This window comes from Rhinopithecus roxellana, chromosome 2, assembly GCF_007565055.1.
Source record: "Rhinopithecus roxellana isolate Shanxi Qingling chromosome 2, ASM756505v1, whole genome shotgun sequence".
In the NCBI taxonomy this organism is placed as follows: domain Eukaryota; kingdom Metazoa; phylum Chordata; class Mammalia; order Primates; family Cercopithecidae; genus Rhinopithecus; species Rhinopithecus roxellana.
Genome location: NC_044550.1, coordinates 105,253,207 through 105,397,385, shown reverse-complemented (window position 1 = coordinate 105,397,385; position 144,179 = coordinate 105,253,207). Strand labels below are relative to the sequence as shown.

Here is a 144,179-nt window from a genome sequence, read left to right as displayed (position 1 = left end):
GTTGCCCAGGCTGGAGTGTAGTGGCGCAACTCAGCTCACTGCAACCTCTGCCTCCCAGGTTCAAGCCATTCTCCTGACTCAGCCTCCTGAGTAGCTGGGACTACAGGCGCCCACCACCATGCCCAGCTAATATATATATATATATATATATGTTTTATTTTTTATTTTTAGTAGAGGTGGGGTTTCAACATGTTGGCCAGGCTGGTCTTGAACTCCTGACCTTGTGATCCACCCGCCTCAGCCTCCCAAAGTGCAGGGATTACAGACATGAGCCACCATGCCCGGCCTTCTTGATGTATTTTTCAAATTATCAATTTATAGTTTTTGAAATTGAAAATAACATCCAATAGATGAACAGTATATCATGCCAGAAGCCATGCTTTCAACACATTTGCATTTGCTTTAGATCATCGTTTCTTCTCCTGGTATCAAGCCTGACATTTCTTACTCTGAAAATAATTTTCTCTCATCAATCTTGTTAGCTACATCTCTTAATGTTGATTACAACCAAATCCATGCTTACTGAACTCAGTCATATGTTCTAAGTGAGCTAATAAGTGTAAGGCATTTAATAGTTGGCCTGGTACATACTAAGTGACATGAAAATTTTGGCTGTTACTATTACATCATCATCATCATTAACATTATTATATTGTCATTATTCTTATGTTTCTATTAGGTTGCCTCAGAGTAAATCAAAAGCATATAACCAAATGTTTCAATCTTTATGTGTATGTTTTTTAATGTAAATTCATAGTTCCCACTCTCATACTTGTCATTCTTCTTCCTTTTATGCTCTGCATTGAACCACTGTTAATTTCTTACCAACCTCTGTTACATCTCTTGTATTCATTTTCTCTTCTCCATGTAGATCCCATTGACTTTGGTTTAAACTCATTTCATTTCACTGGGATTCTTCTCTAGATGCTCAACTTTTTCTTCATACTATAATTCATCTTATCTGTGGTAACCAGTTTATTTTTTAAAGCGTCGTTCCGTTTACACAACTTCTCACAAGCTTCCAAGTTCCCATTGCCCGCTGAATGAAGTTCACAGTCCTTCATGTGACACTGAAGACCCTCAGTCTTCTGCTTTCAGATAATGTTTCCGGCGCGGTCACCTGCCATTTTCTTTCACACCTCCTAGAGTGCAAAGGATCTGCATAGCACTTAATGCTCTTTCATTCAACCACTCTGCAGTGAAGTGTTCCTGGAAGGCTGGTTCTAGTTTAAGTGTCTTAACCCAATGACAAACAAGACTGAACGGTCACCGCCCTGTGATTAACATCACTTTGCTCACGCTCCCACCTCTGCTTCCTTCTCCAAGATGCTTTTGTTCTCATTCATCCACATCAGATTTATCTGGCGTGAGACTGACCATACATCTCTTATTTATGAAGTATTCTGGTCATTCTGACTGAAAGTCCTCTTTCTCTTCTTCATTCTCATGGTATTTATTTATATCTTTTTCATTGCACTTAGTCTTTTCACTGTTGGTCAGCTTTCTTTTCAGTGTTCAGGGAATACATGAAGATTCTCTGAACCCACAACAAGGAATGCTGTAGCTTGAAATAGTCTTTCTAAATCCAGAGGCTGCTTTCTTCAACTGTGTGTGCCTTTCACAAGTTTCCAGCTTCTATTCGGAGCCAGCCAATGCTGTGTCTACTGGTACAAAAACAGAGTGTCGTAAGGCTAAACGTAGAAATGCACTTAAACCAGAAGCAATAACAGACATAGGTTAGTGTAAGTGCACATCCTACACCATTATGTTTTTTCTGTGAGTTTTGAATTTTGTATTCACTTTTATATTTCTGCAAATGGAAGATGGCAAAAGGGCTGTAAAGAGGTGAAGATCAGAAACTGCCTCAAATTTCAAGGCAAGAAAAGGCAAATTTAAAAGTTAGAACTAGGCATCTGAATCTGATTGAAGGAAAAGTGACATGTTTGCTTGAGGGATGTATGAAATAGATTTCACTGACCGCTGCACGGAATATGTGCAGACACAGCTGATGTTGCAACCATATCTTAAAAACTCATCCTTTAAAAAAATAATTTCAGCATTACAGATATGCTTTTTCTTCATTTCTTCTCATACCATTTTACCACCTAGTTACCAATTTGCTGAAAATGTAGTTTCACAAGAATCCTGATTTGCAGAGCACAGGTTTCCTTAGCTCAAGGTTGTGTGGAAATATAGTCTCTTTAAATGACTGGATTCAGGGAAGCTGGGTTTACTCTAAAGGGAATTTTAATGGCTATTTTTCAATGAACATAGACCATCTCCTTTGGATTAGGTTTAATTATTAATATAATTTGACAAGGAGGTAAGAAGCTCATGCCTCCTCTTCATCTGCTGTCTGAAGTAACTTAAAACAAAATCAAAGAAAAGAAGCAATAAGGTGTTGCTGGAAAATTCTGTCTGAAAATGCTGTTACTTTTGAAATTATTTATAGAGAATTCACTGAAGTCAACTATTTCGATAATTTTATGTTAACAAAGGTTATCGATGATAAGATGAGCCACTTATAATAGTGTATTGTAATTTAAAATTAATCACTAGTTATCTTTTCAACATATTTTACCTGTCCAGGAGAGCAGCATATCTGCAGTGCTTAAGTGTGTAGTCTCTGAAGGCAGGTGGGAGGTTTGAATTCAGTCTCTAGGGTCCATATTTCTGTGACCTTGAGTGGCACAGAAGACTTAATCTTTGTGTAAGCCCTGACTTCCTCAGTAGTAAAATAGGCATAATAATTCTACTTACCTCAAAGTTAATACTCTATAGGCCGGATACAGTGGCTCATGCCTGTAATCCCAGCACTTTGGAGGGCGGAGGTGAACAGATCACCTGAAGTCAGAAGTTCAAGACCAGCCTGGCCAACATGATGAAACCCCATCTCTACTAAAAATACAAAAATTATCCGGGCGTGGTGGCGGGCACCTGTAATCCCAGCTACTCAGGAGGCTGAGGCAAGAGAATTGCTTGAACCCAGGAGGTGGAGCCTGAAGTGAGCCGAGATAGTGCCACTGAACTCCAACCTGGGCAATAGAGCAAGAATTAGTCTCAAATAAATAAATAAAAAGTTAATACTCTATAAATTTTAGGTCTTACTATTTATTGTTAAGAAAATACTCAGCACTTTGAAGGAAATGATTGTCTCTTTCAACAGTCTTGTGACTTTTCTGGATATCTGCTGATTTGATGCACTTTTAAAAATCAAAATATGTAACATATTTTTACCTTATTAATCTAGCATACCATTTAAATATACAACCAGTGTTTCTTCTCTGGGCTAATAAGTGAACGATAATGATAATTCAACAACTACATGATTTATTATCTGACCTGAGGTTCACCTTTAAATGTAAATATCATTTTTAAGATATTTTAAAACAGGCTTTATTTTTAAAGCAGTTTTGTGTTCATAACAAAATTGAGCAGAAACTAGAGTTCCAGTATATCCCCACCTCCAAACATGTGTAGCCTCTCAACTGAAAGCATTTTTGTTGAAAGTTTAATGAGTGAGGGTTGCTTGCTGGGCATGGTGGCTCACGCCTGTAATCCCAGCACTTTGGGAGGCTGAGGCAGGTGGATCACCTGAGGTCAGGAGTTCAAGACCAGCCTGGCTAACACAGTGAAACCCTGTCTCTACTAAAAACACAAAAATTAGCCGGGCATGGTGGTGAGTGCCTGTAATCCCAGCTACTCGGGGGGTTGAAGCAGGGGAATCGCTTGAACCTCGGAGGTGGAGGTTGCAGTGAGCTGAGAATGTGCCAGCCTGGGTGACAGAGCAAGACTCCATCTCAAAAATAAATAAATTAAATAAATAAATAAAAAATATAAAAAAATTATGTTAATAGATGTTACCATATATGTTCTGGTTAAAAACCTGAGAAAGTATTTTATTACATTTGAAGAATAGATTTCGGAGTATTTCTACTTCAGGCAATAAGAAATATTGATCAAATCTAAAAAAACTGGATCATTAAAAACAGCATTGGATGCTTTGTTTATCAATATATTTGTGAACATAAATGCAGTTTTTTTGATCAGATGACATAGTATCTATTTCCTTAATCAGTGGGTTAGAATATCAAATGGGACTGATTACAAAATAACTTGTTTCTCATGGAAAAAATTAGCAACTCTTGTAAAATGCACCTGAAAAAGGAGAAAATGTGCTACAAATGAGAATAAAAACTCTGACTGGCTGTACAAATACATTATGTATTAGCATACAACCACGGTCTCACTTAACCAGGGAACTCCCTCCATTCCATCAGGCGTTCCTCCCAGAGCACATGCTTGCCTTTTAAATCATCAATGATTGCTGCAGCTTGAGTGAGACCGAAAGGGTTAAAACTGAAACCCAGCCATTCCCTCTCACTTCTGCAAATGCAGCTCAGCTTGCCCTTCTCTGGTCTATCACAAATGTCCCCAGCTGTTTCCTCTGGGGTCTTCTCTGGTTTGTATGGCCAGTCCCCAACCTGCCTCCTGAACTTCCACGCAACAATTTCAGAGTCTCAGCAGTGTAAAGTCTTAGCAAAGATGTTCTGTGAGCTTCAGGGCTCAACCCCTCATGAAACTTGGCCTGAATCTGTCAGTGGATAGAAAATTGATTTCATATTTAGAATCAGCGTAACTATGTGTTACAAGTTTCCAGAGTGTTTTTTTTTTTTTTTTTTTGAGACTGAGTCTTGCTCTGTCCAGTCCAGGTTGCGGTGCAGTGGTGCGATCTTGGTTTACTGCAACCTCTGCCTCCAGGGCTCAAGCAATTCTCTGCCTCAGCCTCCTGAGTATCTGGGATTACAGGTGCCCGCCACCACGCCTGGCTAATTTTTTTGTATTTTTAGTAGAGATTGGGTTTCACCGTGTTGGCCAGGCTGGTTTCGAGCTCCTGACCTCAGGTGATCAACCCACCTTGGCCTCCCAAAGTGCTGGGATTACAGGCATGAGCCACTGCACCCAGCCTCTCAATATTCTTGATATTATAGGTACTTGTATTTTCTTTGTAGTTGAAATATCATTAGAATGGTAATCAGACAACTTAGATGTTACAGTATCTATACTAATCACATCACATTACTTTATTGTTACTAGTTTCTGTGAATGTGTCTTATCTTTTAAATTAAATCCAAAGCTCTTTGAGCCAGAAACTTTGTCTTGTATGAGGTTTGCTATGTAAGTATTTGGAGGGAAAATTGAGTGACTCATTCTTTCATAAAACTGTTATATCAAAACACCACGGCTTCATGAGAACACATTAACTAGAAGTTATTACACGGGGGTTCAATATCCAAACAGTGCACGTTGATTAAGTTCCATTAGGTCTGTGGCTTTAAGCAAGTTCCCTACTTCTCAAGACCTTATTTAATTCACTTTACAGTAGAGTGACTGGGTCAGGTGACGTCTCCAGTATTCTCCCTTTTAAAGTTGTATCACTTTTCAATACGAAAGTCTATTCTAAGAAAGAAAATATGGCTCAAAGTCTGAATTTGCCCAAATACAAAACAGAGGTGGAAGTTAAAGCAAATCTTACTCGTAAAGAGCACTAGTAAATCGGCTCCTTTTCGATGCTTGAATGTTCTGGGTACATACCAGATCACAAAACGACTCCTCTTTAGTATGTTCTGGGTACATACCAGATCACAAAACGACTCCTCTTTAGTGCACTTCAGTGCCTGAGGGTATTTTCTGGGTAATCCATGTATTGAAATTTGACTCTTGATAGTACATGCCAAGCACATAGTTCCATAATATGAGTTTAAAAAATCACAGATAATATCAGATGAACACAACAGAAGGCACTTAGAAATAAATCCCATTTGACCACTTTTAACAAATGCTCTTAGATCAGCGTCGGGCATGAGTCCTTCAAGTTTGGCCACAAAGATAATAAACACTTTATCAAATCTCCATCTTCATCATGTGTGCTCTTCTGAAGAACTTTTGTCTCTAACAATGCTCTCAGAGAGCTACCAGAAAGATTATTTAAATGAAACTATGGTCAATGTAGTCAGAATACAAAACAAACACAAATAGGCACAGTTCATTTGCATCCATTTGCACAGTGCTTTTGTTTTACTTTACAAATAACTGATAGATAGATTAGTGGAAATAATATTCAATCTCTTACGATTTGAAGAAAAGCGCAACTTTAATCTCAGAAGAAAATATTTCCCAGAGAATGTGAATATCTAATATGTTGTACTATCAAAAGTCCTATCTCTTTATTTTATGTCCTTACTTGACATTTAGTTGGGGTTTATTCAAGGATTATTTGATTTGAAAACTGCCTGCATATTTGGATATTTAAATACATTTGATTTATGTCTCAAGTGACATTTGTGGAAAATGTTTTAGAAACAGTCCTGTTTTAGAAACAGTCGGCGTGAGGGAGGTCTCCCTGGGGGGAGGCAGGGACTCAAATGGAGGACTGGCCGCATGGAGTATGTGTGTCTCAGAGAAGAACATGGCTGACCTCTGTAGGAAGATGTGCACAGGTGGGTCTGGTCTATGCCACGGGAATCCCAGTAACAGCAAGGAGGCCAATGTAACGGGCAGAGAAGCAAAGGAGACATTTGGAGAGGTTGTCATATATGAAAGCTTTTGTGGCCATGTTTAGACTTGGTTATAAGGGTCGTAGGACACCACTGGTCTTCTGTTTTAAAGACACCTCTCGCTACTATAGTGGGAGGAAGGAGAAATATTAGCATCAGGCACAGGTGAACCATGTTTGTGTCTGAGAGACAGATGCCAAGCAAGATGAGATGTGTAAGGTCCATCTACATAACTGTGAAGGACAAAGGGAGTGGGAGCAGAGGAAGGCAGGGGAAGCCTTCAGACAGTTGTGCCAGTGGGACACCTTGAAAGGAAAGGTGAGCTCGGACAGCCTGAGACCCAGCATAGTGCTGAGGAGGTGCTGGCAAGGCCAATGGGGGCCGCCCGGGAAAAGCTGCTATCTAGAAGAATCCTGTTTCAGGCATGAATGGCCTTGACCTAGTCCTGTCTCCTAGGACTGGGCAGAGCCTGGGAGAGGGTGGTCTGGTAGTCAGGAGAGAGTGGCAGCTGGGGACTGTTACCTGCCTGCTCCTTGCAGCAGGTTCTTGTGAAGGGAGAGCCAATCAGGCACCTCCATGGGCATCAGAACGTGAGCGCTTTGGACTAGGGTGGAGGTAGTGGAGGTGGTAAGGTTTTGTCAGGGAGAACCAATGATATTTGCTAAAAAATAAAATATGAAATGTCAGAATATTTTGAGTTGAGATTTTGGGTTAATGTACGACAATTCCTGATGGAAATTGGAAAATATTTGGAAGGAATGGATGTCAAGGTCAGGTAAAGGCAGATAAGAAACCGTTTCGGGTGTGTTAAGTCAGATTTAACTACTCAGCATCCACTTCGATATGTGACAGTGGCAGTTGGATATATTTTACTGGGCGGATGGTGGCCTGTGGTATTCCTTTGTGTGCCATTGATGTATGGATGGCTTGTAGAGCGTGAAGACCGTCGAGGAACTGAGTACAGCTGAGGAATAGAATGGGGCAAATTCATGACACCCCAGTGCTCTGCAGCATCTAGAAACTGGGATAAGAAAATGGATCCAGCAAGACAGTAGAAGTAGCCAGGTAGAAGAATAAGTAGTTTATATAAAAAGAGAGGGTCTGACTCAGAAAATAAGTCATGTTGATGAAAAGAAGGGGATAGATTTGAGAAATATCTACCTAGGATTGGATTATGAAGTAAAGAAAGGACTTCGAGAAGGAGGCAATGGCCAATTGCTTCAAATCCTGACAAGAGGTTGAAAGGATGATACCTGAAATGGATCACTGGATTTAGCAGTGTGGAGGTCAGTGGTAAGACTGACAAAGGCACTTTCAGTGGAACACTGATGAAAGCATTATTGGAGGGAATGTAAGAGAGAATAAGAGAGCAAGTAAAGGCAGTGAGCACAGAAACTACTCAGGGAATCGGCTGTAACAAGAAACAAGATGGAGAATTGCTGTTGTCCTCTCAAGAGAGAGAGATTTGTTTTAGGAGGGTGACATCACAGCAGGCTTAAATGTTTATGGAAAGGCTCCTTAGAGAAGGCAAAAGCGTATGATCCAGGAGGAAAAGGGGAGGAGCACATGGGAAGATTCTTAGAGGAATCGATAAAAGGGGATGGAATCTACTTCCTGTGAAATCAGTGTTGCCGTAGAGACAACGGAAGTAGGTCACCTATCTCACCAGGAGGAGAGGCAACGCGCACAGGTCCGACGCAGCGGAAGTGTTTACTCGCTAGTGGAAGTTTGTAGACATTCTCTTCTGATTGCTTTCAAACTTCTCAGTGAAATAAGGATTAAGGTCACAATTAGCTAAAGAGGTGTGGGGTGGGCATGGTGGAGAGTTGAGAAGGGGTGGTGTGAAAGTCACTTCGGTGGGAGGGGGAGTAAATGAACTTAATGACTGCTGTGACTCTGTTGGGCAGTCCTGAGTGCCTGTTTGAGTTCATTCCTGTGTATGTAATGTGAGGCCAACCAGCAGGTGTAATGTTTTTCTGGATTCATTTCCAAGTCCTTGGGTGTGAGCACAAACAGGCAGAGGCCATATGTAATCATCATGGTGGTTTTACTAGGCAGATGTGACACAGGAGAAAGCGCGAGGTAACCGAGAGGAAATAGAAGGGGCTGGTGACCATGACCGATGTAAGATTGACGCTGGGAAATGAAAGAACTGAGAGCTGGAGGGGTGCAATTAATAGACTGTGGGCTTTGTGGGTTCAAAATATTTAGAATGGGGACCAAAACGGTGAAGGAGACAGCAAGAAAAGATTATGGGGGAGATAGAGTGAGTCTGGATATGCGAAAAAGTCTAGCGTGTGATCACGAGAGATAAACTGGAAGAGGCTAGATGAGCAGAATAGAGGATAAAGAACCAAGAGCCCTGGGTATGGGTAAAACCTGCTGGGTCCGAATGCTTGTGTCCCTCCAGATTCCTGTGTTGAAACCCTCATCTCCAAGGTGATGGCATTAGGCGGTGGGGCCTTTTGGGGTGTGATGGGGTCGTGAGGGCCGAACCCTCGTGAGTGAAGTTCATGCCTTATACAGGAGAGTCCAGAGGCTTCTTTCCTCTCCACCGTGAGGATGCAGCGCACTGTGAACTAGGCAGTGGGCTGTCACCAGACACCACACCTTCCGGCACCTGGATCTCAAACTCTCCAGCCTCCAGTACTGTGAGGAAGACATTTCTGTATTTCTGTTGTTCACAAACCACCCAATCTATGGTATTTTGTTACAGCAGCCAGAATGGACTAAGACAGATTGTTTACCTGGGTAGAAAAATCACCAGGAATAGCCACGGCGAGAAAAACAGCAAGCTAGACACAAGAACCACCCATGATGAAGGGGATGGCAAATGACGAGGGAGAGTGACAGAAGGCCCAGTCCCCTGACATGAGCTTTGATGGAACTGACATGAGCTTTGATGGAGCTTTTAGCGGGAACCAGGGCAAATGGGCTTGAGGCAGCCCAGTAGTGTGCAGGGTGTGAAAGGGAAAAACGGCCATTGGTTGACACTGTAATACTTTCCTAGGGCTTCTGTAGCAAAACACCACGAACTTGATGGCTTCAATCAACAAACATTTATTTTCTCACAATTATGGAAGCCAGAAGTCTGCAGTCAGTATCACTGGGCCAAAATCAATGTGTCAGCACTGTCACCCTCCCTTGGTGGCTCCATAAGGAAACTGGTTCCTTGTCTCTCAGCATCTGGTGACTGCCAGCATTCTTTGGCTTGTGGCCACATCACTCCAATCTTTAAGGTCAACCTTTTTTGATCTCCCTCTGCTCTGTCTTCATATCCCTTTCTCCTCTGTGTGCCCTAAAATCTCCCTCCTCGTCTCATAACAGAATATGTGTGATTGCATTTAGGGTCCATCTGGACAATCCAGGACAGTTTCCCCATCTTGAGAACTTAATCACATCTGCCAAGGCTTTGTTTTCTTGCCATATATTATGGTCACCTGCAAAGACATATGGGCCCCTGAGGTTTGATTTGAATGTTGAGGCTGATGATGCTGCACACAAGCTAAGGGGATATGAAAGGTTCATTACTCACATACTTCAGGCTTCCGGGGACAGCAGGTTGGCCTCACAAGCAGATCCAATGTGACCTAAGAAAGCAAGGGAAGACTGGCCCAAGGTGTTATAATGGTTACGGGTGGGGCTGGGGTGGGATCAGAGTTCCCATGTATGGGAAGGGCTTGTATGGTTTTACTCTCCCACCAGTGCAACGGGAGGGGACTCCCCGCCTTTCCTGTTGGCTTATCCAGATGCGGGCATAAAGGGATTCCAAGGAGTGAGGTCCAGAAGCTGTCAGTAGTCAAACATCAAGAAATGGGGCCAGCCTGGTCCTGGTGGCTCATACCTGTAATCCTAGCTGGGAAGCTGAGGCCCAGAACTTTGTGGGGCCCAGCACTTGAGGCCAGGAGTCTGAGACAAGCCTGGCCAACATGGTGAAACCCTGTCTCTACCAAAATACACCAATTAGCCAGGAGTGGTGGCACATGCCTGCAGTCCCAGTTACTTGGGAGGCTGAGGCAGGAGAATCACTTGAGCCCAGGAGGCAGAGGTTGCAGTGAGCCGAGCTCACACTGCTGCACTCCAGCCTGGGTGACAGAGTGAGACCCTGCCTCAAAAAAAAAAAAAAAAAAGGAGGGAGACCAGACTACTCACTACACCATATAAGGAAATTTCCCCAGGTTCTAGGGCTCTAGGGATTAGGAACTGGCTATCGTGGGTGGGTGGTAGAGTCCAGCCTGCCACAGGGAATTGTGAAACATAAGCATGGTCCTCAAGGGGGAACTGAGGTTAGGGGTCGATCAGAAACGGGAGGGACGTAGGAAAGAAATCAGTGCTGTAGATTGTTATGTAGTCATCAGTGAGCTGAAACCCATTTCCCTGTTGTATCTGTTTTGTTCCTTGCTGTGTTCTCAGCTGCTACAACAGTACTTGGAACATCGTCGGCGTTTGACAAATTTGTTCTGAATACATAAATGAATAAAAATGGATGGCATTTCTAATGTAAAGAAGTTATTGGAAAATCACAGTGGAAAGTTGGATTTGAAATTTAGGCATCTTCACAAAGTTGATATGTGTTGTTCCTTTAACATTCGGTAGCGTGGAAGGGAGGTGGCAGTGGAAACTTCGGAGCTGGCATATCACTTTGTGACGCAAATGAATGAACAATGCTGAATTCATGGAAACCCCACCTAAAATTCTGAAACAGAACCTCCTGCCTCCCGTCTGACATTGCTCCTTCTGTTAGCGTTTTCCAGCCCTGTGTCTCCACACAGATCACCCCTGACCGCCTGCTCTGTTGTGGGTCAATAAACCACCTTTCCAACCACTCTGAATATGCCATAGATGTGTCCTACCAACAAACGTCTTCCTGGTGGTGACTTCAAATTTAGGATCTACAATATGGATAGAAAATTTTATTTAAGTAGCTGTTCATAAGACACTAACTGAGAGATGTACATGCACGTGCGTGCACACACACATGACGTACAGTGTCACAGAGGCTCTAGCTATGGGATACTGGACTTCCAAAGCATGCGGAAGGACAGAAAGTGATAATTAGTCATTACGTTAGGGCAAAACCCAAGATGGTTCCTGCACATTGTTTTTCTATAGTGAATAACTTTTTTTTTTCTTTTTTTTTTGAGATGGAATCTCGCTTTGTTGTCCAGGCTGGAGTGCAGTGGCATGATCTTGGCTCACTGCAACCTCTGCTTTTTCCTTCCCCTGCCTCAGCCTCCCTAGAAGCTGGGATTCCAGGCACCCGCCCCCATGCCTGGCTAATTTTTGCATTTTTAGTAAAGATGGGGTTTCACCATGTTGGCCAGGCTTGTCTTGAACTCCTGACCTCAGGTGATCCTCCTGCTTCAGCCTCCCAAAGTGCTGGGATTACAGGCATGAGCCACTGCGCCCAGGCCCCTATACTGCGTAAGTTAATTACCACAAAACATGCACTAGCTCTTCATATTTCCTCCCACTGCGCACTCAATTACCAAGTGACTCATTTCCAAGGTCTTTCACCCTATTTCTTTTCTTCTGAAAAATATTCAGGGAATGAGAGCTGAGTATAAATTGTCGTTAGCTCATATTCTTAGCCAATCCTATACCTTTAAGATGGTCCATCTTGACTTCTTCTTCAATGGGTACCAAGCCAGCAAACGAGCACCAGTGGGAGCACGAACCTCATCTCGGATTTCCTTCCCCAAACACGAGGGGAAACTGTCTCCCACCATGAAGGATGGCTGCGTCCTTAGTGCAAAGGCGTCCTCCAGATCTGTCTTGTTCTACTGCCCTGTATTTTCTGATATCACAGCTTGACCTCTCTAAATCTAATGGAAGGAGAAAGACTGAAGTCAGAGAGGCTTGTACACAGCTTTGACTTCTATTGTTTGAAATGCAAGGGTCTGATATTTGTGTTTCTGCTCTCCTGTCAGGGTGCCACTGATGAGGCTTGCGCTCTCCTGAGTGTAGCCTGTAACCCTTCAGTGAGCACCTTAGCCTGCACAGAAGGCCCCTGCACTCAGCAGAGTCTTCAGGGAGAAGTTCACTCCTGGGCTTTCTCAGAGCCTGAGAATCCTCTTCAAGGCCTCAGTCTTCCATCTCTAGTCCTGCTCTGCCCTCTCTCTGGATTCACTAAGATTCTGGATCTTCTAGGTTTTCACAATTGACTTTTCCTTCTCATTGTGCCCTGCTCTGTGCCTTGTATTTGTGCAGCATGTTGTCTGAGCACCATGCAGAGTCTCCGCTCCCAGCCCTCTTGTTTACCTCGCATTGTGAATGCACACTGTGATTCTGGGTGGCATTTCTCTGGAACTGTGCATTCCAGGATTTCAGTCATGAGATAAATAATGCTCACATGCTTCCTGGGAGAAGGACTAGGACTGACTCTGCTGCATGCATCTGAAGAGGTAATGATCCCTACAGTGTGATCCTTTTTGGGCAAGGCTTGTTAGTATCTGCCCTTTCATTATTGGGTAGTAGGGCAAAGTCACTACAAATGGCCACTTTCCAGTTTCTAATGTCCTGTTTTGCCTGGCCCCCTAAGGTACTTTGACCACTGGTTATGGACAAGGCTGTTGGCTATTCTATTTTCAAACAGCAGTCGTCTGTTAGGAATAACTATCAATTTAATGGCGCCAATGGCCATCAAAACAAAGAAAATTACACAGTAAGTCTGTCTGTCTTTCACAAAGGGAATCATTTGCATCTCACTGTGGTACTAAGCGTAGCCATTTCACTCAACATGCTGGTAACCATCAGTCACACAACAGGGTGAACCAAGAATGCAGAGGGTATTTTGTGTTCAGTGTCTTTGCTTTGGCCAAGGAAACACTTTCTGTAACATCATGTTTACTTTTTTAACTTTTATAGTACAGAGTGAACCATGTAGAAAATAGTAGCTGTCTTGAAAGAGATGGGAAGAGTCAACCTAGTGATGAATGAGGCACACACAGAAAGGGACAGGTGCACCAGAACACGGGTGGGGATAGTCCCTGTTCTTCACGTCTGTGCAGTGCTTTCATTTGGGGGCTTTGCAGTGCTTTAGAATAATGTGTTCATGGAATAAAGAGAAAGGTGGCATGGGAGGAAAATGTTTTCATACAAAGCGAGGAAATTAAATATCACTTAATAGACTGGGTAATTTAAGGGGGAAATTACTTGATTAAATTGCACCCCTGGAAGTTTGGTTTAGAATTCTATTATCTAAGATGGATGAACATTTCCAAGGCCCTAAACTGTATTAGGAAGAAAACCTAATTGCATCAAAAGAAATGAAATGTTATATTTTTGTTATTAGTTTTTGAGTGCCTTTCAACCCAGAAGAAAACTAAACTTGATGAAAAAAAAACAGCTTTATAACAAGATGTTAGAGGTGATAAATTTAAAGTTTGAATAGGAAGAGTGGAAAAGTTTAACTGAATTATCTTAGTAACTGGGTATAAATGTCATACAATTTCCTAAAATTAAAGCACTTGCATATAGTTTGTGTTCTGATTGTTTACACATGTATCTATGTCTGTCTGTATCTGTATCTATGGCTACATCTCTCTCTATAGCTCTCTGTCTACCTATTATATATCAATCATCTATCATCTGTCGATCATGTCTCTATTATCTCTCATTTCTCTGTCATCTGCCTATCAATCATGTCTCTATCATCTATCAACCTATCATCTATTGTCTATCCATCATCTTTTCTTACCTGTAGTCTATCATCTATTTATCATCAGTCTGTCATGTCTGTATCATCTGTCATGTATTTATCCATCTTATCTATCATCTATCTTTCTCTTTATCATCTATCACTGAAATCTATCACCTATTATGTATCTATCACTTATCTACCTGTATATCATCTATCTGTCATCTATCTATCTATCATCTATCAATGTATCTATCATCTATCTCATCTATTATCTATCTATCTATCTATCTATCTATCTATCTATCTATCTAATCTATCTGCTGTAAGATGATCGATTGATGCTTTTAAATTACTGAGGACAAGAAAATGGTCTCCCCCATAAGTCTTTTAACTTCTTTCCTTTCCACTTTAGAATGGAGATGTTGATCCTTCATTTCAAGAATAATTCTTCCATCTATGACTTCCAATCTTTCTCCTTCCACCACTTCAGAAACTTTGTATAATTATCTCCTCCTTTTCTTCACCTCAGCTTTTCTCCCTCTGCCTTCGGGCTCCTTTTTCTTACACTTTAAGCTTGTTCAGGCCTCCACAGCCTAAAGTGTTACACTCATCTCTCTTTTCTACCTTGCCACAGATTTCACGAAACAGTCTGCACCATCTCCTACCTTTTACCATTGAGTCCCCGAGGGCATGTGTGTGCTCTGACTTGCACACACCTCTTCTCCTGAAGCCAATAGCACGTGCCCTCTTCTCCTCTTCCTGTGTGTGGTCCAGCTTGCACACACCTATTTTCCTGAAGCCAACACCACGTGCCCTCTTCTCCTCTTCCTGAAACTTCTCTGCAGATTTGAGGCAGCCTGGATCTGTCTTCAGAGCTCTATCTCCAAAGCCAGACTGCCTGGGCTCTGATCCTGGCCCCAACACTTATTTTCTAGGTAAACTTGGGCAGTTTATTTAATCTTCCTTTTTGCTTCTGTTTCATCAACTGTAAATAGGAATTCTAATTTTATATACATCCTACAGGAATTGCATTTTTGAAATGTATTCATAGGTGTAAAGAGCGTGGTCCAGGACTAGAAACCGCTATAGGAAAGAGATGTTCCTTTCCACCTATTTAGTTATTCATTTAATAACAGGCTACAGGTATCACTCATTCTTTTTTTTTTGAGACTGAATCTTGCTCTGTCTCCCAGGCTGGAGTGCAGTGGCACAGTCTTGACTCACTGCAACCTCTGCCTCCTGCGTTCAAGCAATTCTCTGCCTCAGCCTCCCCAGTAGCTGGGATTACAGGCGCCCATCACCACACCAGCTAATTTTTTTGTGTTTTTAGTGGAGACGGGGTTTTGCCATCTTGGCCAAGCTGGTCTTGAACTCGTGACCTCGTGATCCACCCACCTTGGTCTCCCAAAGTGCTGGGACTACAGGCGTGACACACCGCACCCGGCCCTATCATCCACTCTTGATTGCAGGTCCTGTTCTGGCTTCCGTGAAAGCATACTGCTGTGTTTTATTTCTGCCTCTCTTGTTACCCACCGTTATCAGTCCCAGGCTCCTTTCTCCCATGCTCCTGCCTCTATATGGTGTTGCTGAGTCCACCTTTCCTCGCTCATCCATCACTACAGTTGCTAGAAGATCCCTGTTCTCAGGGTGACATTCACACGCATGACTCTCAAATCAAAGTAGCCAGCAGGACCTCCATGCTGTGGTTCAATCTGGAGTTTCCAAGCTGTCTTCTGGACATTTATTTTTGAATATTTGAACCAACAGTACTGCACTTTAACCATTCCCCTCCTTTCTTCCCAAGGCTTCTAGAGTCTGTGTTACCATTTGTGACTTTTCCATTAAGAAAAAAATCTGTTAAGAGTTATTTCACCTAAAACACAGCACATTATTATTTTTTAATTTGTAATAATTGTGTCTGTAGTCTTAAAAGTACAATGCTAACTCAGAATCATATAGGTATCTCTTTTTGTTTGTTTGTTTGTTTGTTTGTTTGTTTTGAGATGGAATCTTGCTCTGTCGCCAGGCTGGAGTGCAGTGGCGTGATCTTGGCTCACTGCAACCTTCTACTCCCTGGTTCAAGCGATTCTTCTGCCTCAGCCTCCCAAGTAGCTGCGATTTACAGGCACCCATGCCACCACGCCCAGCTAATTTGTGTATTTTTAGTAGAGACGGGATTTCACCATGTTGGCCAGGATGGTGTTGATCTCCTGAACTAGTGATTCGTCCACCTCGGCCTCCCCAGAGTGCTGGGATTCCAGGCGTGAGCCACTGCGCCCAGCTGGGATCTTGTTGAAGACACAGACCCCACTTAAGATCGGGGAATCAGAGCCTTTGGAGGCTTGGGAACCCGTGCTTTCCCCATCACTTCACGTGGTTCTCATATACACTACAGTGAGAGAACCATCATCTTGGGCAGCAGAGAGGATACTTTTTGTTAATTAAATACCACACTTCATTTCAAGATGTTAGATTAGGGATTCTTGACAGCTATTTGCAAAACCCAGGAAGGCATTTTATCAATATCTGCTATTCAGTTTCAGTTCACTTCATTCCAACTTGCTGTGTATTTTAGTTTTTATTTTGGTTTGAAGCAAAAGAACCAACTCTGACTAGATGTAAACAAAAAGCTAATCTGGGGGAACCTGTTGAAGGAGCACTAGGACTATCTCACAGCGATGTGGTAAAGCAGAGAAGCAGGAGGGACTGGAGCAACTCCAGGGGCCTTGGCAGCAAATCTTCATGGGTCCTCTCACCACTGAATTTCCTTCCGTGGGACTTTAGCTCCAGTCACTTGCAACCTGTATTTCCACCCCCGCTCTCAAATATAGTTGTGTTTCTTAAAATTATTTTTAATTGACATGTAATAATTGTGCATATTTCAGAATACAAAGTGATATTTCCATACATGGATATAATGTGTAATTATCATTATGGTAATTAGCATATCTAGCATCTGTAACACAAAGAATTTATCATTTCTTTGTGTTGGGAATATTCAGAATCCTCTTTTCTAGCTATTTGAAAATATACAATAAATTACTGTTAACTATCATCACTCTTACAGTGCTATAGAAACTAGAGCTGACTCCTATCTAGCTGTAATTTTGTATCTGTTAACCAGCTTCTCCTTATCCTTCTCTCCTCCTATAGTCTCCAACTGATAGTAACCATAATTCTACTCTCTGCTTCTAGAGCTCAATGTTTTAGCTCCCATATATGGGTGAGAACATGCGGTATTTATCTTTTTGTGTCTGACTTATTTCATTTAACATAATGTCCTCCAGGCCCATCATTGCTGCCGTGAGTGACAAGACTTCATTCTTTTTTATGACTGAATAGTACATCATTGTGCGCAGTTAACTTTATCCACTCATTTGATGATACACTTTTAGGCTGACTCCATATCTTGGCTGTTGTAGATAGTGCTTCAATAGACATGCGAGTGCAGATATCTCTTTGAGATGCTGATTTTCTTTCTTTGGGATGAATAGCCAGTAGAGGGATTGCTAGATCATATGGTAGTTCTATTCTTAGTTTTTTGAGGAAACTCCATACGGTTTTCCATAATGGCCATACTAATTTACAATCCCACCAACAGTATGTAGGAGCTCCCTTTTCTCTGCATCTTTACCAGGATCTATTAGTTTTGTCTTTTTGATAGTAGTCATTTTAACTGGGATAAGAGAATAATATCTCATTGTGGTTTCGATTTGCATTTCCATAACGATCAGTGACGTCAATTTTTTAAATGTTCTTTTTGCCAATTTGTATGTCCCTTTTTGAGAAATGTCTTTCAGATTTTTTGAACACTGTAAAATCAGATTGTTTTGGCTTTTTAATTTTTTTGCTGTTGTTTGAATTCCTTGTATATTCTGAGCATTAATCTTTTGTTGGATGAATAGTTTGCAAATGTTTTCTCCCATCCTACAGGTTGTCTTTCTATTCTGTTGATTACTTCTTTTGCTGTACATAAGATTTTTGGTTTGGTATAATCTCATTTGTCTGTTTTTATTTTTGTTGCTTGTACTTGTAAAGTCTTACCTATAAAATCTTCACCCAGTCTCATGTCCTGAAGTGTTTCCCCCATGTTTTCTTCTAGGAATTGTATAGTTTTGGGTCTTAAACTTAAGTCTGTAATCCATTTTGAATTTATTTTTATGTATGGTGAGGGGGTGTCTAGATTTTTTCTTCTGCACATGGATATCCACTTTTCGACATTTTTGATGACTTTGTAAAAAAGTCAGGTGACAGTAAATAAGGGAATTTATTTCTGTTTTTTTTAAGTCTGTTTCATTGGTTTATGTGTCTGCTTTTATACTAGTATCGTGGTGTTTTGATTACTAGAGCTTTGTAGTATATTTTGAGGACAGGTAGTATAATACTTCCAGCTTTGTTCCTTTTGCTTAGAATTGTGTTAGCTATTCAGGGTATTTTGTGGTTCCATACAAGTTTTAGAATATTCTATTTCTGTGAAGAATATTATTGGTATTTTGATAGAGAAACCAGTCCAACAGTCTCATAGATAGCTTGTTTCAGATAAGCATAGAATTTGATCCTTCTGTTCTTAAAGCTTGAAGCTTGCATTTGTTTTATCTGTGTTCCTTCCTCAGGAATGACATTCAGGGCTCTCAAAAAAAAGTACCGAAGAACTGAAACTCACCTGATCACCACATCCAGACAGTGAGATGCCAGACCCCTCATTCATCATGATTACTTTTGTGCCCCTCCCTAGTTCCTCCCTTTTCTTAGACATTGTCACATTTTTTCCCTGCTGTATAAACCACTAGTTATAGCCAGTCAGGGAGCTGGATTTGAGACTAATCTCCTATCTCTTTTGCTGCAGCACTCAGTTAAAGCCCTCTTCCTTGGCAATGCTCACTATCTCAGTGATTGGCTTTCTGTGTGGCAGCAGCAGGACCTAGACCGAATTCCTGTGCTTTGGTAACAATAGGAATTGCACTAAATGTATAGCTTGCTTTGGCCAGGCGCAGTGGCTCACGCCTGGAATCCCAGCACTTTGGGAGGCTGAGGCGGGCAGATCACAAGGTCAAGAGATGGAGACCATCCTGGCTGACACAGTGAAACCCCGTCTCTACTAAAAATACAAAAAAATTAGCCGGACGTGGTGGTGGCGCCTGTGGTCCCAGCTACTCGGGAGGCTGAGGCAGGAGAATGGGGGGAACCGGGAGGCGGAGCTTGCAGTGAGCTGAGATCCGGCCACTCACTCCAGCCTGGGAGACAGAGGAGACTCCGTCTCAAAAAAAAAAAAAAAAAAGTATGTCTTGCTTTGGTTAAGATGGTCATTTTAACAATATTGACTGTTCCAATCTGAACATGGAAATTTTCTTTTTTTGGTGGATGTGTCATCTTCAATTTGTCTCATTGGTGTTTTGTAGTTTTCATTGTAGAGGTCTTTTGTCTCCTTGGTTAAATTTATTTCTAGGTACTTTATTGTATTTTTTGTCGCTATTATAAATGGGATTGCTTTTTCAGTGTCTTCAGCTAGTTTATTAATTCTGCAACTTTACCAAATTCATCGATCAGTTCCAAGAGTTCTGTGTGAAGTCTTTAGGTTTTTCTCTATATAAGATTATGTCATCTGCAAAGAGGGACAATTTCATTTTCTGTTTTCCAATTCTGCTGTATTGTATTTCTTTGTCTTGCTTAACTGCCCGGGCTAGGAATTCCAGTACAGTGTTAAATATGAGTATTGAAAATGGACATTCCTGTCTGGTTCTAGTTCCTAGAGGAAAAGGTTTTCCCCATTCAGTATGCTGTCAGCTGTGGGTTTGTTACATGGCCTTTATTATGGTGAGGTACACTCCTTCTATGCCTAATTTATTGAGTTTTTATCGTGAAGGGATGTTGAGTTTTATCAGGTGCTTCTTTTTGCATCTGTTGAGATGATTCTCTGGCTTTTGCCCTTAGTTCGGTTGATATGATATATCACATGTATTGATTTGGATGTACTGAAACATCCTTGCGTTTTTAGGACTAATCCCATTTGAACATGAGTGTATAACTTTTCTGATGTGCTGTTAGATTCAGTTTGCTGGTGTTTTGCTCAGGATTTTTGCATTTGTGTGCATCAGGGATACTGACCTGCAGTTTTGTGTTGCTGTTGTGTCCTGACCTGGTTTGGGTAGCTGAGTAATGCTGGCCTTCTAGAATAAGTTTGGAAAAGTTCCCTTCCCTTCCATTTTTTTGAAGAGCTTGTGTCAAATTGATACTAGTTCTTCTTTAAATATTCGGTAGAATTCAGCAGTGGAGCCACCAGGTCCCGGGCTTTTCTTTGATGAGAGACTTGTGATGATGGCTTCAGTCATATTTCCCATTATTGGTTTGTTGAGGTTTTTCTTTTTCTTCATGGTTTCATGTTGGTAGGTTCTATGTGTGCAGGGATTTATTCATTTCTTCTAGTTTTTCTCATTTGCTGGTGGATTGTTTTTTGTCTTTTTTTTTTTCCTTTTTGTGGAGAACGGGGTCTCGCTGTATTACCCAGGCAGGTCTCGAACTCCTGGGCTCAAGCTATCCTCCCGCCTCTGCCTCCCTGAGAGCTGGGATTACAGGCGTGAGCCACCGCGCCCAGCGTATTGTTGTTCATAATAGTCTCTAATGATTGTATTTCTGTGGTCTTGGTTGTTAGTCTTCTTTTTTGTTTCTGGTTTTGTTTACTTGGGTCTTCTCTCAGTTTAGCTAACAATTTATCAATTTTTGTTTATCTTTTCAAAAAGCGAACTGTTCATTTCATCGATATTTTATAATTTTTTTAAGTCTCTACTATGTTTAGTTCTGCTCTGATCTTATTTACTTATTTTCTAGTTTTACATTTTGGGTTTAGTTTGTTCTTCACTAGTTCATTGATGTGCCTTGTTAGATTGTTTATTTGAAATCTTTCTACTTTTTTAATGCAGGCATTTATTTCTATAAACTTATTTCTGGGGTTCAACTTACCTCTTTCTCTGTGGTGAGGAGTGTCTCTTGGGATGAGCCAATTCCAGCCAGGCCCTTCACTTCCCACTTTACGCTGCCATCTCCAGTCTCTGTGCATCGGAAGGTCTTTATCGCTTTCTTGCTGAATTCCAGTGTTTTCTCCTATATACTCTATTTGATGTGTTCTTTTCTAATTGTTTTGGTCCTTTGTGGAGTAGAAGAGCACTAGGCACCTCTAATCAGCCTTCTTGATGACATCTGGATAGGACAATATTGATCAATGATATGTCTAGAAGCAATTTTGAATAAATAATATAGTGTTACAGGTTATAATTAAATACATAAACCAAAAATAAAGGAAAGGAAGAAAAACATCCCCTTTTTTTCAGAGGCAGGGAGTCTTTAGTTTTGGCTTCTGTAATGGTATTTCACCAAGTTTTAAAGGTACTAACTTTATTAACCTGCAACATTCATCATTTTAAAGGTGAATATAAAGGTGAGTATATAAAAACTATCAAAATGGGTCAGAAACAAGGTTTGCGATGCTCATTAATTATCTTCAACAGTGGCAATATTTAATCTTTTGAGTCAGTCTCAACAGATTGGCAATATAACATAGTATATATTGATAAGTGTCATTTTTGATAAAAAATCGAATTATTTTTCTAAGTTTTAGAAAAGGTTTAAGGTAAAAATATTTTTCTTCTTTATAGATTTTCCTGCCATGATAATGTTAAAACATATCAAGATGCTCCTCAAACTTTAAGAGTGAGCAGCATAACATTCCCTTTTTTTTTTTGAAACGGAGTCTCCCTCTGTCGCCCAGGCTGGAGTGCAGTGGCGTGATCTTGGCTCACTGCCAGCTCTGCCTCCCAGGTTCATGCCGTTCTCCTGCCTCAGCCTCCCGAGTAGCTGGGACTACAGGCACCCGCCACCACACCCGGCTAATTTTTTGTATTTTTAGTAGAGATGTTTCACCATGTTAGCCAGGATGGTCTCGATCTCCTGACCTCATGATCCGCCTGCCTCGGCCTCCCAAAGTGCTGGGATTACAGGCTTGAGCCACCACGCCCAGCCAACGTTCCATTTCAGTTGAAGCATTCCTTCACAGAGCCAACATGTTTTTTCAAACACTCTAAGAACTCTTGAGGATACTACAGAAAAAATGTTCCTCTTGCCTGCTGGGCTTTTAGTCATATTTTCCCTCAAATTTTCTCAATTAAACATCGCTATAACTGTTTTTTTTTTAATTTAATTTGGTGCAGTCAAGTTATTTTTCTTTTATTCAGAGCCACTCCTTCAGTTTCACCTTGCTGAGCAGACAAGCAACTGCTTTTGGTTTCTATGGAAACTGGATTCCTGTGGCTGCCTGTGGGCATGCTCGGTCCACCAACCTTGTGTTGTGTTGTGGTGTCTGGTGATTCAGGTGCAAACGTGCAAGGTATTTTTTCATGATGATATGATATGGTCATGACAGGCTGGGATCTTATGGGTCCCAGGGAACTGAGAGACTGGAAGGTGCACCAGGAAGGCTGCAATGTGTTTTATACAAATTGTATGCTGTCCCAGTAACTTTTCCATCAGAGGCCTCATGGATCAGGAGTGAAGAATCTTCTGCTGCATGAGATAACAAGCAGGAACCCTCCTGTAAGCTACCTAATTTCTTTAGAATGTGTTGGAGGATGTTAAATACATTGGAAATCTTGAGTGCTGAAAGCTTTTCTTTTAATGCTTCTGAGGTAATTCCTTCCAGTAGAGAAAGCTTTGAAGTAAATGCATGGATATGGTCAACATAAAATAGCTGTTGGAATGCAATCAACTTTCAGTCCATAAATGACAACATCACCTTCAGTCAGAGCTTCAACTCCATGACCAGCTTGATTCTCTACTTCTGGTAGCACACAGACTGGAAATTGTCTTCCGATTTTCTTCCATTTTTAGAACGTGGTCTTGTCTCCATCCTCTGGACACTGGGCGCATGAGTAACAACAGGTCTTGCAGGCCAAATAACTTACGAATAAAATTTCCTTTCTGAGGAGCTAGGTATTCCGATGTGTCTTCAACATAGTACTGAAGTTCACTTGGCGGTCGTCCTTTTGGCTTCTGAAATGCAGAAGACCATCCAATTTTGGCCAACCGGAGGCATCTGAAGGAACAGACAACTGCTCAGAAACAGAAGGCTGTTTAGAATTTTCTAAAATCATTAAGGGCAATTTGGCTACTTTTCTGGAAATTGGCTTAAAGAGCTCATCCTGCATTTTAAACATCTCTCCAACTGGATCAAATTTTTTGTATACTCATTTGATAGGTTTTTTTTAAAACAATGTAAGACTCACCAGACACGGTGGTTCACACCTGTAATCCCAGCACTTTGGGAGGCCAAGGCCAGAGGATCACCTGAGGTCAGGAGTTTGAGACCAGCCTGACCAACATGGAGAAACCCTGTCTCTACTAAAAATACAAAAAAAAAAAAAAAAAAAAAATGGCCGGGCGCAGTGGCACATGCCTGTAATCCCAGCTACTTGGGAGGCTGAAGCAGGAGAATTGCTTGAACCTGGGAGGTGGAGGTTGCAGTGACCTGAGATCGCACCACCACACTCCAGTCTGGGCAACAGGAGCGAAACTCCTCCTCAAAAAAGTAAAAATAAAAAAGATAAAAACACATGACTCTTCTGGACTATAAGCGGTATTAGTCTGACTTCCTAGAACCCTGTCCTGAGGAAGAATTTGGACTAGCTGGTCAAGAACTTAAGTTAGAACCTTCAACAGCTATCTTTCCATCACTATAATTTTTATACTCTGTATCAATAATTAAGCACTCCTCATCTGTATCACTGCTGCAGATAACTGTATCTTCAGTTTTAGCTGCTTCTGATGTCACAGTCTTTTCCTTTGAGTTGTCTAGGTTTTCCAGAACATCAGGTCTTCAGCATCAGCATGTACCATATCTATAGTCGTATCATTTTTATTAGAAGTTTCAGTTTCCTGAGAATTTGCTAACTGTAAGGTGTCAGATGTTTTCAAGTCACTACCTTGCATCAAAGGCTTGTCAGAATTTGATACCTGTTCACCACATAATTGGAATCCCTGATCATCTTTATTTTTGCACTCTTCAGGGCCACCATCCATACCAGTGACCAGTTGTTTCTCCTTTTGCAATTGTTCTGTGAGAATCTGAGATAAACTTCTAGAATTAGCAGAAATGTCTGGTGCACTTGGTGCCACAGGTGTAGTTCCTGCTTTGGGGGCTGTGGGAGTGTCTGTCATGTTAGTGCTGTGGAAGTACTTGCTGGACTTGGTGGCTTTGATGCTGGTGGTGGTTACTCCAAAAGTTCCAAGTTTTGCAACATCACCATCAAAATCCAGATACAAGTTTTCAAGAGTCTCAATTTTTCGGCACGCACTAATTTCACAAGACATGTCCATTTCAGATAACTCTTCAGGGAAAACCTCATTTGTATGCATGGTGGGAGAGTCAAAGATCCCTATTCTTAAGGATGTAAATGTATACACAGGTAATATAGTTATTGAATAACTTGGGTTTGAGGGAAGTAAAAATAGTTGTTCTCTAGCATGAAAGTAATTCATTTTTCAAAGCTTCAAATTAATTTTGGATCTCTGGGAGGATCATTTTTCAACTTAATAAATGAGTGAAAGTCCAGTTAAAGTGAAAAAATAAGAAAAGTTCATTTTAAGTAGACTCTCACAGGCTTAGTCAAATCAAATGCTCTAGGACCTTCTGGTATATTTTAGGATACTTGTATTTGGGAGATGATTCCTCAGGAGTATTTAATATATTCACATGTTGTGTAAACAGAGACTCTGGCAGCTTTTCTTTCAAATGATCTTTTCAAGGATATTGCCATTGTGAACAGCTTTGGAAGTTAAGGTAGCTTTTCCCTCTGCAGTAGAGGACAGGTTTTCTTGGTGTCTAGGAAAATTAAAATAATGACTACTTTTAGGGCAAAGTTTGAGCAAACTTACTTGAGGCCTGATGTGGTTTGGCTGTGACCCCACCCAAATCTCAACTTGAATTATAGTTCCCACAATTCCCATGTGTTGTGGGAGATACCTGGTGGGAGGTAATTGAATCATGGGGGTGGGTCTTAGGCTATTCTTGTGATAGTGAATAAGTCTCACGAGCTCTGGTGGTTTCATAAAGGGGAGTTTCCCTGCACAAGTTCTCTTCTCTTGTCTGCTGCCATGTGAGATGTGCCCTTCACCTTCAGCCATGATCGTGAGGCCTCCCCAGCCATGTGGAACTGTGAGTTCATTAAAACTCTTTCTCTTGTATATTGCCCAGTCTCAGGTGTGTCTTTATCAACAGCGTGAAAACAGACTAATAAAATGTCCATTATAAAAGATTGGAGTTTCCTAAGCTCCAGCTTCCGCAGCTATGAAGAAAATTCACTCAGTATACGACTTCTCCCTTTTTTAACCTAGGAGTCTTGTGTCTTTTGCCAACATGTATGAAACAGTGATAATGTAACTAATTAGATTGCAAGCAGAGTAAACCTCAGACCCTTTACAATGAACAGTGTTTCTCCACCGTTTACATGAAATTGAAAATCAAGGCACCTAGAATTTTGTTTTTTCTCCTTGTATTTCACATCCGGGTTTTTGCAATAGCTTTCTGTTTCTTCTTTAGCATAGAAGAGTTCAGCAAACATTTACTGGGTCCCAATCTTCTAACAGATACTCTTACAGATCCTAGAAATCCCAAGATAAACAAAACATGATTCTTGACCCAAAATGCTTCCAATGAATAGAAGAAATATGCATAAGACACATGACACAGAAACAGTCTTTCTCTCTTTCGTTCCTCCTTTCTCTTTCCTTCCTTCCTTCCTTCCTTCCTTCCTTCCTTCCTTCCTTCCTTCCTTCCTTCCTTCCTTCCTTCCTTCCTTCCTTCCTTCCTTCCTTCTTCCTCTCCTCTCCTCTCCTCTTTCTTTCTTTTCCTCCTTTTCTTCCTTTCCTTTCCTTCCTTTTCCTTTTCCTTTTTCTTTCCTTTCCTTTTTCGCAGTCTCACTCTGTCACCCAGGCTGGAGTGCAGTGGCACGAACTTGTCTCACTGCAACCTCTGACTCCAAGTTCAAGCGATTCTCCTGCCTCAGCCTCATGCGCCACCATGCCTGGCCATTTTTTTTTTTTTTTTGTATTTTTAGTAGAGACGGGGTTTCGCCATGTTGGCCAGGGTGGTCTCGAACTCCTGATCTCAGGATATCTGCCTGCCTTGGCCTCCCAAAGTGTCGGGATTACAGACATGAGCCACTGTGCCTGGTATAAACAGCTATTTCCATAGCATAGGATATAAGTGATGACAGCAACAGCAACATTTTTTTTTTTTTTTTTGGTGATGGAGTTTTGCTTGGTTGCCCAGTGCAGTGGTGTGATCTTGGCTCACTGCAACCTCCACCTTCAGGGTTCAAATGATTCTGGTTCCTCAGCCTCCTGAATAGCTGGGATTATAGGTGCCCGCCACCAACATGCTGGCTAATTTTTGTATTTTTAGTAGAGATGGGGTTTCACCACATTGCCCAGACTGGTCTCAAACTCCTGACCTGGTGATCTGCCTGCCTCGGCTTCCCAAACTGCTGGGATTACAGGTGTGAGCCACTGCACCCAGCCAGTGACAGCAACATTCAAGTGCTCTGAGGGCACACTGAGGTGCGCTGAGCCTGTCGTGTGCTCTGAGGGCAGACTGAGGTGCACTGAGCCTGTCGTGTGCTCTGAGGGCACACTGAGGTGCACTGAGCCTGTCGTGTGCTCTGAGGGCAGACTGAGGTGCACTGAGCCTGTCGTGTGCTCTGAGGGCACACTGAGGTGCACTGAGCCTGTCGTGTGCTCTGAGGGCACACTGAGGTGCGCTGAGCCTGTCGTGTGCTCTGAGGGCACACTGAGGTGCACTGAGCCTGTCGCGAAAGTTCAGGAGAGGGTTCTTGAAGATGAGGGTCACCGAATGTGGTTTTGCAGGAGGTTGAATTTGAAAAGCTACTTTACCTTCCAAAGTTGTTCATAATGCAAATGTCCTTGAAAAGATCATTAAAAAACATGTGAGGCCGGGCGCGGTGGCTCAAGCCTGTAATCCCAGCACTTTGGGAGGCCGAGACGGGCGGATCACGAGGTCAGGAGATCGAGACCATCCTGGCTAACACGGTGAAACCCCGTCTCTACTAAAAAAAAATACAAAAAGCTAGCCGGGCGAGGTGGCGGGCATCTGTAGTCCCAGCTACTCGGGAGGCTGAGGCAGGAGAATGGCGTAAACCCGGGAAGCGGAGTTTGCAGTGAGCTGAGATCCGGCCACTGCACTCCAGCCCGGGCGACAGAGCAAGACTCCGTCTCAAAAAAAAAAAAAAAAAAAAAAAAAAAAAAAACATGTGAAAAGAGTGTTTCTGATGGAAGGACACAAAGAGAAACATAAGATAGCGTGATGTGTATCAAGGAACTAATCACAAACTGCTGTTACTAGTTTGTAGAGTTCCTTGTGTGGAGCGATAGGAAGCTGAAGCTGGAGGTTGCTATGCATGCCGTGTTTAGGAACTCAGATTTTAGCCTTTATCTCAGTTGCCTCCAGACTTTTTTTTTTTTTTGAGACGAAGCCTCGATCTGTTGCCCAGGCTGGAGTGCAGTGGCACGATCTCAGCTCATTGGAACCTATGCCTCCCAGGTTCAAGCAATTCTCTCCCTCAGCCTCCTGAGTAACTGGGATTACAGGTGCCCGCCACCATGCTCAGCTAATTTTTGTATTTTTAGTACCAACAAGGTTTCACCCTCTTGGCCAGGCTGGTCTTGAACTTCTGACTTTGTGACGCACCCGTCTTGGCCTCCCAAAGTGCTGGGATTGCAGGTGTGAGCAGCAGGCCTCAGACTTTTTTGATTATACACTTGTTCAGTAAAACTTTCTCAAGCAGTCACCTCTAATGTATCTATATGTCTTTATAAATTTCTCTACATGTTGTGTGGTCTCTCCATGTATTAAATGTAAGTATATTATTTTGTTTTATAGAATGAAATAAAGTTGGTCTGGTGCAGTGGCTCACGCCTGTAATCCTGGCACTTTGGGAGGCCAAGGCCAGCAGATCACGAGATCAGGAGATCAAGATCATTCTGGCTAACATGGTGAAACCCGTCTCTACTAAAAATACAAAAAATTTAGCTGGGCATGGTGGTAGGCGCCTGCAGTCCCAGCTACTCGGGAGACTGTGGCAGGACAATGGCCTGAAGCTTGCAGTGAGCCGAGATCGCGCCACTGGACTGCAGCCTGAGCGACAGAGCGACTCCGTCTCCCCCCCCCAAAAAAAAAGATGCTAATATTTTCTGCCACATCTCAACTGATTGTCTTTCTCACTCTCCTTGAGGGCCGTCATTTCGGCTGCTTCCAGGTGCTAACACAGGGAACGATTTGGTCAGATTGATGTTTTCAGTCACTCCGCACAGGTGGAAGATAGAGTTGATGTGCACAGGATTCAAGGAGAAAAGAGTAGGAACCAAGATATTATAACGGATCAAACAAGAGAAAGTCAGGATGTGACTGAGAGAGCAGGCATGGAGTGAAAGGGAGGGCTCGATTTGAGAAACGCTGAGGTAGTGGAATTGGTAAGATCTGCTCATTGAGTACGGGTGGGGAGTGGCTCTGAGAGGCCCGAGTGAGCCGGAGTAAAGGGAGGGGAGAAGCAAATGGTGCACATTGTGCTTCGGGTGACTGGGAGAATAGTGGTTATGTTTAATGACACAGAAGATTCAGTGGATAAGCAGATTTTAGTGGTGGGTTCAATTAAGAAATTGAGCTCGTCTTTATATAGATTCACTTCCTTTTAATTTTCTTTCAACACACTCATCCAAAATTTGGTTGTGTTGTTTTTCTGCTGAACAACCTGTGTTGTTCTCCTTTCTTTTCCAAATCTCCACATTTCGGCCCAACCTGTGTCCATGGTGAATTCAGACAGTAAATACAAGCACCGGTTTTCCAAGTGTCTTCTTTGTTATTTATAACACAATGCTTTTTATTCCAATTTTGTAGTTGACTTCTTTTCTCTAATATATTATTGTTTAGTCATTACAGACCCTGTTATTCTTCCAAGCAAACGACCTCAAAGTTTCACTGGCTGACAATAAATAAACTTTATTTCTTGCTTGTGTAATTTAATTTTATTTCATGTACTTTTATCCCAATGTAATTTCAATTTGGGACCCAGACCAAAATAGGCATTCAAGTGCAAATGGTTTATTTTGTCAATGATCTGAGAAGAACAGGAAGTGAGATAGGGAGAAAATAATGACAAAAAAGGCTTTATTTTCAAGGGCGTCATCACTATGGACAACAGGAGCTTAATCCTCCTGTGGAAACCAAGGAGCCAGGGTAAAATGTGTAGCTGAGTAATCCCACCGGTGGGCCAAGGGAATTGTAATATCTACACAACAATTTCCATCAGCCATTGGTTGTGGCTCTACCTATGCGTGATCACTCTCCAGCATTTTGGGCCTAGAAAAAGTAGCCAAGAAGGTTTCAGAGTCGGAGAAAGCCCTCATGCAGAAAATGTACATGCTGGCATTTACAAATCAGTCAGGTATGCATTGATGTGGGTGGGGTAAAAGGATACAGAGAGGAATCCACTAAATCCATCCAGGAATAAACAAATAAAATAGAAAAAAAAAAAACCCACTGTTGAGATAAGTTAATACTTTTATTTTACCACTATTTCTTTAGCCCTTTTATTCAGTCATCTACTTGTGTACATTAGGTAGGTAGTGTGCAAATTTTACAGTATGCATTAACTCAAATTCAATATTTGTAGTAACTAAAACATGCCTTATTTTTCATCTCTATGCTATTCCTTCCCTTTTCCCCAGTTTCTCTGTCTATGAAGCTCGACTGACTTGTCAAAAGCTACCTCAAATGATATTTTTACAATAAAATCTTTCCTAAACTTTAGTTAGAATCAATCACTTTCTACTGGCTGCTCCTGCAGATTATTATCTATAGTTTTGTTTTGTCATCTTGTCATGTTATAATATTATTTACAATCTATCTGTTAACATATTGTGAACAGGGCTGGGTTTGGTGGCTCACACCTGTAATCCCAGCACTTTGGGAGGCCAAGGTGGGCAATGAGGTCAGGAGATCGAGACCATCCTGGCTAACATGGTGAAACACTGTCTCTACTAAAAATACAAAAAATTAGCCAAGGCGTGGTGGCGGGTGCCTGTAGTCCCAACTACTCGGGAGGCTGAGTCAGGAGAATAGCTTGAACCCGGGAGGTGGAGGTTGCAATGAGCCGAGATCGTGCCACTGCACTCCAGCCTGGGTGACAGAGTGAGACACTGTCTTTAAAAAAAAAAAAAAAATATATATATATATATATATATATATATATATATATATATATGTGTAATCTTTAAGATAATTTGTGTCTTACTCCTTTTATTTATCCTGCAGTTGTCACAATAAAGGTTTACTCACATTATAAGCAAGTACCTAAATAGACATGTCTTGATTTTCTTACTATTATGAAAGTGAATCTTACTTTGAAAACATAAATGCCCCACATTTTTCAATGTACTTTTGGATATTTCTTAATAACTATTTTTATAAATATAGACCATTATTATTATGTATGTTAAAGCACTTACAATTTTAATGTGTAGTTACACATAAAATCACATCAAATAAACTATCAAATAGTTTTTTAAGATAAAATTAATTTATGTGTTTCTAATAAATATTACAGTATTGTTGCCCAGAAAGCACTAATAAAAATAAATTAATGGTATCATTTGTCACTTTAAAGGCTAGGAGTTTCTAATATAAAGAAATGTAAGGAATAGTTCATAAGAACACATCCACTTCAAATTGTAAAAAAGAGTTATCTATTGTTAAAGCGAACTAAATATGGCCGGGAAGGACTCTATACTTCTACATTTGAGTTCTTGTAGATGAACCATAACCTAACTTAACAGGTCAACAAGGTTGAAAATTAATTTAGGAGTATGTACCTGTAACAATCGCTGATGGAACAATCGCCAATCCAGCCAGCAGCCATACTTCAGCCACTCATACATTGCTTGAGTGTTCAAACTGTTCAAGTAAGGCAAACTTGTAACCAATCCAGTTGTTTCTGTAACTCACTTCCGATTTCTGTACATCATCTTCCTTTTTTTTTTTTTTTTGTCTATAAATCTTCTTCCACCATGTGGCTGTGCTGGAGTCTCTGAATCTGCTCCGATTCTGGGGGCTGATTCACAAATCATTAATTGCTCAATTAAACTCCTTTAAATTTAATTCAGTTGGCTGGGTGCGGTGGCTCACGCCTGTAATCTCAGCACTTTGGGAGTCTGAGGAGGACGGATCACCTGAGGTCAGGAGTTCGAGACCAGCCTGACCAACATGGTGAAACCCCGTCTCTACTAAAAATACAAAATTAGCTGGGTGTGGCGGTGCATGCCTGTAATCCCAGCTACTTGGGAGGCTGAGGCAGGAGAATCGCTTGAACCTGGGAGATGGAGGTTGCAGTGAGGTGAGATTGCGCCACTGCACTCCAACCTGGGCAACAAAAGCGAAACTCCATCTCAAAAAACCCCAAAATTTAATTCAGCTAAAGTTTTTCTGTTAACACTGTGTTATTATTTAACCTTTTTATGAAAGGCAAATGATATAAACAAGAACTTGGAATATTTGTGAATAATGTATAAATAGTTTGTTTATTCTCTGTATTCTGTTTAAAAGTTTTTGCTCTGGTCAATATATCTGGCCATAAAAGTCTTTTAAATCTTCTATAATTTAAAAAGCAAATTTGATGCATGTGCAACTTTATTTTTTTTGAGGCTATTTGTTACAATGGAAATTGCATTAACAAGCCTCATGCGGCACATGTGGTGCCCAGAGCATTGTGAGTGCCCTGAGCCTTCTGAAAGTTGCGGTTTTGAAGGCAGTCGTTGGGGCGACGTTGTCCTGATTAAAGTTCTCGGGCAGTTTTGCCGACATTCAAAACCACCTTCCATCTTTGTCATTTTGTGGTAATACTTATCATTTATAAAAGGAATTCTAACACCTTTTTCTTTTTTGAGACAGAGTCTCGCTCCCTCCCCCAGGCTGGAGTGAGTGGTGCGATCTCCGCTCCCTGCAAGCTCTGCCTCCCGGGTTTACGTCATTCTCCTGCCTCAGCCTCCCGAGTAGCTGGGACTACAGGCGCCGCCACCTCGCCCAGCTAGTTTTTTGTATTTTTAGTAGAGACGGGGTTTCACCATGTTAGCCAGGATGGTCTCGATCTCCTGACCTCGTGATCCGCCTGCCTCGGCCTCCCGAAGTGCTGGGATTACAGGCGGGAGCCACCGCGCCCGGCCTCCAACACCTCTTGTCTGTGATCATCTCCCCACGTTCCTGGTCTAAGCAGTTTGCTCCCAAATTACCAGACGTGGTCTTGGTGGGCAGCAGAGCTCCACTGCCCCGATGGGTCTGTTTAACGTGGATACACACGTCTCTGTTTCATAATCAGAAAATATCACCATTTTCCTGGGACAAAAATATGTAAGTTTAAACATTTTTAGTGCCAGGTCAGTAGTCACAACTTACCAATAGCATTTTTTATTTTAAAAATACAGTGACTACACCATTGGCTAACAAACTGAGACTTAAAGCATTTTCTAGATGCAAATGCTATAAATAAATCAAGTATATTCACTAATATTTACAAACTTAACTTCATATATAAAGCAAGGTAAATCACCAGTGTGGCCATGCAAACAGGGTTTGAGGACTTCAGTATTTACAGCAAGCTTCTCCAACCCACAGCCCATGGGTCGCATGCAGCCGGGGATGGCTTTGAAAGAGGCCCAACACAAATTAGCAAATTAGTAAACTTAACTTAAAATGATGGGATTTATTTTTATTTTTATTTTTTTGCCGTTTTTTGCTTTGTTGGTTTTTAGCTCATCAGCTTTGTTAGTGTTAGTGTATTTTATGTGTGGCCCAAGACAATTCTTCCAGGATGGTCCAGGGAAGCCAAAAGATTGGACACTCTTGATTTCAAGGGAAAAAGGGTGGGCAGTGGAGGAAAGGGGAAAAAAAGGGAGAAGGTAGACAAAAGCGGTTAAGTGCTTACAGTTTTCGGAGGCTTTGATGAGCACTTTCTGGATCTACATTTTACCTGTGAAACGAGTGGGTAGTGGAACAGTGAAGTGTGCATTCGGCTCGTGCTCCGTGTGTCTGCATTTTTGCATAAGATAAACACCGAGGAGGCCCTCAAATATACATTCCTCTCAGGTGAGCCAAGGGATGCCCTCTAGGCCTGTGTTTGTCAAGGTACCTTTGAAGATAAGCTGTTAGTTTGCATGTCAAGGTGAAATAGAACAGAATTCTGTTTTAGGGTAAAGATCTTGGGGCCCACGTGGAATCTCCTTGTGAGCAATTTGTGAAGGAGGCCACCGGCGGAGACATGGAGCCTTCTGTCTTCGCAGCTATCTACTTAGGAACAAAAGGCAGTTTTTTGCAAGACGCAGTTACTGAGCTTCACTTTTCCCTTTGGTGTAGTGAGTTTGGGGTCCTGAGATATTTATGTTCCTTTCATAGCCTCACCATACTTGAATAAAAATTACAGCCTACGTGTTAAAACTGACCACATCACTCTCTCCTGTGTGTCTTCAGAAGATGTAAGGCCCATCCAGATAATCCAAGATGATCTAAGCTCAAAGCCTTAATTATATCTTTGATGACCCTTTTTCCAAATAAGGTCTAATTAGAGGTTCCTGGAATAAGACACGGACTTATCTCCCTAGGGGCCACCATTCAGCCTGATCCAGAAGGAAGGCCATGATTTCAGCTCTCTGGAATTTGAGACAAAGAGGCCCCTTTTCTTTCATTTTATCTTTTCATGTCTCTTCTTGCCATGTACCCACATGATTGTGTGTGGGCTGAGGGTGAATCCAAGAAGGCCTTTGTTTTGTGGTCAGTACAGGCTTTGGTCCAGAGAGACAACAATACTTTCAGTACTCTTTGGTTCTGCCCCAGAGGAGCTCAACACAGAATTGCCTAGAACAAGAAACTGGGTAAGTGTGCTTGGAACATTCCCTTGTCTTCTCTTCTTTGGATTCTTGATTGTAACACTCTTCTCTGCCTGGATATTCACATGGCCTTATACTCTCTGCCTTCTCTTCTGTTTGTCATTGAATATTGGACCCACCTAGATAACCCGAGATGATCTCATCCTGACATCCTTAACTTAATTATATCTGCAAAGAACATTTTCCTAAATGAGGTCACAGGCACAGTTTTAGGGGACTAGAATATGGATATATCTTTTTGGAGACTGTGATTTAACTCACTATAGGCTAAATTCTCAGCCCTAAAGAGGGTCCTACACAAAGTGAGGGCACTCAATGGAAAGAAGGTCTCTGAGACGTGAGATAGGAACATGTGAACGGAACCTTCAACCCACAGATTCTCCAGGACTGTCTGGTCCAGGAGAAGGGACTCCTCCCTCTCTCAGGTTCAGACCCCCAGGGCCTGGAGATTAGGCAAAGCCTGTGTTTGTTCTTTGCATGAAATTAAGTAGCCTTAGTGGTCCATTGCAGGGGTCTCTATTTGTGATTGACCTTTACTTATTTCTTGCTTTATGTACTTATCTATATGTCAAGCGCGTCCGTGCAAAGAGACCACCAAACAGGATTCACTTGGGTGCAAGTGGGCTGAATCCGAACAGAGAGTCAGCAAAGTGAGATGGGGAAGGGGTTGCTTATAGGAGTTGGGTAGGTAATGGAAAATTACAGCCAAAGGTGGTTATCTATTGTTAGCAGAGGAGGGGGTTACAGGGTACGTGGTAGAGAGATCATAAGACTCATTGTCCAGAAGAAGGATGTCACAAAGTCGATTGATCAGCTAAGGTAGGGCAGGGACAAGTCACAATAGTAAAATATTGTAATGTTAGTTAATCAGTCACGGCAAGAACTGGCTGTTTCACTTCTTTGTAGTTTTTTTCTTTGGCTGTTCCAGACTTCTTGGCTCCTGCAGGCCACCTGGATGTGTATGTGCAGGTCACAGGGGGTTATAATGGCTGAGCTTCAGCTTAGAGGCCTGACACTATATTCTCTGTTTTTCTCTTGAATAAGGTAGTTTACTTATTAAATTCTTCCCTAAAGATACAGCTCTTGAATTAAAAAGTACTACTACTACTTCCGTTTTGCTTTAGTCACTAAGTTCTGCCTTTATTTTTTGTCTGTTTTTTATGTTTTTGACTATATTTTGTTGATATTTTAAAGTTGTTTCTTGTTTTTATTAATATGATTATTTAAGGCTCTAGAATTTCTTCGGAATGCAGATCTACCTGGGTCACACACAAGTTTTCACATGTGGTCAGTTGTTTTACAAATATTCTTCAACGTCTTTCTCTTTGGCCCTTAATGATATAAGAAAACTTTCAAAAACTGTATGTTTAATAGCGTTTTGGAGTTTTAATGCTTATTTAACTTCACTGCATTTTAATTAAAGAATGAAAAAATATTTTTTAGAAATCATTGAAGTTTTGTGGTCTGAAATATAGTCTTTTTTATGATCTGTGGAATCTGAAGAAAAAAGAGCATTCTATATTTATATACAGATATAGATCTATATCTATAAAGATCTCTCTCTATATGTGTATATATATAGTTGCACCAGGCCCCGGCTGCAACTTTTCATACCCTATCTATAGAGCTGCATATCTATATCTATATCTATATCTATATCTATATCTATATATCTATATATCTATATCTATATCTATATCTATATCTATATCTATATCTATATCTATATATATCTATATCTATTTTGAGGCAGAGTGTTGCTCTGTCACCCAGGGTGGAGTGCAGTGGTGTGATCTCGGCTCACTGCAAGCACCGCCTCCCGGGTTCATGCCATTTTCCTGCCTCAGCCTCCTGAGTAGCTGGGACTACAGGCGCCCGCCACCACGCCTGGCTAATTTTTTGTATTTTTAGTAGAGACGGGGTTTCACTGTGTTAACCAGGGTGGTCTTGATCTCCTGACCTCGTGATCCGCCCGCCTTGGCCTCCCACAGTGCTGGGATTACAGGTGTGAGCCACCGCGCCCGGCCGGCTTTTTGTTTTAAGAGCACTGATGTTCTGTTATTTTCTCTCTACAGTTCATAACTGGCATGTCTACATTGTGAATCACACACTTAATTTTTCTTTTCTGTTCCTTTTTCTTACTTCTGTGCTGCCACACAAAACACTCTGTAGTCGTCAGATCACAGCGATGGTTTTAACATTTGTGGTGCTGACATGCTGTTCCTGTTCTTTCACTGAGTTCTCCCACCATCAGGCAGGTTCCATGCTCATCACCAGGCCCCTGGCTGCAACTTTTCATACCCTGTCAACATTTGGTTCACTGACATTTGTTGTTTGCTAGATTTTTCAAGCAGTTCCATATAAACAATGTTCCTATATCTTTAAACATTCAAAAATCAGTTTGTGTGGCTTTTATACTTGATTGAAAGAAGAGTTGGTGTAAAATCTCTGGGTTACAGTTTCTTGGTGCAAAATTTCACAGGTCTCAGCTCTTCCAATATTGAATACTGCTACACACTGACCTTGTGATGACAGATTCAAGCTGCCATCAGCCTTGCAAGACACAGACAACTTTAATCTGATGCCACATTTACTGGACTTTAAAGGAAAACACAGGCCAGGAGACACAGCTGGTGCCCTGGGGCACCCACAGCTCCCTTTGCCCTCTCACCTATCCAGGGCCTATGTGGCTGCCACAAACAAGAGTCAGGGTGCTTGTGGGCCACCTGGATAATCAGAAGCCACAGCCTTGATTTCCCAACAAGTTTTTATAGTGTTTCTAGACACAAAGCTACAAGCCACATATTAATTAACAGCCCCCCTGTTCCAAGGGCAATGGAACACAGGTGATGAGGGAGACATTCCACATGTATTTCAAATCTGTAATTTCCAAGTGTGTCTGTTCGCTTCTGTTGATTAGGAAATTATCCCCACATTTAGTCACTTACAACAGCAACAGTTTGTTCACCTGAGGATCTGCTGAAGGGTTCCCATGGTCTAGACTGGTTCCCGCTCATCTTGCCCAGGCTTGCTCCCGAGTCTGCAGTGCCGTCGCAGGATGGCAGAGGGCGCTCGCCCAGGCTTGCTCGCGTGTCTGCAGTGCCGTCGCAGGATGGCAGAGGGCGCTCGCCCAGGCTTGCTCGCGTGTCTGCAGTGCCGTCGCAGGATGGCAGAGGGCGCTCGCCCAGGCTTGCTCCCGAGTCTGCAGTGCCGTCGCAGGATGGCAGAGGGCGCTCGCCCAGGCTTGCTCCCGAGTCTGCAGTGCCGTCGCAGGATGGCAGAGGGCGCTCGCCCAGGCTTGCTCCCGAGTCTGCAGTGCCGTCGCAGGATGGCAGAGGGCGCTCGCCCAGGCTTGCTCACGTGTCTGCAGTGCCGTCGCAGGATGGCAGAGGGCGCTCGCCCAGGCTTGCTCCCGAGTCTGCAGTGCCGTCGCAGGATGGCAGAGGGCGCTCGCCCAGGCTTGCTCCCGAGTCTGCAGTGCCGTCGCAGGATGGCAGAGGGCGCTCGCCCAGGCTTGCTCCCGAGTCTGCAGTGCCGTCGCAGGATGGCAGAGGGCGCTCGCCCAGGCTTGCTCCCGAGTCTGCAGTGCCGTCGCAGGATGGCAGAGGGCGCTCGCCCAGGCTTGCTCCCGAGTCTGCAGTGCCGTCGCAGGATGGCAGAGGGCGCTCGCCCAGGCTTGCTCCCGAGTCTGCAGTGCCGTCGCAGGATGGCAGAGGGCGCTCGCCCAGGCTTGCTCCCGAGTCTGCAGTGCCGTCGCAGGATGGCAGAGGGCGCTCGCCCAGGCTTGCTCCCGAGTCTGCAGTGCCGTCGCAGGATGGCAGAGGGCGCTCGCCCAGGCTTGCTCCCGAGTCTGCAGTGCCGTCGCAGGATGGCAGAGGGCGCTCGCCCAGGCTTGCTCCCGAGTCTGCAGTGCCGTCGCAGGATGGCAGAGGGCGCTCGCCCAGGCTTGCTCCCGAGTCTGCAGTGCCGTCGCAGGATGGCAGAGGGCGCTCGCCCAGGCTTGCTCCCGAGTCTGCAGTGCCGTCGCAGGATGGCAGAGGGCGCTCGCCCAGGCTTGCTCACGTGTCTGCAGTGCCATCGCAGGATGGCTGAGGGCGACTGGCCCCTCATAGCCTGCCTGTGATCTAGTGGTTGGCCATTTGCCTCTAGCTCAGCGTGGTGATTGTTTCGTTATTTTGCATTCTTTTGTTGTTTTTTGTTGTGGGTTTTTTTTTTTTTTTTTTTTGAGACAGAGTTTCACTCTGTCACCCAGACTGGAGTGCAGTGACATGGTCTCAGCTTACAGCAACCTCTGTCTCTCAGGCTCAAGTAATTCTCCTGCCTCTGCCTCCCAAGTAGCTGGGATTACAGGCAAGTGCCACCACCGCCCAGCTAATTTTTGTATTTTTAGTAGAGATGGGGTTTCACCATGTTGGCTCGGATGGTCTCGAACTCCTGGCCTCAAATGATCCAGCTGCCTCACCTTCCCAAAGTGCTGGGATTACAAGCGTGAGCCACCGCATCTGGCCTGTTGTTGTTGATAAAATATTTGGTTCAGCTTCTCAATGGCCACATTTTACAGTTTCAGATGCACTTTCTGAACTGGACTGGTGTAACTCTGCTTATTTTGCATTGTTTGAAGGCATTTATAATTAATTCTGATTCCTCATTTCAGACTATGTTTTGTTTTTCCTGAACCATCTCTTTCCTTATAGGTAGAGGCAGCATTTCATGGAGGGCCAGGTCCCTGGCTAGGACAAGATAGAGCCACAGAGTCATATTTGGTCTCCAGCAGCCATTATTCTGCCCCAGCCTGCCGTTTGGCTGTGGTGGGTTTGGTGGCCCACGTCTAACTCTACCTCTTTCTAGACTGTGACCCGGGATCAGGGGAAATTAGTAGCCAGCCCGTGCCTCCAGTGCCACTGTGGTGAGCCCTGTAGGACGGGCCCCTCACACTGGGCTTTCTGGTGTCTGTGGCCTCAGTGTCAGTGCTCTGCTCCTCCCCACAAGCGGCCCTGCTCAGTTTGCCCTGGGCTGGCAGCTTTTCCTCTGTCTGGTGGTTTGGCGTTTCACCTCACTGCTGTTTTCATTATAAGTAGACCTTTTCTTTCTATTTCAAGTTCTGTGGATGATTTTGGGAGAACGTTCTTTTTTTCTATTTTTTTAATATATGTATATCATCTGCAGATATGCTCCCTTATTTCCCACCTCGACTTTCATCTTCCACTTTCAATCTTTTCTTTTTTTGGAAGGAGGGTGGGATATTTTCAGAGTTGTATTTTCCAAGAATCCTTTCAATTTCTCCATTTTTGCCCTTTATCACTGTGTGTGTGTGTGTGAGAGAGAGAGAGAGAGACATACAGCATACATATAGAAAGATGTGCAAAATGTAAATGTATATTTAACAAGTGGTTATAAAGCCATATAATGTGCAACAACCACACAGGTGAAGAAATAAGGTCTTACCGAAACCTATCAGTCCCCCAGGTGTTCCTCCTCATGCTGCCACCCCAGTAACCCCAGGAGTCAAACACTTTTCTGCCTTCAGTGTCATCATGTCTTAGCTGTGTTTATAATTTTACCTCCTGTATATGCATTATGAAAGAGCTGCTTCTCCTTGCTATCTTTTTCTTGCTGTGGGTCTTGTATCTTCAGAGATATTAGAAATAGGGTTCTGAATAAAACTTTTTCTGCATTCTCTCCCTTCTTCTGTGTTTCCTTTAATCTGTCAGATTGATTTTGTTCCACTCATATGAAAAATCTCTCCCAAATGCCTCCTGATCTGTGGCTCTGCAATCATGAGTAAGTGTGATGCACTGAGAGATGACTGGGAGTCTCATGGAGTGTGTGTATTGGCCAGTGGTCCCCTTAACAGAGTGGGCCTTTGTTGTTGGGCATCACCTGACTCCAGCGTCTAAAGGAGAATTTCCTTCTTGGAGATAACGTCTGACCGCAGCCTAATTTTAGCCTCACCGAGTCCCCCGTGGTTGCTTCTTTGCTGACCCCAAGCTATGAAACTTTCTGAGATTCTCTGAGTGAATCACATTTCTTTTCTTCTTAGGTTTCAGCTTTTCTTTATTTTACTAAATCAATACCTACTAGTCTGTTAAACGTCAAAGAAATATTAAATTTTATATCTTCTAATACTGCTACTCCCATTCTTTTGTCCCAGTAGGCTTATGGATGTTTTAATTTATTTGCTCTCTTCTTAGTTGATTTTCTTTCTTTCTTCTTTCTTTTCTTCTTCTTCTTTTTCTTTTTTTTTCCTTTTTTGAGACAGAGTCTTGCTCTGTTACCCAGGCTGGAGTGCAGTGGCATGATCTTGGCTCACTGCAACCTCTACCTCTTGGGTTCAAGTGATTCTCCTGCCTCAGCCTCCTGAGCGGCTGGGATTATAGGCACCCGCCACCACGCCTGGCTAATTTTTGTATTTTTAGTAGAGATGGGGTTTCACCATCTTGACCAGGCTGGTCTTGAACTCCTGACCTCAGGAGATCTGCCCTCCTTGGCCTCCCAAAGTGCTGGGATTACAGGTGTGAGCCGCCACGCCTGGCCTTAGTTGATTTTTTTAAGGGAGAGCAGATAACGTTTGTGCTTCTACTACCACATTTAACCAAAATTTCAATTGGGGATAGTTTAAATAAAACTTTATATCAGAGTTTCACATTCCTCCATTCTCTTTCTAGAAGTTTTTTTTTTTTTTTTTAGTGTTTTTATTACTTGAAACTGTGTGTGTGAGTGCAGAGATATAACATTAAAATTTATCAAGTTTCAGGTTGGTGATATTAATCATTTATTTTAGCAGTGAAATTAAATGTTAACATTCAACTGTAAGGTTGGAAGATTTAGCTAATGCCTTCTCCCCCATTGAATTCATACAGAACAAAAATTTATATTTCTGATACAGACAGGAGACAGGGAAATACTGGGTAGAAGATGATGGTGCCCTGGCAAAGGCCCTGCCTTCAAGCCTGGAAGCCCATGGCCCTAAGTGGGAACAGGCATTCTTGTTTTCCTGCCCAAAAGTTGCCTTTTCACCTGCCATGCCCCACTATTCCTGTACCCATGTAAACCCCAATTCCCAGGCTCCAGAAGCAGGCGAGGAAGTGAGAAGAACAGCAGAACAGTGTGGCAGAGAGAAGAGAAGGAACATCTGAACATTGAGAGTTGTTCAGCTTGGGATGGTTGGAGACAAGATCAGCTGCTGGACAGCCAGACTCTGGGGAAAGATCATCTTCCCACTCCATCCCCCTTCCAGCTCCCCATCCATCCCACTGAGAGCCACCTCCACCACTCAATAAAACCCCCACATTCATCCTTCAAGTCTGTGTACAACCTGATTCTTCCTGGATTCTGGACAAGGACCTGGGTACTGACAGGGCACTGAGCTGGTTAACACTTAAGCCGTCTGCAGACAGCAAAGCTAAAAGAGTGCACTGTAACACACACCCACTTGGGCTTTGGGGGTTGTAAGTATCCACCCTTAGATGCTACCGTAGGGCCGGAGCCCAAAACACATTCAGCCTGGCTCCTGCGCCTGCGTGTGTGCCCCCCTCCCATAGGGGTTTGAGTGTGCAGTGGCAGAACTTACGAGCCACACCCCTGTCGCATGTCCTGTGAAGGGGGTCAGGGAACTCCACTGTTTCGTTTCCGCTGGTAGATACGAGATTTTGCAAGTGATACACTGTAGATCAGATACACTCAAAGGGAAAAAAAGGCTACAAAGTTGTAGAGTTCAATTACCTCATTCATTACTTTTTTCCTAACCTAATTAACTCAGTATATTGGCATCACTAGGATTTTGAGCTTTATCCAATACTGGTGTCTTTCTTCCTGAAGCATTTGTTTTACTGCCCCATTTTATTGCTTTCAGTTAATGAAATCGGATTCTAAAACCAAGAGTTCCTGAGGTGTTAGCCACCAGCACTATCCTCCCTACTGTCACCTTCATTCTGTCCGTTCCACCTATCTTTTGGGGACATCTCAAGTTGAGGTTATTAACCTTATATCATGTTCCCTTTTCCTTCCATTGGTACTCATATTGTTTAGTGTAGGTAATTCAAATGTAAATTGTTTTGGTCACAAACCCCAACTGCTTGCTCACTGAATAGCCTGCAATCTGCCTTTTGCAATGATCACTCCGTCCTGGAGGGTACGTTGGCATCATTGAGTCTGATGGCATCTGCTTCTGCCATGTTAGAACACTGCCTGCAGCCCTTGGATCTGGACTTCAGTCAGACCAGCAACAGATTCGCTTTTTTCTCTTCTTTGTTTGCCTGTTTCTCTGTCATCTGATTGTTTTAAAGGTGAAGGAAAGTAGTAGTACAGAAATAATAATAACACAAAATTAAAATTAAAATGTAAAAAATAAGTACAGAACTAATTTTTCTCTGGCTTGATTTTAAAATGTTAGTTTCAAGTGCTTTAGGTTGGAGATGTTTCTGACCCGAGCATGGCTCCCCCCACATAAGCATCCCTTCACACATTCTTTGAAATCAGCTGCTCTGATCCTAAAGGTAGGCCTCACCTCTCACCAGCTGTATAATCTTGGGAAAGTAGGAAACTCACTTTACTTCTTTATCTCTGGGACAGGGATCCTATCCCCAAGGGTTGTTGAAAGGATTAAATGATACAGTGTACTTAAAGTTCCTGGTAGATAAGAAGCACTCCACAAGTAGTGGCCATTTTTATCATCTGTGTAGATATTAAAGTTTGTCAGGATATTCTAGGATTATATACTCTGCAATCCCGTGCTGCTTTCATACATTTGCTTTGATAAAACTACCCTAGGACACTGAAAAAAGATGTTTCAGGGCTGACTGAGCCCTGCTTAAATATTTTCCAGCTGTTCTGGCTCTTAAAAAAAATAGATTTTTAAAAGAGAATTAACTCTTTTTTTCTTGCTCTTTATTCTCTGTGTCTGAGGGAAGACCCTACCAACCTCCCATCTATGACTCCCAATAACCATAGGATACATCATTAGGAAGAGAGGGAGAGGTTCACAGGCTTGGCAAAGTGAGAACTTCCAGTCTTCCTGCTTCCCAATATCCCTGGGCTTTTGGCCTTGCACACAGTTAACACGTTTCCTCTAGTGCTGAGTATTGCATTCTGCCCTGTCAACCAGATCACTTTCACTAAAAGTTTGCATCTCCCAATATCAGCGATGAGGAAACCAAGTGAAATCTATCAATCCGTGTTCAGAATGGAATGAAACTGAAGATCCTGTTTCCCCAGATGGATTATTACAATCATGATAGCATTTGAAGAAGCCAAGATCAACAAAGAGTTAACCAGGTGTGCATGTGTGTGTATTTGAATATTAGACATAGTAATTTTTCAGAAAAGATTCTCATCTCTAAAAAATGTTTCCTCCCTCAAGATGAAAAGAAGTATAGCTCATTTCATTTTAGGACATAATCTGTCTTTGGGCTTCAGCATTTTAAAATTAGACATATCTTTGATACAATATTCCTTCGATTGTTAATTTCTCCAGAAAAGTTCAGCTCTTTGGAATCAGATTGAGAATTTTTGTTAAATGCTTATATTTGTCTTCAGTGCATTCATGTTTTAAAGCAATACATTGAAAATTTGAAAATGTTTTTACTTCAAATAACTACATTGTCTTTTTCTTTTTCTTTTTTTTTTTTTTTTTCTGGAGACGGAGTCTGGCTCTGTCGCCAGGGCTGGAGTGCAGTGGCCGGATCTCAGCTCACTGCAAGCTCCGCCTCCCGGGTTCCCGCCATTCTCCTGCCTCAGCCTCCCGAGTAGCTGGGACTACAGGCGCCCGCCACCTCGCCCGGCTAGATTTTTGTATTTTTTTGGTAGAGACGGGGTTTCACCGTGTTAGCCAGGATGGTCTCGATCTCCTGACCTCATGATCTGCCCGTCTCGGCCTCCCAAAGTGCTGGGATTACAGGCTTGAGCCACCGCGCCCGGCCTACATTGTCTTTTTCTAAAATGAGAAGTTGCAGTGTTCCATGTTCTGATTTGATATTTTTCATGATTTCTGTTAGTAGTCTTGGATGTTTTCTGTACTTGTATTTAGAGTGCGCACACTTGTCTGAGACAGTTCTATTTCTCACAGTCATCACTGTGCCACATATTGTCTCCCCGTCATCTTCAAAAGATTGGGCTAAGGCCAGGAGCGGTGTCTCACGCCTGTAATGCTGACACTTTGGGAGACCGAGGTGGGTGGATCACGAGGTCAGGAGATGGAGACCATCCTGCCCAACATAGCGAAACTCTGTCTCTACTAAAAATACAAAAAATTAGCCAGGCGTGGTGGTGCTCACCTATAGTCCCAGGTACTTGGAAGGCTAAGGCAGGAGAATCACTGGAACCCTGGAGGCGGAGGTTGCAGTGAGCTGAGATCACGCCACTGCACTGCAGCCTGGGTAACAGAGCGAGAGACTCCATAAAAAAAAAAATAGTGGGCTAGAGCTTGGCTACACTGTGAGATTTATTGTCTTCGAACTGCCACTTGTTCTGAGCTGCTCAGTTCCATTAATCAGCCTGACTTACTCTGGAATTGTGTGTTCATATCAGATAGGTTGTGGCTAAAGTCCATCCATTATATTTCTAGGCCCTCACTTCTCTGTACAACCCCAGTTCAATCATGCTGGCAAGTATGTGGGATGCGCTCAGCCCTGAGGAGTTCTATAAGGGAAAGTTCCACATGGGCTTGGATTATATACCCAATAATTCAGAGCAAATCTGTGAAAGCTTCATATGTCATTTACAATTTGTAGGCACTGCAGAACTGTAGATTCGAAAGAGAGAAGGCTATGCCTTCTGATGATAGTCTTAAGTCATGGAAAGCTAAAACAATAAACACCTCAAATTCAGTGTATCTTTGCCTTGGAAAAAGGGCTAGACTTCATGGTTGCAATTCACCTCACTCACCTGTGGCTCATTGATTCTGACATCTAATTAAATTGATCAGACACAGTGATCACAAGGCGATTGTTTGCCAAACACTACTGGCAAAGTAAACTTAGCTCATACTTGTGATTTACTTTATGGTTTCTATCCGGAATTGGGAACAAATAAGAAATTTGTTTTGACTAGGAAATTGTACACAATTCTAATCATAATTTGGACTGGAATAATAACCACTGTGCATTTGCTTGTTTCTGACTTTGTTAGTGTTCATAATATTCCTTTCAGGAGGTTGGCTGTATTTATAGTTATTTGAATTTTGCCAATGTTTTCTTTCCACAAAGCTTGTTGTTGTATTTAATTGTCTTTAAGAAAAGAAACTAAAAGTATCTGTCAACTTTCAAGCAATAAGCTTTTGTTAAAAATCAATATTTATTAAAGCAAATGTCACTTGAAAATTCAAGCAATGTATAACTTGCAAACATTTCATTAAAATAGTTTCAGTAATATATTTTTAGCTTGAGTGGGTCAAGATAATAAGTCAGTATTTTTGTCTCAAATTCTGATAGAGAGGTGGCAATGTGCTAGCAGCCCTCGCTCTCCGCGCCTCCTGGGTCTTAGAGACCACTCTGGCACCGCTTGAGGAGCCCTTCAACCCGCCACCGCACTGTGGGAGCCCCTCTCTGGGCTGGCTGAGGCCAGAACTGCCTCCCCCTGCTTGCAGGGAGGTGTGGAGGGAGAGGTGCAGGCGGGAACCTGGACTGCGCATGGCACTTGCAGGCCAGTGTGAGTTCTGGCAGGCGTGGGCCGGGCCAGGCAGTCCCCACACTGGGAGCGGCCAGCTGGTGCCACAGGCCCAGGGCAGTGAGGGGCTTAGCACCCGGGCCAGCAGCTGCGGAGGTTGAGCCGGGTCTCCCAGCACTGCCGGTGCTGCGCTCAAATTCTTGCCTGGCCTCAGCTGCCTGCCCGCGGGGCAGGGCTCAGGACCTGCAGCCTGCCATCCCCAAGCCCCCTCCCCCGTCACCCCGAAGCCCCCTCCACTCACCCCGTCCATGCCGTGGGCTCCCCTGTGGCCCAAGCCTCCCTGACGGGCACCGCCCCCTGCTCTGGGACGCCCGGTCCTATCCACTGCCCAAGGGCTGAGGAGTACAGGCCTGCCACTCGGGACTGGCGGGCAGCTCCATCTGCAGCCCAGGTGAGGGATCCACTGGGTGAAGCCAACTGGGATTCTGAGTCTGGTGGGGACTTGGATAACTTTTGTGTCTAAGGGATCATAAACGCACCAGTCAGCACACTGTGTCTAGCTCAGGGCTTGTAAATACACCAATCAGGACTCTCTGTCTACCTCAAGGTTTGTAAATACATCAATTGGTACTCTGTATCTAGCTAACCTCTGGAGACTCGGAGAACTTTACGTCTAGCTATAGGATTGTAAATGCACCAATCAGTACCCTGTCAAAACAGTCCAATCAATCAGCTCTCTGTAAAATGGACCAATCAGCAAGATGTGGGTGGGGCCAGATAAGGAAATAAAAGCGGTCTGCCGGAGCCAGCCAGCTGCAATTCGCTCAGGTCCCCTTCAACACTGTGGAAGGTTTGTCAGTTTGCTCTTTGCAGTAACTCTGGTTGCTGCTCATTCTTTGAGTTCATGCTGCCTTTATGAGCTGTAACACTCACTGAGAAGGTTTGTAGCTTCACTCTTGAAGTCCGAAAGACCAGGAACGCACCAGGAAGAATGAAGAACTGCAGATGTGCTGCCTTTAAGAGCTGTAACATTCACCAGGAAGGTCTGCAGCTTCGCTGTCAGTGAGACCACAAACCCACCAGAAGGAAGAAGCTCCAGACACATCTGAAAGTCTCAAGGAGTAAACTGTGGACACAGCATGTTTAGGAACTTAACACTCACCATGAGGCTCTGCGGCTCCATTCCTGAAGTCAGCAAGATCAAGAACCCACCAATTCTGGGTACAATAATGTATGTAGAAAAGTTCTTCAAAATGCTAATGAAACTTAAGAAAAAGCAGTTAAACCTACTGATGAGTCTTTATTTCCTTTTAGGACATAATCAGTTTTTTGACTTCAGCATTTTGAAATTAAAAATACCTTTGATAGGATTTTTCTTTTACTGTTAATTTCTCCAACAAAGTTCTGCTCTTCGTAATTAGATTAATGATATTTTTTGTTAAATCCTTATATTTGTCTTCAGTACATCCTAGTAGACTTAAGTTTAGAAAGCAGATCCAAGAGTTACATTCGAATAATTAGCAGGAATGGAAAATGGAGGAGTCTAAATTTTCTTAACAAAAAATGCTCTCTTATCATTGGCAAAACAATGAGTTTATTCACAGACATTTTTATTCCGTTATTCTGTGAGTAAAGAAAGGAAGAGGAGGCATGTTGAGGTTTTCTTTTCCTAATGATGTTACATTAATTATTGTAGCCAACATACGCTTTTGGGTATGATACAAAAACATACCTGCAATAATGATCATAAGAATACTCCCTTTTCCATCCCTCAAAATTGCTTTTGACAAGGTGATCTTCTGTATATCTCATCCTACTGTCTGCATTTCCCTTCTGCTTTGGTGGAGCGGGGTCTTGGTTATGAGACAGAGGGGGAGAGAGACAGAGAGCGCGCAAACCTGCATAAGCAGAGGCTTTGTGGGTAGAGCAGATACAAATTCCCAGACAAATTTCATGAGTGAAAGATGGCCAATTTATTTCTTACATAGCTGGATGTCATTTTTATTTTGTGGATTTTTCCATCAAGTAGTGAAAACTCACAAATATTCAGTCTCCTCTTGCTCTGTCGCCAAGGATGGTCTCTATCTCCTGACCTGGTGATCCTGCTGCCTCAGCCTCCCAAAGTGCTGGGGTTACAGGCGTGAGCCACCGTGTCCCACCTTTTTTCTTTTAAAAGATTGTAGCCTTCCAAAAGCAGCCTGTGTAGCCGAAATAACTATGTGTGTTTGTGTGTGCACGTGTGTGCACAGGCGTGTACATAGGCAAATATGTACATAAATTAAACTTGTCTTTTTTTTTTTTTTTTTGAGACAGGGTGTGGTGTGATGATGGCTCACTCCAGCGTCCATCTCCCCCACTCAAGCGATCCTCTCATCTCAGCCTCCTGAGTACCTGGGACTATGGGTGCATGTCACCACACTCACCTAATTTTTTCTTTTTTCTTTTTTTTTTTTTTTCTGTAGAGATGGGGTCCTACTATGTTGCCCGGGCTGTGTCTCAAACTCCTGGACTCAAGCAATCCTCCCACCTTGGCCTCTCCAAGTACTGGGATGACAGGCGTCAGCCAGTGCGCCCAGCTCAAATTAGCTATTTTTAAAGTAATTGATTCTAAAAGGCAAGTCAGAATGTATAAAACTCCAATGAACTTTTCTATGTTACACGCTGTTTCTGTACTATTCAGTCTTGACTCCTTCCACTCTTCCTGTCCACCCTCAGTCTGGTTCCAATCCAGGTGCCCTGTTTTCAGTTCCTAAACCACACCATGTGATCTCAAGCATCAAGCATTTTTGTCTACAACATTCTTCCTTCCTACCTACAGCCAATGCTTTATATAATTAACTTCTATTCCTCATTTTTTTCTTCATTTTGAGTAATAGACTTGGGAAAAGTCTTCCATAAATTCGTAAGTTCAAGTGAAGAAACCCTTACGTGTGTGTCTACGGTATCCCATAGCTCTTGGAACTGTGTTATAACACTTGTATCGTTGCCTTGCCATTGTCTCTTTACCACCAGACTAAATCTCAGAGGCTTCTTTTTTTGTTGTTTCATTTGAGATGGAGTCTTACAGTGTCGCCCAGGCTGGAGTGCAATAGCGTGACCTCGGCTCACTGCAACCTCCGCCTCCTGGGTTCACGTGATTCTCCTACCTCAACCTCCCGAGTAGCTGAGATTACAGGTGCACCTGCCACCACGCCGGCTAATTTTTTGTATTTTTAGTAGAGATGGGGTTTCACTGTGTTGGCCAGACTGGTCTCAAACTCCTGACCTTGTGATCCGCCTATCTCAGCTTCCCAAAGTGCTGGGATTACAGGCGTGAGCCACTGCGCCCAGCCCCAGGAGGCTTGTTGTAGGTCTTGTCTGCTGTTCTATTCTAGAGCCTTGCACAGTGCTTGAAATCTGGAAGAATCTGTAAAAATTCATATTGAGTACAGTTGGCTCTCTGGATCCACGGGCTCCATATCCTTGGATTCAACCAACTGTAGATTGAAAATACTCAAAAATTAAAAATAATCGCATCTGTACTGAGCAGGTACAGACTTTCTTCTTGTCATTATTCCTTAAAGGAAATCGTGCAACAACTATTCACATAGCATTTACATTGTATTGGGTATTCTAAGTAATCTAGAGATGACTAAAGAAAAAGCGAGGATGTGTGTAGCTTGTATACAATAGTGCGTCCTTTTCTATCAGGGACTTGAGCGTCTGTAGTTTTTGATGTCTTTGGGGTCCTAGAGCCACTCCCCTGTAGATACGGAGGGATGAATGTGTGGAGGTGGCAAATGACTCGCTCCAGGTCACACCAGTGAGTAAAAGCGCAAGGGATGTGCTCTTGGCCATTCAGTTCTAGAATCTGTGCATTTAACCACGATGCATATGGCCAGACACAGAGCCGTTATTCCAAAACACTAAGAATTGGTAACAATGGCTCTTTAAACTATTGGATCTAATCCCAATTTCAACCAGATTAAATCTATAGCATTACTTTTTACAAATGTTGTTTCCTGGGTGAGGCCTTTTTGGAATGATGAAGTTAATTATGAAACAAAAATGGAAAAATTAAATTTCGTCCAAAATACATCTTCTGCAGATACAAATGTCGTGTATATTATATATACACGCATCTGTTTATATGCACATCTTTACATAGACATACCCATAAATGTGTATGTTATATGCAATGTATTAGGGAGAGTTCTCCAGAGAGAACATACATACACACACACATACACATCACACACATATACACACATCCTCCGATATACACACACATCCACATACACACATCCACACACGCATACATACACACATACACCCTGTCAAGCACCTTGTAATAATGTTTCAGTTAACAGGAGACCACATAGACAATGGTGGTACCATGACATGAGATTCTAGTGGAGCTGGAAAATTCCTAGTGCCTGGTGATGCTGTGGCCAGAATAAAGTCATAGGGTGGCACATTACTCACGTGTTTGTGGTGATGCTCGTGTAAACAAATCGTGCTGCCAGTCATATAAAAGCATAGCACAGGCTGGGCGTGGTTTCTCACTACTGTAATCCCAGCACTTTGGGAAGCCAAGGTTAGTGGATCACCTGAGTTCAGGAGTTTGAGACTAGCCTGGCCAACATAGTGGAACCCCGCCTCTACTAAAAATACAAAAATTAGCCAGGCGTGGTGGCGGGCGCCTGTAATCCCAGCTACTCTGGAGGCTGCGGCAGGAGAATGGCTTGAACCTGGGAGGTGGAGCTTGCAGTGAGCTGAGATCACATCATTGCACTCCAGCCTGGGCAACAGAGCAAGACCCCATCTAAAAAAATGTATGTAACACATGTAATTATGTACAGTACATATTTGACAATAATAAGTGGCTGTTACCTGTTTACGTGTTTACTACATCATATGTTTATCATTATGGTAGAGGGTATTTCTACTTATAAAAACAGCATGAACTGTGAAACAGCCTCAGGCACCCCCTCCAGAAGGCATTGCTGTCACAGGCGATGACAGCTTCATGCATGTTTGGCCCCTGAAGCCCTTCCAGTGGGACAAGAGGGAGATGGAAGACAGTGACATTCATGATGCTGACCCTGTGTAGGTCTAGGCTAACGTGTGTTTGTGTATTAGTTTTAAAAACTAAAAATTAATAAACATAGAGGAAAACTTAGAGATATAAAGAAATAATATTTTTGTGCAGCTGTATAATATGCCTGTGTTTCAAGCTAAGTGTTATTATAAAGCAGTCAAAAGGTTAAAATTAGAAGTTTATGAAGTGAAAATGTTACATCAGCCAACTTTATTACTGAAGAAAGAGCCTTTTTTTTTTGATGATGTAGTGTAGCCTCTACATAGTTTTCGTGAAGTTTGCAGTTGTTACCCAGGCCTTCCTAGGTGCTCACTACTCACTCACTGACTCACCCAGAGTAGCTTCCAGTCCTGCACGCTCTATTCATGTGAAGTGAACTACACAGGTGTACCAGTTTTTATATTTTATACCACAATTTTACCATCCCTTTTCTATGTTTGGGTACACAAATACTATTGTGTTCCCGTTGCATGCAGTATTCAGCACAGCAACCTGCTATACAAGTTTGCAGCCTAGAACAACAGGCTGTACTGTATAGTCCAGGTGTGTAGGAGGCTGTGCCAGCTGGATGTGTGTAAGTGCACTCTAGAAGGTTCACCCAAAGGCAAAATTGCCTAACGACGCATTTCTCAGAATGTATCCCCCCTTAAGTGACACATGACTCCATGTATATATACAGAGAGAGAGAGCACACAGAAGAATGACAGGGGGAGAGAGATTTATTATAGGATTATTATGGGACTTGGCTCCCATAATTCTAAAGACTGAGAGGTCCCATGATCTGCAGAAGAACTAGGAAAGCCGGTGATATAATTCGGTCTGAGTCCAAAGGCCCACAAATTAGGACAACCACACTAGCTGGGTATGGTGTTGGTGTCTGTAATGCCACCTATTTGGGGGGCTGAAGTGGGAGGATCACTTGAGCCAGGAGTTTGAGACCAGCCTGAGCAACATAGACCCTAGCTCTAAAACAGAAAAAAGAAAATCAGTAGCACCAGTGCTCTAGGGCAGAAGATGATGGATGTCGTAGCTCAAACAGAGAGAAAATTCTCCCTTTCTCTGTCTTTTTGCTCTATTTGGGCCCTCAGTGGATTGGATGGGATGCGCCCAGCTGCTTAGTGACGTTGATTTTCTCTACGCAGTCTACCAAGTCAAAAGCTCATCTTTTCTGGGAACACACTCACAGACACACACAAAAATTATGATTTGCCAGTTATCTAGGCATCCTTTAGCCCAGTCAAGTGGACACATAAAGCTAAACATCATGTCCATGTATGTATGAATATATACATGCTCCTTACCCTGGATTTCTCTTTCTTTATCACTCTTATAATTTGTGTGTTTATTTGGGGAAAGAATAGTCAGCAAGACTTCTCTAGAGAAAGTCAACTGTCTTCATAAGCTTCTGAGTTACAACGCCTGACTCTATCCAATCTAAGTTAAATTTAAGAATGAATTTTGAGTACATCTGGTTTGTATATGGTGTTCTGTCAGAGCTCAATTTAATTCATCTCTAAAAGCATCCAGTGAGCACATACCAAATAATGGCCGCATTTCAGGCTTTGGGCTGTATAAATAACATACATCCCAATGTGAGGAAACCAGACAATAAACACAATAGTTCACAGAGAATTTAAAGGAGGATGAGTGTCATGAGAAGAAAATAGTAAAAGGTAAGGAGGAGAGGAACTACATCGTTTGGGATTGCAATTTTAAATAGAGTCAAAACTTGAAATAATTTTAGAATGTTGCAAATATATCTAAAATAAGTAAGAAATTTTGTTACGGTCACATAAACCCAGAATTAGAAAAATAGCTAGAGAATAAATGGAAAATTCAAAATTAATATATTAGAAAAATTTTGGAACTCTTAAATTATAGCAAGGTAATTAAAATATTTTCATAAAGGTACCTTTATTTTGTTATCAGGAATTAGGCAAAGGTTGCTGAAATATTCACAAATACGACCCAACTCTAGAAATGAAGTGGTGCATCTACGGATATCCAGGAGGGAGTGCTGAAAGAACAGCTCATGCGACAGTGCAGGCAGAGGCAGGTTGATGGCAGCAGTGACTCCAGTTTGCTCTCACTCTCTGTCTCCATTCACTTTGGTAGTATCCTCTTACAGACGCTGGGATTGGAAACCAGATTGCTTTGACAAATGAGGCATTAGCAAATATGAGACATGCAGCAACCTGAGAAGCACCATGCACTGAGGCTGTTTATTGATACACTTAGACACCCGAGACCACTACACAAATACGCTCCGACCAGCCCTCTGGAGGATGAGATGACTGCCCCCAACAACTGAGCCAAGCGTAGTTTTGTTTTGTTTTGTTTTTGTTTTTGTTTTCAGATGAAGTCTGGGTTTTTTGCCCAGACTGGAGTGCAGTGGTGAGATCTCGGCTTACTGCAACCTCTGCCTCCAGGGTTCAAGCAGTTCTTCTGTCTCAGTCTCCTGAGTAGCTGGGATTACAGGCACCCAAGCTACCATGCCTGGCTAAATTTTTGTATTTTTAGTAGAGACAAGGTTTCACCGTGTTGGTCAGGCTGGTCTCGAACTCCTGACCTCAGGTGATACACCCTCCTTGGCCTTCCAAGGTGCTGGGATTACAAGTGTGAGCCACTGTGCCCAACCCTGAGCCAACCATGGTTTAACCACCAGTGATCTGAGGAGTGGCTAGGTGGTCTTTGATGATCCACGAGCTGACCAAGGTTATCACAGATGCTCACATGAGTCTAGCCCAGACCAGAACATCCAAGCAGAGTGCAGCTGAAATTGCTTTCATAGAATGAGCTAATGGTCGTCATGTTAAACCAGTAAGGTAAAGTGGTTTGTTACACAGCAAAAGCTAACTGACACAATGTATCTAACTACTTCAATTCTGACAGCCCATCATAGAATATTTTAGGTAAGAACTACTTCATCTAATTTATAGTCCTTTATATTTTTCTCTGTTGGAAGCATTTCATAGAGACAAACTAGTTGCTATTTAAGTAAAATAATGTACCATTATGCATACATTTTTGTTACCTATGTAGACGATGAGAAAAGAGAATTGTTTTAAATTCCTAGGAACACATGTAAGTTCTAGGTTGACATTTATCAAATTTTCATTATTTTGTCTAAGCAGTCTTTCCCTACTACCTCCCAAACAAACAGTTACCTGCTAGGCACACATCTATCCTATGAATTTGTCAGCTCAAAGGAACAAGGGCAGCAGTTATGCTTGATTATACAGAATAGATGCAGAGTATGAAAATTGAAATTAGACATACTTATTATAAAATGTGATGATTATTTCCATTCCAGAACCAAATTGAATTAAAAAAAAAAACCTTATTGATCTGGATTGAATTTCAATTTGCTAAGATTTGGGTAAGCCAACTTCTGCCCAGTAATGTTTGAATAGAAAGGCTTATGAGGCCAATAGTCTGTTCATCACAGGTGATAAAGTTTTTTTTTTTAAGTCAATAAATTACTTTTTACTACTACAGGAGAGATGTATGCTTTATATGCCAACAAAGAGTTGAAATGCCAGAAGCACTTGAGGACTAAATTACGGAGCACTTATTTCATCCCAACAGAACGCTAATGCCAGTGCTTGATTACAACAAGCCATCCGATTGCATGAATTTGGGCTACAAGGCACCCAGGCTTTTATATTCATTAGCAAAGTTATTGATTCCGGAAAGTTACCTCTAATAAAACTACACCATTTTCTCAGGCCTGTTATATGGGCGCAGACAAATTATTTGATCGATGATATTGAGCAAAAGGAGAAACACTCATTGTCTCTAATATCTTTTCCCTCCTCCCTGAATTGTACATGGCGACCAGCAGCAGCATGAAGAGGAGCTGTGGGGCCACATCTGATTTGGTTTCATATAGCTATATAAATATTTGATAATTAAATCACATTGTTTCAATAAAAATATTAAATAAAAGCTAAAGTTAAAAATGAAAAAATAGGCCAGGTGTGTTGGTTCACACCTGTAATCCCAGCACTTTGGCAGGCTGAGGTGGGTGGATCACTTGAGATCACTTGAGATCAGGAGTTTGAGACCAGCCTGACCAACATGGTGAGACCCCCATCTCCACTAAAAAATACAAAAGTGGTGGCAGGCACCTGTAATCCTGGCTACTTGGGAGGCTGAGGCAGGAGAATCGCTTGAACCCGGGAGGTTGAGGTTGCAGTGAGCCTAGACTGCAACATTGCACTTCAGCCTGGTCAACAAAAGCAAAACTCCATCTCATAAAAAAAAAAAAAAAAAAGACAAAATAGTATAATATTATATTCATAAAAATAATTTTACATTTACACAAAGATGTAATTTACTGTACATTAGCTTCAGCAAAATCATCCATAAGTTACTCAATTTCCAGTTATCGGCTGCTTGAACTTTTATGCCTTTTGTTCTATCTGTTAAAGAACGTATACCTCCATAGAGCTTCCGTAAAATAGTTTTTAATTAATTTAATCAAAGAATATTGTTCAAAGAATATAGTTAATACACTGAATTGAATTTTTATAAGTAAAATTAATAAAGATGGAAATCTGTTACTTAAAAAAATAAGATTCCAGCTATTCTATCATTGTTTGTGTTTCCATTTAAATATTAGAATCACTTTGCCAAATTCCACACAAAAATCCTGCTGATATTTTGACTGGAATTGCATTGAATCTATTACATTAATTTGGTGAAAGTATTTAAAAATACTGAATTTTCCAACCCAATCACAAAGGTATACCTCACCATTTATGTAGAAATTTAATTTTCTCAGCAATGTTTGTAGTTTTCAGTATGGACATTTTCCACCTATTTTCTTAAATTTATCTCTAAATGTGACATATTCTTTTTTTTTTTTTTTTTTTTTTGAGGCAGAGTCTTGCTCTGTTGCCCAGGCTAGAGTGCAGTGGTGCGATCTCGGCTCACTGCAAGCTCCGCTTCCCGGGTTCCCGCCGTTCTCCTGCCTCAGCCTCCCGAGTAGCTGGGACCACAGGCACCGCCACCACGCCCGGCTAATTTTTGTACTTTTAGTAGAGATGGGGTTTCAGCATTTTGGCCAGGATGGTCTCGATCTCCTGACCTTGTGATCTGCCTGCCTTGGCCTCCCAAAGTGCTGGGATTACAGGTGTGAGCCACCACCTGTGGCCTAAATATGACATATTCTTGATGTTCTTATATAAATATTTAAAGTTCACATTCATAAGAAAATTCAAACCACCAATGGGAAATATTATTTGTAAAGCATATGTCTGACAAAGAACTTGTATCCAAAAAGTGTAAATAACTTTTGCAATTAAATAATAACAATATAAAGAAAAATTACAAATATGGAAAGGATTGAGATACATTTGACAATAGAAGATATATGACCCACAAGCAGATTAAACATCATCAGTTATCAGGAAAATGAAAAAATCACAGCAATTTATCCGTTCACACACTAAAATAATTACAATTTAAAACCCAATGGTAATAAGATTTGGCAAAAATATGGGACAGCAAAATTTCTCATATACTGCTGACCAGGTTTATAAAACGGTGCAACCATTTAGGAGAATTGTTTAGCGGTTTCTCAGGCTTAGATATTTGTCGCAAAGAATTGAAACACGGGTTCACAAAAATACTTGCCTAGAAATGGTCACAGCAGCTTGATTCATCATAGCCCCAGATGAGAGACAATCCAAATGTCCATCAAATCATAGACATGGGCAAAGGAATCAACAACATAGATCTCATGTTCTTTTAGGTAAGTCTCTTCTAAGTGGACAGATTTTTATTTTCCAATCCAGTAAGACAAATTCTCTAGAAAACTGGACATAGTACCCACCTCACAAGTTCATTGTGAGCATTAAATGAATTGGTTTATTTAACGCGTCTCAAACATTGTCTGAAAAATTCAGAGCACTGTATATTCAGAGCACTATGTGTATGAGTCTTGGTTATGAGATTACTGAACCTTCTGTGCGTCTTGCTTTTCCTGTATTTCTTGTCCCCTCGTTCCCCTTCCTCATGGCTCCTTTGGAAGAGAGTATTTAATTTACATCTCCATTCCTGTTTGGAAGCTATGTCCTTTGTTATACTATTTTAATAGTCACTCTTAAAATTTGAATGTGTGTATAAAACGTAAGTCTTAAAGTTGATCAGTGTCTTTTACTTTCTTCACCCTCCGATTCAAGGACCTTAGAATGATGTATTTCTTATCATTCCTTTCAAATCACATTTGCAATTGTTGTATTTTTAAAATTTCTGCCTTGCTTTTATAACCCACAAATTAGACATTGTTTAATATTGAACAAAAGCAACAGTCAGATCTGCTCTGTTCTCCTTATCTCCCTTCCTTGATACATTTCTAGACCTTCCTTGTGGGACCCTATTCTTTGTTTTTGAAGCCCAACCTTTAGAAAGTTTTATTGAAGGTTATTTAGAAGTAAACGCTTTCGAAATCTGCTCATTTGTCTTTTTTTGGTCCTCATTCTTGAAAGATACTTTAGCCGGATAAACTATTCTTCATTGCCCGTTATTTTCTCTGAATACATTGAGGGCGTTCCACTGTGTTGTTGCTTTGCTCGTTATTTTTGTAGTTCAGCTAGCTGTCAGTCGGAATGTTCCTTCATAGGATTTGTGCTTGTTTCTTCTGGGTCCCTTTGGGCACTGTAGATGCAGGTCCTCTTTATACTACAATTTTGGCTTGTGTATTGAGGTCCACATAAACAGTATGGACTGAGGTTCCCAACCATGGCAGCCCAGTGGGTACCACATGAGCAGGGGTGAAGTTTTTACTTTTTCTCCGTCTTTATGAAAATTGAGACAGGAGATAGGTAGATTGTTTTTCCATTCTCAGTGGTCTGGCTTTATGCAGATGGTCTCAGGTCTGAACTCTAGGCCACAGGACACTAGGTGTGGTCCCAGGGAGTCTGGTGGCTTCAATGCTAGCTTTTCTTCTCATGCTGTGCCCCTGCCTAGGTCCTGCCCACATGGACTTCCTTCACCTTCATGCAGGCTCATCCCTGCTTTACATGTTATACAAGCCCATTTGTGTGTCCCAACTTAGCATTTTTATTTGTTACATGAATAAAAATCAGAAGAGATGCAAGATACCTAGTCAGTCATGTTTGTGGAAATCGAAACTCCCCACACATTTTTTCATCCATTTGAATTTATCCAGTTTGAGGAAAATGTCTTAACAAATAAGCAAGATTGGTTAGTCCTAGAAACAATATCTCTAACTTCTAACTTGGGAGTTACCATACCAATTCTATGGTGAAGAAATTATAGTTCATACTTATTTGGTATTAAAAGATACCTAAAATGATTTTTTATTCATTCCTTTTACATCTATGAGGCAAAACGACAATGCAAAATTATATAAATATGATTTTCCACCAGTAAAATTTGGATTAAAGACTATTTTCATGTGGAAAATGTGATAAAGATAAAAGGTCACATAGACTGTGAGAAAAAATGTATTGTTTTCACAAGTTCTTGTAAATATATTCTTACCCTTTTTGTCTAATGTGTAGCTAAATATCAAAGGGCCATTGACTATATACATATATTAGTTTTTGCTGATGCTGTAAAAAAGTCTATTGAATTGTTTCCATTAACAACATGGCAAAAATATTAAAGCCTTTCACATTTTTTTTGTTTTGTTTTTGAAACGGAGTCTCGCTCTGTTGCCCAGGCTGGAGTGCAGTGGCCCGATCTCAGCTCACTGCAACCTTCACCTCCCAGGTTCAAGAGATTCTCTTGTGTCAGCCTCCCAAGTAGCTGGGATTACAGGCACATGCCGCCATGCCCAGCTAATTTTTGTATTTTTAGTAGAGATGAGGTTACACCATGATGGCCAGGATGGTCTCGATCTCCTGACCTCGTGATCTGCCCGCCTCAGCCTCCCATAGTGCTGGGATGACAGGTGTGAGCCACCGCGCCCGGGCCTTTCACATTTTCTATCTTGTAATTCTCTACTCTGCTCTACACCATAAGGAGGATCTTTCCAAAAGCATCCTATCTGGATTCTGCTGTTAAATCACCTTTGTTGGCCTGGACAGTTATCAAATTCAACAGCCCCTTCATCATCAAACACTTGCCCTCTATCCGCATCCCATTCCGTGTTTCCGCCAATAATTTGACTAGTAAAGATGTCACTGCATGCCACAAATTGTCGGTGCTGACTTCCTCAACAAGGAAGTTATTTATATACTTATTTAATATATGAGTGACTCAGATGCAAATTCCATCTGGAGAATACCAACTCCTGATGCCAACTGATTGTCAGTCATGGCTACAACAGGAGACTGGATTCACTCAGAAGTGAAGCAGGGTTGAGGAAGAACACAGGGGATGTTGAGCTACTCAGAGCTGCAGTGACAGCATGTGGAAATAGAATTACTGAAGTTCTGTAAGGCCAGAATTGTGAGGGTCTATCCAGGAGTACCTGAATTAGCAGAGGAATGCAGCTGTCCACAGAGAAACAATGGCAAAGGAGCAATGGAGTAGAGAAGACATCGTCTAATTTCTCTTTAGTTTCTACTGCATGATGTGGTAGAAGGCTTGCTTTTGGCTATGCTGGAAAACGTACAGAAAGGAAAACCAAAAGATAAGCTTTAGGATTTAAAATCTCCACTCAAGAGGCAGGTAGAAAATTAGAAAGCCACTGTGGTGATCTTAAAAGATATCTTGTATATCTGAAAGTCAGCTACATAAAGGAGAAAACATCAAAACTAATTGCATTGATTGTATAGTTTCAGTACCTGTTAAATGCATAATTCCATTGATTTAGTTTGGCAATGGCTGAGCAACTGATTATAAAGGAAAGGGACCCTAAGATTTAGTATGACAAACCGAGATAAAGTTAAGAAATCTAGCCCACCAATCTCCTGAAAGCTCTTTGTAGCCAGAATCACCTCTGCCTAAGTTGTTCTTGGCTTGAAGATCTGCTCTGGGAAGAGATACTATGTACATCAATGGAACTACAAAATCTTGAAAACTTATGCCAGAAGGAAGTTGGAAAGCATAAAAGAAATACATTAATTCTTCTTAACCGTTTTTTTCTGCCTTCTCTGCCCTCTGTTGCTATAATTTCGGATTTGTCTATTTTTATTTTCATTTCTGTCAAATGTTGTTTTATATATTTTGAAGCTGTTACGTGATGCTTGCATTTAGGATTCTTGTGTCCTCTTACTGCATTAACACTTTTACATTATAAAATGGCTTTCTGTACTCTGGCATCCCTCCTTTTCCTGATTTAATTAGATTTCTTATTATTAGAACTTATGTAGTACATTTTTGTTCTTCCTCTTACTTTTAAAGTGAATTTCTTTTAGATGGAACGTTGTGTCTATGAAAAAAAAAATCTATGTTTTCAAATTTAGTATTTAGAATATTCACCTTTAATATAATTATGGGCATAGTAGGGTTTAAATCTACCATCTTGCTATTCATTTTCTATTTGTTCCATATTTGTCTTATTTCTTTTGGGTGTCCACCTTTTTTCATGTTAACTGAATGTTATTTAATGTTTGTACACTATGGCCTTATTAGCTACAGCTCTTTATTTTGTTTTATAAATGTTGTTTTTGGGTTACAATCTTTAACTCATCACAATATACTTTCAAATAATATTTTACCACTTTGCATATAAGACCATTAAACAGTGTACTTTGTCTCCTGCCCATTTTTAATTTATCACAGTGTACCTTCAAATAATATTACCCATTTTGAAAATAATTAAGAAACTTATAAGAGTATGTTTCCATTTTTCTCTTATCTTTTTTTGAGAATTACCATGCATTTTATTTCTGCATATGTTATAAATTTCACATTACATTTTCGTCTTGCTTTAACTGTTAATTTTATTTTAAATAATTTTTTTAAATGATAAAAAAATTACATTTACCCCCAAGGTAGCATTCTTGTGTTCTATCTTTTTTGTATATTATAAATCCAAGTATCTATTTGATATTATTTTCTTTTATTATAAATAATTTATTTTTGCATTTATTGTAGTGTTAAGTCTGCTGTTGACCAATTATCCCAGCTTTATTTTTCTAAAAAGTTTATTTTATCCTTATTTTTGAATGATGGTGTTGCTGTTTGCTGAATTTACAGTTCTAGGTTGACAGTTTTTAAATTTTTAAAGTAAAATTCTAATCCTTTGTTTTTGCTTCATTTCTGATAAATGTCAGTCATTCTCATTTTTGTTCCCCTGTGTGTGTGCGTTTTTTTCCTCCAGTTGTTTTCAAGCTTTTCCTTCATGACTAGGTCACAGTAGTTTCATTTGATACAGCTTGTGGTGCTTCTCTTTGTGGTTCATCCTGATTTCAGTCAGCTGGATTTGTTGGATTGGTGAGTGTACGGCTTTCATTAAACCAGTAAAATGTTTAGCTGTTTTCTTTTATGTCTCTTCCTACCTCCTTCCTCCCCATCCTACTCTTGCTTTCTCTCAGACTCTACTTTCATGTATGTTAGATTGCTGGCTGTTTTTCCACCGTTCACTGAGTTAATATTTTATTTTTAGTCTTTTTTTTCTCACTTTGCTTCAGTTTGGATACTGTCTGTTGCAATATTTTCAAGTACGTCGATCTTTCCTTTCACAGTTTTGAGTATGCACTTAAATCCAGTGAATTTTTCAATTTAAATATTGTATTCTGGGCCGGGTGCAGTGACTCACGCCTGTAATCCCAGTACTTTGGGAGGCCGAGGAGGGTGGATCACCTGAGGTCAGGAGTTAGAGACCAGCCTGACCAACATGGAGAAACCCCGTCTCTACTAAAAATACAAAATGAGTGGTGGCACATGCCTGTAATCCCAGCTACTCGGGAGGCTGAGGCAGGAGAATTCCTCAAACCCAGGAGGCGGAGGTTGCAGTGAGCCAAGCTCAAGCCATTGCACTCCAGCCTGGGCAACAAGAGTGAAATTCCGTCCCCCTGCAAAAAAAAAAATTGTATTATTTAATCCCAACTATTGATACACGGATAAAGTGTACCACCGCCACCACCATTATCAACATCATCACAACAGTGTTTTATAGCACTTTTAAGACTATAATTGCTTTTATATATATTAACAGATTTTACGCTCACTGATGCTTGGTTATTTCTGTCTTAAAGATACGACATGTGAGGCTCAGAAAATGAGTCAGTTATTCAAACATACTAGGAAAATAATTGTATGCTAGGACTGAAATCTAAATCTATCCAAGTCAATTTTTATTTGCTACTTCATGCTGCCCATCTATAGTTGATCTTTTACCACACCATGATCTTAGGAGACTAGGAAACAGTAAAACCACAAGTAAGAAAATGATTCTTCTATACATTTCAAACCAAATAGCTATCTAAGATACTTTATCCAAATAATCCATGTCAAATAAAAGCATGCTTCCATTCTCTAGATATTGTAAGCAAAACTAAAAGACAGCTTTGTGCCCCCAGTGAAGAGCAGCCAGGCAACCATGAGGCACGCCTAGCGATGCAGTATTTATTATTTCTTCAGCTTTTATTGCTTGGTGTTCAATAGTCCTGTGAGATAGTTCTCATTACGCTTCATTTATACATGAGAAAGCTGTCTCACAGAAGTTGCGTAACTTGCTCAGAGTCCCGTGGATAATAAGTGGCCCAGGCAGCACTTGAGTCCAGGTCAGTCTTGCTTTTTGCTTTTCTTATTCACTGTCCTGCCGTGCCTCTATGTTTGTGCCCCTTCTCAGTCCCTTCTGTTGCACTGTTGATTTGTCTTTTTTTAATATACATGTGCTTTATTTACTGCAATTGACAAATAATAATTGGGTCTATTTATGGCATTCAACACAGTGTGTGTGTTTTTCTTTTTTCTTTTCTTTTTTTTTTATTTTGAGACAGAGTCTTGCTCTGTCACTGAGGCTGGAGTACAGTGGCATGATCTCAGCTCACGGCAGCCTCTGCCTGCTGGGCTCAAGCGATTCTCCTGTCTTAACCTTCCAAGTAGCTGGGGCCATCCAGGCATGCACCACTGTGTCTGGATAATTTATTTATGTATGTATGTATTTATTTATTTATTGTAGAGCCCTTTTATAGACGTCTCCCTATATTTCCCAGTCTGGTCTCAAACTCCTGGGTTAAGCAATCCTCCTGCCTTGGCCTCCCAAAAGCCCTGGGATTACAGATGTGAACCACTGCACCTGGCCTAACATGATGTTTTGAAATACATGTATATTGTGAAATGGATACATCTAGCTAAACACATACTTATTTTTCTGTTTGTGGTGAGACCACTTAAAGCCTACTCTTTCAGCAATTTTCAAGTATATCACCATGGGGTACAACAGATCTCTTAGACCTGTCCCTACTGTCTGGATGACATTTTGCATCCTTTGACGAACATGCTGATTTATCTTTAACATATTGTATTGCTACCTTGTGGTGGGCAGAACTTTGGTACTCATGATCTCAGCCACCTAGTGTTACATCCTGTTATGTTACATGGCAAAGAGGCTTTGCAGATGTAATTAATGTTACTCCTCAGTTGACTTTAAGATAGGGAGATTAACCTAGATTATCCAGGTGAGCTGGATCTAATCTCATGAGCTCATTAAACATCAGAAGAGGAGGGTAGAAGAGAAAATCAGAGATTATAAGTGAAAAGGTTGGAGATGTCGTTACTGGCATTTAAGATACAGGGGGCCAAAAGCCACAGAATGTGGGTAGCTTCAAAAGCTGAGCCAATGGCTGGCAAAATCGTGAGGACACTTACTCCTTTAGCACCACGGAGCTGAATTCTGCCAACAATCTCAATGAGCCTGGAAGCAGGTTGTCCCTCAGGGGCTCCAAAGAAGAGTCCAGGCCAGCTGACAGCTTGACTTGCACCTTGTGTGCCCCTATGTAGAGAACCCAGTCAAGCCATGCTGTACTCAGACTTTCCAGTCATGGCACCTATGAGATAATAAATAGGTATTGTGTTAATTTATATGTAGTATATATTAGCAGGCTAATATATACTATAGGGACAATTAATTTCAAATTTTTTGTGTGTGAACTCTCACTGGCATGACACGCAAACACATTCACATGCACACTCTTAGAGATACTCAAGTTGTATACTTTCAGAAGAGGCTTTCTCTGTTTTTAAAGTCTACGGTTCTCAGCATTCTTACCAAGGCATGCTATCACTTTTGTGTCACTTTGGACAGCCTTCCCAGCTGTCATCCTCAGCTTTTTCTTGCATTGTCTGTTTTCCCTTTTCCCTGTTTGCACCTCAGTTCTTTTGTTTTCTGTTAATTTTAGAACCTGATTATATACACAGCTAGTCCACAAACACATGTATAGTTTTCTTCACAAAAAATCAAGGAAGGACATTGCATTGTGTGAAGTGTTTGCATCTTTATATTTTTATTTGATACTTACTGCAAAGTGGCATGTGGATGCTTTTCTACTGCTGGATACAAAGGTATCTATTAAGATAGAAATATTCCTCATACACATGCTGTAGGATTCTTGGACCTGAAGAAAATTTGGCTTCTGAAAAACTATATTATCGTAATCAGAATTATATTTGATAGAGTTCCTAATATTTTATTAACATCAGGAGATTCGATTGAAGTCAACATTTGCAATTTAAATGTGGTATTAAGCACTTTGTTTAAAGGCAGAAGAATTATAATGCATCAATCTGTATGTTTATACAAATTTGGCAACTATAACACATGCCACTTAAAAAAACCCTATTTACCATGCACAGTCTCATATAAATACAAGCTGTAAATCTAAGAGCCACCCTAGATTCCATTCTCTCCTTTACCTCCAATGACTAGTCCGTCCCCAGGGTGAATTTATTTTTCTTCCTGAATGACCCTAAGGGGTAAAAATAGATTGGATAGTTGGAGACGATATGATTTGCGGTTATACAGAAAAACTTTTAACTATTGACACTATACAAAGGTCTAACTTGTCCTTTGGAGAAAGATATTTTTCTTACTAGAATTTACTAACTAGATATTTAGTGGGAATATCAGGGAATGTGCTGGTATCAAATGGTTGGTTGCAAGTCCCTTTCAAAAATTAGCATTTCCAATTCTGCATCAACATCGTTGTTTACCCAGCTGCGGAGAGCACATTCTTCCAGGAGTACCTTCAGAGCTTTCCTGGCAGCTTCTGGGCTTCGCTTGTTTGGAATCCTAAAGCAAGCAGCTTTTCCCAAAAAGAAAGTCCTCAGGAAATACTTTGGAATAAATTAAATGGCATTTTTAGGCATTTTTATTGATCTGTTGTTTACAGACTATTTTGAATCTATTGACTTATTTTGTGATAAGCAGAACTTTTACAGCATCTCAATGGAACCTGATTTCTAGATTTACTTGCCATCTTGGAGCGATAATTACATTGTTTTTGAGAAGTAACATCTTTGTTTCCATAACATAAGACCTTCATTCAGTTTATAACACAATGTACAACTGAGGCTTACTTTTTTAAAAGCACTGATTTATTTGAAACCTGTCTAAATTTGGCTAGGTTTCATCATTGGAGCAATCATCAATATAGTGTGAATGACCTTATACAATATGATTTTATTAAATAAAGTATTTTTATTAAAACTAAATGAAGTCATAAAAATTTGATTTTTAAAAAAAAAAAATCTATTGAAATCCATGGACCTGAAATGTGGCCTATTATTTTAAAAAGCCTATTTAAATATGTGTTTGAAATAGATACGTATTTCTAGCATATTTTATTCACCCAGTACTTAGTCTTTTATGAGAATTACTCCACAGAAAGTCATCTTGTTTTATAAAGATAACTGAGAAAGTCATTTTTTTCTTCCTGACAACATATAAGTGTTGGAAGCCACGTCTTTATGAAGTTACATTCAGCTGATTGCATTTATGAAATTAATCTATGAGGTTAAAAAAGAGTGAAATAACTGTAGTATTCAAAAGCTATCACTAACAAAAATCATTGATAAATTTAAATAAGTTATTAACATGTACCAGTGTTAAGTAGTTCATTATACTTTAAATATTTCCAGTCTATTGTTAGTTAAAAAGTAAATCTGCTAGTATTTTTCCCCCAAATTCATTATTTCACTGAATTCCTCTCATCTGAACATAGCTTAGATGTATTAAGATGTCGCATAAGATTGCTCTGGTAGCTGTTTAATTTATTCTAATTAACAAATGTCTGCATTCTTAATGTGTTAATTATTAGGGCTCCCCAATCCCTTATTCGAATATTTCATTCAACAAGTATTTATTGAATGCTTATGATGGCAAACCCTCTTCTAAATATTGGAATAATAGTGATAAAACAAATCAGAGTTTATACCCTCAAGGAGCTTATGTTGTAATGAAGGATGTAAACAGTATATACACACTGCAATGTCAGCTAGTGATAACTTTGGAAAGAATAGTGAAATAACAAACATACAGGGATAGAAGTGATGAGAAAGCCTTGTCTCCACCGTCCTTCGTTTCCTGTCAGTGCTCCAGCCAAGTATTTTCTCCAGAGTCGTGTTAAATACACTCCCTTCTGTTACGAGGCATGTCCTGATCCCTCTCTCTGAAACACTTTGCCCTTTGCCTAACTAACTGCTATTCTTCAGTCATCGTCAAATACAGCTCCACAGGCAAGCCTTCCCCACTCCCAGCCATGCTCCCAGAGCATCATGAAACTTCCATGAAATTTGACACTGTTTGTATGATTATTTGCTCACTCTATTCTCCTCAGTAGAGCATGGGATTATATATATGTAATATTATATATATATTTTATTGTATATATATGGCATAAAGTGGATGTTCAATAGAATTAGTTGAACATGTTATTTAAGTATAATATACCAAGAAGTCAGGTTCTAAAGACCACATATTTTAACCATTCTATTTATATGGGATGTTTAGAAAAGGCAAATCTATGGAAAAAGAAGGCAGATGAGTGTTTATGTTACCGAAACACCAGGGGTTCGGTCAAGGTCCTGCTACTTGCTGCACAGAAAGCCAGTGATTGAGACCATGAGTATTGCCAAGGAAGAACCTTTAATCTGGTGCTGCAGCTGAGGAGATGGAAACTCAGTTTCAAATCCATCTCCCTGGCCCACTAAAACCAGGAGTTTGTATAGCAGGGAAAAAATGCAACTGTGTGTAAGGAAACAGGAACTAGGGAGATGCAAGGAAGCCATCACGGTGAATGCGGGGTCTGGCATCTCGTTGGATGCGATGATCTGGTGAGTTTCAGTTGTTTGATACTTTTTTTTGAGAGACCTGATGATCATTTTCTGAGGGAGGAACTCAGATTAAACAAATATAAGTTTCAAGCTTTAAGATTAGAAGGGTCAATTCCTATATTTATCAAAAAATATCTATGAGACCCCTGGGTCAGTTTCATTTACCCAGGGCTGAGAGAGGGAATGGGGATTCACTGCTGACTGGCCTGAGGGAACTTACTGCAAAGATGGAAATGTTCTAAAACTGGATTCTGGTGATGGTTGCAGACTTAGCAAGTTTACTAAAATCATTGAATCATACATTAAAATTAGATGAATTTTATAATATGTAAATTATATCTCAATAAAGGTCTTTTTATTTTATTTTTGTCTTTTTGAGACAGTGTCTTGCTCTGTTGCTCAGACTGAAGTGTAGTGGCACGATATCAGCTCACTGCAACTTCTGCCTCCTGGGTTCAAGCGATTCTCCTGCCTTAGCCTCCCAAGTAGCTGAGACTACAGATGTGCACCACCACCCTTGGCTGATTTTGTATTTTTAGTAGAGATGGGATTTTACCATGTTGGCCAAGCTGGTCTTGATCTCCTGTCCTCAAGTAATCTGCCTGCCACAGCCTCCCAAAGTGCTGGGATTACAGGTGAGAGCCACCATGCCCAGCCTCGATAAAGGTCTTTTAAAAAAAAAGATGAAGTGATTGGGGGAAGTGTAAGGATTTTGGAGTGGCCAGGGAAGGTCTTTTTAAGGAGATGCTATTTGAATAGAAAACTGACATGAAGGCGAGAGCCCTGAAGATGTCTTGGGACAGAGGGCTCCTGGCATGGGAGCAGTGGAGCTCTTAGGTGCCTTGCTATGTGGAAGAACCGTGGGGAGTCCAGGTGGCTGCGGGGTGGTGGAACAGGGGCCACAGGAGGAAGCGGAGGCCGGGAGGAGCCAGTGAGGTATGTGAGGTTTGGTTAATTAGGGTCAGGGTACTGAATCTTATTTTAAATGTGATGAGGAGCTATTGAAGGATTTTAGCAGGAGAGCAACATAAATTGGTTTACATTTTTAAAGAGTCACTTTGGCTGCTGTGTGGAAAAATAGAAGCAGGAAGCCCAGATAAGAAATTGAGTAGCCAGTCATGAGATGGTGGTGTTATGGATCAGGGTGGTAACGGTGGAGGCAGTGAAAAGTGTAGATAGAAATATGTGAGAAAATCACAGCCTAGTCTAAAGACTGCAAATCCCTGAGTGAATATAGTTGGGGAAGTGGGTGGAGCAGAACAGCCTAAGAAGAGAGTAAAGAATTAGCCTGCGGGGTCAGATTACATGAGGCTTTATAGGGTGTGGGACAAGAGTTTCGCTTCATTTTAAATCCCGTGAGAAGTCATTGGATAATTTCAGATGTGGAATGATACAGTCGGACTCACTCACATACAGATTCTTCTGTCTACCATGCGGAGAAGAGATCATTGGGGAAGAAGAGTAGAAACCCGAGAGCAAGTTAAGAAACTACTGGCAGAGGTTAGGCAAGAGATGGTGGTGGTGTAGATTGGGATGGTGGCAATGCAGATGGAAAAATAAGCGTTTACAAGAGCTCCTTTACAATTGGAACAGATGGGATAACTAGATATGAGAAAGAGGAAAATAAAGAGTGAAACATTTTTGGTTTGGGTAACAGTTACAGTAGTTTTTTTTTTTTTTTTTTTTTTTTTTGAGACTGAGTCTCACTCTGTCACTCAGGCTGGAGTGCAATGGCACGATCTCAGCTCACTGCAACCTCCACCTCCTGGGTTCAAGTGATTCTCCTGCCTCACCCCGCCGAGTAGTTGGGACTACAGGTGTGCACCACCACACACAGCTAATTTTTGTGTTGTTAGTAGAGCCCAGGTTTCACCATGTTGGCCAGGATGGTCTCGATCTCTTGACCTCATGATCCGCCCACCTCGGCCTCCCACAGTGCTGGGATTACAGGCGTGAGCCACCGCGTCCGGCCCGGTTACGGTAGTTTACTCCAGAATAATACTACATGTATAAACATAGGTTACATACACACTTAAAAGAACATTAGAGTTCTTTTTTGTTTTTCTTTGATGTTTGGCTTTGATTTAATGGAATTGTACTGTACATATTACTCTTAAGCAAGCCTTTAACACTCAACACTTTAAAGAGCTTGGTACATAGTAGGCTTAAGTAATATTTTATCAAACTGAGCTGGAGAGTTCTTAGATATTGTTCTTACCTCAAATTCAGTCATCCCTGGGTATCTGCTAGGGATTGCTTCCAGGAACCCCTTGCTTTTTTACCAAAATCCACAGATGCTCAAGTCCCTTATACAAAACGGTGTTGTGTTTGCGTGTCACTGACACACATACTCCGTGTACTGAAATCATCTCGACTCCCTATAATACCTAACACGATGTAAATGCTACGGGGACAGTTGTTTTACTGCATTGTTTGGGGAATAACATCAAGTCTGCACATTTTTCAGTAGAGATGTAATGATTACAGGCCTAACTGCCTTTTCAATCTGCACACGGTTGAACCCATGGATGCAGAGCCCATGGGTGCTGATCGCTAACTGTATATCCATAGTTCAGTAAATCAGCTGTTGAATCAAGGAAAATAGGAGAGGTTGGGTCACAAAGATGTTGAACAATCAAGCTACTGAGATGAAGGACATTGTGGAAGCTCCAAAAACCTTCTGAAACATTAAGTCATGCTCTTCTTTGAAGTCTGTCTGAGAATCCTCACAGCTGCCAGCGTGAGAACCAAAGGCTGCAGTAGTGCACACAATGTCCTTCATCTCAGTAGCTTGACTGTTCAGCATCTTTGTGACCCAGCCTCTCCCATTGTCCTTGATTCAATAGCTGATCTACTGAACTATGTAACTGAATTACAGCTCCTCAAACGCGGTGCTCTCTTCGTTTGGAATGCCCTGCTGCTCCTGTTATTATGATGATGACACATTGGTGATTTCCTTCCTATGAGAATCTTCTCTAATTTCCCAGGTTGTAAGTTAGATATGCTCCTGTGTGCGCCCTGAGCCCTGTACATCCCCGTCATCACAGTAGTTCCTTGCCTTGTAATTGCTTGTTTGCTTTTATGTTTCTCCCATTGGACAACATATTCCTTCAAGCCAGAGATTTTTCCCCATAATATTATCCTCAGAACTTAATATAGTGTGTGTTGTCATATTAAAACGTGATAAATAAAACATACATAAGTAAAGGAAAATTATGCTTCTGTACTAGAGAACACAGTTCCTAGGGAAAGTATGTATTTAGACCACACGACTAAAGCAAGAGGTCTGGGGAACACCCATATTTAAGGAATGGGGAGGAACAAAAGACATAAGAAAAAAGAGAAATGGGATAGCCGTGAAAGCACGAGAACAATGTTCAGAGTATTTATCATGGCTGTCTGGGAGAAATACAATTTCAAGAAATGAATGATCAGTCATGTCAAATGCTTATAAAAGGAATAATGGCTGTGAAATGTCCAATCAACTTGGCAATTAAAAACACACTGATGACTTTATGAAGCAGTTTCAGTATATTGGTGGAGACAGAAGCCAGATGATGGGGTGCTATGTAATCAGTGGCACACCGCCGGTTGATGACAGCACAGCCCTGCTTTAACACGGCAGGAAACACGATGCATTCTGTGGCATCCTCCTACTCGCTGTCTTCTGTGGATTGTGACTCCTGGTGACTGATGGATGTTTAATTTCCTGAGGGCAAGCAAAGTCATGGCTTTAATATGGCTGAGAATAATGAGAGATGATGCAACTTTGGATAAGCCTGTAGAAGAGACAAGAGAAAGGAACAGGTGTAGAAAAGCTCTGAAGGGGGCCAGGCACGGTGGCTCATGCGTGTAATCCTAGCACTTTGGGAGGTCGAGGTGGGTGGATAGTGAGGTCAGGAGTTCGAGACCAGCCTGACCAACATGGTGAAATCCCATCTCTACTAAAAATACAAAAATTAGCCAGGCATGGTGGCACCCACCTGTAATCCCAGCTACTCGGGAGGTTGAGGCAGGAGAATTGCCTGAACCTGGGAGGCAAAGGTTGCTGTGACCTGAGATGGCGTCACTGCACTCCAGCCTGGGTGACAGAGCGAGACTTTGTCTAAAAGAAAAGAAAAGAAAAGCTCTGAAAGGAGAATTGTTGAGTGTGTGATATTTGAAGGACTAGACCAATGGGCAGTTCACTGGGACACTGGGTGGGATTTGCAGTGGATACCAGAGCAGAGTTTGGGAAGAGAGATTTGGCCACGAGACTACACCATGGAGATCTCCACTTACAGAGGAGTTAGTGACCAAGAACCTGGCCATTGAGCTGAAATCCACCGTGCATTTGTGCTGTAACCACATTCCCATGGGCTGCTCTCCAGTCAATGACAGGTGGAAGCAGGGATGCCTGTTCTGGGAGCCATGAGCTCCTGTGATGGCTGAGGTTGACTCATGGACCTCCAGTAGCTTTGCTGAACCTTCCATAGACTGGAAAGCGCCTAAGATGTTTTCTCGCAGACTCCTCTGGCTCCTTCACCATTTTCTTTCACAGTAGTTTTCTTAATAAAATCCTTGCATGTTTAACTCTGTGCTGATATCAGCTTCTCAGAGTCCAGACCAATATAATACCTAATGGGTATTTTTATTTTTGAAGGGAGGTGAATTGCTGTGTTGTTAGTATTGTACCCTTCTGTCACTCATGTTTCTTCAAGATATATTCAGTAAAATACCCATTTCTCACTAATGCTGTTTGGAGTAGGTCTTCTTTTTTTTCTTTTTTTGCGGGGGAACATAGTCTCACTGTGTCACCCAGGCTGGAGTGCAGTGGCGCCATCTCGGCTCACTGCAACTTCTGCCTCCTGGGTTCAAGCAATTCTCCTGCCTCGGCCTCCTAAGTAGCTGGGATTACAGGTGCCCGCCACCCTGCCTGGCTTATTTTATTTTTATTTTATTTTTTGTATTTTTAGTAGAGCGGGGTTTCCTCATGTTGGCCAGGCTGGTTTTGAACTCCTGGCCTCAAGTAATCCGCCCACCTCGGCCTCCCAAAATGCTAGGATTATAGGCATGAGCCACTGTGCCGGGCCAGGTCTTCTTTCTTGAAGGGAGGGACACAGTGAAATAATGAGAACTGTTCTGCAAAATAGAACAGGGTCCCATGTAGATGATACAGTGATATCAAATGGAACGTTCCCCACAGAAGTTTAATGCAATTAGTATCAAGGTGACGCTTATTAAATGATGATGCAAGCATGCCATTCAGGAGTCTTGCTTTATACCTAAAAAAATGATGTGTTCCTGATTGTGGAATATCTTTACAGGTAGAAGGCAGGTAATAGTTATATAGAAATAAAACAAAAATAACAATGTATAGGGTACAGCCTCACAGATTCCCAGAATATTAGAGCTACAAGGCACATTGGAGGCCACCTCCTAATTTTAAATGCTCTTTTGAATATTCTAGTGAGAGAAGCTGCAGCCTGTTGAGACTCCACAAGATTAAAGATATGAAAAGAGGACATATGCATGAATGCCTGCGTGGAGAACCACCCCTTGCTGCTGCTCCCACTCTATTGATCATGCCCATTATTAACTGAGGGATGGCTGTAGGTCTTGTCTTTGCATTACATGGACCAAGAACACTTCACAGGACTCAGAGAGGTAAATAAGAGAAACCTACTTTTGTAGAGGATGAAAATGAAGCACACAGGGAGGTAAAGTGCCCAGTGTGAAAATCCATCTGAACTGGCTTTAGAAACCGTGTATTTACTTTTTCATATAATTTGTTTATCTAGAGGAAAAAATAACAGATGCGTTTCATGGCTTTGGAAACATTTAAACAGGTGGACCTCAAAATATGGGAAATGAACATATTGCCATTGTTTATTATAATTTTCCTTCCTTCTATTTTTGCTTAAAATTCTTCAAGGCCTTTGGATATGTAAAAAAAATGGGCATTTGTTTGATTATGTTGCTTAATAGAAACAATTTTTTAAAGTATTGAATTACGCAGTGACCAAAATACTGATTCTAAACAACAAAACATGCAGCTGTTATGGATCCTGGCCGAGCTCTGGAAATGTGTGGTATTATCTTGCAGAGAAGCTGTTTTTGTTCTAATCAAATATGGAAATTAGTTTAGAAACTTCATTTTAATATATAATTCTGATTTCAGTGTTACCAGTAAATATTAATGTCCTTTCCTAACAGTCTTAATTTCCTTTTCTCAACTCCCTTGAGTGATATATTTTTTTGAAGCATTCATTTACCATTAAGAGAAGAAATAGCATAACCACGTGCACTGAAATGTATGGCTTACGGGCCAAAGAGTTACGGAAACTAAACTTGTTCTCCCACTCCTTTACGCGCGCCATGCACTTAAAAAGAAAACTTTCGAAGTCTGTTGTTCTTACTTTTACAATTTATGATGTAGTTAACCCTATTCACATTGTGTACTGAGGTAGGTCAGAATTTCTTCTCACCCTTTTCCCCTTCTAACATGACCTGTTCTTTTGCATCAAGAGTCATACAAATATAAGCTAATACATAAGGTTTCTGAAAAGATGAGGAAAGAGCCAGAGAAATAATAATGCCCTGAGGTTGTGCTATAAGGTGTGTTCCACATTGGCAAGAACTCCTTTGCTTGGTAGATGTGCTCCTATAAGCCCTAAAAGAAAGGGCAGGTGGCTGTCATACTCCCCTTATCCTCCAGACACAATCACCTGAGACCATTCACTAGGCCTTCCAAGGGGAAGCCCAGGCGAAACTGAAGGACAGGCCTTCTGAGATGGACAGAAAAAGAAAAATGTGAAATCTTATAGTAAGGGTAAAAGGCCAAAGATACTTAGGAACTGTAAGGTAGAGAGGAAAGAATGCGGGAGCCCAGAGAGACAGGCCCTCTGTGGCCATGACAGTAGACTTTCAGTGGAGTGATAGAGAACCTGAGGAAACTCAGTAAAGTAATAACAGTAGACTTTCGGGGGAATGATAGAGAACATGAGGAAACTCAGTAAAGGATATTTTGCACCGTGGTTTGGACCTCATGCATGTATTCCATCATACGATGGGTTTATAGTTTTTATTCTTGGTCTGGGTCTCTGTTTTTTTTTTTTTTTTCTTCTTATATGTTATAGTGTTGGGATTCAGTCAGATGGTGGCAGAAGTATTAAAGGGAAATATTAGGGAAAGTTATAGGGAATAGTCACAAACCTTTTGGAAGGCCGAAATGTTACATAACTTGTAATAATTGAACAGACTGAGGCAGCCGATACTTACCATAGAGCATTAGGTCATAGGGTAAATACTAGGGACAATAGAGGCTCCCCAGTTAAGTCTGTTTACCCTACATCCATTAACTAACCTTGGAGCAGATGGCCCTCTTGCGGGGAGGTCAACTAGGGATATTGCTCTGTAATGGTATTTGCCTTAGACCTTGGTACCTGAGCTTTAGTCATTCCTAAGAACTACTTTCTTAACCATGTTAATTATCCGCAAGTGTGTTGACTCAAAGCTTCTGTTGTTAATTGTATACCAAATAAATGCCTGGAGTGTGAGCTGCTCAGGGCCACAGTAACAAACCTCTCGGTGTGCAGACGGTCGGACAAGCAGGACTGGCAAAGCAGAGTATCTGTGTGTCAGTGAACATTTAATTCATCCATCGTTTGGGTCAGGGTCTGCGGGCCGACCCCCGCAGCTAATGCCCTCAAGTGTGAGGAGGAATACCTCATTATAGACCTAGTTGTGAAAAGGTTTTAAAATTAATGAGACAGTAATCAGGTATTTTAAAAAACTGAATTTTATAAAACCTCATAACATTTAGTGGGAAAAAAACTTAGATATCACTGTCACCTCCTTGATCTTACACATAAATAAACTGATGCTCAAAATGTGAAAAGAGTTTCCCAAGTTAATATTACACATGATCAGTGGATATGATACTAGAGCCAGTCTTTGATCTCCAATTCCAGTTTTCTTACTAAAATAAGGTGGATTTCTTGTGAGGGAACCAACCAGATAAAGTAAAAAAAACCCTACAGTTTCCATGAGGATCCACAAAAACTACAGTTACTATGAGGATCCGCCTACTTTCTTGACAACAGAGTAAGAAAATGTGGCAAGTGGCCAGTGGGCCCTCCCCTCTTAGAGTGGTTGACATAGTTCCTGAACAAGGGTGGAAATCCAGCCTGGGGCAGTGGGTCCCGCCTGTAATCCCAGCACTTTGGGAGGCCAAGGCGGGCAGATCACGAGGTCAGGAGATCGAGACCATCCTGGCTAACACGGTGAAACCCCGTCTCTACTAAAAAATACAAAAAAACTAGCCGGGCGAGGTGGCGGCGCCTGTGGTCCCAGCTACTCGGGAGGCTGAGGCAGGAGAATGGCGGGAACCCGGGAGGCGGAGCTTGCAGTGAGCCGAGATCGCGCCACTCACTCCAGCCCGGGCGACCCAGTGACTGTCTCAAAAGAAAAAAAAGAGTGGAAATCTAGGTGGATTCAGGGATAGAGCATGGTAACAAAGAGAGGAGAGAGAGAGAAAAGTAAGGAGCACAGAAATAGAAAAGAGCATCTAGCAGTGCCATGAGTTGGAATCAGGGAAGGGACCCGTGTCCAGGCAGGCTTCTTACCGAGCGCTCACCCCCAGCGGCAGGGCAGCGATGGGTCTGTCGGCGCGCGCCTCCTCCTGTGCTCTTTTCTTTACCACGGGGGACTGGGTATCCGCAAGCTACGTTTTCCAGACTCCCTTCTGACTGATATTTAGTAAGATTTTGATAATGGGAGGCACTGGCAAGAAATGGGGAGGTGGGAGAAAGGGCAAATCCGTATTTTTAGTCATTTTTTTTTCCTGGTAGTGCCTTTGGCAGCAGTGACCACGGTGATAAGTGGTTGCAAGCCCGGGTTCCCTCTAAGGCGGCCCAGTTCCCAGGGCGGCAGCAGCAGCGGCCGCTCTGACAGCTTCATAAGCACCAGCCCTCCTGGGCCCGGCTCTTGCTGTGTCAGGAGTGCGACCTCCCGGCTTCCTGCGAAGTGGCAGCGGCTGGAGAAGGAACTCCAGCATCCTCAGCCCACAGCCGCGTGGACTTAGGGTTACACCATTGCTCTTTGAGGTTGTTTTTGCTCAAGGAGTGGTTGTGGTATCCTGCGGTTACTAACAGGAGTTCCTCGGCTACCAGTCTCTGGGGAGCCTCATCCCCTTCTTGTTCCTGCCTGGCTGCTTTTGTGTAATATTTAAGATCAGTGTTCAAATCCAGTGTGTTTGAAATGCTTAGAATTGGTTTTGTTTTCCTAACTGGGCACAAGAGACACAAGCACTACGAGATACTTCTACGTCATGCTGTTAAAAAATATGACCAAGTTTTACGTTATTCATCCATTCCTGCTGTTTCCATGAAACTGAATATAGAAAGACCAGTGTGTGTGTGTGTGGGGGGGGGTGGGGGCTGGAATATGTCAGTTTATATTTCTATTGTGTCAGTTTTCTTAGGGTATATGATGTATATAACTATGACTATTCTAATTAAGTGGCTGTGCATTTTCATATTATAATTCATTATGTTGCCTTCTCAGTACAAGCACTTTCTATGTAGTGCTTGAGCATGTAGGTAAGTCAGGAGGCCACCTACACAGTGGGATTTGAAGGTGTGAAGGTATCTATCTGCCTCAAATAGCGATTAAATTTAACAGGTGCATATTCTGTAGTGAAAAAAAAGCACAGTCCGCCCTCCATATGGTTCTGCATCCATGGATTCAACCAACCAAGGATGAAAATATTTTTTAAAAATTGCATTTGCAAATTAATTAAAATACAATGCTCAAGAAAATTCACAACATGAATGAAATGTTACAGAAGCTATAAATCTATCGGGTTTATCAGTCGCTCATTTTTGAAAAGGGTCTTTGGATTATAGATTTCCACTTATTTTGCAAAGAAACATTGAGGTGAGAATTTTGTGGGTACTCTTTAAACAACAGTACATCAGTTTAGTATGTATTTTTTTAAGCCTGTAAATAAAATTTTTCTGTATCCACTTTAAAGTGTGTTGGGTATATAAGTGAATTGGACTGTATTTCTAATATGTGTGTAGGTTTAATTTTATATAGTTTTAAAATTGTTCTGTGATTAATTGGCCACTGAAAATGAGCTTTTTAATTGTTGAGATTTTCTTACTGGCCTCATACGGAAGGATTTGTATATCCTCACTATATATATATTTATATATATATTTATCACCATATATATTCATGCACATATATGCACCATATATATTTATTTATAGAGATGCACCATATATATTTATTTGTATTTATATATGATGCATATATGTGCATATATATGGTGTGTGTGTATATGTATTTGATATGTTTATGGTGCATATGTATTTGGAATACATATGTGTGCATGTATATATACATATACACACCATATATATACCATTTTTTATTTGTGTGGTGAAAAATACTCTTTTTTGGTGTAAAAAGTTTATTTTCTTTGCTAACAGTGTTAGTTTGTAAAAAAAGAATTCATTTTTACTGAGTATCTATAGACCTTTTTGGTCAACATTCCCTAAACACAGTATAAGAACTATTTACATAGCATTCACATTGTATTAAGTATTATAAGTAATCTAAGGATGATTTAAAATATACAAGGGGATGTGCATAGGTTATATGCAAATACTGTGCCATTTTATATCAGGGTCTTGAGTATCCATGGATTTTGATATTAGCAGGAGGTCCTGGAACAAATTGCACATGGATACAGAGGGACATCTATCTTTGATATTGTTATATCATATTATTTATATTATATATTTGTATATTGGTAATATTTATATATTAGTTTAAAGGATTGTTATAAAAGTTGGTTTTAAACCACAACAGCAACCCAAATGATGATGTGATGTCACAGAGGAATATGGTTGCTATCTTTAATAAATATTACGGACATGAGAGAAAGAGAGAGAATGCTGCTAGGTCACTTAAAAATGGAGACATGATTTATGGGAATGTTCTTGTCCATATGTAATCAACACATGGAATCTTTATAATATGTGTCAAGAAATTTCCCATTCAGGAGAATTCTGTAGGTGAAGGTTCAGAGGGAGCCATGGCAACATGCTGGGCAGGGGAGGGTTAGACACATCCTCACTGGAGGGGTCGTGTTCTGGAAGTGATATCTAACATCCCCCGATTATCTGGAAGTGATATCTAACATCCCCCCATTATCCGGAAGTGATATCTAACATTCCCCCATTATCCGGAAGAGATATCTAACATCTCCCCATTATCCGGAAGGGATATCTAACATCCCCCATTATCCGGAAGTGATAGCTAACATCTCTCCATTATCTGGAAGTGATATCTAACATCTCCCCATTATCTGGAAGTGGGTATCTAATTTCCCATCATTATCCAGAAGTGGATATCTAACTTCCCACCGTTATCTGGAAGTGATAACTGACATCCACCATTAGTGACACGCCTCTGTGTTTCAAGTTATGTATTTCAAGAAAGTCCTTGTTAAAATAACAGGAATTTATTAGGGAGAATAGTAATGGCACAATGTCTTCTTTTTTTTTTGTCTGTTTGAGACAGAGTTTCGCCCTGTCGCCCAGGCTGGGGTGCAATGGCATGATCTTGGCTCACTGCAACCTCCACTTCCCGGGTTCAAGTGATTCTCCTGCCTCAGCCTCCTGAGTAGCTGGGATTACAGGCACGTGTCACCACGCCCGGCTAATTTTGTGTTTTTAGTAGAGACGGGATTTCTCCATGTTGGTCAGGCTGGTCTCGAACTCCAAACCTCAGGTGATCTACCTACCTTGGCACCCGCAAAGTGCTGAGATTACAGGTATGAGCCACTGTGCCCGGCCACAATGTCTTTATCAATCTACACGTAAGGAATTTTCTGGTAAAACAGTGCTGGGCAGATTGCAAGTGGGAGCAGTGACATTGGGTGTTGAACAACAAACTTGAAAGAAAAGAAACAAAGAAAGAAAAGAAGACATAATCCGTAGGCTGGGTTTTTGTCTGTTTTGGGGATGCAATGGGAAGAAAAATGAGGTCTGAGGCATTTCATTCTTTTCTAGCCCAAGATTAAGTGCTTTTTGCTCCTGGCTAACTTGAAGAAAGTGAGGCCATTCACAGACAAAGGACAACTGAGCACGAGCTCCAGGGGACCATCAGCAAAACCTTTTCAGAAGTTGTGAAGAGTAGGATATGCAGTCATGGAACAGAGCAGAGGCCTGAGGATAAGGTGCTGAGGACAAGGCAGACTGTCACTCGAGGATGAGCAGTGCTGCTAGGTCACTTCAAGATGGAGATGTGATTTATGGGCATGTTATCGTCTACATGTAATCAACACATGGAATCTTTATAACAAATGTCCACATTTCTACGAATTAAAGTTTTTCCTATGGCCTACAGTGAAGTGTGCTTGTGAGGTGTGTGAGCAGGTGCACATATGCTGTACATGGGGGAGGATGCTGGATAAAGAATATTGCCTACACTGTCTAGCAGATCATTTCCAGATGCATTGGTGGAAACATACAGCATAGAATGTAAGGAGGTTCCTAAAAATGTTCACTTGGGACCATACAATTGAGCAAGGTTGCACATTTATGAAGCTCTACAAAACACAGGTTGGTTTAGCATTATCTGCTGAGCCATTGGGCAATACCCTGTGAGGGGCACAGAGAGATGGGACGAGGCACACAGAGGGCATCTGGGGAGGTAGGAAACAGCATGAGGACAGGGGCCCCTGCGAATAGAAGGAGACTTGTTGAAGGGAAGAAACTGAAAAACAAAACACAAGGAAGATGAGAGGGAAAATCAAGGGCTCTGTTGAGTTAATCTGTGTGACTCAGCATAAGGAGATGACAGGGAAAATCAGGGGCTCTGCTTAGTTATGTGTGTGACTCAGCCTAGGGAGATGACAGGCAAAATTGGGGGCTCTGTTGAGTTAATCTGTGTGACTCAGCATAGGGAGATGATAGGGAAAATCAGGGGCTTGCTCTGTTGAGTTATCTGTGTGACTCAGCATACATGGGTACTGCATGGATAGAAAAGCAAGATAAAGTTTGAAAAAGTATTCCTAAGTGTTGATGATGATGTTGATGACGATGATTTTGAATGCAAAAATACCTTGATTGTGATAATCTCTTCAATTATGATGTTGTGCGAAACCAAAAATATAAAAACAAACTGATGTTCATCATCAGTTTGAGGTTAAGAAAACTCATTATGTTCCCAGCATACCTTTTTGTTGATTGAACGATTGAACAGCAATCAGCAAAAACCTAATTTCTAAATCCTTGACAGCCATAATGATAATTTGAATCTCACTTGGAGAAATTGTCATCCCAAATTGTGTTCCATTGCTTCATAGGAGTGTACTGAATCCGTTTTAAAGGTCAATGAAAATAATAGCATTTTTTTTTTTTTTTAATTTCTGAAAACGAAAGGTCCTAGGAGAAAAGTAAACCTATGTCTCCTGTCAAGTCCCTTCTCCCGGACATGCGCCTCTCATTGAAAGGGTAGGAAACAATTCAGGTTGGGACCAGCCCGTGTAACCAGCAGTGATAACTACTTGCTTTATTCCTAAAAACTCCAGGCTGTGATTACAGAAGCACAGGTGAATGGGGAAAAGCAAAAGCCATGGAGGAGATACATCCTGCGCTTTCTTCCCCGACCAGTCCAGCTTTCACCCAGGACTGTTCTTCATGGGATGCATGCCTCTTGCCACTGGCATTCTTAGGCAAGTACTGGGAAGACTCGAAAGAAAAGTGTCCGAGGAGCACCAGGCAGCAGGTTTGGGGAGGAATGAGAAGCAGAGATGGACAATCTGATGGTTTTGCCCTGAAAGACCACAGAGACTTCACTTTACTAAGTCTGTTCAAACATCCGGAATCAAAGTCAAGAGAATGGCTGTGATCTAAGCCTTTCTCTAAGCCCCAAGTTTACAGCAGTTTGTGCTCCTCGGAAGAGAACAATCACTGCATTTACCCAACTAAATATTTCTGTCCCTTTCTCATGAAAAGTGAAGTTAAAGATTAATGTAAAAACATTGCAGCCCATAAATTTAGGATGACTGTATAATCCTTCCTGCTTTGAACATTATCATACCTTTTTTACTCATTCAAAATATTTCTAAAAACAACAGAAAGGTCTTGACAACCTTGATGACTATGGAATGTGAGCTAAAGGGCGATATATATACACATCACATACACACACACATATATGCACATATACATACATATACATATTACACACACGATGTGTGTGTGTGTGTGCGTGTGTATATGTATTACATCTATTTACATCTATATAACATTTCCTTTGATTCGATTTGCAGGCCTCAATCTTATTCTCAGAACCGATGTCACAACATGGTGCAAAGCCCCTCATAACCATATTTGCCTTCCAAGGTAACCCACAGAATACATCTTCCATTTGTTATTCATATAGTCAGCTCTAGTTGCAATTGCCATTTACCAATTCCCATCTGTTAGAGGTGTTTCTTGTACCCGATGGCAGTTGAAGCAGATTGTGAATTAACAGAAAGTGTTTTCTTGGCACAGAAAAGGAATATTTGTTTTAATTGACAAGGTGTAACATTTATGAGATAAAAATGAATTTTAGACATCTCATTTATTTTTACGTAGGTCTGTTCAAGACAATTATTGGCTCTTAGGCATACATACAGAAACCTCAGGAAATTAGGGAAAAGACAGAAAAACAACTCTTGGGAACGTCAATTCAAGCTGATCTTAAAGCTCCCAGGGAAATGGCAGGTTTGGAGGCTGGAGACGAGAATTCAGGGGACAGTGCAAAGTCTCAGTGTCTTGTGTGCTACCGTGATTATTTTAGAAAGTAAAGGAGTGCTGATTTTTTAAAAAGCAATTTCCTCTGCTCAGCAATGATACATAAATCATTTTGTTATAAATGAGTCTAGAGTCAATGCTTCAAATGAGAAAAAAATCAATCCACCATTTGTCCTTAAGAACGATTATATATTTGATGAGTATCTTTCTTCTGATAATGATTTCTAAAATCTTATTTCTTGGTACTCCCATGAGTAGTATATTGAACAGTAAAATGTTAAACAGTTTTTGAGATGAAGGCACTGTTTCTATTCAACTTATCACAATTACTGAGTAAACTGAGGGTATCAGGGACATACTGGATTGTAGTAGCTTAAAGAGACACTAGGACGATGACAAAGTAAAGTTGAAATTAGCTATTCTGATCAGTAGAAAGATAAACTATTTCCCCCAAAGGAAATAGAAGTGTTAGTGACGTTCTCTTGAGATAATTTTATCAAATAGAAAAAAAGAATAAAAGGAATCTATGCATTTGTAACCCAGCGATTCTCATTAAATCATTATACCATGCTAACAAGACAAAAAAGTGTCTATAGACGGTACTCCATTTTCAATTGGGAAAATAGCAGGTCTAATTTGAAATAACCCAAGGCTAAGGGTGCTGTAGGATGGAAGGGAAATTTTTAATTGACACTAAAGGCACATATCAGGTGTCCCCAAGGGCCACGCTATGAGGAAGCACCTATGATAGGTTCTAGCTTCTTGTAACGGTGCTACCCTCTGGGAGACTATTTGCCCAGGGCTGGGAATTTGTCTTTGGAGTTGGTTTAGGAGTCAGGGTGAAAAGGAGGAGCAGTAGGAAGTGAGGCTATTGGAAAGCTTCTGTAAAAAGTGGCCCCTTCATTATTATCCCATATTCTGACTAAGCAGAGAAATGAACCTGTAGTTTCATTCCACATTTTCAAAAGCAAAATTTCTTGTACTAAAATAACTTGTTATAAAAGGGAAGTACTAGTTCAGGGTTTTGTTTTTTTCTGTCAGTTTGATAAATGCTGTTTGGACTCTCGTAATCCCCCTAATAATTGACTGGGGTCACAGTGTCTCTAGGGCGACCCTGCGCATTTTCAAACGGCTTCACGGGGTGCTGGTATTTAGAGAATGCTCTTGAAGATCTGCTTCCCATTGACCTTTGAAATCCTGTTAATTGCTTTTACAGTAAGCATTAAAAGTCAGGCCTGGTGAAATCAAGGAAGCTGAAGGGAAGAGATGAAGTTTCCATGTGCAGGAGCACAGCCAGGATGAAACGAGAAGTAACTACCGTGTCCAGAGTGGCCCAGGTGGAGAGTGGGGTGGGTCTGCCACGAGACTGTTTGGTCCAGAGGAAGCAGACTCGTTTCGCCTGATCTCGGGGGTAACTGGAGAGATAGCAGCTCTCTCCAGAAGTCCTTTTCTGAAGTTACTGAGACCTCTGACACTTCAAATCCTTAAACACAGGAAAAACTACCGATTGATTAGAATGCCTGTAAGAAGACTGAAATATCAGGTGGTGTTGGACTAGCGGTCATTTGTTTCAGTCTCAAGATTCTATATTTCCTATTCTGAAATTTCTATTTATTACAAATCTTATAATCTTTAAAATTCTATTTTTTACAAGTCTGAGATGTGGCCGAATTTCAGTTTATAAGAAGAAATAAGACATACGTGAATTCCCTTAACAAATCGCACAGTTCAATTCCTGATAGTTATTACCTGATATTTATAATGTTTCTTCTTATCAATTGATCTTCAATATTCCCTGCCATTAAATGGAAGATTAGTGAAGTTTTTTACTAAATTATTTTGGCCTTAAAGTCTGTTCTGCCAAATTGAAATACTTGGACAGAACTAACTTTTGCTGTACAAAGTGGACAGTTAGTCATGGAGTGAGCTATTGAGAAGAAAGAATACTTTCTGAGCAGAAAACTCATTCTTCTTTTTCTAATAGCTCTATTAGGAGATTGAATTGGGGCCACTGCGCTCTTTCTCTTAGGCAGGAAACGTACTTTTTTTGCAGTCAGTAATGTTTTCATAGCTGTTATCTGACCCTTACACTGAGCAGAAGAGTTTCTGGGACAGGTTCCTTAAGCCTACAAATAATCAGTAATGTATAGGCTCAAAAAATAAATAGATTTCTCATCCATATGAATGAGTGGAGCAGGTAAATTAGATGAGGGAAACTGGATCATAATCTTGAGAGGAAGCAAGAGGAAAATTCAGGAAACATTTCACCTACACCTAGTTCTGTTAATACCTTGTCATTACTATATTACGTATGCAGACTGAGTACACATTTTCAGAGGTTAGTACTGCAGCCAAGCAAGCAAGCGTACTGTTAATCTCATATATATATATAAAACATATATATATGTTTTATATATATATATAAAAGGACACACATAACTTGCAATATGACAAAACAAATAGGCTTGAATGGCATTGCAGTTCACACAGACTCTGCCATTATGTTGTTATTCAACTTCTGAAACGTAATTTTAGTTTTATCCGCTTGCCTCTCTTGCCTTGCTACAGTGATTTAGCTTTAAAAATGCAAGCCTGCACCTCTCATTTCCCTGCTAAGCATCCTCTATTGGCCCCTATCTCCTTGAGGATACAGACCAAGTCCATTCCAGAACAGCTTCCGTGCTTCAGTCCTACCCCCCGCATTAGTCCTATCATCTTCTTCTTTTCTGCTCCAACCGCAGTAAAATTCTATTGGTTGATCAAAATGTATTTTCTTTCCCTTTCCCCTTTCCTTGAGGGAGTTTTGCTCTTGTTGCCCAGGCTGGAGTGCAATGGCACCATCTCAGCTCACTGCAACCTCCACCTCCCAGGTACTCTCAGCCTCCCAAGTAGCTCGGATTATAGGCATGCACCACCACGCCCAGCTAATTTTTTTGTATTTAGTGGAGATGGGGTTTCACCATGTTAGTCAGGCTGTTTGTGAACTCCTGACCTTAGGTGATCCACCCGCCTCAGCCTCCCAAAGTGCTGGGATTACACGCATGCGCCACCTTGCCCGGCCTCAAAATGTCTCTTGATACAAAGATTTCCTCTACACTGTAATGTTCCTCTAATCCTCCCTCTCATAACAGCTACTTATCCATCAGGTTTCATCGTAAACATTACATTTAGGGAGAATCTTCCCTCACAGAGCAGACACATCAGGTCCCCTGTGTATTCTCTAATGGCAGTCTTGTATTTCTTTGTTAACAAAAATTGAATTTATTTAATATATGACTTTCCTACCACTAAGCCTTTTACTTGAATGAGGGCAGGTATTCAGTAAATGTTTCTTGAATAAATAAATGCATGGTAGTTCTTTATCATGTATTATCATTGGTCTAGTTACAGACTCTGAAGCAGTTGGAGATACCAGTATGATTGAATTTCTCTATTATTTTCTTTCAGATACATGCACACAGACACGCGCGCGCGCACACACACACACACACACATACACACACACACAGCTTGCTTGCAGTTTCCCAGAAATACAATTCCAGAGTGACAGGTCCCTTATCTGGCGACTTGTCCCCATGTTCTCATTTGTCCCTCTGATCTTACTTGCCAGCGCTTCCCAGCACCTGGGGATTGTGAAGCAGCACAGGCAGGGGCTCCCTGCTCCGTGTTTCCCTCCAGGAGCCATTGTGTCCAGTGCAGGCTGCTTTACTTGTGCCTGAGGGAGGACAGACAATATGCTCATCAGGATTCAGGGAGGAGAATGTGGACGCTCAGACAGGAGTGCGGTCTGTGCTTGGTGCTGCTATATCAGAATACCACAGACTGGGTCATTTATAATAAACAGAAATTTGCTTTCTCACAGTTCTGAAGGCTGAGAAGTTTAGGATTTAGGGGCCAGCATCTGGTGAGGGGCTTCTCGCTGCATCCTTCCACGGTGCCAAGCGGCAGTGCAGGAAAGCACATAAGAGACTGCAAGAGAGAGCTGAACTCACTTTTGTAACAAACCCACTCACCCCATAATGAATTTACTCCTGTGTTCAACACATAAACTTGTGGGGACACATTGAAACCATAACATATACCATTGAAATGTCACTCTGACAGGAGACACCTGTCTGGGTGCCCCAAGCTGGAGATTCTGCTTTGCATCCCCAGTTAATAATTAGTAGATAAAAGAAAGAGACTCTTTGGGCACTGGGACCTGGGGTCTATGAGTGGTGTTGAAAAGGAAGAGTAAACCATGACATCAGGGCCTGAGTTTCTCACACACCTTTCTCCCTCCCCCACCCAGGCAAAAGTAGATACAAAAGAAGGAGGAATTACAGAAGAAGTCACATGACATTATTGCCTACAACTGACTGTTTACCTTGAATACTTGAAGACCAGAATGAAGATTCTTGGGGAGAAGAATTACAGCCTTAGCATGGAGCAGGCCTCGGTGCATCAGCTTTCAGCCAGGCATGCCTGCCAGTGTTCTCGCTGCATCAGCTTTCAGCTGGGCATGCCTGCCAATGTTCATTGTCCTCCTGGGATAAGGAAGGCACCATGATAGACATCTGGGCAAGTAAATAGGAAGGTGGATATCCAAATCTCTCGCTTTGCAATGAGTTTCCAGTTAGATGGAGGAGAGAGTAATACAACGCAGTAAGTGTGGGAAAGATTAAAATGCATGTTGTGATATACCACAGGAAATCAGAGGAGAGAAGGTCATTCTAAGGGGAATGGTGGAAACGTCAGTGAAAACATGCCATCTGGGTGGTTCTTGCAAGATGATGTGGAAGAGAAAAGGTAACGATTGAGCGAAAGAGTGCATGAGCAAAAGATGCAATGTGAGATGGTCTGAACAATTTATAAGAATAACCTGGGCCGGGCACGGTGGCTCACGCCTGTAATCCCAGCACTTTGGGAGGTCGAGGTGGGCAGATCACGAAGTCAGATTGAGACCATCCTGGCCAACATGGTGAAACCCTGTCTGTACTAAAAATACAAAAAATTAGCCGGGCATGGTGGCGTGTGCCTGTAGTCCCAGCTACTCAGGAGGCTGAGGCAGGAGAATTGCTTGAACCTGTAGTCCCAGCTACTTGGGAGGCAGAGGTTAGAGTGAGCCAAGATCACACCACAGCACTCCAACCTGGGCAACAGAGAGACTCCCTCTCAAAAGAAAAAGAAAAAGCCAAGGGAATGAAAGTGCTCTCTGTGGCTGGAGCACAGGATGTCTAGACAGAAGGATTGGGAAGGAAACATAGGATACTAGATTTGGAACAGATCATTCAGGTCCTCAAGACCTTGAAAATAACGCTAGAATTGTTAATATTACACCGCAGGCCATTGATTATACTGCAGGCCATCAAAGATAATGCACTTGTTTTGTATTGTTTTTGTTTTTCGGAAGACAGGGTATTAACTTTTTTTCAGGTTGTAGGATTCATCAATTCCATAACCATTTTTGAATGAGTATTATAAGGTCAAGGACTTTTCTGAAAAGATGTTTATGGTCTCTTCTGTCATGGGTCTTACATTCTGTGGGAGGAGACAAGCAGTAACAACATACAATGAGCACAACAACTGAAGTGATTATATGAGAATTAAAGGGGTGGGCTGCTGGCAACTTCAGACACCATGGTCATCAATGGCCTTTGATTGGTAAAACGAGCTGAGATTCCTGTCTTCACAGATCCCTGAGGAGATGTCTACTAAAGGGAATATTCTGGCCACTGTTACCTTCTTCCGTACTTACCCTGCCTCATGGAGTAAGAATGACTAAATTATTGATTACATAGGGAAAATCACATCTTCGATTGATACTTTCCTGTTTTTATTCTTCATCGCAACCTGCATGATATTCACATCATCTTTTCTCTTCTCCTGCTTCCTTTGTGCAATAAGCTGCTCAGGCAGCCTTTGCTCTTAAGAGCATGTTTGTGTCCAAGAATGAGATAAGTCTTTACATTTGTAGTAAGTTTAAGTCATGCCAAAAAGGGGTAGAACGCCTAATTGTCCTAGTCCCAAGACAAGCCGTTTGTTTCTTTAAAAAGCAGAAACTTTCACTGCTCTCTCTGATATGAAACTAGATGAGGCCATCTACTCTGAGCGGTCAGGTCTTCTATAATTTGCAACTGAAATGCACGTTGCTTGCTCACTGCACGTACAGTCCAGTTAACAAGAGGGATAGCTGATCCAAAATAAGTGAATTTATTCCGAAGCTAGCTTGGGGGAAGGGGCAAAGCATCCTGCCTTTGAATGTGCAGCTTCTCTTCTGTTACAAAAAGTGGTAAGGGAGGACACCAGCAAGGGCAGGTTCCCCCTGCTCTGGTCAGTTACCTACTGTGTCCTGAATTGGTGGGTTCTTGGTCTCACTGACTTCAAGAATGAAACCACGGACCCTCACGAGTGTTACAGTTCCTAAAGATGGTGTGTTTGGAGTTTGTTCCTTCAGACGTTCAAATGTGTCTGGAGCTTCTTCCTTCTGGTGGGTTCGTGGTCTCGCTCTCAGAAGTGAAGCTGCAGAGCTTCGTGATGAGTGTCTCAGCTCTTAAAGGCAGTGTGTCTGGAGTTGTTTGTTCTTCCAGGTGGGTTAGTGGTCTCCCTAGCTTCAGGAATGAAGCTGCAGACCTTCACGGTGAGTATTACAGCTCTACAGCTCATGGCAGCGTGGACCCAAAGATTGAGCAGCAGCAACATTTATTGCAGAGAGCAAAAGAACACAGTTTCCACATTGTGGAAGGAAACCAGAGCAGATTGCCCTTGGCTGGCTCTGGCAGCCTGCTTTTATTCCCTTATCTGGCCCCACCCACATCCTGCTGATTGGTCCATTTTACAGAAAGCTGATTGGTCCACTTTACAGAGAGCTGATTGGTCCGATTTGACAGAGTGCTGGCTGGTACGTTTACAATCCTTGAGCTAGACACAGAGTTACTGAGTGCTAGTTAGCTAGATACAGAGTACCAATTGGTGTGTTTACAAACCTTGAGCTAGACACAGAGTGCTGATTGGTGTATTTACAAACCTTGAGCTAGACACAGAGTGCTGATTGGTGCATTTACAATCCTTGAGCTAGACACAAAGTCACAGAGTGCTGGTCCTTCAAGTCCCCACTAGGTTAGCTAGACACAGAGTGCTGATTGGTGTATTTACAAACCCTGAGCTGGACACAGAGTGCTGATTGGTGCATTTACAATCCTCCAGCTAGATATAAAAGTTCTCCAAGTCCCCATCCACTTCAGGAATCCAGCTGGCTTCACCCAGTGGATCCTGCACCTTGGCTGCAGGCGGAGCTGCCTGCCAGTCCCAGCCGTGCCTGCACTCCTCAGCCCTTGGGCTGTGGATGGGACTGGGCGCCACGGAGCAGGTCCCGTGGAGCTCAGGTTGCGTGGGAGCCCACCACAGGGGAGGGAGCTCAGACACTGGGCAGGCTGCAGGTCCAGAGCCCTGCCCCACAGGGAGGCAGCTAAACACCGCGAGAACTTGAGTGCAGCGCAGGCGGCAGGCACTGCTGGGGGACCCTGCCCAACCTCCCCAGCTGCTGACCTCAGTGCTAAGCCCCTTACTGTCCTGGGCCGGCAGTGCCTGAAGGCCGCTCAGTGTGCAGGGCCTGCTGAGCTTGTGCCCATGCCCGCCGGAACTCACACCTGCCTGTGAGCGCAGCCCGGGTTCCCACCCGCGCCTCTCCACACCTCCCCACAAGCAGAGGGAGGAGGGCCTCAGCCAGCTCAGAGAGGGGCTCCCACGGTGCCGTGGCGGGCTGAAGGGCTCCTCAAGCGCCGCCAGAGTGGAAGCCGAGGCCGGAGGCCCTGAGAGTGAGGGCAGCTAGCACTTTGTCACCTATCACTACCAGGCAGTTGAGCTGGCACCTTCCTGTGCAGAGTTAAGTTGTAAAACTAGCCAAGTGGGCATGCTTTCGACATGCTGTCCTGGTGGGTGTGAGTTCCTAGGTCACCACTGGAGGATGGCAGTTCCAAGGCATGCCCCTGGAGGTGAGAGTTCCATGGGGGCATGCTTTGGTCTGAAAATCCACCTTCAACTCTGGAGGAGAGATCTGTCTTGGAGCACAAAGTTAGAGGAACTTGCCGTGCAGGCAATGTCCGGTGAGGGAGAGGTGAGAGATTATATTTGCATTTCAGTAGAGCTAAGTAGAAAGCTGAGAGGGAAAAATATAATTGAAACACCCGTAGAAAAATAGGGGTACTTGGGGCTGGGTGCAGTGGCTCATGCCTGTAATCCTAGCACTTTGGGAGGCCAAGGTGGGCAGATTATGAGGTCAGGAGTTAGAGAGCAGCCTGGTTAACATGGTGAAACCCTGTCTCTACTAAAAATACAAAAATTAGCTGGGTGTGGTGGGGGGGCGCCTGTAATCCCAACTACTCAGGAGGCTGAGGCAGGAGAATCACTTGACCCCGGGAGGTGGAGGTTGCAGTGAGCTGAGATTGTGCCACTGCACTCCAGCCTGGGCAACAAGAGCAAAACTGTCTCCAAAAAAAAAAAAAAAAAAGAAAAAGAAAAAAAGAAACAAAAATTGGGGGTACTTGGTTACATTTTAAGAACCTAAAAATCTAGAATTTCATGCAAAACTCTTGATTTTCAAGTTGGTAATTAATTTTCAATTGTAAACATATTGTGTTTTGCAAAGAGCAATAAGACCAACCAACCAATAAAGGCAAAAATTGAGAATAAGAAAGAATCCACACTAAGAAGCATGAAGACTTGATTAGAGACAAATACAAATAGAACTCTATTAGTATAGAGCTGAAGAAAGGAGATGTGTTCAGTGTTTACTGCTGTGTGCCAAGCAGGGGCTGGTGACGACAATGGCATGTGAACAGCTAGGAGGAAGGCAATATCCGGTAAATTAGAGCCCATGACATGTGAGTCCAAAGGAGAAAAGAGGACGCTAAGCCCAAGCTGGATGATTGGGAGAATGGTGGTCCCGTGATTTGGCCACTGAACCCTAAGAAAGAACAGGTCTAAGGGATAGTGATCTTTGAGCAAGCTCCTTTCCCTCACACGTTCCAGGCTGTGTTTCACGCCAGGCTCTGGGACTGAATGATACCCCTGGATCGGGTTCACTGGCCCCCTGCTGGCACAGAGCAGCACAAAGACTTCGAAACTGGATACGCTGATACATTCCTGAAATCTCAAAAAACGAGACAACATGGACCCGGCCTGGTGGCTCACGCCTGTAATCCCAGCACTTTGGAAAGCGGAGGTGGGTGGATCATGAGGTCAGAAGATTGAGACCAGACTGGTCAACATAGTGAAACTCCATCTCTACTAAAAATACAAAAAATTAGCTAGATATGGTGGTGGGTGCCTGTAGTCCTGGTTACTAGGGAGGCTGAGGCAGGAGAATCGCTTCAAGCTGGGAGGCGGAGTTTGCAGTGACCAGAGATGGCGCCACTGTACTCCATCCTGGGTGACAGAGCGAGACTGTGGGAAAAAAAAAAAAAAAACAAAAAACAAAAAACTAGAGAACATGTTATTAATAGAAATAAAGAATGCCCATCTGATGAAAGGTACAAAACTGACCTTAAAATGACTTAACACTGGAAAAAAAAAAGCAGCAAAGTTTGGATTACTGAAGAGCTTTTTAAATAAGATTCTATTAAAACAGTGGGTAGATCTCTCCAAAGCAGAACAAGAAAACCACTAGCCTTCCTCCTTACTAAATGATTGTATGATTTTGTGAGTGAGGATTAAGTTCTGCTTTTAAATATAATTGCTGGGTAATATGAATATAAACCAAATACGTAAAATTTAAGATAAAAAGATCAATATTCTCAATTCTAAAAAATCTGTGTCACCTAATTGTAGATAATAAAATATTTTATGTATTTTTTAAAAGATAATTAATAGGCATAATGACTATTGTCAAATTATCCAAATTTGTACTCTCAGTTGCCAATTTTCAGTTCTTTAGAAAGTGCGGTTATTCTCAGCAGTGAGAAACATGAGTCTCACAGGATACATTTAAGTCTTCACTTTGATTTACAAGCTCCAGTGTTAATTAAACGAATGCCAAGTATGCTAATAGTCTGGAAATCCTTTGACAAATACGAATAGAAATGACAGGTCTGGCACATACACATATAGACGGAGGCTTGCCTGATTTTTAAGAGGCGTTTAACAGATTTGGCCTTATAATACTTATTCTGTAACTATTCATTTTATCCTGGAAAATGATGTCTATAACGTTTTGGAGAGAAATTGCTCTGCCGAACAAACTGATATTTCACAGTAATGAATCCAATGTTGCTAAGAAAAGTGGTACTGGGGATAGAGCCCCAAAATGGCAGAGGCAAATACAGTCCTATCAACCTCTCCCATCCCCCTATGTACATATTAGTATACACTTAGTCTGTCTTTAGGAACATTTTTGCTGACCTGCCTTCTAACTTGTTGGTCCCTCCTCTTCCCTGGGATCTACATATCAGGGTAGTTTCATAATTCTCTGTTGTCCCAGTTATGTGTTAAAAGGGAGCATGTTCACTGAGTAATGATTTTACTTTTTAAACAACCTCATCTTTTACTGTACCATCAGTTATATTCAATATGATATTTAAGGTTTTAAAAGTGGAGTTAGAACTAACTACATACTGAGGAGAAGCCAGCTGGGCTTCTGAGTCATGTGGGGACTTTGAGGATTATAAACACACCCATCAGCACTCTGTGTCTAGCTAAAGATTTGTAAATGCACCAATCAGCACTCTGTAAAAACGGACCAATCAGCACTCTGTAAAATGGACCAATCAGTGCTCTGTAAAATAGACCAATCAGCATGACATGGGTGGGGCCAAATAAGGGAATAAAAGCTGACCACTAGCCCTGCACTGCAACCCTCTGGGGTTCACTTTCACGGTGTGGAAGCTTTGTTGTTTCACTCTTCACAATAAATGTTGCTGCTGCTTACTCTTTGGGTCCGTACTACCTTCATGAGCTGTAACAGTCACTGCCAGGGTCTGCAGCTTCATTCCGGAAGTCAGTGAGATCACCAACCCGCCAGGAGGAACAGACAACTCGGGAGCTGCCAGCTTTGAGGGCTGTAAGACTCGCTGTGAGGGTCTACAGCTGCATTCTTGAAGTCAGCAAGACCAGGAACCCATGGGAAGAAATAAATTCCAGACACATATCGGGTGAACAGATCATGGTATTTAAGTTAGGAAAGCTTGTATTTTACCATGGATGTGCCATTTACTAAATGTATGATTAGTTCTATTTTTATACACACACACACACACACACATTTTCTGAGACAGAATCTCACTCTGTCATCCAGGCTGGAGTGCCATGGTGCAATCTTGGCTCACTAGAGCCTCTGCCTCCTGGGTTCAAGCAATTCTCCTGCCTCAGCCTCCTGAGTAACTGGGACTACATATCCAGCTTTTTTTTTTTTTTTTGATTTTTAGTAGAGACAGGATTTGGCCACATTGGCCAGGCTGGTCTTGAACTCAAGACCTCAGACAATCTGCCTGCCTCAGCCTCCCAGAGTGCTGGGATTACAGGCATAGGCCACTGCATCTGGCTGTATATTTTAATATACAAATGTATTTTCAAGATAATAAATTTGAATAAAAACAAAATAGTAAAGTTAAAAAAAAATTTTTTACACAAAGAATTGGTTCTTCAAAAAGGTTAACAAAATTGAGAAATTTTTTGCTAGAATGATTAAGGAAGAGAAAAGACTCAAAAAAACTGAAAATCAGAAGTGAAAGAGGAGACATTACTATCAATGTTACAGAAATAAAAAGGATTATAAAAGAGGACTATGAACAATTTTATACAAACAAACTGAACATCTTCGGTGAGATGGACAAATTCCTAGAAACACACAAGTGGCCAAGATTGAATCACGAAGAAACAGAATATCTGAACAGACTTACAGTAAGGAGATTTACTCTGTAATAACCTCCCAGCAAAGAAAAGCTAAGGGTTAGATGGCTTCACTGGATAATTCTAGCAAACATTTAAAGAACAATTAAATCCTTCTCAAACTCTTAATAAAAAGCAAAGTGGAGGGAGTACTGCCAAACTCAATCTATGAGACCAGATTTACCCTGATACCAAAATCAGACAAATACACTACAAGGAAAGAAAGTACAGACCAATATCCCTGATGAATACTGATACAGAAATCCTCAATAAAATACTAGTAATCTGAATTCACAAGACATTAAAAAGATTTTACATTATTACAAAGTGGGCTTTAGTCCTGGAATGCAAGAATGGTTTAGTATATGAAAATCAAAGTAACACCCTACTTTCACAGAATGAAGAACAAAAACCATGTGATAATCTCAACTGATGCAGAAAAAAAAATTTGACAAGATGCTCTTATTACAAAACACTCAATGAACTAGTAATGGAAGGAAACTTTGTCAACCTAGTAAAGGCCAAATATAAACAGTCCACAACTGACATCCTACTCAATGGTTAAAGACTGAACGGTCTCCCTCTAAGATTAAGAAGAGCAAGACAAGGATGCCCTCTTTCACCATTTCTGTTCTAATTAGTATTAGGACTACAAGTCCTACCTGGAGTAATTAGGTAAGAAAAAGAAATAAAAGTCATCCACAGGAGAAAGGAAGAAGTAAATTTATCTCTGTTCACAGATCACATAATCTTATGTGTAGAAAACCATAACTGTTACATAAAAAATCAATTGCATTTATATGTATTAATGATGAGTAACTCAAAGGAAATTAAGAACAATTTACAATAGCATTAAAAAGAATAAAATACTTAAGAACAAACTTAACCACTGAGGCAAAAGACTTGTACACTGAAAACTATAAAAGAAAGATATACATAAGTGGAAAGACATCAATATTCATGACTTAGAACAGTTACGTTGTTAAGATGTTGGTCTTCCCTAAAATGATCTACAGCTTCAATGCAATCCCTATCAAAATCTCAACCTGTTTTGCAGACATGGAAAAATTCATTGTTAAATTCAAATAGAAGTTAAAGGAATCTATGATAGCCAAAATCATCTTGAAATAGAAAAACAAAGTTTAGAGGTCTCATACTTCTTGATTTAAAAACTCACTGCAAAGCTACAGTAATCAAAACAGTGGCTATTCTCATAAAGACAGGAATATAGACCAATGAAATGGAATAGAGAGCCTAGAATTAAACTTTCACATACATGGTCAAATGATTTCAACAAGGGTGCCAAGAACTTTCAATAGGGAAAGGGCAGTCTTTTCAACCACTGGTCCTGAGTAAATGAGGTAATCACATGCAAGAGTTAAGTTGGACCATTACCATAGACCATATACAAAAAATTAACTAAAAATGGATCAAAGGCCTAACCCATAAGAGATAACACTATAAAACTCTTAAACAAAAATATAAGGGGAAAGCTTCGTGACACTGGATTTGGCAATGATTTTTTTTGGTATGACAATAAAAGCATAGATAACAAAGAAAAGTAAATTGGACTACACCAAAGTTAAAAACTTCTGTGCAGAACAGGAGATAATGAACGGAATGAAAAGGCAACCCACAAAATGGGAAACATTTGCACATAATATAACTGAGTAGAGTTAATATTAAGAATATATAAAGAACTCTTAAAACTCACACACACACACACACACAACCCAATTAAACAATCGACGAAAGCCTTGAATAGACATCTTTACAAAGAAGATACACACATAAGCACATGAAGAGATGCTCGATATCACTATTTGTTAGAGAAATGCAAGTCAAAACCGTGACTTGCAAACACTGAGATACCACTTTATGCCCATTAGGATTGCTACTATTAAAAAAAAAATCAGAAAATAACAAGCATTGGCAAGGATGTGCATAAACTGGAAAACTTTTGCATTTTTGGTAGGAGATAAAATGGTGCAGCCACTATGGAAAACAGTATGGTGGTTACTCAAAAAATTAAAAATAGAATTACCATATGATTCAGTGATTTCACTCCTGGGTATATATCAAAAATAATTAAAAAGAAGCATTCATGCAGATATTTTTGCACCTATGCTGATAAGCAGCATTACTAACAACAGTCAAAAGGTGGAAGTAAGCCAAGTGTTCGTTGCTGGAGGAATAAACAAAATATGACATTTACTTGCAATAAAATATTTTTCGGCCTTAAAATGGAAGGAAATTCTGACACATGTTACAACTGTAGGTCATTATGGTAAGTGAAATAAGCCAGTCATAAAAGGATAAATACTGTATGATTCTGAAACAGACTCAGTAGTCCCATGTATTTTTTTAAATTTTTCGATGAACATAGACATTGACCCCTGTTGTATTAAAGTTTGAAACTTGTATTTGTTTTTTCTGAGTTCCTTCTTCAAGAAATGAACTTCAGGCCTCTCAAAAAAAAGTATTAAAGAACTGAAACTCAGCCGGGCGTGGTGGCTCAAGCCTGTAATCCCAGCGCTTTGGGAGGCTGAGACTGGTGGATCACAAGGTCAGGAGATTGAGACCATCCTGGTTAACCCGGTGAAACCCCGTCTCTACTAAAAAATACAAAAAAAAAAAAAAAAAAAAACTAGCCGGGCGAGGTGGCCGCGCCTGTAGTCCCAGCTACTCGGGAGGCTGAGGCAGGAGAATGGCGTAAACCTGGGAGGCGGAGCTTGCAGTGAGCCCAGATGGCACCACTCACTCCAGCCTGGGCGACAGAGCGAGACTCCGTCTCAAAAAATAAAAAAATAAAAATAAAAAAAAAGAACTGAAACTCACCCAGTTACCACATCCAGACAATGAGATGCCAGACCCCTCATTCATCATGATTGCTTCCTTGCCCCTCACTAGTTCCTGTTTCCTTACACATTGTTGCTTACACATTGTTACATTCCTTCCCTGCTATATAAACTCCTAGTTTTAGTTGGTCAGAGAGGGATTTGAGACTGAGCTCTCATCTCCTTGGCTGCAGCACCTGATTGAAGCCTTCGTCCTTAGCAATACTTGTCGTCTCAGTTCTTGGCTTTCTGTGCAGCCAGTAGAAGAACCTAGACTGAACTCCTGGTGTTCCACTAATCATCCCGCTTACACAGTGTACTTAGAGTAGTCACACTCATAGAGACAGAAAATAGAATGGGGGTCGTCAGCAGCTGGTGGAGAGGCAATGGTGGGTTCTTGTTTAATGGTTAGAGTTTCAGTTTTACAAGATTGAAAGGGTTCTGGAGATGGATAATGATGATGGTTGCACAACAATGTAATATTCACTGAACTGTACTTTTAAAAATGGTTAGGATGATAACTTATATAACTATTATTATTATTATTATTTGAGATGGAGTCTCTGTCACCCAGGCTGGAGTGAAGTGGTGTCATCTTGGCTCACTACAACCGCCACCTCCTGGGTCAAGAGATTCTCCTCCCTCAGCTTCCCGAGTGGCATATGCCACCATGCCGGGCGAATTTTTGTATTTTTAGCTCAAGACGGGGTTTCACCATGTTGGCCAGGCTTGTCTTGAACTCCTGACCTCGTGATCTGCCCACCTCAGCCTCCAAAGTGCTGGGATTACAGGTGTGAGGCACTGTGCCCAGCTTGTAACTTTGTTATTTATTTATTTATTTTTTTGAAACAGAGTCTCGCTCTGTCGCCTAGACTGTAGTGCGGTGGTGCGATCTTAGCTCACTACAACCTCTGCATCCTGGGTGCAAGCGATTCTCCTGCCTCAGCCTCCCGAGTAGCTGAGACTACAGGCACCTGTCACCATGTCCGGCTAATTTTTATATTTTTAGTAGAGATGAGGTTTCATCATTTTGCCCGGGCTGTTCTCAAACTCCTGACCTCAGATAACTTATGTAACTTTTGTATAGGTATATTTTATCACACTTAAAATATTAGCACATCTTAAGAAATTCAGCCAACATAAATTGCTGAGACGGCATGGAGGTATGGAAAAGAACTTTTCAAGCTAGAAAGACCTAAGTTTGAAATGAGACCTAAGTTCTGCTATGTTTTAATGCTATGGCCTCAGAGATGTCATAGAGTCACGCTGACACTCAGCTTCCTCATATTATGCGATGACCATTTGTAGAGGTATGATGAAGAGTAATTGAGGTTGTGTATTTACAGTCTCTGGCACGGCCTGTGACTCTCCACAGGTACGCTGCAATTAATCTTCCTTGCATTTTCCTCAGGTAATAGCAAGGTGTAATTACTACAAATAGGTCTCTATGCTTTAAATATAAATATTAATTTCACTTAGATGATCAAATTTAGTTTTCACAGCATGCTGTGGTTTACACAATCCTTTATATAGTATTTTATTTTCCTAACTCTTGAGGTAAGCGTTATGAATCATATTTTAACAATGGATGATCTGAATATAAAAGATTACAGGATTTGATTAAGATCATATATTATTGTGATTCAACACCATATTTTCTTACTTCAATTTCATTGTTATTTATATGGTACAACTAGGAAATGAAAAAATAATCCAAGCCCTATATTAAACCATACATGCTGCTGAGTGTCTTCAAAATCATTTTATTTTCCTTCCCAAGATTAAAAAAAAATATGATAGAATCCTATGTGCTTGTCTGATGATTCATAACTTTAAGTCAGGGATTGTATTTCCTCTGTTTTTTAGTTTTATTCTATAGCCCATGAGTATATTAAGCATTCAACAGACATTTGTTGAATTAAAATGGTATAAACTATTGATCTGAAATACTGCATTTGAAGCTTAGTACTTCATGCATTTTGTTCATATCATTTATGTACTAAATTAAGTTTTTTTATTTTGAATCCTGATTTTGTTTTCATAAACATTTATTCTAATGCTAAAATTTAATATCAATAAATTATATCTTGGAGAAATAATTTAACAAACTCATATTTACTTGGTGTGATTATCAAAACTGCAGAAACTTTGGCAATATAACATACTGGGAAAAGAAATTGGACAGAAATCAGAACTAACCTTCATTATGGGTTCCTGGATTAGCTCCGATCTATTCAAGTACCCTTGAGCCAAATGTTTAAATGCTCCCTGCCTGGATTTCTACATTTCCCCAATGGAGATGATAATATTTATATGGCCCATATTGTGAGCTTCCTTTTTCTAGATCATGATACTCAGTATGACACAGTAGTTCAAATCACATACTGTTTTCATAACCATAGGCAAATATCTTCACACTTCCATCTGTAAAGCTGCCTAATAATAGTATCTGTGTTCTAGTTTATCATGAGGATTAAATGAGTTAATATTTATGAAGCAGGTAACATTTGGCACATATGCAAATGTCAGTTAAATTTTATGTGCGTAAGTGTGGTGTGTGCACACTGAAAAGTGTAAAAATACATTTATAATACCAGGTCAATTAGTATTTTTTCTCTCTAAATGCTACTCTAGTTATGTATATGCACTTCAAGTACTTGACTCTTAGTTTTCTCATCTGAAAACCTGCATTATCTTTTATTTAACTTATATTTTTGATCATTAAGTGCTCTTATATACCCCATGCTCAATAAGACAGATAAATAGAGAAATCTAGCATGAAGCTAGAAATTAAGATGGTACATTGTTTCTATACAAAAGAACAATTTTGACTAGGAAAGACAGAAAACAAGAAACATACCAATGAGGCCAACTGGTTTATACGGTGTTGCGACTGAGTCCCAGGTTTTAAGGTGCATGCAGTTCTCACATATGAATTTTCGTAGAGGCCCTTGAAGAAGAGAAAAACGTCTATGAAAATGCAGCCAATAGAAGATCCTCCCCTCCCTTGAACTACACCCAACCTGACTCCAGATGCAGAGGCTGCCTTTACTTGGGGACGTGTGTGGCCAAGAGGAAAGAGGGGTTTCCCTTGAGTAGAATAAAGCTTACATAGCCAACAGCAGACTCCCCAGATGCTAGTAACTTGCCACCAATAGTGTACACTGTGCCCAACACGCAGTGGCAGGTTTGAGTGGAATTCCCAGATGGCTTGTGATCAAAGACTGGTCTCCAGTGAAGAAGACTTGGGATGGGTGGATGGATGGGTGGAAGAATGGATGAATTTAACACTGAGGTATCATTTACTTAACAGTAAAATATTCAGTTTAATAAGTTTAGGCCAATTTATATTAATTTTGATTAATCTTGTTTTGTTATAGACTGTTATTTTTAAAGATAGCACTAAGTGTAAAGGAAAATCTTGAGATCATTATGCCAAAGACAAATTTACTCCATAAGATTAGTCCAAATTATCAAGTATATTCCATCATTCTGAATACTCATAAAACATACTTTGACTTTTATTATTTTAAGTGAATATTTGGTGATTTCAAATAAGCAAACCCAAATACAAGAACTTTCACCGTGCAGAAATTTCCCAAATCAAAACCAAATAGAGAGTGTGATAAGTTATACTCATTAGACAGCAATAGAGAGGCCCACTGTTATGGAATATGGGGTGACTGTGAGGATGCTGCAGAAAAAATTGCCATGATTTTTTTATCTAAAGGTGTACTTAGTAAAGTAGGGATAGAAAATAAAGACAAATATGCAATTCCAGAAGTTATAAAAATGTATTTGGGATGTATTTTGAAAAAAAACCCAACTGCTAAAATTATGTTGAGTCGACCTGGAAAAGAATGAAGCTGAGATACCTCTTAGTGATACTTTCACATCCAGAATTACGCTTAGATTCATGATCCATTACAACTAATAAAATTATTTAATTATGAGAAAGAGCAGACCAAGGGGCCATTAAAAAAATATAATTAAATGCAGATTAAAGGGGCAGGGCTTCTGGTTTGGCAGACACTTGCACTTCAAAGACTGGAACACTCTTTAATAATACTTCAGTTATCTAATAAAAATGATCATTTGGAAATCATGCTGGTCACTTCTATCTAGCTCAAGTGTCAATGTTCTGTATACACTGGGCACTTTATTCACACTGAATTGCTTTTATACATCAGGAAAGGTGTTAACTCTTACTCTTCATAAAATGGACTGTGGTAATTAATTCTGATGCCTGGAAGCAAATAAGTAAGTCTTTGAAATATTCATTTTATTTGTACAGACTTAGATATCTACTTTTTAGGAAAATCACACTTAAATACCTCTTTCACTTCTGTACATATTTGACACGATTTGGTGTCAACTATTACTCAGATTATATAGAAATGTTTTGTTGCAATGAATTTATCCAGTTTCTTTAAAGGAAGAAGCAACAATGGATTATTTCAAGAAGAATGTTATGTGATAGTCCATGTGAATGAACTTTTAAAAAAAATTAACATAGGCATGTTAATAGCAGTGTGGATTTTGGTAATCAGCTAGCATAATTAGTCCAGAATTATATGGACTTTTTAAGTTAAAAAAAAATCCTGGAAATTTAAATGTAATTAATTAAAAGTTTGGTTTAGTTATAAATATGATTAAAGCATTTTTCTCTAATTCATACTTAAATTTGCATTATTTGCAAAACATACCAAAATTTGGACATTTAAGCATCATTTATTCTGAAAAAAGCATAAGGCATAGTAAATAACATACCGATATGGGACATGGGAGATAAAAATTGATCACCCAATAGATAAAGAGAAAAGCTCTTTAAGAAAAAAAGTAAATTTAATTGGCATATAATCAGAATATTTACCAGCACTTTTGGGTTCTTGTTTTCCTATTAACTAAGGTAGAATTTTACTGGTTTGTAGACCAAGGCTTCACCTCCATGAATGTGGCCCTGTGATTAAGATGGCTTGGGGTCAGACAGACCCAGTCCTGCTATTTGTTAGTTGTGTAACATCAGACATGCTCAAAACCTCAACTTACTCATTTCGGGGAATAATAATAATAATTATTAAGACTGGTGAGGACCAGGCATGGTGGCTCACGCCTGTAATCCCAGCACTTTGGGAGGCTGAGGCGGACGGATTATGAGGTCAGGAGATCGAGACCATCCTGGCTAACATGGTGAAACCCCCTCTCTACTAAAAATACAAAATATTAGCCAGGCGTGGTGGTGGGCACCTGTAGTCCCAGCTACTGGGGAGGCTGAGGTAGGAGAATGGTGTGAACCCGGGAGGTGGAGCTTGCAGTGAGCCAAGATCGCACCACTGCACTCCAGCCTGGGTGACACAGCGAGACTCCATCTCAAAAACAAAAACAAGCAAACAAAAAAACACAAAAAACTGGTGAGGGTAATAATAGATATATGTGAACTAAATAAAAATATGTTTTAAATGTCATCGCTTGTTTTGTATTTCTTAATAAATGTAACTTTTGTCAATTTCATTATTCAGCAAATGCAGAAACTTAGACTTTCTGCTGTTTTGAATAATGTGGTATATTTCATCATATGGCAAGTGCTACCAGAGAGAAGTAGGACTATTATTTATTATGTTTTTTTTTTAAATCCAGAGGCCCATGCCAGGAGTTTTATTCAGCACGACTCCTCTTTGATTCATGTCACATCTAGTCACAATGAGGGTGGTTTACAAAAAAGTAGAAGGAATGAAAGAAAAACAAAACAAAAAACTCTTCTTGCCATGATTTCTAAAGTAATGAAGAAATAATGTCACTTGGAAAAGGGGTTTCTAAAATAACCTATCTGGAACAGAAGAAAGCAAGAGTCCGGCACCCCTGTCAAATCAATTGGTTTAACATGTTTTCCCTTTTAAAGTAAAATAAATACAAATTTTTATACAGTACCATGTTTTAATATAGTATCATTTTTCTACTGGGATTTTATAGTTTAATAGACTTTCATCATTAGTGTGCTAAGTTTCAAATCCTGGTCCTGCTCTATATTTTTTGGTTTGTTTGTTTGGATATTATTACCATAAAAACAAAAACAGGCTTGCAATGGCTGCAGATTCACAGATGATTATTAGAAATAAAAGTTTATTGTTAAATATTTTGTCATAGCAAAATATATTTTTCTTTAAGAGAAAAAAGTTTTTATCTAAATATTATCAAATTTATTACTTTCATCACTTACATAAGTTAACTAGTTCATATGCATCTATATGTCTAAGTAGAGACAACCAGCTTCAACATTAATGTGTTTTATTTTCTCAAAGTTTGACTTCAGACAAAAATTCTAAAACTGAAAGATAGTAATATTTAAGGATGTCTTCCTAAAATTATCTTAAGTACATCAAATATTTCCAAAAATATGTTTTTCTTCTGAGGGTTTTGTATGCTGGTAAGAAATATTTTTGGAACAGAATAGAGAAGGATTAAGTGAAAAACAAATGTCCCTTTTTACTCTTATTCCAGTTCTCAGAGGAAACAGTTTCTTGCCCGGACTTCCAGTTATTTTCTGTACATAGAAAGTATATTATATATGGCAATATAAAAGTTATCATAAATGAACTACTCTATACACACTCTGACAGTTACTTTTTACATTAAACAATATCTCAAATATATCTATACTTTAACAAGTATTACATATATATTACATATATACTTGCCTAATTAGTTTTTGGTGACAATATATTGTATTATACAAATGTAAAAATGTACCATAATTTTTAATAACAAATCTATTTGCAAGGGTAGCTGCAGCTTCTATTAGGAGTGAAATCCTGGATAAAAGATAACCAACTTGTCTCCAAAGTCGATTCTCCAAAACTGTTTCAGTTGCCATCCCCACATGGTAATATCAGTACAATAACAAAGTGCCCATTGTCCCACAATCTGTTTAACATGGTCATGCAGCGGGATTCTGACTTTGCCAAATGGCTCACTTCGATAAGCTTCGTGAATGTTTAAATGAATGGATCTCAATTTATGAATGAGGATTACCATCCTCTCATACACGACTACTGAAAGTATCACACTTTCTGAATGGGGATCATCTTCTCATACACTACCACCTTTTTTGTTTTTTGAAACAGGGTCTCACTCTGTTGCCCGGGTTAGAGTGCAGTGGCATGATCATAGCTCACTGCAGCCAGTCTGGAACTCCTGGGCTCAAGCTACTCTTCCACCTCAGCCTCCTGAGTAGCTGGGACTACAGGTGTGAGCCGCCACATCCAGCTACCAGCTAATCGTGTGTTTGTTTGTTTGTTTTAGAGAACACCAGACTGATCTCGAACTCTTGGGCTCAAGTGATCATCCTGCCTCAGCTTCCCAAAGTGCTGGGAATCAGGCATGATCCACTGTGCCCATCCTTACAATACATTTTTTTTTTTTTTCCTTTTTTGAGATGGAGTCTCACTCTGTTACCCAGGCTAGAGTGCAGTGGCGCAATCTCTGCTCACTGCAACCTCCATCTCCGGGGCTCAAGCGATTCTCCTGCCTCAGCCTCCCAAGTAACCTGGATTATGGGCATGCATCACCATGCCTGGCTAATTTTTGTATTTTTTTATAGTAGAGACGGGGTCTCACCATGTTGGCCAGGATAGTTTTCAACACCTGACTTCAAATGATCTGCCCGCCTCAGCTTCCCAAAGTGCTGGGATTGCAGATGTGAGCCACCGCGTCTGGCCCCCTTATACTACCTTTATATGTCTTGCCTGATTTTTCCTTCTGACCAGATTTATAATTAAATAACCTTTTTTTTTTCTTACTTTCAGGAAATTTTAATTTATCAGGAAATTAGTTCTGTTGTTAATGTATGTTGTACATATTTAATCTATCTCTTTTAAAATGTTTTGTTTCTTGACCAGATGTGGTGGCTCACGCCTGTAATCCCAGCAGTTTGGGAGCACCTGAGATCAGCAGTTCAAGACCAGCCTGGCCAACATGGCAAAACCCCATCTCTACAAAAAACAAAAATTAGCCAGGCATAACGGTGCACACCTGTAATCCCAGCTACTCAGGAGGCTGAGGCAGAGGAATCGTTTGAACCTGGGAGGTGGAGGTTGCAGTGAGCCGAGACTGCACCACTGCACTCCAGCCTGGGTGACAGAGCGAGATCCTGTCCCGAAAAAAAAAAAAAAAGTTTTATTTTTTAATATATAGATACTTTAGTGGAACGTAGGAATGATTTGGGTCTATTTTTTCTTTCTTTTATTATACTTTAAGTTCTGGGATACATGTGCAAAACGTGCAGGTTTGTTACAAAGTAGGTATACACGTACCACGGTGGTTTGCTGCACCCATCAACCCATCATCTACATTAGGTATTTCTCCTAATGCTATCCCTCCCCTACCCCCACCTTCTGACAGGCCTCAGTGTGTGATGTTCCCCTCCCTGTGTGCATGTGTTCTCTTTGTCCAGCTCCCACTTAGGAGTGAGAACATGCGGTGTGTGGTTGTCTGTTCTTGTGTTAGTTTGCTGAGAATGATCGTTTCCAGCTTCATCCATGTCCCTTCAAAGGACATGAACTCATCCTTTTTGATGGCTGCATAGTATTCCGTGGTGTACATGTGCCACATTTTCTTCATCCAGTCTGTCAGTGATGGACACAGCGACTTGGGTCTGTTTTCCAGGGACAGGTCTCTCTGCAGATTGCTGCAGCCTCCTTCGGGTTGTGCAGATCGCCCTCAGACAAAATGTCAGCATGTCTCTCACTGAAGCTCTTCAATCCACAGCCTTTTTTTTTTTTTTCTTCCAGCTCAGTTGTTTCTGGTCAATGCAAAGCTGACTGCAGTTTTTGTTCTCTTTTCAATTTTGCAATTTTTCTTCTCTGTGCTTGACCTCTGAACTGGGATTTGTGTTGAGGTAAAGAATTATAATAACCTGTGGAGTCTCCCTTAAATCCGATACCTCTTCTTTCTCTTTCTCTCTCAGAATGGAGTACTCCAGAGCAATGTTCTCCACTTCTCCCACGGCATTATCACACCCCTAAATCTCTCTTCTAATTAGGATTTCTTCTCTGGGCTCTCAGGTCCCTGGAGGACTCAGGGACATTGGTGCCATGTTCGGTGTCTAAAAGGTAAGGTTTTTGCTCTTTGTACTTCTTCAGTTTGGCCCAGATGTCCTTGTATTTGTCAGATATTTTTCACAGTGATTCCTACGTTATTTTAAAGTCAGTTCTCTCACCTGTCTTTACTTTTTGTCTACACAGGAGGTATCAGAGACAGGATATATATAATAGTATTTTATTCTTTCAGGAAGCTATAAATATAGATTATTACGATTGGTACAGACTCCAGGCAGAAATATGATCACACCAGTTATGACAGGTTATCTCCATAAATAGATGTTTGAATTGGCTTCCAAAATGACCTTAGAGATGTACTTACTTTTTTTTTTTTTTTTTGAGGCGGAGTCTCGCTCTGCCGCCCAGGCTGGAGTGAGCGGCGCCATCTTGGCTCCCTGCAAGCTCCGCCCCCCGGGTTCCCGCCATTCTCCTGCCTCCGCCTCCCGAGGAGCTGGGACCACAGGCGCCGCCACCTCGCCCGGCTCGTTTTTTGTCTTTTTAGTAGAGACGGGGTTTCACCGTGTTAGCCAGGACGGTCTCGATCTCCTGACCTCGTGATCCGCCCGCCTCGGCCTCCCACAGTGCGGGGATTCCAGGCGGGAGCCGCCGCGCCCGGCCGAGACGTGCTCACTTCACGGTGGTGGCCTTGACCCCTTCTGTGATCAGATGATAACCCAGCACGTGGCCACAGTAGCAGAAACACAGAGTACGTGCTGGTTAATTGGCTCTACTCGCTTCATGTATTATTACAGCTTATCTGCTGCTTGTGGACTGTTACATGCCGAGCTTCTCAATGATCAGAGAAGAAATCAGGTGCCGGTGGCAATGCAGACCCAAGAAGTGTCTGCTTTTCTGTTTTTCCACATGATGTCATTACTCAGCATTCTTTTCTTCCTTTTCAATGATAGAGAAGCCCATGGTATGTAAAGCATGAGTAAAGTTCAAGTAGGGTCAAATTCCAGAAGGCAGCACAGAACTCTTCCTCCTAGCCCTGTTACTCTGGCCGTACGTGCTTCTATCATCCCATGCAGCCGGGAATGGGGGGCTGCTATTTTCATTTTGATCAATCATCCCTCAAAAGGGCATTCGGAGAGTCATTAGAGTCTAGAGTTGTGAAATGAGTAGAATAACAGAAGGTAGCATGTCAGAAGACCGTGGGCAGCCCCCAGGCTGTATTTGCAGTCCCCGCTCTGCATAATGTGCTCATTTGGTATGTAAGGATGCACGCACGTAAGAGAACCAAACACTCAAATGTTTTGGCTATCATCAAAATTATACCTTGAGTTTCAATGTACTTACGTCTTTGAAAATGGTATTTTACGGACCAGAAATGTACACAGTGTTCTGTGTTTTCAGTGCACAAAAATAAACCTCATGCATGTAAATGTGGGCCTCCCTGCTGGGCTGTATTCATTCCTACCATGGACCCTGCAAATACTGTAGAGCTATCCAAGCACCATCTAAACTTCAGACGGAAAATTCCTAACTCCTAATATTACATACATTCAACTATTTTGATATAAAGAATAGGGAGAATGACAATCATTATAAGAGAAAGAAAATATATTTCTCAATAAACACAGATTCCTTAACATGGACCCTTTCCTCCAGCTTCAGAAGACGCCAGCAGTGGAAGGTTGTAGGATTCATTGATGGTTGGGGCTAGTTACAGGAAGATATTATGATGCTTTGAAGGTTGTCCTGGTCATCTTTATAAAATATATGTCAAACACACCTGCTGAGTGAGACTTACAGAACACTGACGGAGGGTGAGAGACTAGAGAAGGAAAAGCTTTGAGAAGATAGCTGAAGATATTCAGAAAAGATGGTAACTAATCAAAAAACATTCTCTTCCGTGCGCAGTGTCAAGAATGCAGCTCTGGAAACAATGCCTTTGTCATAGTGCTGTTAGCCATAGGGTGTGTGCCTTGCTCCTCTTGTGCTTTGGGTTTGGAGAATTTTTGTTTGTCTGCTTGAGACAGAGTTTTGCTCTGTCGCCCAGGCTGGAGTACAGTGGCGCAATCTTGGCTCACTGCAACCTCCACCTCCGGGTTCAAGCAATTCTCCACCTCAGCCTCCTGAGGAGCTGGGACTCCAGGCGCCCACCACCACGCCTGGCTAATTTTTTGTATTTTTAGTAGAGATGGGGTTTCACCGTCTTGGCCAGGATGGTCTTGATCTCCTGATCCCGTGATCCACCGCCTCTGCCTCCCGAAGTGCTGGAATTACAGGTGTCAGCCTCCGCACCCAGACTGAGAATTTTAAAAAGAAGTAGAAAAGTGCTATTCTTGATGAAGCAGCTGTCATATCGGACACTGAGAATGTGGGCACAAGCTCACATGGTTCATTTCTGTCCCTTTGCAATTGATACATTATTGTCACCACTCTATGGGGGATCAATGAGAATCGTGGCAGAAAAGTACTCTGCTGAATGGTGAGGCAAATATAAACCTGGCCTAAGTGAATCAAAAAACTCTCTTTTGTAATACACTTTACTGGCTCCAGGACTGGACATTTTCAGGAGTAGTGTAGGGAAGGACGAAGGATATCGAGGGTTCTCGGGTGTGCTTGGATAAAATAATACGTAGTGTGTTGGTCCTGGCTGAGTGCAGAAACAAGGGAACGCAATAGGGCTTGACAGCTTAGGAGAAAATGGAGGGAGGTAAGAGGTTGGAGGACTTAGTGGCTTCATGGAGAACAAATGGAAATACGGAAGGTAGAAGGAGATTGAGAAGAGGCAAGGCAAAGTAGGTGATGAAATTACCCAAAGTGTGACTCTGGGATTGGGTTGCTGAAGAAGAGATAATAAATTCTTTAAAGTAAGTAAGAGTGGTGAAGTGCTTATCCCATGTGACTTATTAGAGACAGAATCTGAAATATAATTTGGGTTTACATTATGAAATTTGGTGCATTATGCCATAAGAATCCTGTGTCTCTTAATCCATTATGTTCATTAAGGTGAAACTTTACATGTGTCTCAATATCTGAGTATAATCTTATGCAATAAATAACAGAAGTTGTATTCTCATCACCAGTTTGGGGTGTGCTGATTTTGTTTCCAAGTTTATAAAATGAAAGTCTTGATTGTTGTTGGTTAAATATTTGGAAAAATTGCAGTTCAAAAGCAAAGTTATGTTTTTTTACTCATCAGGATTTTTGAGTGAAAAATTATGTGAACGAGATAACTTTTGTATGAATTTTTAATTTTTAGTGAAGTTACTTATGTTTTTCTCCAAAATATTATCAGTCACATTAAGAAAACTAATAAAAACATGCTTTAAAGACTCTATTCACAAAGGCAGATTGGGGTATCTCACTTGCCTTAGAACTTAATGTCATACTTTAAACTTAAGTTTATTTAGTGCTCAAGACTACTGTCAATATTTTTTTAATTATGAAACTAGGAATCATTGTTCTATTAAAAGTATTTTTCTCTAGCTATTCACAGTAACACTGAACAATGCAGTTTACTTACATCTTTTTCTGTTTGACACAAGACAGTTATTGGTAAGTATACTTATTAGATAAAGTATAGTTATTTTCCATGTTTAAAATATGAAAATATACAATATAGGTTGGTACTAGGAGGGGAAATCTGCTTCTGATCAAAATTTTATTTTAAATATCATTTTTATTTCTTTTGTCCTAAGTTATATACTTTTTCTTCTATTACTTATTGTGAAGTTACTTTAAAACAAAACAAAATCAAAGAAAGCAATCAACCAAGATTTAAAAACTAATAATAGCAGAATCTCCTCAGTTCTTTCCTCTTCTCCACATAATAGCAGAATCTCCTCAGTTCTTTCCTCTTCTCCACTCCATCCTGCCTTCACAGCTTTTTTGGTTTCCAAGGGTAGTCGAAACATTTTAGATATTTATGCCAAAGGGCATGGATCTGTGATACCATGGGTCCTGCCAACTGAAGGTTTCCTTTAGCCAAGATAACTTACTGTGGAAGGAAAGTAACTCTTTCAATCCATGGTTCTTAAAAGTATAAAATTATACTTTTATACTTTTTAAATTTTAAATGAAATGTCCCACAGCTTTCAATGCACACCCAGTTCAGAGAACTTGAATCTCATCCGACATGCTTCCACAGTGGTCCCAGTCTGAGAGGACTATGTTATTATGGAAATGCATTGCTTGCTTTCTAGGTAATAAACGATCAAACTCTTCACAGAGGAGAATGTGGTCACTGGCGTGTTTCTCTGTGTATTGAAGGTCTGCTGTGACATCTGTCTGGAGTCTCTCCGCTGGTCTGTACCACGGCACCCTACTGGTCTTGGGCTTTGTATATTAACTTTTCAGAACTCAGGCTCGCTACAGACTTGCGTTAGGGCCTCTAGATATTTGTTTCTTTTGCATGCCAAAAGTTGTATCCTTATTTTTGGAGACAGAAGAGGATGTGAGTGTTGAATTGTATTTCAGAAAAATCAGTCAGGTTACCCTTGGGACTTCAAAATGATCCAGGCAGTAGATACAGCGAGTGTCTGCTAAGTGTTTGCTGCGACTCTGGTATGATTCGCGTAAGTCTCAGGATAGTTATCTGAACGATATCGCCATGGCAGTGGACTCCTGCACATTCACAGTCCTGGAAGGAGCCTGTCCACACTGGCATTCCGGAAGTCCATAAAAGACAAACGCATATGCAGTCCCTGAGAAAGCATTGTTGTAAACAAATCTGCGCTAGATGGAAACTCTTGTTATGCGGTGCTGGCATGCGTGGAAGGGTAAGTCCAGAACTGTATCTGGAAGTTCTTTTAGCATCACAATTCCTTTTTATTTTATTTATTTCATGTTATTTTATTATACTTTAATTTCTAGGGTACATGTGCACAACATGCAGGTTTGTTACATATGTATACATGTGCCATGTTGGTTTGCTGCACCCATCAACTCGTCATTTACATTAGGTATTTCTCCTAATGCTATCTCTCCTTCAGCTCCCCACCCCATGACAGGCCCCCATGTGTGATGTTCCTTGCCCTGTGTCCAAGTGTTCTCATTGTTCAATTCCCACCTATTAGTGAGAACATGTGGTGTTTGGTTTTTGTCCTTGTGACAGTTTGCTCAGAATGATGGTTTCCAGCTTCATCCATGTCCCTGCAAAGGACATGAACTCATCCTTTTTTATGGCTGCATAGTATTCCATGGTGTATATGTGCTACATTTTCTTAATCCAGTCTATCTTTGATGGACATTTGGGTTGGTTCCAAATCTTTGCTATTGTGAATAGTGCCAGAATAAAATACATTTGCATGTGTCTTTATAGTAGCATGATTTATAATCCTTTGGATATATACCCAGTAATGGGATCGCTGGGTCAAAAGGTATTTCTAGTTCTAGATCCTTGAAGAATCGCCACACTGTCTTCTACAATGGTTGAACTAATTTACACTCCCACTAACAGTATAAAAGCGTTCCTATTTTTCCACATCCTCTCCAGCATCTGTTGTTTCCTGACTTTTTAATGATTGTCATTCTAACTGGCGTGAGATGGTATCTCATTGTGGTTTTGATTTGCGTTTCTCTAATGACCAGTGATGATGAGCATTTTTTCATGTGTCTGTTGGCTGCATAAATTCTTCTTTTGAGAATTGTCTGTTCATATCCTTTGCCCACTTTTTGATGGAGTTGTTTGTTTTCTTCTTGTAAATTTGTTTAAGTTCTTTGTAGATTCTGGATATTACTCCTTTGTCAGATGGGTAGATTGCAAAAATTTTCTCCCATTCTGTAGGTTGCCTATTCACTCTGATGGTAGTTTCTTTTGCTGTGCAGAAGCCCTTTAGTTTAATTGATCCTGTTTGTCTATTTTGGCTTTTGTTGCCATTGCTTTTGGTGTTTCAGTCTTTGCCCATGCCTATGTCCTGAATGGTATTATCTAGGTTTTCTTCTAGGGATTTTATAGTTTTAGGTCTTACATTTAAGTCTTTAATCCATCTTGAATTAATTTTTGTATAAGGTGTAAGGAAGGGATCCAGTTTCAGCTTTCTACGTATGTTACGCAGTTTTCCCAGCACCATTTATTAAATAGGGAATCCTTTCCCCATTTCTTGTTTTTGTCAGGTTTGTCAAAGATCAGATGGTTGTAGATGTGTGGTGTTATTTCTGAGGCCTCTGTTCTGTTCCATTGGTCTATGTATTTGTTTTGGTACCAGTACCATGCTGTTTTGGTTACTGTAGCCTTGTAGTGTAGTTTGAAGTTAGGTAGCATGATAGCATCACAGTTCTACGCACATTTGCAGGAATGATTTTTTAAAAGACAACCTCAATTCTTAATGATTTTTAAATTTTTGTAAAATAATCAAATGCAACCAATGGACTGACTGAATAAATCTATTTTTCCCTTTTTGTTGATGGGCCCTAAATTTCCAAGTCTTCTGTGTATAAGGTGGGCTTAATTTTAAGAATAGTCATTTTGAAGTTAAAATAACTTGTTTTCTTTATACCCAATTTTAAAATTCAGAATGCCATATCAGCCACTTTATGGACAATATCTCACATACTTCTTTCTCTGAATATGAGAATTTTTTAAATTTAATGCAAAAATGTTTCAACTTACAATGGCATATTTTAATATAACATCTTTAATTTCCAACTTTTTTCTTTTGGATATACTTTTATAGAAAATAATGCATTTATTAAACCACTATTTTGCTTCATCTATTGGTAGCGTGTTTAAGGAATTCAGTTTATACCTTGTGGGAATCTTTTTCAGATAAACTGTATATCAAATAGTTTTGTGGTTTTTGAAAGAACTTTTTGGCATTCAGGGCCATTTCTTGTGCTGTACAAAGCAGCCCTTAGTGCTTTCTGGAGACCAGACTACTTAAAATTCATATGAACACATTCAATGTAATATGTATGTTTGGAATCACCGTTGAAATATTTCTCTATTTAATTGGGGTGGTTCATGCTAATTCACATGGTGGACATTGGCAGCTATTTTCAGTCTACTAATTTTTTCTTTGGGGGACATAGTAAAATCTCTCCTTCCGTAAATGTTTCCACTTTCTGAATGCTGCAGTTTTCCTTTCTTCTTCTAGCTCTTTCTTAGTGGGCAGAGAGACCAGAAAATGCTAGTTGTTTCAATGCAAGCCTGGCAGGCGAGCACACCTGTCCTCCCCAGGAACTGAGTAAGTCGTGATGCTCAACTCCAATGACTGCTGAATTTTAACAATTGAACGCTTTCTCTTTACCCCTCATGTCACATAGAGCATATGCCCTTGAACAGTCAGGAAATCAAGTATTGCTTCCATTCTGGTCATGGTGCTAGAAATGTAGGGTTGTATCTCTTATCTCAACCATTTCTGTCTCCTCCTCCCTCTGCTCCTAGGAAGCTGCTGACTCACCCTTTTCTTGACAAGTCCTTCTGGGTAGTCTTCCTGGGTAGCATCTAAAATGAACCCCAAACTGTCACACTTTCTATCTCTTTCTCTCTGCCACATCTAGAATCACAATAAAGAGGACGCCACTGGTAAGGACTTCAAATGCATGTCAAATGGTCAGGGTCATGGGCTCTAGGAACAGGTGCCAGCAAGTCACAACAAAGGGTTAAATGAGACCAATCTGCCCACTCCACCGTGGGCACCTCTGGACTCTGGGTGGATCTGAGGACTCTTCTTTGGTCAGAATGTGTTGGAAACTTACTTGCCAGTGCAACAGTTTTGAGACATGGGACCTTCAAGAGGGCAGAGCCCTCATAAATGGACTAATGTCATTATCGTGGAGACAGGTTCATCAAGAAAGTAGGTTTGTTATAAAAGCAAGCTCAGCCTCCTCTTGCTCTTGCTCTTGCCCTCTCTTGCCTTCCTACCTTCCATCATGAGATAATGCAGCATGAAGGCTCTTGTCAGATGCCAGCATCATGCACTGAGACTTCCAGCCTCCAGAACCATGAACCACATAAACTTCTGTTCATCATAATTTACCCAGTCTGTGGTACTCTGTTACAGCAACATAAAACAGACTAACACAGACCCATCATCTCCTGACACAAATGTAAAGTGAGTCCCTAGCAGGCACCTTTGTCCCTCAGAAAAGTCTTGGAGGCCCAGTAGTGGAACAGCAGCAAACCAATATCTTCCCCACAAAAACTTTCTAATTTCCTCTCCAATATTTCTAAAAGAATGGAGGCAAGTGGTCTTTTACGGGTCCCCAAATTATTCCCAGGCACCTCCTTGGCAAGGTCTGCTTTGATGGATTCACAGATGGTTCTGCAATATGAGTAGCATTGATGGTTCCTATCCTGGGGCCTCAGTCAAAACTGAGACAGAGAATACTCATTTAACATGCACTCCACTTAGGTATCCAAAGAAGATACAGTTTTGTTATTCTCTATCATGGGCCTGCTCTTGCCAATGTTTCAGCAGATAGCTGCATAATTTAGAATTTCCAGTTAATAATATTTCAGTTTCGACTGTCTCCTTTCAGTTTAAATACTGAGTATATTTAAAATAAATACAACTCCCTATTAGATATTAAAGGATTGTTTTGGAACAACTGAGTCTTTTCAGATAAATCTTCAATATTCTACTTTTCTCTCATTTCTCTCTCTCTCTTTTTTTTTTTTTTTTTTTTTTTTTTTTTTTTTTTGAGACAGAGTCTCACTCTGTCACCTAGGCTGGAGTTGGAGTGCAATGGTGTGACCTTGGCTCACAGCAACCTCTGCTTCTTGGGTTTAAGTGATTCTTGTGCCTCAACCTCTGGAGTAGCTGGGGTTACAGGCATGTGCCACCACACCTGGCTAATATTTTTTGGTATTTTTAATAGAGACATGGCCCGCCTTGGCCTCCCAAAGTGCTGAAATTACAGGTGTGAGCCACCGTGCCCAGCCTCACTCTCCTTTACTTCTCCAGGTTGGTGGCTGTGTCTATGAGGAGGACCCTTTCTATGTCTGTAATAGGAGGAGAGTGAGTCCTTGCATCCACACAGCAGCCTGGAGTGTCACTTGGGACACTCTCCTGCCTCAGCCTCCCGAGTAACTGGGACTACACGCATGTGCCACCACACCCAGCTAATTTTTGTATTTTTGGTAGAGATGGGGTTTCACTATGTTGGCCAGGATCGTCTCGATCTCCTGACCTCGTGATCTGCCTGCCTCGGCCTCCCAAGGTGCTAGGATTACAGGCGTGAGCCCACTGCACCCAGCTGATAGTTTCTTATATCATGAAGAAGCTCTTTAGTTTAATTAGATCACATTTGTTACTTTGTGCTTTGTTGCAATTGCTTTTGGTGTCTTTGTCATGAAATCTTTGCCACTTCCTATGTTCAGAATGATATTTCCTAGGTTATTTCCCAGGGTTTTTATAGTTTTGGGTTTTATATTTAAGACTTTAATACATTTTGAGTTGATTTTTGTGTATGCTGTACAGAAGGAATCCAGTTTCAGTCTTCTGCATATGGCTAGCCAGTCATCCCAGCACCATTTATTGAATAAGAGTTCTTTCCCCCATTGCTTGTTTCTGTCATATTTGTCAAAGGTCAGATGATTTAGGTGTCTGGTCTTATTTCTGGATTATCTATTTGGTTCTATTGGTCTATGTGTCTGTTTTTGTACCAGTATCTTGCTGTTTTAGTTACTGTAGCCTTGTAGTATAGTTTGAAGTCTGGTAATGTGATGCCTCCAGCGCTGTCATTTTTGCTTAGGATTGCCTTGGCTATTTGAGTTCTTTTTAAAGTGTGTAGTTCAGTAATGTTAAGTATATTCACGTGAATAATCTTGCCAAAGTAAAACTTTATAGTCATTGAACAACAATTCCCACTTTTCAACTTTCCCCAAACCCTGGTAACGACTATTCTAAGTTGAGTTTCAATAAATTTTACTACTTTAAATACCTTATATAAGTGGAATCATATAGTATTGGCCTTTTTGTAAGTGACTTATTTCATTTAGCACAGAGTCTTCGAGGTTCATTTATGTTATAGCATGTGAAATAATTTCCTTCATTTTTAATGTTGAATAATATCACACTGTGTGCCTTTATCACATTTTGTTTATCCACTCATCGGCTGATGAACGTTCAGGTTGCTTCTACCTTTTGGCTGTTGTAAATAGTACAGCTATGAACATAGGTGTGAAATACCTCAAGACCCTGTTTTTAATTGTTTTGGTCATATATTCAGAAGTGAGATTGCTAGTTCATATTCAGTTTTTCGAAAACCACTATAGCTTTTGAGCCAATGTTTCAACAGATAGCTGAATAATTTAGAATGTTCAATGAACAATATTACAGTTTCTTCCAGTTTCAACTATCTCCCTTCAGTTTAAATACGGAGTCTACTTAAAATACACCCTCCATTCGATTTTAAATGATTACATTGAAATAACTGAGTCTTGGCCGGGCGCGGTGGCTCCAGCCTGTAATCCCAGCACTTTGGGAGGCCGAGGCGGGCGGATCACGAGGTCAGGAGATCGACACCATCCTGGCTAAGCCGGTGAAACCCCGTCTCTACTAAAAATACAAAAAATTAGCCGGGCGCAGTGGCAGCGCCTGTAGTCCCAGCTACTCGGGAGGCTGAGGCAGGAGAATGGCGGGAACCCGGGAGGCGGAGCTTGCAGTGAGCTGAGATGGTGCCGCTCACTCCAGCCCGGGGGACAGAGGAGACTCCGTCTAAAAAAAAAAAAAAAAGAAAGAAATCACTGAATCTTTTTAGGTAAATCCTCAATACTTCACTTGCCGTAGCTATTGCACCGTTTTACAACCCCCACAGTGCACAAGAGTCCCGATTTGTCCACATTCTTGTCAATACTTGTGATTTTACTTATTTATTTTGGTAGTATTCATCTGAATGGGAGTAAGGTGATATACCATTGTGGTTTTGATTTGCATTCCTCTGATAATTAGTCACTCATTATTATTGAGCATCTTATACTTTTGTGACAACATGTGGGAATTTTTCTTCATTGTATAACAGATAGTCTACTGGCATAATTCTACACTTCACACAATTTTTTCTAACACTACACAAAAGCAAACACTAACTCTGACTTCAAATTGTCAGGATTACTGGTCCACTCCTCTGCCCACCCATAGGCTGATTATAAATCTTTGAAATTAATTACATCTAAAATTTTTTCTTTCCTGTCAAGTCATTCTTGATGAGTTTCCTCTGCTCACATTGGCAGTCCCTTTCTTTCTCGTGATTCTTTAAATCTTCATTTTGTTAGAGGCCAAGCTTTCAATCATGGACTGAAATTATATTGTGTAGTTTTTTCCTGAGTGTTTAATCCCTTACTTTACAAGCGGATGTAGGAACGCATACCCAGGAGGTAAGGTAAAGAATCCCGTTGAGGGATTCTCAAATCTGTTACCATTTTGGCTTGGGACAAATGGTCAATTGCTGTATAATTGAAAAGAGAATAATAACAATTGTCCTACATACATCATAACTCTCTTTGAATCAATGATAATTAATACATGTGAAAAGCTTTCAAAAACTTTTACAAGGGATTTTTACAAATCCCTCATAATTATATGGTGTTTTACAATTTACAACGAACTTTCACGTGCAGATTTCTCATGTGATTTTTATAATGTTTTGAGTGGGCAGAGTGAGAAATTATATTTATAAAGTATCTTTGTATATGCTGATAATGATGCATAATATCCCCCACTTTCCATATTAAAAAGACCTTTAAAATTATGGCTTTTCCTAGATTTCACAGCACATAAGAAAGCCAATAACACTACACAGGTGTGTAATTTCTGGTCTTGTGCACTGACCACTTCCTACACCATCTTTTCGTATGCTTTTTACCTTCTGTAGTTGTTATTTGAGTAGAAGAGTATTGAAAGGCCATGTAGAATATACAGCTTGGTTTGATCCTAGTGATAAAAATCTACATTTAACATATGTGTTAAAATAATTGACACTGACTAAATTATTTTTGTATTTTTTCCATTTCACCTGTTGCCAACTTTTTAATTAAGCAATGGGGCCATGGTAGGCAGGGTATTCCCTAGAATGTGTGAATATGTTACCCTACATGACAGAAGGGACTTTCAGATGTAATTAAACTTAATGACATTGAGATAGGGAGATGGTCCTGCCAGTGGAATCACAAGGGTCCTTAAAGGTATGAGAAGGAATCAGAGTACAGAGTCAGAAGGAAACGTGCTGATGTGAGAATAGTCAGAGAGATACAACGGTCCTGTCTTTGAAGATGGAGGAAAGGGGCCTTGAGCCAAGGATCGTTGTTGGCCTTCAGAAACTGAAAACGCAAGAAAATTGACTCTCCCTAAAGTCCCTCAAAGGGAACACAGTCCAACTAATTCATTTATGTTAGCCCAGGAGATCCTTGCTGGGCTTCCGACTTACAGTACTGGAAGATAACACATTTCCAGTGGTTTGTGTCACGAGGTCTGTAGTACTTTGTTCCAGTATCAGTAGAAAACCGGTAAAAGGGGAATTCACATAATATCATTACAAACAGGAATAATTACTTACTATTCTTCTGTTCTCAAATCCTACCTTGTAAACAAAATGAATTTTTGTTTTTCGGGGCTTTTGTGCTAATTCTTATGAATCCACTAATATTTTGTTTTCTTCTGTTTTCTCCCTCAGGAACCTGAAAGGAAGTAGCGTGTACGATTGGGGACACATTTCCTGGAAGCACACCCCATTAGATAAAGTGTTGCACACTCTTTGATAAAGTAAGACTCCCGGACGAGATGTTTTACAGGTACCATGAGCTCAGTGAAATGCTTTCGGAAGGACACTCAGCAGAGCGGGCACCACAAGGTTAGGAGAAGCAGGTTCTGCCCGTCATAACTTTGGCAAATGTTTACACATCAGTAATGAAAAATATTCTCTTGGCGATTTCAGGCTTGTTACTATGGAAGTTGTTTGCTAACATTGACTATTTTTCCTCACTGCTTATAGAAACTCCAGGCTGTCACCCATCTGTTCTCTCATCAGAGTAGTTTTGGGCCAGCAACTATTTCAGACATTTCTACAATTTCAGATGTCTCACTCTGCCTATGACTGTATGTTGTATTTGAGGACCGGACGCACAGAGTTCCGTGCAAATAGCAAGCATTCAGCTCCAACTCTCCTCCTTGTGGTAACAAGATGAAAGAAAGAGATAGTATCGGAATTATTTTAGTTCAATACAGCCATTATAAAATGTGTGTATATTTTAAAACATCATGTGGTACATGATAAATATATACAACTTTTATTTTTCAATAAAAAAATTATAAAAAATATGTCATCAAACATGATTTCTCATTTACTTTTTTGTTAACACTCATCACATGAAAGACTTATTATTTTAACATGTTATTTTTCATTATTAATTCTCATTAATTTTATAAGTGAGTTGTTAACTGTTATGTCTAAATAGTAGTGTCTAGTATGTGGTAGATAATCAATGTGACTTGAATAAATGAATAAGTCTGTTAATGACATGCTTCTCATCACTGTAACTTATTTTTGATTTAAGACTGATAAAACATTTTTTCTCATATTGCTGAAAATCAAATCCTTCTTCTTTAAAATGCTACCATCGTTCCATTCCTCAACGCCAAATCACTCCTCGTGCCTGAGAGGAGCTGCCATCCTTCACTTCGCCTTTGGGTCACTTCCAACCCTGTTCTCCGCATATCTCACCTGGACTTCCTGGAGAATAGCCTCTCTCCTGGTACTCACTTTCTTCCAAATCTTCAGTCTCTGCTTCATAGATAGATTATGCTACTCAATATAGAAACAACATCTTTTTTATTTTTTAACGATAAATATTTTCCCCCTCAACCTTTTAACCTACTAATGCAGGCAATCTAATCTAAAGAATAGCCTGCAATGCCTCCTTTCACATTTCTCGTTTAATCCAGCTTCCTCGCTGAGTGATTTTGCAGAAAGCCCTTTCTCCCATGTCACCGATGGAACTTTCTAGTGACCTATTCTGAGGAACACGTGGCAGTTTACATGCTGTTTGCATTTGATGCTGTTTGTCACTCCCTCCTTCTGAGGACTCTCTTCTTGGTTGGCTTTTATGATGGTAATCGCTTTCCTACTCCTGAGTTTCTGACCAGTGCTTGTCAGATACTTTATTATGCTCCTTTTCCTTTGCCCACACTTGCAGAGTTTGATTTCTATATATGGCTTTCCCCTCTTCCTATTCCATGAGCTTTATCTAAGTGAATTCATCCATTGCTATGGGTTCAACTACTGCTAACATGTTCTTTACTCCCAATTCTCTTTCTAGAGCTTCACATATTTAACTGCCTTTTAGGGAATCACCAAAAGGCAATTCAGTCTTAACATACACAAAACTGAACTTCTGATCCTTAAGTATAAGGCCAATTCTTTCTTACGCATTTTCTAAATCAGTGAGTGATACCATCTCTTATCCTGTTGTCCTGGGCAGAATTGCAGGAGGTAACTGCTTTCTCTACCCTCCCTATAAAAATTACCATTTCTCATTCACCAACCTCCTCATACCCCAATCATTAGTATCTTTTTAAGAAATGATCTCTTTTTAAAAAATGTTTATATGCTATTACCTATAAGGTTTCCCTCCTGAAATGGGATATTGGGTAAGAGGGTACTAGCTGGAGGTCGCATAGAACTACAGATTATTCAAAGGGATATCTACGGAGCAAAGGCAAGATGGAGAACCCAGTGCAGCCAAACAGCTATTCAAAGGTCTGAGCAGAGATACAGAAATGACACATGAGATAACAGAAAAAGGGAGACATATCAAGTGGGTTTTGAGTGTAGGGCAAAACCACATTTACCTGTAGCTCTGGAGAACGCACTGGCACCGTTTTAAGACTGTTGCAGCCTGCAAAGGAGGGTGGACACTGAGTTCAGACACGCACATCCTCTGACCAGCTCCTGAATGTCTGATGATGTTTACAACTTTGCTTCCTGCTTTCCTACCTGGTCTTAGCCTTTTGATACATACCGTCCCACTGCTATCAGAGAAAGATTTGAGGCAAGTTTCACACAACACTGATCATAGCAGTAGACTTTTTAAAGCCTTCAATGTCTCACTAATAAGTAGACGTTAGGGCAGAATTTCTGTGTGTGTCCAGCACGAGGGTCCATAATCTGACACTGCCTTCATTTCTAGTGTATTGGTTTGTCCTAAAATCATGCATGGAACTGTCTCTAGCAATAATAAATACCTCTCTGTGTCCCTGGTGTACTATCTTTTCTGTATATTTTTCCCATCTCTTCCCCCTCCTTCTGCAATGCTGTTACCACCCTGCTGACCTCGAAAGTCACACTGCTGAGTCAGAAAAGCCCTTATTCTAAAGAAAGCCATTGAGGATACCACCCAGCACACACCCAGCTCCTCCCATGAGCTCTCATCTCTCCTGTGTAACCTGATCTATGCTCTTGCCACTCCGTATGCCATTTGAGGACAGGAATTATATCTTATCATCTATATTCTTTCTATCTATCTATCTATCTATCTATCTATCTATCTATCTATCTATCTATCATCTATCATCTATCTATCATCTCTCTATGCATCTATCTATGTATCGATATATGATCTATGTATGTATGTATGTATGTATAATCTATCTTTCTATCTATCTATCATCTGTCATCTATCTATCATCTCTCTATGCATCTATCTATGTATTGATCTATGATCTACGTATGTATGTATGTATGTATGTATAATCTATCTATCTATCTATGTGTCTATCATCTGCCATCTATCATCTATCATCTCTCTATGCATCTATGTATCGATCTATGATCTATGTATGTATGTATGTATAATCTATCTATCTATCTATCTATCTATCTATCTATCTATCTATCTATCTATCTATCATCTGTCATCTATCTATCATCTCTCTATGCATCTATCTATGTATCGATCTATGATCTATGTATGTATGTATGTATGTATAATCTATCTATCTTTCTATCTATCTATCTTTTTTTTTTTGAGACGGAGTCTTGCTCTGTCGCCCAGGCTGGAGTGCAGTGGCCGGATCTCAGCTCACTGCAAGCTCCGCCTCCCGGGTTCACGCTATTCTCCTGCCTCAGCCTCCGGAGTAGCTGGGACCACAGGCGCCCGCCACCTCGCCCGGCTAGTTTTTTTGTATTTTTTAGTAGAGACGGGGTTTCACCGTGTTAGCCAGGATAGTCCCGATCTCCTGACCTCATGATCCGCCCATCTCGGCCTCCCAAAGTGCTGGGATTACAGGCTTGAGCCACCGCGCCCGGCCTCTATCTATCTATCTATCTATCTATCTATCTATCTATCTATCTATCTATCTATCATCTGTCATCTATCTATCATCTCTCTATGCATCTATCTATGTATCGATCTATGATCTATGTATGTATGTATGTATGTATGTATGTATAATCTATCTATCTATCTATCTATCTATCTATCTATCTATCTATCTATGTATCTATCTATCGTCTGTCATCTATCATTTTGTATTTCTACTGCCCTGCATAGTGCCTAGAACACAAGGTTCTCAAAACATGTCTGTAAAATGATAACCGAACATCCTAAACATTTTTTCTATAAAGTTCAGTCATGGCGAGTTGAGTTTTTGGAAGGCAGGATGGGTCCTTATTAGTGTCCTTTTTCATACAGTTTGACAGTATGCCATGTGTAAATATTGCTAAATAAATAAATCAATACATGTACAACTAGAATAGCATATCTATTAAGAGTACGGACTTCAGTGACAGAAGTCAGAATTCAAATACTTGTTCCAGGCCTTTGACGATGAACTGGAATCATGAACCCCCCACATAATTTTCTCCACCCATTTATTTCATCCACACTGGCCTCATCTTGCTTCCTTCCTTCTTCCTTTCCTAATTATAGTACTTTCTTCTGTTTTGCTGGTCGTTTACATCCCTTCTTTCGCCCTTCTTTCTCTTGCTCCGAGTGAGTGTGTGTGCAGGTACAGGAGTGTGCCGTGCAGGTACGGCAGTGTGCCATGCAGGTACGGCAGTGTGCCATGCAGGTACGGCAGTGTGCCATGCAGGTACGGGAGTGTGCCATGCAGGTACGGCAGTGTGCCATGCAGGTACGGCAGTGTGCCATGCAGGTACGGGAGTGTGCCATGCAGGTACGGCAGTGTGCCATGCAGGTACGGGAGTGTGCCATGCAGGTACGGCAGTGTGCCATGCAGGTACGGGAGTGTGCCACTGTGGATGCTTTGCCAACCACAAGACCCTTGAGAACATCTGAGAAAAACTAGACACCCAAGGCTGCGTGCAGTGGCTCACGCCTGCAATCCCAGCACTCTCGGAGGCCGAGGCAGGTGGATCACAAGGTCAAGAAATCGAGACCGTCCTGGCCAACATGGTGAAACACCGTCTCTACTAAAAATACAAAAATTAGCCGGGCGTGGTGGCAGTCGCCTGTAGTCCCAGCTACTGAGGAGGCTGAGGCAGGAGAATCACTTGAACCTGGGAGGCAGAGGTTGCAGTGAGCCGAGATCACGCCACTGCACTCTAGCCTGGCGACAGAGCGAGACTCCATCTCAAAAAGAAAAAAAAGGAAAACTAGACACCCAAACTAAGGAAGCAAATCCAAATACAGACCAACAATGCTAACATCAATAAAACCATGCAAAACACAAGAACAGTTAATAGCATAGCACTAGTGTTGCTATAATTTGACTTTTTCTTCTTTTAATTTTTGTAGATTCTGGCTGTCTTGCTTTATTGTCCCCCCATATCCCCTGCTCTGTCTTGTTCTTTTCCACAAATCCTATTTTCAATGCTAGCTTCATTTATCGTGAACTGTAGGAGGAGAAAGAAAATATGCAAGTAAACCTATAGTTACAGGTTCTGGAAAGTTACTGTGAAGAAAAACAGAGTGATATAATGAAGAATTACCGGGGGAATAAGTTTAATATAGGCAGGTGGCCAGGAAAGGCTTTGATAGTGAGACACTTGTAAGTTGAGACATTGGGTGAGAGAGAGTTACACCCACAGGAACTAGGGAAAGATTGACCAGGCTTAAGGTGTGGGGAGTGCACAGACCCTGCAAGAAAAGAGTCCCACAGCCCCACAGTGGGTTACTGTGTTTGGAAGCAGTAAGTGAGAAGATGATCAGTGTTGTCTGAGAATGAAGAGGTGGGCAGGGGCCATTCTTTGGGAAGAAGTTTGGAACATTTCCTAACTGCAGTGGAAAACCATGATATATTAGTCCATCTTCAAACTGCTGATAAACATACCTGAGACTGGGCAATTTACAAAAGAAAGAGGTTTATTGGACTGACAGTTCCACAGGGCTGGGGAGGCCTCACAACCATGGCAGAAGGTGAAAGGCACGTCTCACATGGCGGTGGACAAGAGAAGAGAACTTGTGCAGGGAAACTCCGCTTTTTAAAACCATCAGACCTCGTGAGATGTATTCACTACCATGAGAACGGCATGAGAAAAACCTGCCCCCATAATTCAATTACCTCCCACCGGGTCCCTCCCACAACATGTAAAAATTCAAGATGAGATTTGGGGAAGACAGTCAAACCATATCACATGACAAGACTTTAAGCAGATGACTATAATTTGTGGGAAATTTTAGGGAATAGAAAATATAAAGGGAGAATAGAAACTGTTTTTGCAATAGTAGTAAAATTATAAAATACATACAAATCTTACAAGAAATATGTTGAGACTTATATAAAAAATAGCTGATTTTAATAACAAAAATGCAACTAGTAAAACAAATGGAGAGACACACCATTAAATTATGTGACAATATTTTAAAGATGTAAATTATTTCCAAATTAATTAATATTTATGCAATTCTAATTAATATCTACACTAGATCTTTAAGATGACAAAGTAATCTCAAAATTAAGTGGAAAAAATAAATAGAGGATAACTGAGAAAAAATGTGGAAAAGATGAATAATAAAAGAAGAATTATAAACCAGTTAGTAGGCTGGGCATGGTGGCTCACACCTGTAATCCCACACTTTGGGAGATCGAGGAGGGTGGATCACTTGAAATCAGAAGTTAAGAACAGCCTGACCAACATGGTGAAACCCGGTCTCTACTAAAAATACAAAAATTAGCCAGGCAGGGTGGCGTGCACTCAGTACAGGAGGCTGAGACAAGAGAATCACCTGAAGTCAGGAGGTGGAGGTTGCAGTGAGCTGAGATTGTACCACTGCACTCCAGCCTGGGTGACAGAACGAAACTCCATCTCCAAAAACAAAAACAAAAACAAAAAGCAATTAGCAAAATATACTTTAAAACCTGCAATATTAAAAGTGACATTAGTTGGCGAATAGATAGGTCAATGGAACCTAAGATACATTTTAGAAAAATATTAATATGTATGCCATATGTATAGTGTGCAGGTGGCATTTAGACGTGTGGAAAATGATGACAAATTTAATAAACTATGAGAGGAAATTGGATAAATATTTAAGATACACACATCAGAGCCCCTTTTTTATATCACATGCAAAACTAAAATAATATTTGAATGACTTAATCAGTGAAATATTTTTCTAAATTAACTAACATACCAGAAAATATTTGACTTATCTCAAACCAAATATGTCTTTTTTATTGTATAGGGCTTTTTCTTTTTTGAAAAAATTTCAACTTGCAATTTAGATAGAGGAGGTACATGGGCAGATTTGTTGCAATGGACTATTGCATGATGCTGAGGTTTGAAGTGTGGATCCCGTCACCCTGGTGGTGAGCATAGTACCCAGTAGCTGGTCTTTTTTAACCTATTCTCGCTTCCTCTCTTCCTTCCTCCACCATCTAGTAGTCCCCAGTGTCTACTGCTTTTCATATTTATGTCCATATGTGCTCAATGCTTAGCTTCCATTTATAAGTGAGAACATGTGGTATTTGGTTTTCTGTTTCTGCATTTATTCGCTTAGATGGCCTCCAGCTCCATCTATGTTGCTGCGAAGAATATGATTTTATTCGTCTTTATGGTGTATGGTATTTCAGGGTGTGTATGTACCACATGTTCTTTGTCCAGTTTCCTACTGATGGGCACCTGTGTGGATTCCATTGTGAATACTGATGCCATGGACATGGGAGTGTACATGTGTTTTTGGCAGAATGATTTATTTTCGTTTGAGTGTATACCCAGTAATGGGATTGCTGAATCAAATGGTGGCTTTGTTTTAAGTTTTGAGAAATCTCCAGACTACTTTTCACAGTGTACTGGATTAATTTACCTTCCCACTAACAGTGTATAGCGTTCCCTTTTCTCTGCAATCTCGCCTGCATCTGTTTTTTTGACTTTTTGTAATAGACATTCTGACTGGTATGAGATGGTGTCTCATTGTGGTTTTGATTTGGATTTCTCTGCTGATTAGCGATGCTGAGCATTTTTTCACGCATTTGATATATGTCTTCTTTGAGATGTGTCTGTTCATGTCTGCCTGTATTTTAATGGGGTTAATTGGGTTTTGTTTGTTCAACTGTTTAAGTTCCTTATAGATTCTGGATATTAGGCCTTTGTCAGGTGCATACTTTGCGAATATCTCCTCTCATTCCCTAGACTGTCCATTTACTCTGCTGACTTTTACTCTCTGTTTATTTTGCTTTGTAAAAGTTCTTGAGTTTAATTAAGTACCACTTGTCCATTTTTTGTTTTTGTTGCAAGTGCTTTTGAGGACTTAGCTAAAATTTATTTGCCAAGGCTGATGTCCAGAAGAATGTTTCCTGGGTTGCCTTCCAGAATTTTTACAGTTTGAGGTCTTACATTTAAATCTTTAATGTATTTTGAGTTAATTTTTGTATGAGGTGAAAGGCAGGGGTCCAGCTTCATTCTTCTACATATGGCTAGCCAGTTATCCCAGCTATGTTTATTGAATAGGGAGTTCTTTCCCATGGCTTGTTTTTGTTGGTCTTGTCAAAGATCAGATGGTTGTAGGTATGTAGCTTTATTTGCTTGTTTTCTACTCTGTTGCATTGGTCTATGTGTCTGTTTCCACAACAGCACCATGCTGTTTTGGTTACTGTGGCTTTATAGTGTAGTATGAGGTTGGAAAGAGTGATGCCTCTGGCATTGTTCATTTTGCTTAGGCTTGCTTTGGCTGTTCAGGCTCTTTTTGGTTCAACACAAATTTTAGAATAGTTCTCTAATTTTAGTAAATGTTCTAAGTAAATGTTCTAATTCTGTGAAGAATGACGTTGGTAGTTTGATAGGTATAGCATTGAATCTGTAAAGTGCTTTAAGAAGTATGGCCATTTTGACAGTAGTGGTTTTGGTACCAAAACACCAGGTGCTCAGTCTAGGTCCTGCTGCTCTCTGCACAGAAAGCCAATGACTGAGACAACGAATATTGCCAGGGAAGAAGCTTTAATCCCGTGCTGCAGCAGAGGAGAGAAGAACTCAGTCTCAAATCCCTCTCTGACCTACTAAAACCAGGGGTTTATATAGCAGGGAAGGAATGTAATATTGTGTAAGAAAACAGGAACTAAGGAGGTGTCAGGAAGCAATTGTGATGAATGAGGGGTCCAGCATCTCATTGTCTGGATGTGATGATTTAGTGAGTTTCAGTTCTTTGATACTTTTTGTGAGAGGCCTGACAGTCATTTCCTCAGGAAGGAACGCAGATAAAACAAATATGACCTTCAAGCTTTAAGCCCAGAAGGGTCAATTACTATGCTTATTAAAAAAGAAAACAAAAAACTGTTAGGCCAGGCATGGTGGCTCACGCCTGTAATCCCAGCACTTTGGGAGGCTGAGGTGGGCAGATCACGAGGTCAAGAGATCAAGACCATCCTGGCCAACATGGTGAAACCCCGTCTCTACTAAAAATACAAAAATTAGCCTGGCCTGGTGGCGCACGCCTGTAGTCCCAGCTACTGGGGAGGCTGAGGCAGGAGAATCGCTTGAACCCGGAAAGCAGAGGTTGCAGTGAGCTGAGATCATACCAGTGCACTCCAGCCTGGGCGACAGAGTGAGACGCCATCTCAAAAAAAACAAAACAACAGCAACAAAAAAACACTGCCTGTAGGACAATTGGGTCAGTGTTAGTTTTTCCAATCTTTGAGCATGCGATATTTTTCCATTTATTTGTGTCGTCTCATCCCTTCTTTCTTTCAGCAGTGTTTGGTATTTCTCGTAGAGATCGTTCATCTCCTTGGTTAGTTGTATGCCTATAGGCATTTTATTTTCTTTGTGGCTATTGTAACTGGGGTTATGCTCTTGATTTCACTCTCAGCCTGGATGTTGGTGAAATACGTATTTTTAAAACAGAAAAGCAAAAAAAAAAAAAAAAAAAAATAGACTTGACTAAACAAACATTATTATAAACAAGACTGAGAGTGTCAATATTCTTTTCCATAAGGAGCTCTTACAAACCAGTATAAAGAACTATAATTTCTCCATAAAAAAAGGAGATAGCATTGCCAATTCACAAATTGTATATAAGTGGCCTATAAATGCAAAAATGTTAATTGCATAAGTAATAAAAAAGTCTAAATAAAAAAGCCTAAATAAAGTGATGTTATTTTCTACTGATACAATTGATGGGGAGAAAAACCAAACTGAAGTGAACAGAAGAAAATGGAGAACAAGGGAGCCTCCTAGACCTGCTAGTGGGAGGGTAACTTTGTATAAACTCCTAGACCTGCTAGTGGGAGGGCAACTTTGTATAAACTCTTAGACCTGCTAGTGGGAGGGTAACTTTGTATAAACTCTTAGACCTGCTAGTGGGAGGGTAACTTTGGATGAACTCTTAGAATACAATTTGTCAATCTGTGTTACAATCAAATTGTTCATTCACTTTGTAACAACAGTTCCATTTCTAGGAAATAGTTCTAGATGGGCAACTATTTCTATATAAAGCTTTTCATTACAATGTTGACTATGATACAATTGGGGATAGTCCTAAGTGCTCACTAACAGGAGCATGACTAAATAAACTTTGGTACTGACAGTAAATAGAATACCAGGCATCTATTAGAAATGCCTTTCAGAAAATAAAGCCAATGGCATGCAGATATAGACATAATTTGTAAAGCAGTGTAACTCAAATTTGTAGAAATAAACTACAGGACAAAGACTGGTACTGATCCAAAATGGTGCCTGGCTACCACTGGCCTGTGTCCCCAGAATTAAGCCTGGAGAATTGTCCTCTAAGTAAAGCAGGTGCTCTATGTGTAGAAAGCTCCTGGTGCGGATGTTGGACTCTGAGAGAAGGCTGAGCACAGCGTCAGGTAATACAGAACTTCCTCAAAAGGCAAGAAGGCAAAAATAAAACATGTGAAGAGCAACTCTCTTTGAAGAGGAAATGCACTCAAGCCCTTGGGCCACAGAGAAAAGTGCTCCTGAAACTGGAAACTCGGTGGACTCCCAGCCTGCAGGCTGCCGCTCTTCAGTCAGTCACCCTACAGGCGACACCCCCTGCACTCCCCACTCTCATTTTCAGAGAGCTGCTGCCTGAACCTTCATTCTGGGAATGGACTATGAGGAAAGAGACCTACACTGTCAAGGAAACCTGTACCAGTTACATATGCCATACATTTCAATCGCTTAGTTATCAATGTGACAGGTAGACAGAGAACACCAAATGCTTGAGGAAAACCAGGGGTAGGAAAGAGAAGCATTAAGATTACTTTTTAAAGGAAATGGTACATACTCACCTAGGCTACTCTTTTACCTGAGTTGAAACTGAACAGTGTGATCTAAACATACATTTCATGTGCTGAGGAGAAAAAGCAACTGACAACCCCCTTTCCCTCAGGTGTCCTCTCATTAGTTTGATCACCACTGTAACCCCATTCAGGCCCCCAAGCTAGTGCCGTTTTGTGTGCACAAGGCTGGGGTAATTGGATTCATAAGAGATTTTGTCCATGAGGAATTTTCAGTCTAATGTTAAGTAATTGACAATGAAAATGTTTCCTAGTTTCCATTCAAATATTTATTAATACAGCAATAATGTGGGATTTGTAGGATTTATATATCTTCCAACTATCTCCACTACTGCAGGACATAGACACCATCTATAAACCTCACATTGTAACCACTAACACTTATCTTTGTTATTGTCGCCTGGAATCTTCTTTAATGCCAAAATAAGAGTCTCAAAAGAATGAAGCCCTACAATTTCACTGTCCAACAACAGAGGTTTTACCTGATAAATCCTCTTCTCGTCTGACAGAGTGGACCACAGAAACCTCGCTGACAGCTGTTGCATGATGGAGTGGGAGTAAGGTCACTTCCTGCAAATGTTAGGGTTCTTAAGAATCCCACAGGCGTTAGAGGAATAATTGAACTCAACAGGCAATCAATCACATCTGAAACACGTGAAGTATACCTAAGCACCAGAGCTCAGGGTTTAGTGTCCAAATTCAACCAGTTATTCACATGGTCTGAAAATGAAAATGTTTCATTTCAGAGAAGTTTATATGGAGTCATTGACAGAATGTTGAATATGAAATAGATTTTTTTCTGTCTTCCTTTGAAAATCTTTGTGGATAAAGCTTAACATGATGCATTAGAATCTTAGGAGTAAACTATTCCTCACAAAATTTGATATCTTATCTGATTAATTAATGCAGACATATTAAATTTTCAACTAATTTTTTTTCTTAAGAAGAATTCTTTCAGAAATGGAAAAGCATGTAGTAACATACTGACTTTAAGGAACCTAATAATTAAGCTAATAATTTTAAGTAGTAAAACTTAAAAAACTAAACTTAAGTAATAAAAAGGTGATAATAGGATAATTACTATTTGATATCCTACTAAGATATTTAGTTGGCAATTTAATTTTAAATTACCTGGTTTTCTCTGATATTCACATATTATTAAATGCAATTTTGTTTAAGCTGCTGTACTAAGTGTTAGGGGAATATGAAAATTGAAAATGTGACCTTGTTGTTCAGTAAAGTCATTTTTATTGAATGTGGTAGACTCTCACTTGTCCCTAAGTATTCATTTTCCCTTTCTTTTTTTTTTAAATTATAGCTTTTCTTTTGAAATATATGTTGCCTCCCAGACATTGCAAAATGGTAGTAGTGAGTTCTGGTGTATTCTTTTTTTTTTTTTTTTTTAAGAAACTGACTTCTTCTGTCTCCCAGACTGGAGTGCAGTGGTGCGATCATGGCTCACTGTTGCCTCAACCTCCCAGGAACAAGTGATCCTCTAGCCTCCGCCTCCTGAGTAGCTAGAACTACAATCACTCATCACCACACCCAGCTAATTTTCAATTTTTTTGTAGAGATGAGGTCCGCTCTGTTGCCCAGGCTGATCTAGAACTCCTGGCCTCAAATGATCCTCCTACTTCGGTCTCCCAAAGTGCCGGGATTACAAGCATGAGCCACTGTGTCCAGACTTAATTCTGGCGTATTCTTAAGCCAATGTCCCCTAATGAAAATATCTTCCAGGACCTCAGTGCATGGTCCAAATGAGGAAGCTGTTAATAGGTACAATACTATTAACACATGTACATACAGATTTCAACAGCATTTAAGTTCAGTTTTTTCTTTCTGTCTTTTGTTTTGTGTGAATAGTTCTTTTTCTGTCTTCCATTGAAAATCTTTCTGGATAAAGATGTTTCCACAGATTTCTGTAGATTCTTTCAGCCACCACCACCTGGTCCCAGTTAGAATCAGGCCACAGAACTGCTTTATCAGTCTCAGGAGAAGGTGTGACTGAAAGGAGCAGCACAAAGATGATCCTCTGTCCTTTCAGTCACACCTCCTCCCTGACTCTGACCTTTGGCACCAGCTGCTAGGTCTTCACACTCTAATTTTACACTTTAAGAATGGTATGTAAGGGCTAGGCACAGTGGCTCACGCCTGGAATCCCAGCACTTTGGGAGGCTGACGCGGGCAGATCACAAGGTCGGGGGATCGAGACCATTCTGGCTAACACAGTGAAACCCCGTCTCTACTAAAAATACAAAAAATTAACCGGGTGTGGTGGCGGGCGCTTGTAGTCCCAGCTACTCAGGAGACTGAGGCAGGAGAATGGTGTGAACCCGGGAGGCAGAGCTTGCAGTGAGCTGAGATCACACCACTGCACTCCAGCCTGGGAGAGAGAGAGAGAGACTCTGTCTCAAAAAAAAAAAAAAAAAAAAAAAAAAAAAAAAAAGGTACATAAGTAGAATAATATAGGCAGCACCATTCTGAGATTATTTTTTTCATTCAGCATAAAGCCCTACACATCCACCTAAGTTGTTGCCTGCATTGATAGTTTTTTTTGTTTTGTATCACAATTTGTCTGTTTATTCACAGGTTGAAGGATGTTTGAGTGGTTTCAAGTTGTGGGCTGCTACACGTGAAGCAGCAATGAACATCTGTTTTCACATTCCTGTGTGATTGTGTGTTTCACTTCTGTAGCATAAATACCCAGGAGGCCTAGACTGCACTGTAAGTATGTTTTTAACTTTGTAGGAAACAGCCATACCACTTTCCAAAATGGTTATGCTGTTTTCCATTTCCATCAGCAGTGCGTGAGAAAGCCTGCTGCTCTACATGCTTGTCAGCACACGGTACTGTCAGTATTTTTATTTTAGCCACTTATTAGGTGTGCATTGATGTCCCATGGTAGCTTTAATTTGCATTTCCCTGATGGCTGAATATCTTTTTGTGTGCTTGTTTGCTATCTCTATACCTTCCTTGACAAGGTGTCAACAAATGTTTTGCCTGTTTTCTTGCTGTTGAGGTTGCAGAATTCTTTATATGGTCTGGATAAAAGTTCTTTCATTAGATATGTGATTTGTAAATATTTCTTCCAGGCAATAGCTAACTTTTTATCCTCCTAACAAAGCCCTACTTAGAACTGAAGTTTGAAAGTTTGATGAAGTCCATATTACCAATGTTTTTCTTTCAGTGCATTTGGTGTCAAGTCTAAAAACTTTTTGTCTAACTCTTGCACAGGAAGATTTTTTTTGCTGTGTTTTCTTCTAGGAATGTTGTATTTCACATTTGACATTTAGATCTATGATCTATTTTGAGTTAATTTTTATAGAAAGAGTGAAGTGTAGGTCTAGCTTTTTGTTTGTGTGTTTTCTTTTTTGGCCTACAGTGTTTAATTTTCCCAGCATCTTTCGTTGCAAATACTAATCTTCCTCTATGGGATTGCTTTGCATTTTCGTTTTAAAAAAATTCAACTGACTGCACCTGTGCAGGTCTATTTCCAGTTCCTTTATCCTGTGCTATTGATCCGTTCCTCTGCCCAAGCCACACTGTGAGGCTGTCTTCCCAAGCTCCTCCCTTTCTAGGATCTCCCCAGCCAGAGCTTCTCCTTTCCTCATTTTGATCCTCTAGCCAGAAAGCTGGGCTTCTAGTTACTCAGCTCTGCTGTACATCCTGCAACTGTGCTGCTCTGAGAAGGAGATACAGAGAAGAGGAAGCCAGGCTTTTCCTCACCACCTTAGCAGAAAGAGAGGTCCCCAGGCCTGGAGCTCAGGCTCCCTCCACCTGCTGTGTTCACTGTCCCCATGCTGTAGAGTGTGGCTTGAGAGAGGAGAGGGGCGAACTGGGGATGGTGGATGGCCCTCCCAGCTCTGAGCTTTTGGGGCTAGAGCTAGAAGGGCAGCTCCTGTCTCCAAGTTGCCTTCAATCCAAGCCGGAGAATTCTGGAGGCAAACAGGATGCTCTCCTCCACTTTGGTAGTACTTCAAAATCTTGTCTTCTTCCTTAATGCGTCAACTACCGCCCAGTTTTCAGAGCCCTCCAGCCTCTGTTCCCTGCATTTCTTCCTGGAACTGGATCCCTAAGCATTCAGTTTAATCCATACATTGCCTTTATCATTTTTCCTTCCTTCCTTCCTTCCTTCCTTCCTTCCTTCCTTCCTTCCTTCCTTCCTTCCTTCCTTCTTCCTTCTTTCCTTCTTCCTTCCTTCCTTCCTTCTTCATCTTTCTTCCTTCCTTACTTCTTCCTTTCTCTTCTTCTTCCTTCCTTCTTCTTCTTTTCTTTCTTTCTTTCTTTCTTTCTTTTCTTTCTCTTTCTTTCTTCTTTCTTTTCTTTCTTTCTTTCTTTTCTTTCTTTCTTTCTTTCTTTCTTTCTTTCTTTCTTCGACAGAGTTTTACTCTGTCTCCCAAGTTGGAATGCAATAGTGCAAACTTGCCTCACTGCAACCTCAGCTTCCCGAGTTCAAGAGGTTCTCCTGTCTCAGCCTCCTGAGTAACTGGGATTACAGGCACCTGCCACCATGCCCAGCTAACTTTTTTTGTTTTTTTTTTTTTTAGTAGAGACAGGGTTTTGCCACATGGTGGTGGAATGAAGGATTGGACAGTGCTGAACTAGGAGACAGAAGGAAAAAAAGAGGGAAAAAAGACAGAAAGACATAGAGAATGTAAAAGAAAATTTGAGGATTTATATTCAAAACATCAAAAAGCTTTCTAATTCCTAGACTCGCCCCCAGCTAGAGTGGGCTATCTGGGTGAAGAGTTTATACAGATATCCCCATATACACTATCTATTCTACTTAGATAACATTCTAGAGACACTATGTCCTGTTTTCTCGAAAGACTCATGCCAGTGCTGACATTTCAGATCTGCTAAGGAAGTTTATTTTAGCTGCAAAACAACATGGGGCAGGGCAAAGTATTTTCAGCCTCAAGGAACATTTTAGGCCGGGGACGGTCGCTCATGCCTGTAATCCCAGCACTTTGGGTGGCTGAGGCGGGTGGATCATGTGGTCAGGAGTTCAACACCAGCCTGGCCAACATACTGAAACCCTGTCTCTACCAAAATTAGCCAAGTGTGGTGGCATGCGCCTGTAGTCCCAGCTACTCAGGAGGCTGAGGCAGGAGAATCACTTGAACCCAGGAGGCGGAGGTTGCAGTGATCTGAGATGGTGCCACTGTACTCCAGCCTGGTTGACAGAGTGAGACTCGGTCAAAAAAAAAAAAAAAAAAAAAAAAAAAAAAAAAGGAAGATTTTAGTACTTCTGAAACTTCTCTGTGTAGCTCTTTGTTCAAGCAGTCCTAAGTCAGAAGTAAGAGAAGGATAATATTCTTGAGTGTGCTCTGAAGCTATTTAGTAGCATTAGAAAGGCAGAGAATAAGTAGCTTATAAAACATTGACAACTCTTAAAATTGGACTAACAGGAAATCTCCAGGCATTTTGTTCATAATTTTGGAAGAAATGCAATAACAAACATTTAATAGATCACATCCTGTGAAAAATAATTGATCTAGAAAAAATACTATTCTTATTCCTATAGACAATCACACTTAGAGATTTTGGTCAGGTATCAGTTGAATGTTAATTATTGATGCATTTGAAATGTATGAAATTTAATAGAGAGGCCATAAGTCACATTCAAGAAGCAGCAAGAGAAAGCACCACTGCAAAATCTTGGTAAATTTGGAAAATAATAACAAATCTTGTAGTGAAATAAATATTTTGTTGGGATTATAAGACCTACTAACTAAAGATCCATTAGGAACTTTACAATAACCCATTAATTTATATGGGAAATATGACAGAAAGCAATTTCTGCTCTTACTTCTTTTCTTCTTTTCCTTAGTGTGTTTTGCACGTGTGTTTGTGTTTCCTTGAATCATTGCTTAATCCAATAAGCTTTCAACTGACATCCCATGTCAGATGGGAATGCTACTGTATCACTTATTGATTTCCACAGTGTTAGTTTACTCCTGGAAACTAAAACCAATAGGTGTTTCTACAGTGTATGCACACACGCACACACACACACACACAGAGTTTGTTAAGGGTCAAGTTTTTATCTTCCTACCTATATTTTTCAGAAGAAGAAAAGAAGGATACACTTATGTACTAGGGACTACTCTTTATTAGAAAAGCACAGGAACGATTCTCAACCTGAATATTTTCAGGAAGTGCCATGGTGAAAATTACTGAAGTGGTTCTGCAAAATAGCCTTGACCTATTTTTGAGGACCTGTGGAAAGCCCTTCTACAACTTTTAAATAAATGTGGTAAATCTGAACATTCTGTACACCATCCAAACTTATTAGAGAGCTTCAAGTGTAGTAGTCAAATCGCCAGCATTGATTAGTTTGAATGAATAGTCCTTTTAAGACTTTTTAAGATGCTTCCTTCTTCATGGGTCTGAGCTCCTGAGTGTGCTGAGTGGATCACGCAAGGTAGCAGACACCTTTCAGAACCCGGGACTTGCAGACGTGAGGGTAACTCGTGCTCAGATAAGGTCCCTTAGCAGCTGGCCTTGCTCGAGGTGGCTGGATGCTCTTCTAAGATTTCCAGGTTGGGTCTGAGTTATGTCAAGTACTAGTTGGAACTGATTTTATTGCTGTCTTGCTCACAAACCAGGAACATACTTCTAAAGTTGCCAATAGTGTAAAAAAGCAGATAACCAAATTTTGAAGGTGAGTGATTTCCTTACATTAACTCAAATTGATTTTGTTCTTCCTAATGCTGGTAAGTATTATTTTGGAGTAGAATACAGTAGCCCCCTCTTATCCATGGGAATACATCCCAAGACCCTCAGTAATTGTCTGAAATCCCGGATAGTATTGAACCCTACATGTACTATCTTTTTTCTCATATATACATGTGTATGATACAGTTTAATTTATAAATTGGGCACAGGAGGAGACTAACAGTATCTAATAAATTGGATGATTATAAAAAAACTGTAATAAAATTATATGAATGTGGTCTCCCTGTCTCAAAGTATACTGTTGTACTGTCCTCACCTATTTGTGGCCCATGCTGACTTCCGGTAACTGAAACCTCAAAAAGCAAAACTTCAGATAAGGGGTTTTATTTGCTCTAATAAAATGAAAATTCTGTAAACATGTTTAGTTGAAAATATATTAAAGATATACATAATTCAGTGGAAGCTATAGTGATACATTTGACAAATTCAGATTCAAGATTTCAGAAATTCAGTTTCAAGGTTCAAGGCTCCTCTGACAATTGAATGACTTAGTTTTTCAAATATAATCAAGATTCTGCCTTGAATATATATATATATATAATATATATTAGATTATTATTATTTCTGTATATAACTTATGGAAAAGTTATAAAATTAATATAAACATTTGAAATATTATCTTTCGGCTCACTTTGAAAAGATTTCCAGTTTGCTTCTAACTGAGTAACAAATTTGAAAGACCAAGTGATTTAAAGCAGGTGCATCACTACTTAGCAATACGATTTGTGCAAACAGGCGAAAAGTATGCGAGAATCAAAATGCTCTTTGCCAAAGGAGCTTCAATTTTCATCAGCAAAACCCGACTTGTGTCAGAGGGTGAAACTTGCTTGATTAGATCTGTTCGCCGAAGCCATTAAACAACTTTCGATGTTCTTGCTCTCCCCCATTTAGGACACTCAACTTTTACAGAGACAGACTGTTTGAAGCCTTTCTTATTATCCTTTCCATTCCTACCCAAGAAGGATGACTAAAGCTCAGCCTCTACCGTAATTCTTAAAGTTCTCAAATTATTAATATATGGCAACCTAAAATGCCTTTCTCTGGCTTTAGGACCTGATTACTATTTAGCGTCTGTCTAGTAGTGAACTCGAGGATCACGCAGACGTGGTCTTTGGGAACATCACTGTGTAGCTGAATAATTTGTTTTTTAGGAAGCTAGCTCAAATTTATCATCAGTCATGAAATGTTTTATCAGTGCTCTACCATAAAGTAGACATTATTTTACTAATTTCAGTTTAGCCCTGACAGAAACCTGATAGGGAATACTATTATTAAGCCATAAATACCTGTTTTAAAATATATTGTCTTATGCTATTTCATTGTATTATATTATTCATGTAATATTACCTTTGGTTTTAGTGTCTTCTGTGTTATAATTGAAATTTAAATAGGCTGGGTGCGGTGGCTCACGCCTGTAATCCCAGCACTTTGGGAGGCCGAGGCAGGCGGATCACCTGAGGTCAGGAGTTTGAGACCAGCCTGACCAACATGGAGAAACCCCATCTCTACTAAAAATACAAAATTAGCCAGGCATGGTGGCTCATGCCTGTAATCCTAGCTACTCTGGAGGCTGAGGCAGGAGAATGGCTCCAACCCGGGAGGCGGAGGTTGCAGTAAGATGAGATCATGCGATTACACTCCAGCCTGGGCAACAAGAGCGAAACTCCATCTCAAAAAAAAAAAAAAATAATAATAATAATTTGGGAAATGTAATGTATATAACATACATCTAAAGTTGAGAGTTAGAATAAACTTACAACTATTTTATGTATTTCTATAGCTCAAATAGTAGAGTTGAACTATAATATTTGGTATACATATGAAACAAGGTATCTATACATGTATTATTTTAATTTTACCCTCCCTCATTTCCTCTCCCTCTCTCTCTCTCTCTGTCTCATAAATATGCACAAATTTAACTGCCCAGAAGTGACCTACATTCTGTACACACAATGTCCATGATGCTGAGAGCAAGTGTAATTGCTAAGGTTTTCCCAGTTCCTAACAGTGAAATACAATGTAGCTATAGACATTCATTCATTTAATCTAATATTTGTTGAATGTGTATTTGTTAGATCCCATGATATATGGATGAGCAAGTCATTGCATATTCATGAGGAGCTTATAGCCAAGTGGGTACAAAGACAAGCAAATAATCCCAATTAGTGAGATAAAGTACAAGGCAGGGAATCACTCTGTGTGTTACCAGCACACTCTACCCACGCTGTATTTCTCAGAGAAAGGTATTGTAGATTACCTGATGTCCACGTAGGAGGTGATAGCATAAGGTCCTGGAAGAGAGAGGGTTATAGATTACCTGATGTCCACGTAGGAGGTGATAGCGTAAGGTCCTGGAAGAGAGAGGGTTGTAGATTACCTGATGTCCACGTAGGAGGTGATGGCGTAAGGTCCTGGAAGAGAGAGGGTTGTAGATTACCTGATGTCCACGTAGGAGGTGATAGCGTAAGGTCCTGGAAGAGAGAGGATGCTCTAGTCAGTGGAAGCCATTGGTTCAGGATGACTGCAACACACGTTTAGTCATTCTGATGGAAAGCTGAATATGGAGTTAGGCCTGATGCTGAGATGTATAACTGAAGAAGAGTGACAGGATCACCTTTCAATTTAAAAAGGTCATCCTAGGGCCAGTATAAAAAATATTTTAGAGACAAGTAATAATGAAATTAGGGAAACCAGTTCAGGTAAAAAATGATATTATCCTAGATGTTGGAGGTGACTGAAGAGAAAAAATACATAAAATTCATTGAAAGCTCAGCTTGTCCTATTATGGGTGTCTGTTTCTAGTGGAGATGACAGGTGTAATTTTTAAAATATCTTGTGATTCTGAGGAGGCATTTCCTTATGGATCTAGTTGTACCATTAGTAACAATGTGTATTGTGTTTATCTCAAGCACACTTCTCTGCATATTATCTCAACTTCCTGGGTTGTTTGATCTGATAAAACGTTTATCTTTGTCTTCTAAAATGTGACTAAATACTATCCCCAATCAAAGTCACATAATATTCCATAGTTGTGCAAATGTTTAGATTTTTTTTTTTTGTGCTGAAAGATAAGACACAGGCTGGGATATTTGATTTTTCTTTAAAAAAATGATAAAGCAGAAGGAGAGGGAAAGAGACCAAGAAAATAAAAGTGTATACAGTGAAACACAGATGTTATCTGAAAAATGGATTGTTTAAGAGAAATATAGGTATAAGGAGCATACATGAGAAATACAAGAAGAGAGAAAGAGAAGTGAATAAATAAAATCTACACTATTTATTGCAATAGCTCAAATAGTAGATTTTAACTATAATATTTGATAGACATGTAAGGTCTCTATACATATAGTATTCGAATTCTCTCTCTCTATATATAATGAAATGCTATTCCAAAATACAGTATAACCCAGTGGAAAATTTATTCAGTCAGAAAAAAGAGAAAATAAGGTTCTAATACTGATTTTAGTGCCTCAGGCAAGACACATAACTTTTTGGGCATCAATTTCTATATCTGTAAAATGAAAACACACACCCTACTATGTATATCACATGTAAATGTCTAAAATGAGATAATAATATTGAAAATAGCTTTGAAAAAAATGTGCAAGGGAAGGATTCACTGCAAGGAATGACTTTTTTTTAGGAGTCAGGAAGGGGCGAAGGAAACAAAATTTATTCCAACTAAATGAAAAAGAAAACACTTTACTGAATGTTAGCCTTTTAAGAATACAACAGTATCTAATTATATATGAGTACAATACCTGAACACGTGAAGCTGCTGTAGAAAACATGAATCTGTACAGTTATGCATTCTAAACGCTTGTAGTCAGAACAACTTTCTTCGTATTTTGCACATTCCTGGTACACATATGTGTCACACATGTTCCCTGTTTTACAAACAAGGTCCATGTTTTCATTATATACATTCACATGGTTATTGTAACTGTTTTCCAGGTCTGTCAATAAAATTTAGCCTCACACATTGATACCACGTTCTTGCAATTACATTGTAATTCTCACATAGTAATTCTAGCCTTTTTGAATATAGAAATCATCTAAATTTATTATACCACTGCTACGACACTTCATTCACATCTTGAGACCATTTCGGCCAGAAAAGATTAGATTTAGTGTTCAAAGAGTCAAATGTCGATAATTCTGGATTGCTTGTCCAAATGGGGAACTCAGATAACTCGTATAGTTTAAATATGCAAATACTCAAAAGTAATGTTTTTGTTCCCATACCCTCCTGCTACGGAGTGTTTCCTTGAGCTGCTGTCAGAAGCAGGGTTGACAGTGTTGTGCTCTAGTTCCTGTTTAACCTGTTGCCAAGATGTTAATTCAGAGTGAAATAATAAGAACTTAGTGAGAACTGGGGGTGATAAACAAAGTGTCAGCACAGCAGAGAAACTAGAAAATGTGTTCTTGAAAGCATGTGAATCGGGTGAGTGTACAATGGGTAACATCAGTATTGGCTTTCTCTCCTCGCTACTGGGTCGGCACTGACCAGCAGAGTCTGGTGGGAGCCAGCAGGACCAGAAACATATCCTCAGTTTGGGTCAATTTAAAGAAGTTGGGAGGCTTCCTAGAGCCCGGTCGTGTCTCTCTGCACTTGCTACAATTCCTCCCTCTTTCTCACAGCCAGAGATTTCACCCAGGATGACATGTCATTCATGACAACATGAATGACATTCATATTGACATTCAGGATGACAACATGACAGCACACACTTTGCACCAGGAAGGGGTACAAACATGTTACAAGAACAGAGGAAGCTGTCAGAGTGGACCACATGTCATTTTATAGTTTGGTGCTTTGTCTTTCATGATACCAGCTTGCAGTCTAGCAGGGGATATCTAGTGTCTCCTACAAACTTACTGACTATCTGGGAGCATCATAGCACCAAAGAGGCCTCCTGCCCGCTTCTGTACCCACATTGTTAAGAAAAAATCTGGTTGCATAAATTACAGCATATTCATTTCTTACTTGGAATACAAAAGGGGGCAAAAACATTGTTAAGGCCCCTCTCTGTGTAAGGATATAGAAAGCAGGCCAAGATATATTTGCAGGTAACCAAAATGTAGATATGCACAATGCTGCCATGCCCGTAAAAAACAAGGCCAGGCACAGTGGCTCACACCTGTAATCCCAGTGCCTGTGAAAAACAAGTCCGGGCACGGTGGCTCACGCCTGCAATCCCAGCACTTTGGGAGGCCGAGGTGGGCGGATCACAGGGCCAGGAGATAGAGAAGATCTTGGCCAACATGTTGAAATCCTGTCTCTACTAAAAATACAAAAACTAGCTGGGCGTGCCTGTAGTTCTAGCTACTTAGGAGGCTGAGGCAGGAGAATCTCTTGAACCTGGAAGGCAGAGGTTATAGTGAGCTGAGATGGCACCATTGCACACTCCAGCCTGGGCAACAGAGCAAGACTCCATCTCTGAAACACACACACACACACACACACACACACACCAAGCAAGTACGCAAAAACGCTAAACACACAAAACTGTACAGAACATATGATTTTTGTAGTATTCAAGGGTAAACACATCTCAAGAGTTGATACATTCCAGAGTCTTTGAGTGAGCACACTCGGTTCCTATCCTTGATCCCCGGCCCTCCGAAAGGCCTGTTACTGCCTTCCCCCTCACACTCGCCAGCTGCTATCAGGACACTCTGCTCCCTACTATCAAGACTAGACTTGCCTCCGACACAGACTCCTCACTTCTTCTGCAGGAGTTCCCAGGGCCGAGTTATTTATTCTAGAAGGTGTCCCCGGTGGTAGTGGTGGGGAGAGCTTCTACAGGTCACCTGTGGTTCCTTCTGGTCCTGTGGGTCCCTCCAAAGACCACTTCGGATGTGGGGGGGACGGCGTCACAGAAGCATCTAGGTTAACCAGAGCCACTTAAAGCCTGTTGCTCTTTGAGAATGATGGTAAGCAGAAGACCTTTCTCTTTCTCTTGCATTTATGAGTAACTATTAAATATCTATTTTATACATACACACACATCCCAAAGATGAACATTGATCCTGGTCTTACGGATTCTCTAGACTCAAATGCTTACTGAAGTCAGGCAGCTAAAACAACAACAACAAAAAAATTCAACGACAGCAAACAAGCAAACAGAGACTCACTGAGGTAGTGACGTGTAAGCAGGAAGCTGTGTGGCCGGGTGTGAGGAACTGTGTGGAACTCCGGGAGGCATGAGAGTAGCCCCTTCAGCTTCACTGCTTGCTGCTATGTGGGAAGGAGGGCCAGGGTTTCCAGAACTTTCACTTCTTAAATAGAAGCCTGCAATCCTCACTGGAATTTCTTGTATGTTGACTCAAAAGGTTAACTATTGTGCAGATCCAACAAAAGTTTCTGTGGGGAGGATTTAGTCAATGGGTAAGGAGTTTGTGAACGTTTGTCGAAACACATGAAAAGGAAGGGGACCATTTGCCTGACTGGTCTCTACTTTGCTAGTTTTTTTCAATCCCTGAGTTAGTGCTGGTAGAAGAGTGTTTCTTCTCCTTCATCCAGCTGCTTTCAGTCATGTGTCCCCCGTGACCCACTCACTCTGGTCCAAATGCAAACACAAATTGAGAATAGGAAAATAATCCACTGCTAAGGCATAAGCATAGCACCAAAGGCCACAGTACTCTAGCTGCAAAGAACTCTGGTTGGAATTTCCCCCCACCTCGCCTGCTTTTTCCTTTTATCTTACTCGAGGCTCATCTCTCTCCAGTTCCTCTCTGGGGAAGCAGGAGGGAGACTCTTGTCACATAAATGTGTCCTGAAACGATTCTCTCCTCGTTATATCTACTCCTTTAATCCGAGTTCAGGTCATCAACACCTCTTACCTGGCCCTCTTGCCAACTTCCATACCATCTGTCTCCATCCTCTAACACAGACTTCCATGTGGGAAATGTTGTCCTTTCTCATGCCTCAGATGCCACTGAGGGCACACCAAGGCCATTTGTGGCCTGGCCGTGGACTTTCCTTATGGTCACCAACCTGCAGCCGTAAACTTTCACTCACCCTCTTGGTCTGTCCCCAGACTGAAATTCTTTCCTCATGTTGACCCTTGAAATACGTGTTTTCATAAAGACCTGTTCAATCACACTCTGGATTTTCAAAGTTGAAAATAACAGAAAGTTACTATGGCAATGATGATTTAGTGAAAAATATGAAGGAATCAGTGACTCAACAATCTTTGGGCCCCATTTACTTTTTCCTTCACCTGGAGATGATATTCACATTAAGAGGATGGTTGTCAATATTACAACTTTAGAAAGAAGAATATATGTACTTAGGTATTGTATTTATGGGAGTTACCTTCTGAAACCTTTGAACATCACCAGTATTGCAGATAACCAAATGTTTTGATAAGCTCTTGGGTTTATCTTGCAACGCAATAAAGAATTGTTTTCCCTGCATATCCTCCAACTACACATTAACTGCTTTTCAACATTCTTTACAGTCTCCTATGTGGCAAAAGATGCCATAAGCAAAACTAAAGACAAATAACAGATTGGAGAAAATGTTGTTTGTTTTGGGTATAACATGGTAAGTTACTAAGGAAATGACAGGACACTACATATGGGAAAATGAGTAAATAGACCAAGAGCAAATTCTGAAAGATCTGTGCAATGAGACACAAAAGTATGTTTAAAATTATAAAAATATGCTCAATCTCACTAATCCGAGGACTACATGTTAAAATAGCAATGGCATTTCTTTGATGACCAAATCATTGTTTGATCATGTCAAGGGCAAGTGGGCAGGGAAAAATGTGTACTCCTAAACTGCGGATAAAAAGAGAATTGATAAAACCTCTTAAAGAAAATGGATTAGATTTAGAAGAATGAAATATGTATACACTCTATGACTTGGTCCCATCTGTCAACATGAGTGTCAGAGAATAGTGCAGCACGTCTTCCAGTGGGCAGGTGCACAGGGCTGTGCATGACCGTGTGTGGGAGGATGGTGAATACATTTTAGTTAAGCATGTTATGGAAGACTTTGCAGTATTTAGAAAGATGGAAGGATCTATATGTACTGAAACGAAGTCATAACAATTATAAAAATCAAGGTGCAAAATCTGATGATTTGATGCCATGTGTGCAAAACATTTTTTATATACATTTCACACAAAACAATATTATGTATTTCTCATTGTCCCTAAAACTGTTCTAGA

At 40.8% G+C, this 144,179-nt stretch overlaps 1 long non-coding RNA gene and 1 pseudogene across 1 annotated transcript; one reads left to right on the top strand and one right to left on the bottom strand.

Moving 5' to 3' along the window:
- Positions 1-22,400: 22,400 nt before the first annotated feature.
- On the bottom strand, positions 22,401-24,600 carry LOC104672117 (annotated as a pseudogene).
- A 9,478-nt stretch (positions 24,601-34,078) lies between these two features.
- LOC104672116 lies at positions 34,079-118,322 on the top strand. Its single transcript, XR_749360.1, has 5 exons — positions 34,079-34,176; positions 72,522-72,718; positions 109,116-109,174; positions 110,109-110,397; positions 118,235-118,322. It is a non-coding gene; the product is annotated as an uncharacterized LOC104672116 (long non-coding RNA).
- The last annotated feature ends 25,857 nt before the right edge of the window (positions 118,323-144,179 follow it).